Source organism: Archocentrus centrarchus, unplaced genomic scaffold (genome assembly GCF_007364275.1).
Source record: "Archocentrus centrarchus isolate MPI-CPG fArcCen1 unplaced genomic scaffold, fArcCen1 scaffold_40_ctg1, whole genome shotgun sequence".
Taxonomy (NCBI): Eukaryota; Metazoa; Chordata; class Actinopteri; order Cichliformes; family Cichlidae; genus Archocentrus; species Archocentrus centrarchus.
Genome location: NW_022060266.1, coordinates 152,588 through 296,766, shown reverse-complemented (window position 1 = coordinate 296,766; position 144,179 = coordinate 152,588). Strand labels below are relative to the sequence as shown.

Below are 144,179 nucleotides of genomic sequence, written 5' to 3'. Positions count from 1 at the left end.
TCTGTTGCCACTGCTTCAGCTTGCAGCACTGCTATTCATAGTAGAGTCGTTAACACCTCCCGCTGGCCGGCTCCCCCCGTACCTCTAACCCCCGCTGATTCTGGTGGTACGTAAACGACCATATCCGTCTCAGGCGAACGAAAATGTGCATCCCCGTATGCTGACGAAAGCTGACGTTTATTAGCGGCGCCCGCGTCAGTATACGGAGACGAATATGCCTCTTTTCGTGCAGTGCTCCCTCTTCACCACGACAGACCGGTGCAGCATCCGCATCACTGCAGAAGCAGCCACGATCCGTCTGTCGATCTCCCGCTCCCTTCTCCCATCACTCGTGAACAAGACCCCGAGATACTTGAACTCCTCCACTTGGGGCAAGAACTCGTTCCTGAGCCCGAGAGGGCACTCAACCCTTTTCCGGCTGAGGACCATGGCCTCAGAATTAGAGGTGCTGATTCTCATGCCAGCCGCTTCACACTCGGCTGCGAACCATTCCACTGCAAGCTGGAGGCCACCCCCTGATGAAGCCAACAGGACCGCATCATCTGCAAAGAGCAGAGATGAGACTCTGAGGCCACCAAGAAAGAAGCCTTCCGCCACCTGGCTACACCTAGAAATTCTGTCCATAAAAATTATGAACAGAATTGGTGACAAAGGGCAGCCCTGACGGAGTCCAACACCCACAGGAAACGAATACGACTTATTACCAGCTATACGGACCAAGCTCTCACTGCGGTTGTACAGAGATTGAATGGCCCACAACAATGGGCCAGACACCCCATACTCCCGCAGGACCTCCCAAAGGATACCCCGAGGGACACGGTCGAATACCTTCTCCAAGTCCACAAAGCACATGTAGACTGGTTGGGCAAACTCCCACGCACACTCGAATATCCTTGAGAGGATAAAGAGCTGGTCCAGCATTCTGCGACCAGGACGAAAACCGCATTGTTCCTCCTGAATCCGAGGTTCGACTAACGGATGGACCCTCCTTTCCAGCGCCCTGGCATAGACCTTTCCATCGAGGCTGAGGAGTGTGAGCCCCCGAAAGTTGGAGCACACCCTCCGGTCTCCCTTCTTAAAGATGGGGACCACCACCCCGGTCTGCCAATCCAATGGCACTGCCCCAGATCTCCACGCGATGTTGCAGAGGCGTGTCAACCAAGACAGCCCTACAACATCCAGAGCCTTCAAAAACTCAGGGCGAATCTCGTCCGCCCCAGGGGCCTTGCCACCAAGGAGTTATTTAACTACCTCAGTGACCTCGCCCCCAGTGATGTTCAAGTCATCTCCCTCGTCCCCAGACTCTACTTCCACTACAGAAGACGTGTCAGTGGGATTCAGGAGGTCCTCAAAGTATTCCTTCCACCGTCCGACTATAGCCTCAGTTGAGGTCAGCAGCACCCCACCCGCACTATAAACCGTGTGAGTGGAGCACTGCTTTCCCCTCCTGAGTCGCCTGACAGTTTGCCAGAATTGCTTCGATGCTGTCTGAAAGTCTTTTTCCATAGCCTCACCGAACTCCTCCCACACCCGAGTTTTTGCTTCAGCCACTGCCCGAGCTGCACTCCGCTTGGCCTGCCGATACCTGTCAGCTGCCTCCGGAGTCCCACAGGCTAACCAAGCTCGATAGGACTCTTTCTTCAGCTTGATGGCTCCCTTCACCTCCGGTGACCACCATCTGGTTCGGGGGGTACCACCACGACAGGGACCAACCACCTTGCAGCCACAGCTCTGAGCAGCAGCCTCCACAATGGAGGTGCGGAACATGGACCATTCGGACTCAATGTCCTCAGCCTCCCTCGGAATGTTGTCGAAGTTCTGCCAGAGGTGGGAGTTGAAGATCTCCCGGACTGGGGCTTCTGTCAGGCGTTCCCAGCGCACCCTCACAATACGTTTAGGTGCGCCAGGTCTGTCCAGCATCTTCCCCCACCCCCATCTTCCCCCCACCACCTGATCCAACTCACCACCAGGTGGTGATCAGTTTACAGCTCAGCTCCTCTCTTCACCCGAGTGTCCAGAACATACGACCGCAGATCTGATGATATGATTACAAAATTGATCATCGACCTGCAACCTTGGGTGTCCTGGTGCCATGTGCACTTATGGACATCCTTATGTTCGAACATGGTGTTCGTTATGGACAAACTGTGGTTTTCACAGAAGTCCAACAACAAAACACCATTCGGGTTCAGATCGGGCAGGCCCTTCCTCCCAATCACGCCCCTCCAGGTCTCACTGTCATTGCCCACATGAGCGTTGAAGTCTCCCAGCAAGACTATGGAGTCACCAGATGGAGCACTCTCCAGCACCCCGCCCAGCGACTCCAAAAAGGGTGGGTACTCTGAACTGTCATTCGGTGCATAAGAGCAAACAACAGTCAGGACCCGTTCCCCAGCCTAAAGGTGCAGGGAAACTACCCTCTTGTCCACCGGTGAAAAATCTGACGTACAGGCAGCAAGCCGGGGGGATACAAGAATACCCACCCCAGCTCGTCGCCTCTCACCGAGGGCAACTCCAGACTGGAACAGAGTCCAGCCCTTCTCCAGGAGACTGGTTCCACAGCCCAGGCCATGCGTTGAGGTGAGCCCAACTATATCTAGCTGGTATCTCTCAACCTCACGCACTAGCTCAGGCTCCTTCCCCACCAGAGAGGTGACATTCCATGTCCCAATAGCCAGTCTCGATAGCCGGGGATCACTCCGCCAGGGCCTCCGCCCTTGGCCACCGCCCGACACAAATTGCACCTGACCCCTGCGATGCCTCCTGCAGGTGGTGGGCCTACAGGAGGGCGGGCCCATGTAACCTCTTCGGGCTGCGCCCGGCCGAGCACCACGGGCTAATGCCCGGCCACCAGACGCTCTCCCTCTAGCTCCCTCCCCAGGCCTGGCTCCAGGGTGGGGCCCCGGTAACGCTATCCCGGGCAGGGTAAACTGTTCCCTTGCTGTTACAGTCATAGGGGTCTTCTGAACCGCTCTTTGTCTGGACCCTCACCCAGAACTAGTTTGCCATGGGAGACCCTACCAGGGGGACAAGTCCCCGGGCAACATAGCTCCTGGGATCACTGGGACACACAAACTCCTCCACCACCATAAGGTGGCGATTCACGGAGGAGCATGTGGAAAATGAAAACTTATTTATTAGTTAGTTTTGTATTAATTTTCATGTGGAAAATTAAAATGAAAAATACAAAACTAACTAATAAATCTGGCTGAATTGATGGATTATTGTAGTGGTACAAATTAGGGCTGCAGATATCGATTATTTTAGTAATCTATCGATTATTCCATCGATTAATCAGATAAGAAATCCCTTTTTCACATTACCAGTTCAGCTGCATATTTTAACTTCCGTACTGCAGTTTTTCTCTGTGTGAAACAAACAGGGTTGATGGAGCAGCTACAAAGTTTTCTTTTCCTCACTTGCTGATCAGGTGGTTGATGAAGGACCTCCAGCTGTTTCCCAGTAAAGGTTTTACAGTGGTTACAGGGGGGAAAAACACTCCTTTTGGACAGTAGAAAAACATTTACTTTTGCTCTACCTGAGCTCACGTCTCTATAACGGCTCCGCCCCTTTGCGTAGACAGACTGCAGGTAAAACAGTTGCCTGCTGTTGTTGTGTTATCAGTGTTTTTGTTGAAAAACTGGGGGCTGTGAGAGCGTAATGTTGTAATGCTTTGTATTCACAAGCATTCTCCTAAATATGTTTCTACTGCAGGTCTACCTTAGTCACTAATGAAGAAATGTAAATAACATGAGTGTTGCTGCTTGAGCCTTCAGGTTTCTGCGTGTTCGTTTATCAAACAGGAATAAGACAACACAACAGAATAAGGAGTCCAATTATTACATTTAATTAAGCCATTTCAAACAGTTTTACAGATTAATCCAGGTCAGGACTGCATCTCATCCCTGTATGGGATGGCATGAAGTTCTGACCTCTTCTAATTCAACTTACAGTTTCATATAGTCACAGCTTATCAGTCTTGGTTACATTATATACAAAACAGAATGTGGAAAACAGAGAATTTCAAGAGCTGGGTGACCTCGACGTCTCCATTTCTATCATTGTGTAGTCTCCATCAGTGTGGTTCATTGTACAGTCAGAACACAAAGTTCCTGATGACACGAAACATTATAAGCATCTGTATTTTTAATCAGTTATGTTTATCTTCCTGTCTAAGACAAATTTCTCAGGCAAATAAATGTACATTTGTTAAGCACAAACACATACCATGAACTTCAAGAAAACTCATTTCCTTCACTAACCAGGGATTAAAGTATAAAAAATATTTTGACGGGGAAGGGCTCCTTCCAGTACTGGACGAACGCTAGTGCTAATAGCGGGTCTTGCTAGCAAACTGTGGTTATAGTCATAGACATATATACGTAGACGCCGCATTGAGCGCTGACTCGTACGTCAATGTCGCCGCCATATTGGAGGAGGCAAAAGCGGCCAACATAACATGTGAGAGATGCTGCACTCTGGTGCTGTGTGGAGTTTGTCGAATCATTTTGATTGTATTTGGCCATTCTAACATTTTGACAACAAAATTATTTTTTTGTGCCCAACAGTTTCTCAGTGTATATAAGTGCATATTTGGATGTGTGAATGAATGCATTAACTTAAATAACTTTGTAGAAAGGAGCTTTATGAAGATCAGTCCATTCACCTGTATTAGTCCACAGCGCAGCTTTGCCTCCTCCAATATGGCAGACACACAGTTACGCCACATGAGCGGGCCAACTCAGTCAACGAGGTGTCTACGTATATATAGGTGTGTCCAAATTCAGGGGCCGCATCCTTCAAAGGACCCGTCCTCCATAGCCTGGGTCGTTCGCGGCCCACAAAGACCGCGAATGCCGGAAGTGAGCGGCTGTGAAATTGGACGGTCTAGCCTTCATATCAGCGTCACCTGCCCTCACCTCAGCGTAGCTCATGTCGCCTAGCAACCGTGACAGTGCGAAGCACAGCTGTGGAAAAGCAGCTGGTTAAACGTAGAACGAACTTTTGCTCCTTTTTTTGGTTTGGTTTTTGGTTTAATTTTAAATCTTTAATTCAAAATAAGCTGTTAAAACAAGCATGACACATTTCAGCATCAAGGAATACAGCTGAGCAAATGATTAATTTCCAACTATATTAAGTGAGACATTAATGTTAGAATAGAATAGAATACAACTTTATTATAATTATGCATACAACGAAATTAATCATTATACAACAAATTATATAACGACATTCCATCATAATATATAATGAAATTCCGTTCGGAATGGTAAATGGACTAGCTCTTATATAGCGCTTTTCTACTCAGAGCACTCAAAGCGCTTACACAACATGTTTACATTTACCCATGCACTCACATTCATACAAGCACTTCCATGTTTCTACTAATTAACTAACATTCATACTCCGACAGGACGGTCAGAGAGCAACTTGGAGTTAAGTATCTTGCCCAAGGATACATTGGCATGTAGCCTGGAGTAGCCAGGAATTGAACCGCTGACCTTCCGATCAGTAGGTGCCTGCTCTACCTACTGAGCCACAGCCACCCCGACTGTAATGCAGATGTTGTTTTGGAACAGGCTGCTTGTTTTTTCCAACAGCCTTCAGTCTCACTGGGGAACCCATTCAGTAAATCCAATATTCCAAATTCATTTGTTACCATCCTCACCGTGCAGAACTGAACCTTATCTCCAGATCGAACCCCTCTTGCCTGCGAGCACGTTCTCAGCTGGACTACCCGTCCGCTTTACGGCTCAGGTCCAACAGGCTTTGAGTCTGAGTTTGTACGGCTCTGCACAGCCGTTGAATAAAACTATCCAGTTATGAAGCTTAACTTTAATTTCAGCCAAACCAATTTGCTGAGGAACAAATGAAACACTGAAACAAACCAAACATCAGCCGTTAGAGATCATCTGAGTGAATTATAACTTCCACTCGGCGGTGAAAGCCAGCGGGAGTTTGAAAAGTATGTGCCGGCAGTCGGGCGTTCTCTGCGGCTAAAACGAGCCTCGATAGCCCGGTGTCAAAGGGAATCCATTGCAGTGATGGAGAACTTTTTAGAATCTGAGGTTTTTTTAAACTCCTGATCCACACTCCCGTCCAGTAGGTGGCGGTAATGCAGCCTTAAGCTGGTTTGGTCAACTGCCATTAAACCCACAAGAAGAAGACGACAACCACAGAGAACTGTAATGCTGCTGATGTGGGTAAAATGCTCCACTTACATGGAGACACCAGAGGACTGCAGAGTTTAAACGAAGCATCGAAGCAGCAAATTTGGTTTGAGAATTTTTTATAATCGAATTATTTGAGTTACTAGAGGAATCATTGCAGCCCTACTATAAATCAATATTAATGACCTGGTAACATGCCAACCTACAGACAGCCTGTTAAAATGTAACTGGGAGAAGATTTAAGGCCATTTAACTCCCTCAAACATTAAAAAAAAAAAGTATCTATTACCACAGCATCTGAAAATTAAGAAAATTATTAAATCTAACTTGGATAAGACTTTAAAAAAAGAAGAAAAAAACAACAACAATAGACCTAATAGACATAAGCACAGTTGTAGGCAGTGGTTGATTGCCCAGAGCTGCCCTGTGCTGAGGTCATCTTGGGCTGGGCTGAGAATTTCACTGGAACTCTTCATCATCACTGCAATTGCCCGGTCACTGATACCAGACTGATTTATTTTCTCTTGCTAGACTGCTGCACTGCAGTTTTATTTCACTACAATTCACAATCCACCAGGCATGGTCAGTTTCATTCACATTATCTGGCAACGGGCCTGTTCACACTTGATTTCGCGGAACTACAGAAAGCAAAATGGTGACTCACGTGAAAGCAAAGACAAAGGAGTACAGACACACATATGTATGTATATCTATGGCAGTGCTTCTCAATTATTTTCTGTTATGCCCCCCAGGAAGAAGAAAAACTTTTGCCCCCCCCCGCACTTTCTGCTGTGACTATAAATTGTAGAATTTGCCTTTTTTATTGATCTCTGTTAAATATTTTTCCATGGTGTCTCTTGGGCGGGTTTGTTCACTGTGCTTCATATCTCTTGCTTTACGCTGTGAGCAGGCAAAAAAACCCCCAAAAAACGTACACCATAGAGCTGTTACTTACTGTGCACACTCTGACAATGAGAGCGCCAAGGACTGATCTAAGAAGTGGAAAAGGGGAGCACAAATGACAATTTTAAGCTTCCTATTTAACTTACATTCCCAGGAGCTCAGTGTTACGAGCTTAGCGACTTTGTTGCCAGATTTAGCAACTTTTCAAACCACTGTAGTGACGTTTATTTATTTTAAAAGCGACAAATTTAGCAGCTTTTCTCAGTGACTTCGATGATTGAAAATCCTCTGCTGAGTTTCGTGTACACCAGGGTTATAATAGTTTTGGAATTTACATTATCATTTAGGTTTAGTTAGTTTTTACTTTTTTTCTCTAATTCAGTTAGTTTTAATTAGTTTTCAGAGTGATTTTGCTTGTTTTTATTAGTTTTTATTTTTGGTTTATTGCTTAGTTTTAGTTTAGTTTCATTAGTTTCAGTATTAGTTTTAGTTTTTCATACTTTGTCAGGTGCAAGATTGAAGATACAAGAGTAACTCTTGTGTAATAAAAACTCAACTAAAGACACCCTTTAAAGAAATATATTCAACAACCAGCTGTTCACAGACAGCAGCACAACGTGCTAAATGTGTGTAATATTAATGACACATGAACATCAACAGGGAGAAACAAAGAAAAACATGAACTCCCAAACTCAATAAATTCTACAATAAACTCCCAATAAAGTTCAGCGTCAGTGCAGCAGATTAACAACAGCTTCTGTTTTGGAGCTAGCTTGGTTAGATGCTCGATATGTGGCTGCCCTCATGTCGCATTTCTGCTTGTGTAGCTGGATTGTGTGTCTTAATTACCTTGTGATTGTATACTGGTGTTTTATATGCGGTGCCGGCTGGGACTTTTTTTTGGTCCTCGCTCTTTGCGCTCATTTTTTTGGCTGCAAACATATTTGTCCCTGTTTTTTCACTTTCTTCATTCTCTCACGTCCATCCCGACAGTTTTAGCAGCTCCCTGCAGGAATTTGCTGACATTTGTGAGTCCTTATATTGATTGTTCCTGATTGTTATTCTCTCACTGACAAAGTGGCCGAAAATGCACAAGGACGGAACAGGTTTATCACAACGTTTCAGCTGAGTGGACCCGACAAGTAGTCACATTTCTCCGGAGGTGAACGCCAGATCACGTCGGTTCAGAGCGGTTTCCGTAGCTGCCTTGTGTGCGCCTCTCAGGTGGACTTTGACGTGTTTTTTCTTCACCGAGACGTGTTCCATACATTTTTTATTATTCACAACAAGACACTCTTCTATCTGTATTATCGGACTCAAAGAAACTCCATGTGGGACTCTGCCGCTTTCTCAGCAGACCGCTGCCATTACTTTTCGGACCAGCGCAGTGAGCGCAGCACGCACGCACACAGCTGCCTGATGGCGCTCCCAGCTTAAACTCGGAGAGCGGAAAATGATCAGTCCACAAGGCTTTGAAATCAAATGACAAACAAGAAAAGGAATGGTCATTTTATCTACGATTTTAGTTAGTTTTTTAAACTCACAATACAGTTTTAGTTAGTTATCGTTTTTTCCTTTTAATTTTAGTTTTTATTTATTTAAGTTAACAATAATGTTTTTTTAATTTCAGTTTTTGTTATTTCGTTCATTTTTCGTTAACTATAATAACCCTGGTGTATACAAAACACACATCCACATCCCTTTATATGCTTCGGCATTGCCCAGACCTTGTTTCAGACAACCCAAAGGTAATTGGCATGTTAATTAGCATTAGCCCCTATGTCTGAACCAGGCTGAATTAATTTTTCTGGCTAGATCCTTGAGACCATTAATAAAATTACTCAGAGACAAAGAAAAGCCTTGATGTATATATCTATACTTGCAGCTTCCTAAATGTGAGATTCAGTATTATTCACTGCCAGTCCAGAAATCACAGCTACCTCATCAGATCCAAGTGTGACATTGGCTGACACTCTTCACAGGAGCTGGATCTCAAGATTTTTAAGTTTGATCCTTCAACCACAAGAGGATCTTTGTGTAACTGCAGATTCATTGTGATCCAATGATGGGAATGATTCCAGCCCTGCATGATCATGCTGATGTTTGGACAGAGCAGATAATGAAGTGAATGTTTTTGCACATTAGTAACAGTGAAACAGTTTCTTTGCAGTGTGGGATTGTTTATGTTGGGAGTATGAACTGAGATTCCTGAAGCTCTTGTTATATTCCTGTACAGTATATATTATTATTATTATTAGTAGTAGTAGTAGTATTGTTAATCTTGTCTTGTTGTGTTTTTAACATTTTTTCTGCTATTACACCTGAATTTCCCCTTTGCGGGACAATAAAGGCTGTTTCTTCTTCATCTTCTTCTTCACACTGGTCACAGCTGTAGTTCCCTTCAATGCGTGTACTTTCATGATGGCTACAACTACTGGAACATGAAAAGCTTTTGTCACGGTGTCTGCACTTTTATGCAGTGACTTGCATTGGTGAAGGATGCCCCACACTGGTCACAGAGGTGTTTTTTTTTAATCCTACTGTGGATGAGTTCATGTGTTTTAATGCACTTGTTGTGGGGAAGCTTCTCCCACATTCTTTGCAGTAGTTTAGTTTGTGTCCAGTGTGTCTACACTGATGTCTTTTTAGGCTTCTGTCATGAATCGGTTGAAACTCAAATGCAAATCCCAATCAAGAAGCCACAACAGTAATATCAGTGCTTCACAAACATTTATTTATCAAAGGAGCTCAGGTTTCTGATCCAAAAATACAAGTTAGTCAGCAACTAAAAGAACTGTTTGAGGACAATTTGCTACAATAATATCAAAAAATACTTTTGTAAAAAAGAAAGTTTACAGTGCATGCTGTATCCTCCCTTCTCTGTAATTGAAACGCATAAAGGATAATAACAGTTAGAAACTTCATCAAAGACTGAGCAAAGTAACAAAAATCACAGAGTTCTAATAGAGTCATTGATTAAATGTGTGGTTACAGAGCTTTAACGTGAGAGTGTTTGATACCACGATGTTTGTATATTTTGGTCTGTTTATTGTTTTCTCTCCTCTGTTTTCTGTGAAAGTCAAAAACAGGAAAAACAGAAAAAATAAAACAAGAAATAACCAAACACAACAACCAGGGCCAGGACACATGAGCTTGACAGAAGGGCAGGGAATGAATGATAAACGCACACACGGAAACACAGGGATGCAGGGAAGGACAAAGGGAAACAGGAACTCAGTACAGATAACCATTACTATAAGGCAAGGGTGGGCAGACTTTTTGGGTCTGGGGCCACATTGAGGGCTGGGCCAGCACCAGATGCATACGAGCCAAATATAAGCATGAAAAAGGCATTACAGTGTTAATACTTAGATTTAGTTTTAGTGGGAACAGTGTTGTTCCCTTTCAGTTGATACACTCGGTACAACACATATAGTATGGGATATCACGCCCTCGCGTGTCCTGCTGAAGACACCTCTATTCATGCCTCTAAGGCAAATGACCTGTGATGACATATGTGTGGCTCTGCCTGCACATATATAACACTGTCATCACAGTCATTCCTCAGTTCTTACGCTCTTCACCTCGCTAAGAACACCTCTGCCGAGGCGAGCTAGCTAGCTGCTGCTAGTTAACTCTGTTGTCTGCCAGCTCAAAGTTAGTTTAACTGTCCCTGTTGGTGTTAGCCCCACTGCTCAGTTGGTGTGTGGACTGCCTGCAGAGCGCTAATTTTGAGTCTTCTAGTGCAGCATTTTCGCTTTGCGTTTTAGCATGAATACTAAACCAAAGCGAGCAGAGCAGAAATCTTCTGTTCGCCCCTGTCCTCAGGGGTGCGGTTTCTCTCTGCGCGATGAGGACCAGCACGATGCATGCCCCGTCTGCCTGGGGATTGTCCACGCTAGGAGAGCGTTGACTGAGCCCGATGTCTGTGCACTTTGTCACTAGCTCCGGTGCTGGACTCTGGAGAGACAGGTGACGTTTGTGGAAAAAGTGCTGGGAAGGACGGCTGTCGCACGGCAAAAGCCCCTCCTCCCCAAGTCTGGGATCCCAGCCTCCTCTGGAGTATCCGACTGATGTCTCCGCATTTAGCTGGGCAGATCATATGGAGGACACTGTTGGGTTAGCCCAGTGCTTCTCAATTATTTTCTGTTACGCCCCCCCCTAGCAAGAAGAAAACTATTCGCGCCCCCCACTCCCCACTGTGACTATCCATCTCTGCATAACATTTTATCCTTATTAACATTAAAGAAAAAAAGAAAGACATATGGTCAAACTTACAAAGAATAACTTTATTAAATCGTGTTTTAAGTCTGCAACAGAAAAGATTTTAAGTGCATCATTGCCTGAAATTAAAAATAAATAAATCCTTGTTTAAACTGTAAACATGTTTGACCAACTAGACACAGCAAACACACCGGTCTTTCCTCTTCTCCAACTGTAGTGACAGTGAAGCCAAGCGCTAAATACGCTTCGTCGTATTTCCTCGTCTTAGCTTTCGGGTGACTTTCTTTTGTCTCATTATCTTTGTCTCTCTCCGCTTTTCTTTTCATCCCTGTTAAAAACTTTTTCATGTTGGGGGTTGTTATGTTGAATAACGGAGGCTACAGGCAGAACGCAGTTGGAGCTTTCTGTTGACTCAACACTGCTAACCAAGGCAAACCTGTTGTCTTGTAAGTCGTAAAATGTTGCACTGTCGCAAACGTGACAGAAGTAACAATGACAGCGCCACTGCCGCCTACTGTAGTGGATGCGCAATTACACTTTATACTAGTACGGCCCCCCAAAAAAAAGCCTGTTCCCCAGGGTCACACGCGCCCCCCCAGGTATCGCACCGCGCCCCCCAAAGGGGGCGCGCCCCACTATTTGAGAACCACTGGGTTAGCCGAAAGTGAGCCAGAACCATGCAAGAGCGCTGGCCAGCTTCAGTCTGAGCTAGTCGCTTGCCAGGATGACGAGGACCTGGTGGACATCGGCCTGGATTTGCATGGTTTGTCAGAGGATGAACAGGAGAGCCTGTCGTTGGCTCAGTGTGCCACCGCTGCTGCGCCAGCCGGTCGAGACGACATGTCTCTTTTTTCGCTATTTCACCGTGCAGCGGATAAGCTGCAGGTGGACTGGCCCTCTCCTCCTCCAACTCAGAAACCGTCATGGTTCGCGGGGTTTTTCCTCCCACCCGAGCCTACGACAGTCAGAAACTGCCTTCCCATGTTCCCAGATTTTGGCTCTGAGCTGACCGCTTCATGGAGCAAACCACTGTCTACCCGCGTCACTGTGCCCGGCTATGGACAGTATCTGGAACTTCACGGCGCAGAGGAGGCTGGCTTAGGTAACCCACCTCCGATGGAGCCATCCCTGGCGACGTATCTGGCCCTGCCCCATAACCATGGTGTGGCTGGCCCGTCAACTCTTTGGTCCAAGCACGGCAGATTTTCTGCGTCTCAGCTGGACAAGATTTATCGGGCTTAGGCAGGCACTGCCTGCGCCATGAGCTCCACTATTATGCTCCAGATGTACCAGGCGATGTGCCTGGCAGAGCTTAGCTCACTGGTTCCCCCAGACAGCCTACTGGCGCCTCTCCTCGATGAGGTCAGAGTCACCACGGACTCCCTGGGCAGAGGGATGGCTTCAACAGTAGTGGCTCAGAGGCACCTGTGGCTGACCCTCTCCGATGTCCTGGATAGGGACAGCACTATTTATCTAAACGAACCAGTGTCTGCTGCCGGATTATTTGGGCAATCACTCGAAGCTATTCAGGCTAAATTCGAGCTGAGGAAGAAGCAGACGGAAGCTCTGCGTGATATCATCCCCAGACGTGATGCGAAGCCCAAGTTGGCAGCTAACTCTTGCAGGCCCACCGTTTCTCTGCCCACCGGAAAGAGAGCAGTGCCCACAGCTTCTGTGGGGGCGCCACCAGCAAGAATACAGCCGCCGGGTCGGGTTCCACGCCAGTTGGCTTGGAGCAAAGACCCACCTTCGGGACCCAGGAAGGATTCTGTTCCCAGGAGGAAAAATCCTCAGCCCTCCTAGCTCTGGAATTGAGTGGAGAGGGGCTCCAAAGTGCACCAATGTACTGAATATACAGTGATGTGGGACAATAAAATCATAATATTTTCCCTCAGACACACAGCTACACGCTGCTCCGGGTCAGTCGGCTCTCTGATATTATCCTCTGCCTCCTCACATGTGATCCCAACTCTGCCAACAAGAGCTCAAACTGTCCCACTGACATCCTGAAATATGCGCGAAAGCATCCGTGATGCAGCTTCAGCTCCTGGATCAAACCATGAAACTCTCCCTGCTGCTGCTTTCTTATGAGTTGGATGAACCCATAAACTCTCTTTCTTCCTTCTCTTGTTTAGAAACATCAGGGCCTCATTACATCATCGCTTGATGTCGACTTCCTTTCTTTCACCGTGCGTTTTATGAGGGCGACTTATTTGCAAAAACATAGTGCGTTCGGTGTGTATATAGGTTACACGACAAGTTCACATCCGAAAGATTCGGAATTTCATGTCGTTTTTACGCAGCGCATCCGGTGTGAAATGGCCCTAAAGGCCTTAAGTGGAGCATTTTTACAGACTAAGCTAAGATGAGTGGCACTTCATAACATACACATTCCCGCTGTTCTGGGCATGTGTATGTTGTAAAATGATGTTTATTATTTGGGTATAAAGGGCCCGGTCATTTGCCCCGCCCCCGGCCCGGCTCTGATTTGTTCCGCTAGTGGATAAGGGTCTTTCCTTTTCTACAATTAAGATCTATTTAGCAGCTATATCTGCTTGTCATATCGGCTTTGATGGGGTGACACCAGGTGCACATCCTCTTGCCATGTGCTTCTTGAGGGGATTTCGCCGACAGAGACCTGTGGTTAAGTCCAGTGTCCCCTCGTGGGACTTGACTTTGGTGCTGGATGCCCTTTGTGGCCCCCCTTTTTGAACACATTGAGTCTGTAGATATGAAGGTTCTTTCATACAAGACTGTGCTTCTTCTTGCTTTGGCTTTTGCAAAGCGAGTAAGTGACCTTCATGCATTATCTGTGCATCCTTCTTGCACACAGTTCTCTTCTGATGGTCTCAAGGTCGCATTACACCCAAATCCCACATATCTACCTAAGCTTATAGCTCTATGGAATTTGAACTTCAGAGTTTTTGCCCCGCTCCTTTCACGTCTGAGAAGGAAAGGATGTTGCATTCTCTGTGTTCAGTGCATCTGCTACGGGCCTACATTGACCGCACTCGGGATGTGCGTTCATGTGACCAGTTGTTTGTCTGCTTTGCTAATCCAGCTAGAAGTCGAGCTCTGTCTAAACAGAGGCTCTCCAACTGGATTATGGAGGCCATCTCCCTGGCATCTGGCACTAAAGGTGTCGCTTTGCCTCAGGGTGTGAGGGCATATTCCACCAGGGGAATGGCAACCTCATGGGCCCTTTTTAAAGGGGTTCCTGTGAGTGATATTTGTGGTGCAGCTAACTGGTCATCACCGCACACTTTTGTTCGGTTCTATCATTTGGATGTTACAGCCCCTTCGGTGGCTCATTCTGTCCTTTCTGCTGGGTCTGCCTTGCACTAGGGTGCTGGTGATCCGACTCCAGTTCGGTGGCTGCTCTCTGGGGCATGTATATATGTCCCATACTATATGTGTTGTACCGAGTGAATCGATTGAAAGGGAACGAATAGTAATGTCTATAACTTCTGTTCCCTGAAGGAGAGGAACGAGGTACAACACTAGGATGCCCCGCCGTGCAGCCGGGCTCGGTGAAGAGCGGCTATTGAACTGAGGAATGACTGTGATGACAGTGTTATATATGTGCGGATGGAGCCACACATATGTCATCACGGGTCATTTGCCTTAGAGGCATGAATAGAGGTGTCTTCAGCAGGACACGCGAGGGCGTTGTAGCGGCCATTCGTCCACATCAAAACCCAACAAATCCAAATGGCCACTGAGGCACCTCAGAACTGGATCTTACACAGGTCAAAGAGGTCTTAAAAATAACACAATGTCCATACAGAAAAACATTTGGGTCAATTTATTCTCCATTACGCAGCAAACTTACGGACATAAGCAATTTAGTCTGCAGCCTCTCTGTCGCCTGGTAAAAAACTGTATGACCCGGTGCCTGCTGACCCCTCCCACTTGACCTACTTAAGTAAATTAAGTGTACGCCTACTTAGCCATAAACCCAAAAAGTGAACCCAAATTTAATAGAAGAAAAATAAACCATAAACTTAACCTTAGCAAAAATAAACTCAACACTTTAATCCAAAAACCAAAATAACCCACAAATAGCTCCAACAACCCCGCCCCTAATTGTGCATGTGTTACCCCACAATTACTTTTAGCATAAGCATATAGGAGCTATTTTTGTGTCCTATAGCCTATGCTACTAATCTTCACTTCTCCTCCCATTCTTCTTGGATACCTGAAACAAAACACGTTGATGAAAGAGAAAGAATGTTCCATCAGGTGATGGCCTCCAGGAGGAGACAGAGCTTGGTTACAGGCCTCTCCAACTGTAACTGAAGTTCCTTTAACAACATCCTGTCCACATGTACAGCAAGCACCGCTGCAGCGAGCTCAAGGCGTGGAATGGTGATCTGCTTCAATGGTGCAACTCAGGCCTTTCCCATCACAAATGAGACGTGCACACTGTCAGCATTTTCAAGTCTCAGGTAAGATACTGTGCTGTAGCCAACTTGGCTGGCATCTGAAAAATGATGAAGTTGTGTTTTGACAGGTGAAGAAGAAGAAGAAGAAGAAGAAGAAACAGCCTTTATTGTCCCACAGAGGGGAAATTTGGGTGTAACAGCAGCCGCAGTTATTATAAATATAAATAAAGATATAATAATTCACACTATTAAGAAAAGAATATATATAAAATCAACAAACAATATTAACCTTAATACTACTACTACTAATAATAACACTATATACAATGTACATGATGTGCCTGTGTGTTGAACCTTAACAGGCCGGACTATTTACAGTATATTATATATTATCCTACATTGTGTAGGCTATTGTGGTTTTTGTTGGGAGCAGTGATGGTTATACAGTCTTACAGCTGCTGGGAGGAAGGATCTGCGGTAACGCTCCTTTGTGCATTTAGGATGCAGCAGTCTGTCACTGAAGGAGCTCTCCAGCTCAGCAACAGCTTCCTGCATGGGATGGGAGACCTTGTCCATCAGTGATGTTATTTTGGTCAGAGTCCTTCTGTCTCCCACCACTTGCACTGAGTCGAGAGGACATCCTAGGACAGAGCTGGCTTTCCTGATGAGCTTGTCTATCCTCTTCCTCTCAGCTGTAGACAAGCTGCTGCTCCAACATACTGCTGCATAGAAGATGGCTGATGCCACCACAGAGTCATAGAAGGTCTTCAGGAGTGTCCCCTGCACTCCAAAAGACCTCAGCCTTCTCAGCAGGTAGAGTCTGCTCTGACCCTTCCTGTAGAGTGCATCAGTGTTATGAGTCCAGTCCAGTTTATTGTTTAGGTGAACACCCAGGTACTTATAAGAGTCCACTATCTCAATGTCCACTCCCTGGATGTTCACCGGTGTCCGTGTGGTGGGTCTGCGCCTGCGGAAATCCACCACCAGCTCCTTGGTTTTAGCGGCGTTGATCAGGAGGTGGTTCCGCTGGCACCAGTCCACAAAGTCCTGAGTCCACTGTCTGTACTCTGAGTCATCCTCACCTGTGATGAGGCCAACTATGGCAGAGTCGTCAGAGAACTTCTGCAGATGGCAGCGTGGGGAGTTGATGGAGAAGTCTGCAGTGTAGAGGGTGAAGAGGAACGGTGCCAGCACATTCCCTGTGGGGCCCCCGTACTGCAGACCAGCCTGTCAGAGACACAGCCCTGTGTCCTCATGTACTGTGGGCGGTCAGTGAGGTAGTCCAGTATCCACTCGGAGATGTGGTGGTCCACTCCTGACAGTTCCAGCTTGTCTCTCAGAAGTCCTGGCTGGATGGTGTTAAAATTATTGTAATTTTGTAATATTGTGCTATAGTTATAGCTCTAATATCTCTGTATATTTGCAATCTGTATACTTGTATATTGTCTTATAGTTTTTATACTTATTTGTTTTTTTCTGTAAGCACGAAGTACCGCAGCAATTTCCTAATGCTGTGAACCTGTTCACCCATATGGCAATAAAAACCTTCTGATTCTGATTCTGAAAAGCACTGGAGAAATCAAAGAACATGATCCTCACAGTGCTTCCAGGCTTCTCCAGGTGGGTCAGAGCTCGGTGCAGGAGGTAGATGATGGCGTCATCCACCCCGATGCCAGGCCGGTAGGCGAACTGCAGCGGGTCCAACGAAGACGACACCATGAGGCGTAGATGGTTGAGGACCAGCCTCTCGAGGGTCTTCATTAGATGCGATGTCAGGGCTACCGGCCTGTAGCTGCTAAGATCCTTTGGATGTTTGGTCTTTGGTACCGGTACCACACAGGAGGTCTTCCACAGTTGTGGTACTTTCCCCAGCTTCAAGCTCAGGTTGAACATGTATCCCATGATGCCACACAGCTGATCTGCGCAGCACCTCAGGAGCCTGGAGCTGATGCTGTCTGGACCAGCAGCCTTTCGCACCTTGATCTTACGTAGCTCCTTCCTCACATGATGAGTTGAGAGGGACAAGATGGAGGTGGGGGATGGGGGTTGTGAGATGGAGTCCTCAGAAGTGAAGGGGGTGGGTGATGGCTGAGAGCTGAGAGGTGTGAGGTCCCAAGAAGAAGAAAGGTTGGCAGTCATTAAAGATGGTGGGGCTGACAGCAGGGAAGACTGGGCTGGGGGAGGGGTGGGTGGCTGGTCAAACCTGTTAAAGAACTGGTTCAGGTTGTTAACCCACTCTAAGTCTCCCACAACCCTAGGGCTTGGTTTGTGGCCTGAAATTGAGTTCAAACTCCTCCAAACTCCACTGATGTTGCTCTGCTGTAGCTGGTCCTCCATCTTCATCCTGTAGATGTTTTTTCTAAAATCGGGAGGCTTGATACATCGCTCCACTTTAAATCCACTCATCTGCTGGAGTTCAATGAGCCACTCAGACCAATGCTTAGAGAAGTAAGATGGAACTGGTTCATCCCACTTCAGGTTCAGCCTACAGAGTTCCTGTAGCAATAACTTGGCTGGAATAACAAAAGGGCACAAGAAACCCAGTGGATCATAAAGGGAGCTCACCACAGATAAAATGCCTCTTCTGGTGTGTGCCCGGTCCTGCACTGATGTTCTGAAATTAAAGGTATCATCCTCAACACACCATTGCATTCCAAGAGCTCTTTCCACTGGCAGCTGATCCCTGTCCAAATCCATCTCCATCCATCCATCACTGGGAATTGATGCCAACACTTTACGACTATTAGTAACCCATTTTTGAAGATGGAAGCCACCCCTTTTGCAAAGTGAAGTCAGGTCATGTATCAGCTGTACTGCATCTTCCACTGATTCTGTAGATTTAAGACAGTCATCTACATAAAAATTACGTTTCACTATACCTATAACTTCTGCTGAATACTTCAGTGCATTGTCCTCTGCAGTTCTTTTCAGGGCGTAATTGGAGCAGCTGGGTGAAGATACGGCTCCAAACAAATGCACTCTCATCCTGTATTCTTCTGGCTCTTTGTTGACATCGCCATCAGGCCACCAGAGAAAGTGCAGGAAGTTCATATGTTTGTGAGGAACCCAGACCTGGTAGAACATGGCATGGATGTCAGCCATAATGGCAACTGGGCCTTCTCCAAACCGCAGGAGGACCCCAATGAGTGAGTTTGTAAGATCTGGACCCTGCAGAAGCAAGCTGTTTAAAGATGTTCCTTTGTAAGTACAGCCACAATCAAACACAACTCTCAGCTTTCGTTTTGTGGGGTGATGTACTCCGTGGTGGGGCATGTACCACACTTTTCCATCCTCTGGAGCCAGCTCATCCACAGGAACCCTCTCGGCATATCCTTGAACTAGCATCTCATTCAGAAAGTCAGTATATTCTCTTTTAAATGTAGCATCTCTACTAAACTTCCGCTTAAGACCCTGTAGTCGTTGCTGGGCAATACAGTAGTTATTCGGCAAAACAGGATCTTCAACTCTGAAAGGTAAGTCAATGCAATAGTGTCCATCTTTTAGCTCTGTCATATTCTTCATAATATTCATGAATTTAATGTCCTCTCTCAACATCTCCAGCTGAGTTTCTGCTGCCTTGTCATTAAAATCATGATTGTACTGCTGTATTAATATACTTTCCAAGTATTCAACAGCTATGTGGTTTGCTGTTACAACAGTTCAGCCTGTTTGGACAGAATTACCTCCAGAGTCTCCAGTGCGAAGAGGTCCGTTTATCACCCAGCCGACTCTTGTTCTCACGGCATAGGGTCCGTCACCTTGGCTATTGATCAGCTCCCATGGCTCCAGCACTTTGGGATCATCCATCCCAATGAGCAAATCCACACCTGCATCCAAGTCATGCAGTGCAACTCTGTTCAGATAGGGCCATTGAACAACATCCTCTTGCCTTGGAATGTTTCCTCTTGACACTGGCATTGTGGTTTGTGTCAGAACAGATGGCATTTCAATGAAATCATCTCTATCAAACCCCGACACTTCCAATCCAGGTATGATAGTGGTTTTAACATCTTTAATCTGCCCCATTGTCCTTAACAGAATGTTGCTTGGTTTGCCTGTTATTCCCAACCTTTTTGCCAAACTAGCAGTGCAGAATGTACCTGAACTCCCAGGGTCCAGAAAAGCGTACGTATGCACTGTCCTGTTACTCTTCTGGCTTTTCACCTTCACCGCAACAATGGAAAAGACAGCACTGTCCTCCTCACCAGCCCCTATATGGCCACATGTTTGCTGATGTTCCAGTAAAGCAGGGGTACTCACAGTTCCATTTGTCTCCTTGACGGGTGCTTCTGGTGACATACTCGGCAATCCAAACGACTCCTACAGTCTTTGCTTATGTGTCCAATCTTTAAGCAGCCAAAACAAATCCCCTTTTCCTTCAAGAAGTTTATTTTGTCCTGTCGTGTCCTTGACTGGAACTGTGTGCATTTATCCAGAGTATGGTTGGCGTGGTGGCAAAACAAACACTGAGTCTGGTTACTCTGACGAGGAGCAAAGTTTCTTCTGTTATTGTCTTTAACTCCATTCTTTATTGCAGTGACGTTGGTTGCAAAGGCACCTCCTTTTCGCCTCTGGTGTGAGTGAGTGGATGCTTGTGCTTGGCCAGATGAAGATGTAGCCTGGATGCTGCCATACAGTGGGTCTGAAACAATTTTGGCCTGTTTTTCAATAAAGTTTACCACATCAATGAACACTGCTCTGCTTCCAGTCTGGTCATGAATGTCACATGCAACATCTCTCCACTTATCCCGCAGCTTGTAAGGGAGTTTCATCACAATCGTCCTGAGGTTTGTTGGCATATCCAACTCCTTCATGTACTTGATGTGCTGCACTAGATTGGAACAACCTCGAAGGAACAAAGAAAACAACTGCAGTGCGTTTACATCCTCAGGTTTAATTGAGGGCCAGTTGCAGATTTTATCCATATAAGCAGAAGAGATTTTATGTTCGTTGCCAAAGTGTTCAGTAAGGAGTGATTTTGCTCTCTGGTATCCTTCTCCAGGGGGAAGATGCTGACAACTTCTAACCAGATCTCTAGGCTGCCCCCTTGTGTATTGTTCCAAGAAATACAAGCAGTCACTAAAGTTGTTAGTTTTATCCTCCACACAATTTTCAAAAGCTCTCAGAAAAGATTTGAACTGCAGAGGGTCACTGTCAAACACAGGAATATTCCTCATGGGCAAAGTAGATGCTGCAATCTGCTGGACTAACAAAGCAGTGATCTCATTTTGACATTGCATGATTCTCAAAGTGTCCTGAGTGGGATGGGATTGCTGTTCTACACTAGGAGCATCATGTGTCATTTGTGTTATTGTTGTCCGGTTTTGCAGAGCATCTGCAACTGGTAGCTGTATTATTTCAGGATGTTTTGGCTTGACAGTGACAGCTTGACAGTCTAGTGGAGATTTAGATTGGCTTTGAGATGTTCAAACTGGTCAGCATATGGATTTAGTCCAAATTTCTTTTGTAATTCTGCCCTTTCAACATATGAATACATGCCATCTGAAATTTTAGAGCTGCATTTGGAGCTTAGCTTCAGGACCTTAAGCTTTGCATGAATCTCCTTTAATTCAGTTTCTAAGGCCAGTTGTTCCTTTTCTTTCCTTAACTGCTCCTTTTCCAATCTTAGTTTCTCCTCTTTTGCCTCTAGAAGATGTTTACTTTTTAAGGCGGCCATGCGCTCCATTAATGCTGCCTTTTCAGCTTGTGCTTTAATTTTGGCAGAGGTGGTGGATGATGTTTTAGATATTCGAGAGCTAGATTTAGAAGGTTCTATTGAACATGCAACATTAGAAACGCTATCCTCTGGCTGGACATCATCAGAAACATTACTTTGATTTTCAACAGGAGGGTTATCATTGGACTGTTTATATGAATGTCCAGCATTAGACAACCAGCTCTTTACATCCTGAATGAAGCTTGAAATTACAGTTACCTGTTGATCAAAGTATTTAGACTGTTTTTCCACCTCTTCCTCTGGCAGATCCACTGATAAAAAGGTTTCATGTAACTCTTTAGCCTCATCCAGGCATTTTACTAGTCTATTCAATAAAGAATTCACAGCGGTAACATTGTCCGTGGATTGCATTAATTCACACAGCTGGTTCATGTACCTTTTAGCTTGCTTACACTTGCTGGCTCTTTTTTCCTGACATGATTGTATGAAAAACATTAATCCTTTAGCTGTGAAGCTGGTGCTCCGTTTAGACCTGGCTGCAGTCTGCGCGTCACTAGAAGCTTTTGATGCCGCGGCTGACATAGTACCTTTTTATCTTAATACAAACTGACTTTAGAAAGGTTCATGCAATGTCAACGAGACACATACCGTGCAGCAGGTTGCTTGTGGAGGCCCGGTGCGCGCCGATGTGCGCTAGCAGAGTCTGTAGGCCATATGGCGTCCAATAAATGCTAAATGGACTAGTTCTTATATAGCGCTTTTCTACTCAGTCAGAGCACTCAAAGCGCTTATACAACACATTTTTTACATTTACCCATGCACACCCATTCATACAAGCACTTCCATGTTAACTAAGCTAAGTGCTTTTTTTTAATTATATAACATCCACACACATTCACACTGCGACGGAACGGTCAGAGAGCAACTTGGGGTTAAGTATCTTGCCCAAGGATACATTGGCATGTAGCCTGGAGTAGCCAGGAATTGAACGCCTGACCTTCCGATCAGTAGGTGACCTGCTCTACCTACTGAGCTACAGCCACCCCAATATAGTCCAATACTATGCAAAAAAGTCCGTGCAATGAAACGTTCCTCCAGTGCTCCAATAGCATCACCGTTATACTATACGATTTCCAGGGAAGACTTTCCAGTGCAGTCGGATTGGATCCTACTGAGTGTGCTGCATACAGGCCGCAGTTCCTTCAGTCGTGGCTGCTGCTGTGCTTCCTTGCGCGTCCAAACTCACACAAAGCTGCTCCAATAAACGGTCAAGTCCACTTTCACAGTAATCCAAGAAGTATCCAGTAAAGGGAAAGGGTTTTTTACTTAATGTAGCGGCCACTGGTCCACATCAAAACCCAACAAATCCAAATGGCCACTGAGGCACCTCAGAACTGGATCCTACGCAGGTCAAAGAGGTCTTAAAAATAACACAATGTCCATACAGAAATACATTTGGGTCAGTTTATTCTCCATTATGCAGCAAACTTACAGACATAAGCAATTTAGTCTGCAGCCTCTCTGTCGCCTGGTAGAAAACCGTATGACCCGGTGCCTGCTGACCCCTCCCACTTGACCTACTTAAGTAAATTAAGTGTACGCCTACTTAGCCATAAACCCAAAAAGTGAACCCAAATTTATCAGAAGAAAAATAAACCATGAACTTAACCTTAGCAAAAATAAACTCAACACTTTAATCCAAAAAGCAAAATAACCCACAAATAGCTCCAACAGGCGTGATATCCCATACTATATGTGTTGTACCTCGTTCCTCTCCTTCAGGGAACAGAAGTTATAGATAACTATTCGTTTTTGCCAGTGCATTGAAGTCTCATGTTATTATAGTTGTAGCAATTCTCAGAATCCTTGATATCAGTCATAATTATGATCTGATTTCATTTGGGCAATTCTGTATCAATTTTAGGTGAGCCAACAGGCTGGGTGGGGCCCACGGGTCCATAGTTTGCCCACCCTGCTATAAGGTGACTTATGCAAAAACCCTGCCCCTAGAAAAAAACAAAACAAGTACAACGTCCCACATAAATAAAACAATTACAAAAAATTTACAAGAAATTAAAAAATAACAAAGAGATAAATGATGACCCCCCCCCCCCAAAAAAAAAAAAAAAATCATCCAATTAAATAAGACTTCACACATATTTAAGTACACAGATACACACATGCAGAGAGCACCACCATCCCAGCCAACCCGGATCCATGCTTGCACAGCCACTGGATATTAATATAATATCAATATAATATCTCAAAACATTCTAAAGGCTCCAGCAGGAGTTACATAAATCAAAACAAAATTTGATACTTTTTTGCAAAATAAAATTTCCTGTATATCCACAGGCTCCTGCATCGGATCATGTGACTTACAACCCTTGAAGCACAGTATCTAGTATTCTGTTATTTAAACATATGTGCTGCCATGTTGTGCCATTGTGGTTGTCTGTGCAGAAATCCTTTTATCAGTTTAATATTTGCACCACCTGCCTTCATTCACACCGGGCAGACTGAACAGAATGATGGCATTATACTATATATATATATATATATATATATATATATATATATATATATATATATATATATATATATATATATATAGTATATATAGAGTAGAGTATATAGTTACTTTCTGAGGTGTATGTGTAACTGTTGTGAATGCTTCTGAGATTCTATGGTGGAGGTTTCTCCTGGTGTCTATGGTGCAGAAGGATGGCACAGCAATACCGGACTTGCTCTTACTCAGCACTCCCTCTTTAATCTCCAGCTTGGGATCGTTTTCCTTTTGCTTTTGCTGGTACAAAAATCACAGCACACAGTCACAGACATCAGTGTGGTCATGCAACCGCAACATTCAGCTCTCCAGCTTGGGATCGTTTTCCTTTGCTTTTGCTTTCAACAAAAGACATTACAACAAACATGTAATCGTATAGTGGCATTCATTTTTCATACAGTACTTGAGAGTAAGAGCCATTATTTTCACTTCTTTAGGCTAACAATAACAAATCAACATCTTACAATTTTGCTCATATAAAACAAACAAAGCCTACCTGGTACAAAAATCACAGCACACAGTCACAGACATCAGTGTGGTCATGCAACCGCAACATTCAGCTCTGTTAACAGAAATCAGAACAATCACAGTCTTGTACTGCTATACAGCTTTAGAGCCAGGGGCAGCCTGAAAGCTGCTGACTGGCTAACTGGTATTAGCTTAGCATGCTAACAAAAATGCAGATCGTGAATAAAGTTACTATTTGTTAACCAAAACACCTGTAACTTCCAGGTTACATGTCAGCAGTGCTTACGATAGAAATACATATTAACATTTACTGCTGAGAGAATGTTTTCACTATTAAACAAACAAAAATAACTATAGCATTGCTTACACGCACCCACCTCCAGCTTGGGATCGTTTTCCTTTGCTGAGGCACGTACACTGCAGCAATGAGGAACCTTGCAGTTGCATTATTTATCCACCAGGTGGCTCCAACTATTCACATGCAATAAGTACATCAATTTTGAAGAAATTCATAATATAGGTTATTTTAACTCTGTTACATATGCAGACACATTTTTACTACCCCCCCCCCCCCAAAACCCACGCGTGCACACACACACACACACACACACACACACACACATACTTTTATTTTTTAACCTCGTTTTTCATTTGAAGCGCTTTTTATTTCAGGCTCTTATTCAAGAAAGAGGTGAATGAAAAGAAACAGTGCATCATGGCCTAGGCCTATAGCAGCATAACTAAAGGAGGGTTCAGGGTCACCTGATCCAGCCCTAACTATAAGCTTGATCATAAAGGAAAGTTTTAAGCCTAATCTTAAAAATAGAGAGGGTGTCTGTCTCCTGAATCCAAGCTGGGAGCTGGTTCCACAGAAGAGGGGCCTGAAAGCTGAAGGCTCTGCCTCCCATTCTACTCTTAAGTATAACATGTTCACTGCACACTAAACTGCAGTATTTTCATATAAGTCAGCATTCTTCAGTTTGTTTTGCAGTCCTTACCTTTAAATCTAACCTCTCTCCTTCCTCTCCTGTCTTCTTTCTCCATCTCTGAGTAAACTTCTCTCTCATTCTGGGAAACACTGCAGCTCTTCTTTTAGCTAGCACACACACTGTGTGACAAACTGCAGACAGTTTGTATGTCTGCAGTTTGTTGAGCATTTAGAAATGTTGCATTTAAAATTACCTGCAACATGTTACTCCCTTTATTTTCACTCCTCTTCTGTAGCGCTAGCTCAGATGCTGGAAGTGCCATGAGCACAACATACGGACATCTGCCCTCAGTCCAGCCCACTGTAACCCCTGATTATAGTACTATAAATTATGTGTTTTTGCCTCTTTCATCTCTTTATATGCGATAATAAAAGATTTATTTTATAATTTTTAGAAAGTGTGACTTTCTACTGCATGGCACTGAACAGGAGTGGCCCTCCAATCTCACTGTATAATCTTCTGTATAATGAGAAATAAAGGCATTCTATTCTATTCTATTCTATTCTAAACCCCAGAGATGGATATGCCAGTATGATTGTCTCTTAATGTGTTATTGAGCCTCCATTTAGGCTCAGGTCGGTTTGATGACTGGAAATCAAATCTTCCCTCAGCTGTCAACCCTGAAGAAACGAGTCTGTTTGAGAATGTAAGAAGTAGAAAGTACAGATATTTGTGTAAAAATGCAGGGAGTAAAAGTAAAAAGTTGTCAGAAAAATAAATACTCAAAGTACAGATACCTGAAAAATCTACCTAAGTACAGTAACAGAACCCTCCCAAAGGGATTAATGAAGTTTAATCTGATCTCTCTAATCTAACAAAGCACGTGTACTTAGTTACTCATCACCTCTGGTTATATGACAGTATAAATTAGGCTCTGCTGAAAATGCCCCTGATCAGCCTGTATGGGTTCCGTTTATAGCCTCAGTGTTGGGCCCTTCTGGGACTGTACAGTGTAGTCAAGCCCTTCATGTGTAGTGCCACCTTTAGTCGGTCTGTACTTGCTGTAAGTGATGAGTGTGTGTGAATGCACTCTGTTTGTTAACTTAATTTGATATTATTAGAGAATCAACCCCCCGACCCCCACAAACCCCACGCCGAGTTTAAGGAGCTCTTGAGACATTCTCACAGGAGGAGACTCCCACAGGACCGGAAGTCCTTGTGGTAGAATGCAGGTTTAAGGCACTGATGCGTTCATTGGCTTTTGCTTTTCCGACCCCTCTGTGGAGCTTCCTCAGCCGTTTCCACGTGACATGGCGTCACAAATCTGGGCGGGGCTGGAGGTCCTGCTCAGCCCTCCCTTCGCCTTCACCCACATCTGTTGAGTTTTGGTCGCAGTCACTTGCAGGTTATTTGCTCGGCCTGTGCAGCAGCAGCAGCGATCATGCTCCGCGCTGTGATTTCTCGGAGGCTCCCCGCGCTGAGTCGACTGTCGGTCTGTCACTACTCTGCAGCAGCCATCCCAGCGCCTAGCACCCAGCCCGAGGTCCACTACAACAAGGTAAGACAAGTTTGTCCCAGCGGCCGTTAATCCGCTGACGAGACTTTGGATGTTAGCCAACTGCGTAATCAACAAGTGCGCGCACAGCGTGACTGTTAAACTGCTGTACAGTGAAAGTCACCCGCTGCTGACTACAACGCTGCTGTTCCGGAATCCTTACGAGGCAGGTTTGCGCTCGGAGGTCGAGATTCCCAGTTTTGATGTAATTCCCGCTACTGTAAACAAGCTAATCAGGGCGCAAGTCTGCTGGTGGGCACACATGAAGGCAGAAAGGTGCCCGGAAAAGAGGCAGGACAGAATCCGCTGAAAGGCAATAATGTAGGAATTCATTTACAAAATGGGACACTGATATTCCTGCTTTGACTAGCTTCTGTGTTTACCTTTGTACGCCCCATATTTATAGTTTCCATATTTTTAAAAGGATTAAAAACGCCAGTTTTTAGATTTGTTCGTTGTTGTTTTATTTCTTCATCCACTGACACAAACTCAGACCTGCTCCACAATCTAAAGCACGTTTTATTATTTTTCACTGTAAAAGTTTGAGGCGGATGAGGGCAAAGTGCTGCAGGTTGTTAATCTGGCTCCTGAATAGCATTTGGATATGAGGAGTCTCCACTGCAAGCCGAGCATGAAAGAACCACACCGCCTTGTTAGCATATTGGAATGGATCATTATTAATTGATAATATTTGGTTATGGAAACTCACTGTTCGGTTAGCTGAACCTTTCTTCCTCAAATACTGTATGCAATGCTTTTTAGTAACTGAGACGTCCTTGTGTGGCATGCTGGGATTGATTTCAGGGGCAGGAGGTCGGAGAAGAGGAGGTGACACGATCAGAGAAATGAGAAACGATCAGAGATGTTAGCCCTTTAACTTTGGCCCTTATGCTTGCTCAGACACCGTCCCTGATCCAAAGGTAAAAATGGTTATTGTTTAACCAGGTTCATGTATCAGAGTGCTGCTTTTACTATTTGATTAAATGAATGATATAACCCAGCCACGGGCACGACAAGCCACGGGCACGCCAAGCCGAGGCTTCAGGAAAAGCATCTGGCATAAAGTCTTTGCCAAATCAAACCTGCAGATCGTTAAGAAGGTGACTGACACACCGGATTGGTCGGGGGTTTGGTTGGTTGAGTGTGTGTGTCTGCAGTCTGTCTGCACACACTCGAAGAGGTGGAGCCAGTACTGAGACAGGGAGCACAGGTGGAGCTGTAACCACAGCTGGAGGTCCTTCATCAACCACCTGATCAGCAACATGAAGATCAGAGAACTTTGCTCCATCCAGAAAAACTGCAGTACGGAAGTTAAAACATGCTGATGAACTGTTAATGACACAAAAGGATTTCTTATCTGATTAATTGATGGAATAATTGATAGTTGCAGCCCTAGTAAGAATATCACATACAGAGTCAGTGCTTTTCTCAGAAGTGACAGCTCCTGACTGTGGAAGCTCTTTAAAGTTCCTCCTTATCCTGCTGGAATACAAACTTTATGTTCAAAAAGATGCTGAAAAATGTCTTTGTGGACATTTTTATCCACGTGCCAAAGGACATTAGAGTCTCTGCAGAGCAATAAAGACTTCTTCTTTCTTTGAATCATTGTTTTACACTCATTCCAGGACGTTGCTCTGAATAAAAATAAATAAAATGTTTTATCACTGATGCTGTACTTGTAGTGACACGCTGTCGTGTATTTCATGTTTCAGCTGTTTATCAACAATAAGTGGCAGGATGCAGCGAGTGGGAAAACGTTTCCTACTATAAATCCAGCGACCGGCGAAGTCATCTGTCAGGTTGCAGAAGCCGATCAGGTAACGATCTGCAACGTGAAAAACACCAAGATGTCTGAAGTCAGTGCACTTCAGCCTAACCCCTAACCTACAAAGCTGTTATTGTAGCAACATTATTTGTGTGTGTGTGTGTGTGTGTGTGTGTGTGTGTGTGTGTGTGTGTGTGTATGTGTGTGTGTGTGTGCGTATTTCAGTCTGTGTAATCAGATTTGCAAATGTGTGACTAAAACTGTGTGTATTGATATTAATGGCTGAAAACGTCTCTTCAGTTGGTGTTTTTAGATGTGCCGCCATTTCTGCTGTGGCAGGTCAGCAGATGTGTGTGGAGCGTTGTGTGTCAACACAACTTGTTGGGTCAAAAAATTTGAGGGGACTAATCCTCCTTTCGGGCCGATAAGCCGTCGTCAAAGGTTTTTAGCTCCAATTAGGATCAATCACAGAAACAGCAGAATCATTTGCAGTTGTTTTATTGAACAAAGAGTTCAACAAAGCACAAAAAGATAAAGAGGAAAGAGCGACGCGCCCCCCGGGGGTTCCCGCCGTCAGCAGGTGACAGAAGCAGGCAGAAGTGAAAGCTTTATCAGTGGAGACGTGGTCTAAACACACCTCCCTCTATTATGTTATACTTACGATTATTGGCTATAACTGTATTTTATTTTAACTTTAAGCATCATCTCATTCTCAATTTTTGTCCACTTGTTTTTTAAAAACCATTTGCACACTCTGAATATGCTTATTCACACATTATTTATGATTATATAAGCTTTATTTCTCTTTATGAAATTTGATGCTAGAGTTTACATAATCTTTGGCCTTTAGCCCAGCCTATCAGGGCCTTTCCCAGCCCTCTTGGCAGCCTTCCCATCATGTGCAGGCACCTGGTGACTATCCATCATCTCTTGAACAGTTCTACTGCCCCCAGCTGCCAAAACCCCGGGGGGATGTACCCGCTGTGAAAGTTCCTTTAGTTGGGTAACATTGTGACAATACCATGGGGGGAAATGCCAACGCCCTTAATTTATGTCATGCAGTTACTCTGACTGCCCACTAGTCTGACTCTCACTCACAGCACAACCCCAGAGTAGAGCCCAGTTGAGCATAAATCATAGCACACTCATGATAGGAGCAGACATAATGCAGACATAAAATAGATCTAGAATAAATTTAAAACAATCAAACCACATTTTAAAACAAACGACAGTTCAGTCACACAGTCTAAGTCAGAAATTTCAGTACAGTCAGAATAAGTCAGACATCATAGTCGAAACAAACTGAATCAGTAATATCTTTCATAATAATTCAGTGTATACTCATTATTTAAAAAAGTCATCAAAATAATGTAAAACCCATCAAAAATAGTATAAAAAAACACATAAAATTAATATAAAAACCACGCATAAAATGTGTATAAAAACATACAAAAAATATCCCACAGGCTCAGGTTTTCTTTCTTGAGGTAAGCCTGGTGTACGGGTGGCTGTGGCTCAGGAAGTAGAGCAGGTCATCTAGTAATTGGAAGTTTGGTGGTTCGATTCCTGGGCAAGACACTGAGCGCTGAGTTGCTCCCGATGTGTTCATCTGAGTGTAAATGTGTGTGAATGTTAGATGTACAGCACTTAGGTGTAGAAAAAAAGTGTTAATATGAATGTGTGTGGGTGAATGTAAGTGTGCTGTATCAGCACTTTGAGTGCTCAAAGAGTAGAAAACTGCGATGTAAGAGCTAGTCCATTTATGTCTGTACATGTCACCACATAGTACTCAGCAGTTCAAGTGTGACACTGGATAGTTGGTTTGTGATGGTTGTGCCAATTCGAGGCAGGCTCAGATGCACAGTGGATTTACCATGTGCTTGCTGTAAGTAGCTGTTACTGGAGCTTTATAAAAACTACAGTGTTATCTGTAACTGGGAACAGCTGTGACTGCTGGTTCACCTCGCAAACATCCACTGAAGGAAACCCACAGTGTGACCTTAGTGCAGCACACTGAAGATCATCTGAGTTAGCTTCGAGCCTCCACAGCTCAAGCTTGTCAGGTAGCTGTAACACCATCAATGTTGCCTGTGTGTCCCTCCATGGATATGCCTCCCCAGACTATCACTGACCCACCACCAAACTAGTCAAACTGAATGATATTGCAGGCAGCATAACGTTCTTCACGGCTTCTCCAGACCCTTTCACGTCTGTCACATGTGCTCAGGGTGAACCTGCTGGACCTGCCAGTTCTGGAATTCTGTGGGAAATGCCAGTCGAGCTCCACGGTGCCGGGCATTGAGCACAGCGCCCACTAGAGGATGTCGGGCCCCCCTCATGAAGTCTGCTTCTGATTGTTTGGTCAGAGACATTCACACCAGTGGCTGCTGGAGGTCATTTTGTAGCTCTGCAGAGCTCATCCTGTTCCTCCTGCACAAAGGAGCAGATACCGGTCCTGATGATGGGTGAAGGACCTTCTACGGCCCTGTCCAGCTCTCTTAGACTAACTGTCTGTCTCCTGGAGTCTCCTCCATGCTCTGAGACTGTGCTGGGAGACACAGCAAACCTTCTGGCAATGGCACGTATTGATGTGCCATCCTGGAGGAGTTGGACTACCTGTGCAGCCTCTGTAGGGTCCAGGTATGACCTCATGCTACCAGCAGTGATCAAGCATAACATTATGAGAGGTGAAGTGAATAACACTATCCCTTTATCATGGCACCTGTTAGTGGGTGGGATATATTAAAAAACAAGTGAATAATTTGACCTCTATTTGATGTGTTAGAAACAGGAAAGATGGCCAAGTGTAAGGATTTGAGCAATTTTGACAAGGGACAAATTATGATGGCTAGACAACTGGCCACAACTGTAACTCTTGTGGTGTTTGGGGTATTGTACAGTTGTCAGTATCTATCAAAAGTGCTCCAAGGAAGCGGCAGGATCATGGATGGCCAAGGCACATTACACTTCACTTTAGATTTATGAAATATGAATAAGCATCTGAAATAGGTTTAACCTCTGTCAGCAGTAACAGATTAATTTATTTTCAGAAGTAAAATTATTAATAATACACCAAGATAATACTCTTGTAATTGAGTATTATCTTGGTGTATTATTAATACTCAATTAAAAGAGTCTGGCATTCAAAGTCCTACTTACTGCATATTGTTTAAGGAAGCTGTGCCCTTACATTGTTTATCATTGTTAAAGCAAAAATGTTTGCAGCAAAAATTTACTAACAGACATCTCTTAATATGGGTTTGCACATTGCTGCATGACTTCTGCTGAATTGTAGAAAAGTCACGTAAAAAAACACCCAACTGAAAAGCTGGTGACTTGTAACAGATGACTTGTCTGTGTCAAAACTTCAAGACTTTTCAGGCTTTAATATCAGTATATCCTTACAGATTTATTCATGTTTTCAAATCTGATTACACATCCATCCATCCATCCATCCATGGAGGAGTCTGCTTCTACATCAACAGTGGCTGGTGTACGGATGTGACAGTGATTGCTAAGCACTGCTCTCCCTCGCTGGAATATCATTTCATTCACTGTAAACCGTTCTACTCTCTGCGGGAGTTCGCTTCATTCGTACTGGCTGCTGTTTACATCCCGCCGGATGCGGACGTGCACGAGGCCCAGTGCGCACTCGCAGAGCAGATTCTGTGCATGGAGCGGACATACCCGGACTCTCTTATCATCGTACTTGGGGACTTTAATAAAGCCAGCCTGAGACAGGAACTTCCCAAATATAAACAATATATATCACATGTCCGACCAGAGAGGAGAAGACACTAGACCACTGCTACAGCACGATAAGCGGGGCTTATCACGCAGTGCCCCGCGCTGCACTCGGCCTCTCTGACCACGACATGATCCACCTGATCCCCGCGTACAGACAGAGGCTGAAGCTGTCAAAACCTGTGGTGAGGACAACAAAGCAGTGGACCCGTGAGGCTGTGGAGGAGCTCCGCACATGCTTTGAAACTACAGACTGGAACTCAGTAAGGACTGCCTGTGATAGTTTGGATGATTACATGTACACTGTAACCTCGTATATCCACTTCTGCGAGGATAGCATTGTGCTATCACGCACCAGGGTGAGTTATAACAGTGACAAACCCTGGTTTACTCCCAAACTGAAGCAGCTGTGGATAGAGAAGAGGGAGGCTTTTAAAAGTGGGGACAAAGACTGCTACAAAGAGGCCAAGTACAGGTTTAGCAAGGAATTGGCCACTGCTAGATCACATCACTCTGAGAATATACAGCAGCAGATCTCAGAGAACGACGCGGCCTCTGTATGGAAAAGTTTTAGGCAGATTACCAACTACAAGCCTAAAACCCCCCACTCCACAGACGACCTACAAACTGCAAATAGACTGAACGAGTTCTATTGTCGTTTTGATGGTCAGATCAGCAGCCTTCACACCTCCACCAGTCCCAGCTACAGTACAACCAGCACGAATATTCACCCCCCACCTCAGAGAAGCCCACATCATCAAGGACTTCCACCCCAGAGCCCCCATCCTCCCCTAGTCCACAATCTTTTGTATTCAGGAAGAGCAGGTGCTAAAGCAGTTCAGGAGTGTCAAAGCTCGCAAAACTAGATGGTGGATGGTGTCTCTTTTCAAGATGGCGCCGGTGAGGTCAGCAGCCGTCGTACCTGCTCCTACGCTTTGTTTGTATATATTAGGTTTAGCTCTAATTCTCGACTTTATAATTCCGCCTGCTCTGTGTTATATCACGTATGACAGACAGACTCTTTTTAATATCAGAATACAGCACTCTGGCTGTATTCTGACACCTTTTTCTCCTGACCCGGCTTGGCCCCAGGAGATACTGCGTTTCCAGTGGACCAGCTCAAACAAAGGACGGCGCGGAGCACCCAGGTCACGGACAAGGCCCCGAGGGAAAAGAGCCGGCGTAAGAGAGAGGCTGAGGCGCAGAGCGCACCAAACGCCACTGCCGAGCATCCTGTTGGCTAATGTCCAGTCACTGGATAACAAGCTGGACGAACTCAGGGCCAGGATACAGTTTCAGAGGGACATAAGGGACTGCAACATCATCTGTCTCACGGAGACATGGCTGACCCCCCTCATACCGGACCACGCCGTACAGCCGTCAGAGTTCATCGCACGGACAGAACGAGTGAGTCTGGAAAATCAAGAGGAGGAGGTGTGTGCCTAATGATTAATAACAACTGGTGTGACAGTAGGAATGTTGTCCCTCTGAAACAATCATGTTCACCTAACCTGGAGCTCCTAACCCTGAAATGCCGCCCCCACTACCTGCCCCGCGAGTTCACTTCGGTCATCTTCAGCGCCGTCTATATTCCACCTCAGGCGGACACAAACACGGCACTATCCGAGCTACATGAGGCGATTTCCACCTATCAGGCTAACCAGCGTGATGCGGCTCTCATCGTAGCCGGGGACTTTAACAGTGCAAACTTGAAAAAGCTGATACCGGAGTTGATTCAACACATCGACTGCCCCACCAGAGGAGAGAGGACCCTAGACCACTGCTACTCTCCATTCAAAGAGGGCTACAAAGCAAAGCCTCTTCCGCCTTTTGGGAAGTCTGACCACACCACTGTCCTTCTCATGCCGAAATACAAACAACGGCTCAGGCAGGAACCCCCTGCTGTGAGAGAAGTGACACGGTGGTCTGATCAAACAGAGGCCGCTCTGCAGGGTGCGTTGGATTCAACCGACTGGGACATGTTTCGCAGCAGCGCGGGCGGAGACATCGAGGAGTTTACGGAAACTGTTGTGGGATTTATTGTGAAAGTTGTTGATGACACTTCACTTAGGAGGACCATCAGGACTTTTCCCAACCAGAAGCCGTGGGTGGATAAATCTGTCCGCGACGCCCTGAGGTCCCGCACCGTTGCCTACAACTCCGGCCTCGCCTCTGGGAACATGGAGGACTACAAGGTTGCATCATACAACGTCCGCAGAGCGGTGAAAGAGGCTAAACATCGCTACGGCCGCAGACTGGAACAGCAACTACAACAGTCTGACCCCAGGGGACTGTGGCAGGGACTACGCACCATCACGGACTACAAAGCACCACACACACACCCGGTGAGTGCCCACGCTTCTCTGGCTGATGAACTCAACATCTTCTTTGCGCGCTTTGAGTCGGGAAGCCGACAGCCCGCTGCGCTCCCGGCCGGAGGGGTGTAGACACTCACTGTGACGGAGCGCGACGTGAGGAGGGCGTTTAGACGTGTAAACATTAGGAAAGCGGCTGGACCAGACGGTATTAGTGGACGTGTCCTTAAGACCTGCGCTGACCAGCTGGCACCTGTGTTTACAGTGATATTCAACCTTTCACTGAAACTGTGTGTGATTCCCACCTGCTTTAAAAAGTCCATCATAGTCCCTGTCCCAAAGAAACCACACCCCAGCAGCCCCAATGACTTCAGGCCCATAGCGCTCACCTCTGTGGTGATGAAGTGTTTTGAGAGACTCATCAAGACATTCATCACCTCCTCACTGCCCACCACCCTCGACCCACTACAGTTTGCATACCGGCCAGACAGATCCACAGATGACGCCATATCCTTCCTCCTCCACAAGACCCTTTCACACATAGACACTGGTAAGGGGAACTATGTGAGAGTGCTGTTTGTAGATTACAGCTCAGCATTCAACACCATAGTTCCCTCCAGGCTGGTCTCTAAGCTGCTGGACCTGGGCCTGGGCCCATCCCTGTGCAGGTGGGTTCACAGCTTCCTGACCAGCAGACCACAGGTGGTACGAGTGGGTCACCTCACCTCATCCTCCCTCACCCTCAACACCGGATCCCCCCAAGGCTGTGTGCTCAGCCCTCTGCTGTACTCACTGTACACCCATGACTGCGAGGCCACGTCAGAGTCCAACGTCATCATCAAGTTTGCTGACGACACTGCTGTTGTGGGACTAATCTCTCACAATGAGGAGACAGCCTACAGGAGAGAGGTCTCCCGCCTGGTGAACTGGTGCCAGGAGAACCACCTCCTGCTCAACGTCAGCAAAACGAAGGAACTGATCGTGGACTTCAGCAGGAAGCAGCAGAGGGACTACCATCCACTTGTCATCAGTGGTGCTGAGGTGGAAAGAGTGGACACTTTCAAATACCTGGGAGTGACCATCTCACAGGACCTGTCCTGGACTCATCACATAAACATCACTGTGAAGAAGGCCAGACAGCGTCTCTACCTCCTCAGGCGGCTGAGAGACTTCAAGCTCCCACTCAAGGTGCTCAGGAACTTTTACACCTGCACCATCGAGAGCATCATGCGTGGGAGCATCACCACCTGGATGGGAAACTGCACCAAGCAGGACTTCATGGCCCTAAAAAGGGTGGTTCGTTCAGCTGAACGGACCATCAGAACCACCCTCCCCAACCTGCAGGACATTTACACCAAGCAGTGCAGGCTGAGGGCCATGAAGATCCTAAAACAGCCCAGCCACCCCGGACACTCTCTCTTCTCCCTGCTCCCATCAGGCCGGCGTTACCGCTGCCTGAGGGCTAAGACTGAAAGGTTGAAGAAGAATTTTTACCCACAAGCCATCCGTCTGCTCAACTCTGAGCCCTAACTGGACCATTATTGCACAATGTAAATATTATAATTTATAAAAGTGTGTATAGTGTATAGTATATAGAGTATAGTGTATAGTGTGAATTACTTTTTTTTATTTTTATTCTTCTTATTTATATGTGTGTGTATATATGGTTGCAGGTACAAAATACATTTCACTGTGCATTGTACTGTGTATAACTGTGCATGTGACAAATAAACACTATCTTAAACTATCTTAATCTTAACCTGCCACACTGAGACACTGTGCTAACGAGCTTGCCCTACTGTTCACGGACATCTTCAACTCCTCACTGGAGGCTTGCCACATGCCTGTCTGTTTTAAAAACGCTACCATCATTCCTGTCCCCAAGAAGCCAAGGATCACAGGACATAATGACTACAGACCTGTGGCACTGACTTCTGTGGTCATGAAGTCATTTGAGGGTCTGGTTCTGTCCCACCCAAAATCCCTCACGGCTTCCCTTCTGGACCCCCTGCAGTTTTCCTACAGAGCCAACAGGTCTGTGGACGATGCCATCAACCTGGCTTTGCACTTCATTCTACAGCATCTGGACTCCCAGGAAACCTACGCCAGGATCCTGTTTGTGGACTTCAGCGCTGCCTTCAACACCATCATCCCTGATCTCCTCCAAGACAAGCTGTCCCAGATGAACGTGCCTGATCCCATCTGCAGGTGGATCATTGACTTCCTGACGAACAGGAAACCGCACGTGAGTCTGGGGAAGAATGTCTCGGACTCCCGGACCATCAGCACTGGCACTCCTCAGGGCTGTGTCCTGTCTCCTCTGCTCTTCTCCATGTACACCAACTGCTGCACCTCTGACCACCAGTCTGTCAAGCTTATTAAGTTTGCAGATTCAATTCAATTCAATTCAATTTTATTTATATAGCGCCAAATCACAACAAACTGTCGCCTCAAGGCGCTTTGTATTGTGGGTAAAGACCCTACAATAATACAGAGAAAACCCAACAGTCAAAACGACCCCCTATGAGCAGCACTTGGCGACAGTGGGAAGGAAAAACTCCCTTTTAACAGGAAGAAACCTCCAGCAGAACCAGGCTCAGGGAGGGGCAGTCATCTGCCGCGACCGGTTGGGCTGAGGGGAGAGAAAAGACATGCTGTGGAAGAGAGCCAGAGATTAATATCAATTAATGATTAAATGCAGAGTGGAGTATAAACAAAGTAAATAAGGTGAATGAGAAACAGTGCATTATGTGAACCCCCCAGCAGACTAGGCCTATAGCAGCATAACTAAGGGATGGTTCAGGGTCACCTGATCCAGCCCTAACTATAAGCTTTATCATAAAGGAAAGTTTTAAGCCTAATCTTAAAAATAGAGAGGGTGTCTGTCTCCCGAATCCAAGCTGGAAGCTGGTTCCACAGAAGAGGCGCCTGAAAGCTGAAGGCTCTGCCTCCCATTCTACTCTTAAGTATCCTAGGAACCACAAGTAAGCTAGCAGTCTGAGAGCGAAGTGCTCTGTTGGGGTGATATGGTACTATGAGGTCTTTGAGATAAGATGGTGCCTGATTATTCAAGACCTTGTATGTGAGGAGAAGAATTTTAAATTCTATTCTAGATTTAACAGGGAGCCAATGAAGAGAAGCCAATATGGGAGAAATATGCTCTCTCTTTCTAGTCCCTGTCAGTACTCTAGCTGCAGCATTTTGGATCAGCTGAAGGCTTTTCAGGAAGCTTTTAGGACAGCCTGATAATAATGAATTACAATAATCCAGCCTAGAAGTAATAAATGCATGAATGAGCTTTTCAGCATCACTCTGAGAAAGGATGTTTCTAATTTTAGAAATATTGCGCAAATGCAAAAAAGCGGTCCTACATATTTGTTTAATATGTGCATTGAAGGACATATCCTGGTCAAAAATGACTCCAAGATTTCTCACAGTGTTTCTGGAGGCCAAAGTAATACCATCCAGAGTAAGTATCTGGTTAGACACCATGTTTCTAAGATTTGTGGGGCCGAGTACAAGAATTTCAGTTTTATCTGAATTTAGAAGCAGGAAATTAGAGGTCATCCAGGCCTTAATATCTTTAAGAAATTCCTGCAGTTTAACTAATTGATGTGTGTCATCTGGCTTCATTGATAGGTAAAGCTGAGTATCATCTGCATAACAATGAAAATTGATGCAGTGCTTTCTAATAATACTGCCTAAGGGAAGCATGTATAATGTAAATGAAATTGGTCCTAGCACAGAACCCTGTGGAACTCCATAATTAACCTTAGTGTGTGAAGAAGACTCCCCATTTACATGAACAAATTGGAGTCTATGAGATAAATATGATTCAAACCACTGCAGTGCAGTACCTTTAATACCTATAGCAAGCTCTAATCTCTGTAATAAAATGTTATGGTCAACAGTATCAAAAGCTGCACTGAGGTCCAACAGGACAAGTACAGAGATGAGTCCACTGTCAGAGGCTCTAAGAAGATCATTTGTAACCTTCACTAATGCTGTTTCTGTACTGTGATGAATTCTGAAACCTGACTGAAACTCTTCAAATAAACCGTTCCTCTGCAGATGATCAGTTAGCTGTTTTACAACTACTCTTTCAAGAATCTTTGAGAGAAAAGGAAGGTTGGAGATTGGCCTATAATTAGCTAAGACAGCTGGGTCAAGTGATGGCTTTTTAAGCAGAGGTTTAATTACAGCCACCTTGAAGGTCTGTGGTACATAGCCAACTAATAAAGACTGATTGATCATTTTTAAGATTGAAGCATCAATAATTGGAAAGACTTCTTTGAACAGTCTAGTAGGAATGGGATCTAACAAACATGTTGCTGGTTTGGAGGAAGTAACTATTGAAGTTAACTCTGAAAGATCAACTGGAGCCAAAGAGTCTAAACAAATACCAGCAGTGCTGAAAGCAGCCGAACATGAAGAATAATCTTTGAGATGGTTATGAATAATTTTTTCTCTAATGTCTAAAATTTTATTTGTAAAGAAATCCATGAAGTCACTACTAGTTAACGTGAAAGGAATACTCGGCTCTACAGAGCTCTGACTCTTTGTCAGCCTGGCTACAGTGCTGAAAAGAAACCTGGGGTTGTTCTTATTTTCTTCAATTAATGATGAATAGTAAGATGTCCTAGCTTTACGGAGGGCTTTTTTATAGAGCAACAAACTCTTTTTCCAGGCTAAATGAGCATCTTCTAATTTAGTGAGACGCCATTCCCTCTCCAGCTTTCGGGTTATCTGCTTTAAGCTGTGCGTTTGTGAATTATACCACGGAGTCAGGCACTTCTGATTTGAAGCTTTCCTTTTCAGAGGAGCCACAGTATCCAAAGTTATACGCAGTGAGGATGTAAAACTATTGACGAGATAATCGACCTCACTGGGAGCAGAGTTTAGGTAGCTGCTCTGCACTGTGTTGGCACATGGCACTGAAGAGCATAACAATGAAGGAATTAGATCCTTAAACTTAGTTACAGCACTTTCAGAAAGACTTCTACTGTAATAAAACTTATTCCCCACTGCTGTGTAATCCATTAAAGTAAATGTAAATGTTACTAAGAAATGATCAGACAGGAGGGGGCTTTCAGGGAATACTGTTAAGTCTTCAGTTTCTATGCCATATGTTAGGACAAGATCCAGAGTATGATTAAAGTGGTGGGTGGGCTCCTTTACATTTTGAGAGAAGCCAATTGAATCTAACAATAGATTAAATGCAGTGTTGAGGCTGTCATTCTCAGCATCTACATGGATGTTAAAATCACCCACTATAATTATTTTATCTGAACTGAGCACTAAATCAGATAAAAAGTCTGAGAAATCAGGCAGAAACTCTGAGTAAGGACCAGGTGGACGATAGATAATAACAAATAAAACAGGTTTTTGATTTTCCCAATTAGGATGGACAAGACTAAGAGTCAGGCTTTCAAAAGAATGAAAACTTTGTCTGGGTCTTTGATTAATTAATAAGCTGGAATTGAAGATTGCAGCTAATCCTCCTCCTCGACCTGTGCTTCGAGCATTCTGACAGTTACTGTGACTCGGGGGTGTTGATTCATTTAAACTAACATATTCATCCTGCTGTAACCAGGTTTCTGTAAGGCAGCATAAATCAATACGTTGATCAATTATTAAATCATTTACTAATAGGGACTTGGAAGAGAGAGACCTAATGTTTAACAATCCACATTTAATTGTTTTATTCTTTGGTGCAGTTGATGAAGCTGTATTATTTATTGTTTTTGAATTCTTATGCTTAAATAGCTTTTTGCTGATTTTAGCTTTGGTTTTTGGTGGTCTGGGAGCAGGCACCGACTCTATGGGGATGGGGTTTTGGGGGGATGGCAGGAGGAGAGAAGCTGCAGAGAGGCGTGTAAGACTGCAACTCTGCTTCCTGGTCTCAACCCTGGGTAGTCAGTTTTTAGAAGGGTTAATAAATTTGGCCAGATTTCTAGAAATGAGAGCTGCTCCATCCAAAGTGGGATGGATGCCGTCTCTCCTAACAAGACCAGGTTTTCCCCAGAAACTTTGCCAATTATCTATGAAGCCCACGTCATTTTTTGGACACCACTCAGACAGCCAGCGATTCAAGGAGAACATGCGGCTAAACATGTCGCTCCTGGTCTGATTGGGGAGGGGCCCAGAGAAAACTACAGAGTCCGACATCGTTTTTGCAAAGTTACACACCGAGTCAATATTAATTTTAGTGACCTCCGATTGGCGTAACCGGGTGTCATTACTGCCGACGTGAATAACGATCTTACCAAATCTACGATTAGCCTTAGCCAGCAGTTTCAAATTTCCATGAATGTCGCCTGCTCTGGCCCCTGGAAGACATTTGACTATGGTCGCCGGTGTCTCTAGCTTCACGTTTCTCAAAACAGAGTCGCCAATAACCAGAGTTTGTTCCTCGGCGGGTGTGTCGCCGAGTGGAGAAAAACGGTTAGAGACGTGAACAGGTTGGTGGTGTACCCGGGGCTTCTGCTTAGGACTACGCTTCCTCCTCACCGTCACCCAGCTGGCCTGTTTTCCCTGCTGCTCGGGATCTGCTGGGGGGGAGCTAACGGCGGCTAAGCTACCATGGTCCGCACCCGCTACAGGGGCCTGGCTAGATGTAGGATTTTCCAGGGTGCGGAGCCGAGTCTCCAGTTCAGAAAGCCTGGCCTCCAGAGCTCCAGAGCAAACAGACTACATTTATTACAAGTACCGTTACTGCTAAAGGAGGCCGAGGAGTAACTAAACATGTGACACCCAGAGCAGGAAAGTGCAGGAGAGACAGGAGAAGAAGCCATGCTGGTAGTGAGTCGGCTAAGGGCTAAGTTACTAGCTGAGCTAAGCTAGCGAATTTCTAAAAACAAATAAAGTGAGTAATGTGAATACAGGTGATTCAGCAAAGAGTATGCTATTTAAAGTAGGTGAAGATTACACTAAAATATGTTATTATTCAGATAAATCGAGTTATACAGATATAACAGCTAACAGACAGCAAAACACTGTGCTCCGAAACAGGAACAGGAAGTGATACAATACCGCAGTGAGAGCCAACACCAAGTGACAGCGCCACCTCGATCAGAAACTCAGATGACACGACTCTCATTGGGCTCATCTCAGATGGCCTACAGGATGGAGGTCAAACGTCTGGTGTTCTGGTGCAGCCACAATAACCTGGTGCTGAACGCCCAGAAGACAGTAGAGATTAGGGATGGCACGATACCACTTTTTTTAGGTCCGATACCGATATTTTATATTTGGGTATCTGCCGATACCGATACAAATCTGATTTTTTTTTTTTTTTTTTTTTTTTAAACAATTGCTTTAAAAAAAAGCATTGGGTGCATTTTACATAAGTAAACAGTCAAATAAAAAAAAGAATTGTAATGTTATTATATTATACTCGTTTGCAAGAAATACATTGCACCCAAAACACAGTTCAGTTTGCCAGTACTGATTTTTTTATTTAAACATAACTTTTCACAGCATTTAGCTGGTCAACACTATTCAGACATTTATGCTGAAATTTAAAAATTTTAAGCTAAATTAAATCTAAGGATCTGAAGTAATATTCAAAATGAAATTCAAAGTGCAGCTTCATGCTAGATCTCAAAAGCTGTTAGGTTCTGAAAACAAAGTGCAATTTCAACATAAAATACTGTTCATATTCAACAAATTAAAAAAAGAAAAATCACGTTGTAGGATGGACCCTTTTATACTTGAAACTCAACAGACATCTACAGTGGAAAATTTCCACTGTAAAAACAACATAGAAATTAAAGTAGTGCAAACATGGCTTTTCGTGACTCTCAACTAGTATTAAGATGGCTGTCAGTTCAATCTTTTTCCATCACATTAAACCTGAAGTTCAACTGTGTGACATCTCTATACAAAACTTAACACTTGTATAAAAACATTTCCAGTATAAAAAATACAAAAAAACACACACACACACACACACACACACACACACACACACACTGCGAACTAAAGTTTTTGGATATAGAATCCCCCTACCGGGAGACATGGCAGTAGCTGCCCATTACTGAAAAACAGTCACTTTTGAAAACCATTTTGTAACAGTTTGTTCACTTTAACATGAGAGGCAGGTTCTTCTTTAGAAAGATCAGCATTTTGGCCTTCTCAGCTGTCAGCCTGCTTATCCTTTCATCAATAATGATGGAGGCTGTACTGAAGAGTCTCTCACTGTCCACACTTGTAGGAGGTGCACACAGAAATTTAGCTGCTGTATAAACCAGAGTGGGTAATCTAGGTTTGTTGACTTGCCAGTATAGCAGTGGATTGTCCGAGCGCTGAATAGTTGACTCGCTGAGGTAGGTTTGCACTTCAATGCGTGGACTTGTGGTGGCTAAGTCAGGAACAGGTTCTACAGTGTTCTCCTTCAGGATTTCATCAAAAATGCTTTCAAGTCTGTTGGGACTTGCAGATTCCACCCGCGGTGTCTTCTTTGCTGGTTCCAAGGCTGCTGAACATGATGGCCCCTCTGCTGGCTCTGAGGAATCTGCTGTGGTTGTCCTCAGCACCTCCTCCATCTTCCTCACCTCAACCATCAAAGAAGCTTTAGCTTGTTTTGAGGTTTCTACACTTGTGAAGTATCTGGAATTATAAAAAAAAATAGCCAAACTGTAATATTAAGTGATCAGTATCATCCTGTAGGCTTATTAAACTATGATCTAAAGTAAAACATCCTCACCATTTTCTCTCACACACACTCCTTTTCTCTCTCTCTGTCACTCACTCACTCACTCACTCACATTCTTTCATCTGATAAAACATCAGTGAAGACTCACATACCTGTCTTTATACCTTGGATCCAGCAGCGTTGCAACTGTGTATAGTGGCTCAGATTCTACATCTCTGAAGCGTCTGTTAACTGTCTCAAGAAGGGTGCTTTTTATCTTCTTTATTCCTTCGTCGGCCTCAGTTTCTTGAGAGAGAACGCGCTTGAGGACACAGACTATTGGGATGACATCAGATACAGATGATGATGAGGAGCTTACCTCCCTTGTTAACTCCTCAAAGGGAGCGAGAGCTGCCATGACCTTTTCCAGTAAACTACACTGCTGTGCAGTGAGTATGGGTGGCAGGTCATATTCTGCGGAATATGCGCACAAGACTCGTTTCTGTTCAATGAGGGTCTTGATCATATAATATGTGCTATTCCATCTTGTTCGCACATCTTGTACCAGATGCTTGGGTGGCATATTCAGCTCCATTTGAATGTCCTCCAAACGTGAATATGCTTGTGGTGAGTGCTTGAACTGCCCCACTATTTTCCTGCCAATTGCCACTGCATCACTTACACTAGGTTGTGCTAGCAGTTCTTCATTCACCACAAGCTGCAAGGTATGCGCGAAGCATCCCAAACTTGCAAGTCTGAGCCGGTCCAATGCCTTTGTTACATTGCTAGCATTGTCTCGTAAAATAACTTTGTTTTTTGGAATTTTCCATACATTAAACATTTCCTCCAAAGCTGAAGTGATGGACTCTCCCGAGTGCGAACCATGAAACTGTTTAGCCTGCAACACTGCTTTTTGTAAAGTAAAACTTGAGTCTATCCACTGTGCTGTCAGACTGAGCAATGACAATGGACACACATCTGAGCTCCAGATATCAGTTGTTAAGCTTAAACTTGGAATGCTCTGCAAGCTTTCAGAGATAAACTTGCATACTTCCTTGTACTTATCTGGGACTGCTTGCTCAGAGATGAAATGATGGTTTGGCAGCACATAGCGTGGCTCCAAATGCTCCATTAAGCGTTTAAAACCAACATTTTCCACAACAGAAAGAGGCTGGTCATCAAGCACAACAAATTCAACAATTTTCTCCGGTATCAGCTTTGCTTTGTTGCTTTCTGGAGAGAGTTTCTCGCATTCCAGCAGCGTTTGTTGACACAAAACATTTTTCTTTGTAGTATTCGAGGCCTCGATAAATTCCATGTACTCCTTTCCGTGGTGTTTCTGTAAGTGTTTTATCATGGTCGTGGTGTTAAAGTTCCCAACACTGCTACCACCTCGTGAGACACTTGCATTGCACAACTTACACTCGGCGGTCTTGCTGTTTCCTTCCTTGAGTGTGAAGTAACTCCACACCGCTGACATGCCGAAACAACTCTCACAACAGTCGCTCTATCACGTGATGCCTGCCATTCCTATGCGAAGGTGCTGCATCGGCTTACGGCATGCCGCAAATTTTATCAAACATTTTTTTAATATTTAAAGTATCGGAGTGCATTTTTTAAATTTCTTTCCGATATCCGATCCAGTAATTTTGGCCAGTATCGGACCGATACCAATACTGAATATCGGATCGGCGCATCCCTAGTAGAGATTATAGTGGACTTCAGGAAGCACACAGCCCCTCTACCCTCCATCATCCTGACTGGCACCCCGATTACCACAGTGGACTCATTTCGCTTCCTGGGAACTACCATCACCCAGGACCTCAAGTGGGAGCCCACTATCTCCTCTGTCATCAAAAAGGCCCAGCAGAGGATGTACTTCCTGCGGCAGTTGAAGAAATTCAATTTGCCAGTAAGGACCATGGTGCAGTTCTATACTGCCATCACCGAGTTCATCCTTACCTTCTCCATCACTGTGTGGTGCGCTGGAGCCACCACTAGGGACAAACAGAGACAACAGCGCGTTGTGCACTCTGCTGAGAAGGTGATTGGCTGCAACCTTCCATCTCTCCAGGACCTGTACACCTCCAGGACACTGAGGCGTGCAGGTCGGATCACAGCCGACCACTCTCACCCTGGGCACAGACTTTTTGACCCTCTCCCCTCAGGCAGGAGGCTACGGTCCATTCGGACCAGGACCTCCCGCCATAAGAACAGTTTCTTCTCCTCTGCTGTTGGACTCATGAACAATAACCCTAAGACTGTTACCACCACCCTCCACAAACGCTGATGACCCTATGTTTATGCACCTGTCTGTTTGCACTGATCACTGCACTGTCATGTACATATTACCGGACTATAGTTTACATTCTATTATCTTTACAGTTACTTTATCATGTCACTTTAGGCAATAAAACCTTCTGATTCTGATCCATCCAGGGGGCCGCAGCCTAATTAGAGAAGCCCAGACCGCCCTCTCCTCATCCAGCTCATCCAGGGGGTCACCGAGGCATTTCCAGGCCAGCCAAGAGATATAATCTCTCCAGTGTGACCTCACCGAAGAGGTGCCTAGTAGGCATACTAGTCAGATGCCTGAACCACCTCACCTGGCTCCTTTCAATGTGGAGGAGCAGCGGCTCTACTTTGAGGCCCTCCTGAATGGCTGCACTGCTCACTCTATCTCTAAGGGAGAGGTCACCCACTGTTCAGAGGAAGCTCATTTCTGTTGCTTGTATTCGTGATCTTGTTCTTTTGGTCACTACCCAAAACTCGTGACCATAGGTGAGGGTAGGGACGTAGATTGACTGATAAATCAACAGCTTCGCTTTCACGCTCAGCTCCCTCTTCACCACGACAGACCGTGCAGTGTCCGCTTCACGGCAGACACAGGCCTAATCCATCTGTTGATGTCCTGCTCCCTTCTCCCATCACTTGGGAACAAGACCCCAAGATAGTTAAACTCCTCCACTAGGGGCAGGAACTCATCCCTGAGCTGGAGTGGGCAGCCTCAGCCGGCTGAGGACCATGACCTCAGACTTAGAGGTGCTAATTCTCATGCCAGCTGCTTCACACTTGACTGTGAACTGGAGGCCACCACCTGATGAAGCCAACAGGACTGCATCATCTGCAAAGGGCAGAGATGAGATTCTGAGGCCACAAGTTTTTGCTGCAGCCACTGCCTGAGCAATGTTCCTCTTGGCCTGCTGGTACCCATCAGCTATCTCCAAACTCCCACTGGCTAACCAAGCCTGATAGAACTTCTTCAGCTTGATGGCTCCATTCACCATCAGTGACCACCATCTGGTTTGGGGATTGCCACCACGACAAGCACCAAGCATCTTCCAGCCACAGCTCTAGCTCAACAATGGAGGTGCAGAACATGGTCCATTTGGACTCAATGTCCTCAGCCTCCCTCGGAATGCTGTTGAAGTTCTGCTGGAGGTGGGAGGTGAAAATGTCGGGAACTGGGACCTCTGCCTAGTGTTCCTAGTGCACCCTCACTATATGTTTGGGTGCGCCAGGTCTGTCCAGCATCCTCCCCCACCACCTGATCCCACTCACCACCAGGTGGTGATCAGTTGACAGCTGAGCTCCTAGCTCCTAGGGTGTCCTGGTGCCGTGTGCACTTACAGACATCCGTATGTTTGAACATGGTGTTCACTATGGACAAACTTTGGTTTGCACAGAAGTCCAATAACAAAATACCATTCAGGTTCAGTTTAGGCAAGCCGTTCCTCCCAATCATGCCCCTCCAGGTCTCACTGTCATTGCTGACGTGAGCATTGAAGTCTCTGGCTGGTATCTCTCAACCTCGTGCATTAGCTCAGGCTCCTTCCCCACCAGAGGTGACATTCGGTTTCCTGATAGCCAGTCTTGTTAGACGGGGATTGGCTGCACTCTCCAGGCCTGGCTCCAGGGTGGGGCCTTGGTAACCTTAGCCTGGGCAGAGTAAACCGTTCCTTTGATGTGTTTTCCACAGGGTTCATGGGAATTACTCTTTGGTCCTGGGTTAGAGGCCAGACAATTTGCCATTGGAGACTGAAGGAATTTAAATAATAAGAGTGTGCTGCTGTTTAAGCCTTTAGGTTTCTGCGTGTTCATTTATCGACAGGAATGACACAAAACAGGAGTAAGGAGTCCAATTATTAAATTTAACAAAGCCATTTCAAACAGTTTACAGATTAGTCTGGTTCAGAATTGTTGGAGCTGCCTAATGTAGCAAATGGCCAGTTCACTTCAGAAAAACCAAAGGCCCTCTAAACCTAATACCCCCCTGAGAAGGGTACTCATTCGGTCCGCTGATCAGACAGCCCATGGACTCAACACCCTCCGACTCATTTTGCCTATATTTTTCTTTACTCTTTTAAACTCTTTTCTTCTTTTCAACTCTTTTTTTTTTCTCTTAAACTCTTTTTTTTTTCTTTCTTAAACTCTTACACCTGTGTGAAATGGCTCAAATTACACCTTCCTCTTGTCTTACCACCAGTGACCATTATAATTTGATACAGTTCAATATGCAGATATTTAGAAAAGGTCTCTGCCAACCTTTAGGTGGAGATCTCCTGGTCACTGATAGCGTCTGGAAGTCAGTACTGTCACGAGGAACCTCGAAGCGGCGATTATCGGTGGCCAAATTCACTCCTTATTCCTAAGAAACTCAAAAAACAAATAAAAACATCTGAAAATCAAAAACATTCCTGTTCGATCACGTCGGGCGTCACCAATTGAAGGAATTTAAATAATAAGAGTGTGTGCTGCTGCTGTTTAAGCCTTTAGGTTTCTGCGTGTTCGTTTGTTCGAACAGGAATGACACAAACAGGAATAAGGAGTCCAATTATTAAATTTAATAAAGCCATTTCAAACAGTTTACAGATTAATCCGGGTCAGAATTGTTGGAGCTGTCTGATGTAGTCGGTGCAGCTTCACACAAGTCTGACACCGCTCTCTATCGTAGTTCAACTTTTATACACAGAATTAGACACAGTTACACGGTTATTGAAATATGCAAGCATGTAGCAGCTTATCAGTTCCTTCTTCTGTGCCCTTCACTGTCGCTTGTTAACGGCCTCATCTGGGTCCTGTAGACACAAAACATCAGACCAAAACACACATTCTTTTCCAGTACATCATCGGCATGTGATTTTGTTGTTTCTCTGCTATGCAGCCTTAGTTCTGTCTGCTGTACAGTGTTATTTCAACACCTTCACCTTGTTGTGAAGATTATTCTGCAATATGCTGCTTGATGCTATATTTCGATTTAAATTGTTATATTTATGGTATGTCTCGTGTGCAGCTTATTTACATTCCTTACTTTAAGACCCTACCAGGGAGCAAAGCCCCAGACAACATAGCTCCTGGGATCACTCGGAGTGATGTCAAAATTCCTCCACAACTATGTGAGAGACTGATAAAGTCGTAAAGACAACTTCAAGTTACTGCTGCTAAAGGTGGTTCTATATTGACATGTACTGAGTTTTTCATTGGACTATGCAGTATTGTGAAAAACTTATTTTTACATGGCTTTGCATTTCTGTGTACATTTGATGTCATTAGCTAGAAGGCTAATATCTCCCATTCCACACTCAGTGATACAGTTTACTTGAATGAGCCCATAAGCAATTGTCCACTGAAGAAAATTTTCATACCAGAAGGAAAAAACCAAATAAAAACTTTTCTTGGAACAAAGGGCATTTGTCTTCAATTAATCTGTTTTCTAAACATTTTTTATTTTTATTGGATTGTAATGTAAATTTGTAGTTTATCGATAGCTCAATTGAAATAGGAATGGTTAATTTTACTTACTCTTTGTCACCACTTGAATGCACATTATTATATAATTTTACTTTTCTTACACAGAACCAGTATTTGATGCTCCAGAAATGTTCTTTTGAATGAGAATTCCTTTAAAACATCTACTAACCCTGCACTGTTATATTTCCAGGCAGATGTGGAGAAAGCAGTAAAAGCAGCACGTGATGCCTTCAGGTTGGGGTCACCATGGCGACGGATGGATGCCTCTCAGCGCGGCTTGTTACTCAACAGATTGGCTGATGCCATAGAGAGAGATGCTGCCTACCTTGCTGTCAGTAATTACAAAACAGCATTTTTTTTGTTGTTGTTGAAAAGTAGCCATGCCATCTTTTATAAGTCATTCAGTGTAAATGTTTGGCTTCTTTTGAACATAATTATGCCTGAGCAAACATTTAGTCCTCTTTGATACACTGCCTACAGGTACAAGTGACAATCTAACACTGAAAAAATAATTTATTCTATAAAAATATCAGTAAGTCAGGTCTTCTTCTTAGGAAAAAGTTAGTACCGCCTTGGTCTTCATTGCTTATAGATGTCTTGCACAATTGTCCACCAGTTGCTGAAATTTTTGACCATTCTATGTGGAATAATTTTCCTTTCGTCGCCTTCAGAGGACTACATTTTCTATCAGTTTGTTCTTAAAAAGGATTCTGAAGGACGGGTCTTTGATGTCATGATAACACCTTAAACTACCTAAGCATAATGATGGATTGAGGATGTAATCAAAGGTGCACTAAATGCATGTTTATTTGTATTTAAATTATGAGAAAGACTATAAAGTAAAATAATGATTAATGAAGTTTTTTTTTTTAGGCACTTTTCAAAACACTTGATGTCACTTTACACAAAAGAATTCAATCAAACAAACAAACAAAATAAACAAAAAAAAAACATCCAGTCAATAAAACATTTACAATATGTAAAGTATTTAATGCCAGTATAAAATATGCCAGTTTAAAAGGTGCGTTTTGAGATCAGTGTAGGAATAGACTGGAGAGGAAGTTATTTAGTTATTTATGCCAGGCCTGACAGGCAATAAGGAAAGGGATAGAGAAGAGGGGGGAAAAATGGGGGGGACAAAGGGGAGAAAGGTGGAAAAATACTCAGATATACATACATACATACACACATTCACATGTCTATACAAATGCATATACATATACACACATACACACAATTTGTTTAAAGATATGTTTAAAAAAAACAATGTTTCCATGGGGAACATTTACTTTTACACATGACTGTATTTTACATTTACTATGATCTGTGTACTTGTTTGATCTTTTTGTTTAGACAGAACTGCAACAATGTTTCCTACGAGGGAACAAATGACACTTCTGTTACCTACAGCACTCTGCCTCCAGTCTGTTCACATGACCCTGACTGTGCTGGTTTTTATTCCTTTATTATCAAGACATCTGAGAATGCAGTGTGCCACATGTTGCAGCAGTGTAGTTATTTTAGTGTTTTATGTACCGCTTAAGATTTCTGTGTGTGTAAAACTGTTGTTTTCCATAGGAGCTTGAGACCCTTGACAATGGAAAGCCATATGCTGTTTCCTATGCAGTGGATCTGCCCACAGTAGTGAAATGTCTCCGGTAACAAAACCACAAAATTTTATAGCATTTTAAAGCTTCACTGGCCTCTGTGAAGCAGAAAATATTCAAAATGCAACTTTGTCACAGCATTGCCTTATCGTTCCTTACTGATTCAGTCGACTGCCTCATCGTTTCTTACCTGTCATTTACTGTGTGAATCATTGTTTAGATACTATGCAGGCTGGGCTGACAAATGGGAGGGAAAGACCATCCCCATCGATGGAGATTATTTCTGCTACACCAGACATGAACCCATCGGAGTTTGTGGACAGATCATACCGGTAAGGAGAGATTGCATATTCTCTTTACGTCTTGGATGTATTTAATATACAGTGGGGAAAATAAGGATTTGATACACTAACAATTTTGCAAGTTTTCCCAGCTACAAAGAATGGAGAGGTCTGTAATTTTTATCCTAGGTACACTGCAACCCTGAGATACAGAATCTAATAAAATAATCCAGAAAATCACATTGTGATTTTTGTTTTTTTAAATAATTATTTTGCATTTTATTGCATGAAATAAGTATTTGATTACCTACAAGAATTCTGGCTCTCACAGACCTGTTAGTTATTCTTTAAGAAGCCCTCCTATTCTGCCTGTATTACCTGTATTAATTGCACCTGTTTGACACCTGTGCACACACTCAATAAAACACACTCCAACCTCTCCACCATGTGCAAGACCAAAGAGCTGTCTAAGGGCACCAGGGACAAAATTGTAGACCTTGACGAGGCTGGGATGGGCTACAGGACAATAGGCAAGCAGCTTGGTGAGAAGGCAACAACTGTTGGTGCAATTATTAGAAAATGGAAGAAACACAAGATGACTGTCCATCTTCCTCAGTCTGGGGCTCCATGGAAGATCTCGCCTCGTGATGTAAGGATGATCCTGAGAGGTCAGGAATCAGCCCAGAACTACACGGGGGACCTGCTCAATGACTTGCAGGGAGCTGGGAATTATTGAAGGGAGGATAGATGAGGTCATGTATCACCAGATTTTGGCCAACAACCTCCTTCCCTCAGTAAGAGCACTGAAGATGAGTTGTGGCTTTGTCTTCCAGCATGACAATGAGTCAAACACAGCCAGGGCAAGTAAGGAGTGGCTCCCTAAGAAGCATTTCAAAGTCCTGGAATGGCCTAGCCAGCCTCTAGCCCTGAACCCAACAGATCTTTGGCAGGAGCTGAGACTCAACGCTGCCCAGCAACAGTACGATATAGTACGATTTTATTGTTCCCACATCACTGTTTATTTAGTGTATCAGTGTGCATTTTGTGCTATAAGCTCACATGTTGCTAAATGCAGCGCTCTGATTGGTCAGATCAGTTCGTTCGCTTGCGAAAGTCAGAAAAATCAAACCGAAAAAATAAGTGCTGCAAATTCGTCCTGTGAAATGATGCAGTCGTTGTGAACTGCTACAGTAAGAACAGGCGAGTCCAAAAACTAATTTTAATGCACAAAACATTTGCACAAAATGTATGCATCCAGTGTGTAAAGGCGTTTCGCCAGGTGGGGGAATGTGTGAAGCTTGTGAGTTTACTTTTTGTAAACATATCACATGGCTGAGACAAGCATTGTGACACACTTCAAGAGTGACTCATAGACAGATGCAACGGAGAAAATCCGCCCCTTTATCAAAATAAAACGTCATTCAGACTCATAATAAATAAAACAAAAATAATGTAAGTAATTTATTTTTTCAGTGTGCCCTGGTACCAAATGACCTACGGGCTGGTACCTGGGGACCTCTGATTTGAATTACAGGAGAAATTAAAGAGCCAAATTGTATTATATCTCTGACATCAATTTGCTGGCCGGAAGCGGAGGTGGGGGGTCCATGAAGTGGCCCGTGCACCGGGAGTTTGATTTACAGTGATAGATTATTCACAGGTGGAAAACATTAAAGACGGTTGTCAGTCCTCTAAGGAGAGGTTGTGCCAGCAAATCCAACCCAAGATGAGACCCTGCAGAGCTCAGAGAAATTACGCAGCTCAGACTAACAGGCTTCTTTTCTATTCTATTCTATTCTATTCTATTCTATTCTTCTGGCATGTTACAGTTAATGACAGTATAATTAGAAAAAGAAGGAACAAGCGTGACTTGTTTGGAAGCATTCCCAGGAGAAAGCCATTACTCTCTAAAGTGAACATGGAAGCACAACTAAGGTTTGCAAAGCTGCACAAACTACAACCAAACTCCCAGCTGTCAGCACAGTGATGGAGAGCTGATGATCTGTGCTTGTTTTACAGCCACAGGGTCCGGGCACCTTGCAGTCATTTAGTCGAACACGAGCTCCTCTGTATACCAAAGTATTCTAGAGACAAAAGTGAGGCCAACAGCTGAGGCTTTGCCAGAAGCATTTCAAAATAAGAGTGGCCAAAATTCCTCCATGATGTCATACAGGAAATTATTACTTCAGGTTATTGCTGAAAAAATCTTCTTCAAGCTGCTGAATCACTGTACTTATTTGCACTGTACCTGGGTTTTCACACTTTCTGAATGACGTGTAGCAGCGTGCATTGTTTTTCATCTGAGGTTATATTTAAATAGTTTCAGGATCTGATAAGGACCAGGTCCTTTTTACCCCTCAGCCTAAAAAGGCTGATTGTTGTCACTCTGCCAGGCAGGCAGCCAACTTTCAACATTCATACAGCGATAACTCGAGAAAGATGTGACCTAAAATGTTCAAATTCATACCATTGATGCATCTACTAAAAAGTGACAGTATTCTCAGTGGTTTATATTTATTATGATTTTAGCATTTCTTTGCTTTTGAATTGATATGGTGAATAAAGTCACTGAGGCTCATATCCACCCCATTCTGATCTACAGAGACCTGTAAATATGTGTTCTAGAGGTCCCCGACCCCTGGGCTGTAGACCAGTACCGGTCTGTGGGTCATGTGGTACCGCACTGAAAGAATGTATTTCTCCACCACAACTTAAAGGCCGGTCCGTGAAAATATTGTCTGACATTAAACCGGTCGGTGCCACAAAAAAGGTTGGAGACCGCTGATCTAGAGCCTGTACTTCCAGGTAATTTGTGCCACCTAAAGATTGTAGTACTGCCAGGAGGCTGAGGGCAGCGCTGCCGGCTGATAGTAGTTTTTGAATTATATTTTCATTTTAAAATCTTATAATTGAAAGAAGGTGTGCTTTTTTTTAATGTTTGTAACATATAATTTTAACAGGTTAATTGTCAGACTGTTAGACTGGGACTGAAAATCACAAAGTAGATATCCAGCATTAGTGGACACTTGAACACAGATGGAAGAAAAGATGAAAATGCTGTCTAAGAAATTTGAAACCAGTGCATGTGGGAAACCCTCCAATTATGAGGCAAACACAGGTGTGTGTACTGGTGCTGAGTATTTGTACTGTTCACATAGGCCAACAAAGGAAGCACAATGGTAGACTCAGTAATTAATGTGTCCTTTTCTCCTGCAGTGGAACTTCCCTCTGTTGATGCAGGCTTGGAAACTTGGCCCCGCCCTTGCAACTGGGAACACTGTGGTGATGAAAGTTGCAGAGCAGACGCCGCTCACTGCTCTGTATGTAGCCAGCCTGATCAAAGAGGTAAAGCTCATTCATGCCCTCAGTAACTAGGGTCATTATTAGGGTCATTATGGCAGGCTTTCTTTGTTATGCACTTTCTTTGTTATGCACTTACATGATAAGTTACACAAACAAATAAAATCTAAAATGTAATACAGACACAATTGTTTTAATACAATCAAAAGAGGTCTTCAGATCAGTCCCTAAATTTTGTGCTCCTTAACCGAGTCGAGGGAAGCCATCAGACCTCCCTCTCTCCAGCCACCTCCTCCTGCTCTTCACTAGGCATTCCCAATCCAGCCATGAGATACTTTTTCATAGCACTTTGTTTTTTGCCTTCTTGAATTTTTTATTAATTTTCTTCAATATTTGAAAACTACAAAACACAGTTTTTAAACGATGATTTCATTTATTAAGGGAAAAACGGTATCCAGACTGATTTGGCCCTATGTGAAAAATTATTTGGCCCCCAAACCCAATAACTGGTTGTCAGTGTCTTGGCATCAGGAATTGCAATCAAGAAAAAAGGAAGGTTTTAAGCCTTTGTTGTGTTCCCAGGTGGGTTTTCCTGAAGGTGTTGTGAATATCCTGGCTGGAATGGGACCAACAGCTGGTGCTGCAATTGCAAGGCACATGGATGTTGACAAGGTGGCTTTTACTGGATCCACAGAGGTATGGCAAATTTTTTTGTTTTGTTTTGTTTTTACCAGTAGTTGTTGGTGGGACAGTAATGCGCTTTGTGTATACTAAAACTAATAACTAATTATTGGCTAAAGGCTAAAAAGAAGTCACAGAATTCAGACTCTGGCCTGCTGTAGAGCTACCAGTCAAAAAGATTTGATAGAGGCCATCAAGCTCTGCATGTGACTGAAGCCAAATACAACGTAGAGCAGTAAAAGACCATGACCCAACATGAATACTGTGTGTGTGTGTGTGTGTGTGTGTGTGTGTGTGTGTGTGTGTGTGTGTGTGTGTGTGTGTGTGTTTCTTTTTGTTTACAGCTAAGGAAGCACAAGTAGAACAGGAAGGCTAAAGTTATGCAATTATAGGTAATTGATGTAAATATCTGCATCCTTTTGCTCCACTCCACTGTGGAAGAGAGACAGAGATTAATAATAATTGATGATTAAATGCAGGGTGGAGTATAAACAGAGTAAAAAGAGGTGAAGAAACAGTGCATCATGGGAACACCCCAGCAGCCTAGGCCTATTGCAAATAATTAAAGTATCTGGTTAGACACCATGTCTCTAAGATTTGTGGGGCCGAGAACAAGAATTTCAGTTTGATCTGAATTTAGAAGCAGGAAATTAGAGGTCATCCAGGCCTTAATGTCTTTAAGACATTCCTGCAGTTTAATTAATTGATGTGTGTCATCTGGCTTCATTGATAGGTAAAGCTGAGTATCATCTGCATAACAATGAAAATTGATGCAATGCTTTCTAATAATACTGCCTAAGGGAAGCATGTACTGTATAATGTAAATAGAATTGGTGTATAATGTAAATAAAATTGGTCCTAGCACAGAACCCTGTGGAACTCCATAATTAACCTTAGTGTGTGAAGAAGACTCCCCATTTACATGAACAAATTGGAGTCTATGAGATAAATACGATTCAAACCACTGCAGTGCAGTACCTTTAATACCTATAGTATGCTCTAATCTCTGTAATAAAATGTTATGGTCAACAGTATCAAAAGCTGCACTGAGGTCCAACAGGACAAGAACAGAGATGAGTCCACTGTCAGAGGCTGTAAGAAGATCATTTGTAACCTTCACTAATGCTGTTTCTGTACTGTGATGAATTCTGAAACCTGACTGAAACTCTTCAAATAAACCGTTCCTCTGCAGATGATCAGTTAGCTGTTTTACAACTACTCTTTCAAGAGTCTTTGAGAGAAAAGGAAGGTTGGAGATTGGCCTATAATTAGCTAAGACAGCTGGGTCAGTGATGGCTTTTTAAGTAATTATTGTTACCTTTTTTTCTAGGGTAAATGAACATCTTCCTAATTAGAGATGCCATTACATCTCCAGCTTACCAGGTTATCTGGTTTTAGCTGCATATTTGAGTTATACCAGGGAGTCAGGCACTTTGGATTTGAGGCTTTCTTTTTTCAAAAAGCCACAGTATCCAGAGTTGTACGCAGTAAAACTGCTGACGAGATAATCTACCTTTCTGGGAGCAGAGTTTAAGTAGCTGCTCTGCATTCTGTTGGCACATGGCATTGAAGAGGATAATAGTGGAGGAATTATATCTTTGAACTTAGTTATAGCACTTCCAGAAATATATCTACTGTAATGACATTTATTCCCACTGCTGTATAATCCATTATTATAAATTTAAACATTATTAAGAAATGATCAGCTAAAAGACCATTTTCAGGGAATGTTTGCTTTGAGAGTTTTGATGGAAAAGAATAGAGAAGGAATAAGGGGTTGCACTGTGTCTTTGTGGATCTAGAGAAAGCAAATGATAGGGTGCCAAAAGAGGAACTATGGTACTGCATTCCGAAGCCAGAGGTGGCAGAGAAGCATGTGAGGGTAGTGCAGGACATGTAGGAAGATGGTGAGGTGTGCAGTAGGAGTGACAGATGGATTCAAGGTAGGGATGAGAGTACATCAGGAATCCCTTCTTGTTTGCAGTGGTGGTGGTCAGGCTGACAGATGGGGTCAGCAGGAGGCTCTGTGGACTGTGATGTTTGCAGACAACATTGTGATCTGTAGCGAGAGCAGGAAGTAGGTGGGCGAGAGTCTGGAGAGGTGGAGGTATGCTCTGAATAAAAGGAAGAAGCAAGACAGAATCCACGTGCGTGAATAAGAGGAGGAAAGGTGAACATGCACGGAGCAGAGGCTGTGAAGGTAGATGAGTTCAAATACCTGGTAGGACTGGGTGATATATCAAGTTTTTATGAAATATCAATATATTTTCATACGCAATATAAGATTTTTATCAATATAGTCAATGTCGGGTTACAATCATACTTCTAGATCCAGCAGTTCACCTTTCTCTTCTCCCAGTGTGTCTCAGCACAGCTTCATGCTGCCCCGCCTCTCTCCTTCACCGCTTCACCCGTACATCACGCAGGAAGTGACAGCATGGCAGTAACTTAGCAAATTTGTCACTAGAATTAGCGGCTTTTCAGACCCCCACGGTGACTTTTTTTTTTTCCCAAAAAGCAACTAGCAACAAATTTAGTGACTTTTTCCAGTGACATCGGTGACTTTTGGAAACCTGAAATCGTCCGCTGTCACTGTGTTTTGTGTACATACAGCCTTCATGCTACATCTGTTTGTACGCTTTGGTATTGCCCGGACCCCCAAGAGTCCCTGGCTGCAGAAAAAAAAGGCCGCTGTTGGTTTGTACCGTAAGTCACATGACCTTAATAGTGGAAGTGGGTCTTTTTCGTTTGTTTGTCTACGTATCCGCCGGCTGCAGATACATATACAAATACATTGAGTGGGTGGGCCCGTTGCTGTGATACGTCTATGGATTTACTGAGCTGGTTAGAACCTGCTGACTGAAGGATGGAGTTTTGTTCATTTAGTCTGTTTACATGTTGTGTTATTCACACAGAGTACTGGATGTACTGGAGTACACACAGGAGGAAGTACTTTAGTGAAGTCTGCTTCACTGCAGACTGACTTTGTAAAGAATCAGTCAGCCTTTTGCTATTTTTGCTCTGTATCTGTTCTGTTTACATTTTAATAGCACAGCTGTGAGTCTGCAGTTATGGAGAAAAAAAGCATTAATTTATTTGGGGAGCATTATTATTTAAATATGCCAGTGGTTTATTTTTGAGCAATTTCTCATGTTCATCTACAGCTGAATGTTAATAAAAGTGTCTGTGTGACATTTGGGACATTAGCTTTGACTCAGAGGTGCCTTTTTGTTTATACCTTTGGGGAGAAAAAATATCGAGATATATATTGTATATCGCCATTCAGCTAAAAAATATAGAGATATCATTTTTGGTCCAGATCATCCAGCCCTACTATCTGGGGTCAACCATCCAAAGCAACAGAGTGGTGAAGAAGAGCAGGGTGGAGTGGGTGGAGATGAGTGTCAGGGGTGATGTCTGACAGAAGGAGAGCAGCAAGACTGAAAGGGAATGTTTACAAGATGGTGAGACCTGCTGGTTTGGAGAGGGTGGCACTGACAAAAAGACAGGAGGTGGAGCAGAAGATGTTAAGGTTTTCAGTGAGAGGGACCACACACACACACACACACACACACACACCTACCTATGAAATCATGCAAGCATAAAAAGGCACCTAACTTGGGGGATGAACCAGTGTTGTGTCTACATGTAACGGACAACGTAGCAGGGAACCAATTTTAAATTGTCTGCTCTCTAAAACACATCATTTGTTCTCATTTCTTTAGTTGAATCTGATAAATGCCAAAGATAAGATAGTGGAGGACAAAATAACAAATAGAAGGTCTAAAAACTATCTACAGAAAGATGAGCAGAATCTGAAAGTCACGTCCTTCAGAAACAGGTAAACGTCCAGCAAAGACCTGACACACTAAGTCTCCTCAGAGATGGTTCCCAGTGGATGTGCAGCTGTCAGGAAGCCGTTCTGAAGGAAGGGAAACGGGGAGGAAAGGCTGAGGCATGAATCACATTACACAAGAACTGGACTGATCATCAGCAGGTCTGACGGAGGGATGAATCCACATCTAAAGTTTTGGGTTCAAATGGTCGTCAGTGTGAACGAGGAGATAAAGAGAGGTGAGGCTCCATCATGGTTTGGAGATCTTCTTACAATGGATGAAATCACGAACTCAGAGAAGTACATGATAAATGGACTGGTTCATATATAGTGCTTTTCTGCACTGCATAAGCACTCAATACAACATCTCTCATTCATACGAGTACTTTCTATCTATCTATGAACGTATCCAGAACAACTCAGGGTTCAGGATTTTGTCCAAGCCAGTCAGGGTTTGAACAACGAACCTTATAATTAGTAGATGAAGTGCTCCATCTCCTGAGCTGCGGCCACCCTGAGAGTACTATCACATTCTGATCTACCATACAATCTGGACAGCATCTCGTAACGGCTTATTTTTGCAGCATGACAATGATCCCAGACACTCTGCCAATGCAGTGAAAGCACACTTGGAAAGAAACACAATGACAGTCATGGATCGGCCTCCACAGAACTCAGCTTTCCTGCAGCAGTGTGGGATCATCCTGACAGGGAACGGAACCAAAGGCAGAAACATCCAAAGAAGAGCTTTGAGTGTCCTTCAGGAAGCCTGGAGAACCGTTCCTGCAGACTGCTGAGGAAGCTGCTCAGAGGCTTCAGGCTGTGCTGAAGAATGAAGGAGGTCACACCAAATACTGACTTTAAAGCTTGTTAGTTTTTGCCTCATGTACTGCATTTTCATTTATGTTTGCATGTTTCAATAAATCTCTGCACCAATTTCCCATTTTGCTAGCAAAATATGAAGAACGTGGGCAGGCTCAAGACTTTTGGCATACAGTGACTTTTGCAGAATCATCATAAACATACACGCTGCTCGTCTTTTGCTCTTTTATAAATGCTGATAGCTTCCTGCAGCTTACTGCACTCTTTCTGGACGTCTTCTGCTGTCTCCACTCCTTCCAGGCTGAAGAATTCTAAATATTTTTACTTCAGAATATTTACATTCACTGACAGTGTTTACATTTCTCAGACTCATTCTTTAGTAAAAGTGGGAATGCCACACTATCAAAACACACCACTAAGCATAAACTGTGAACTCCTGTTAAACTGTACATAAAGCATCAAAACTAAAAGTAATGTGCAGAAAAATGTTCCTCAGCATGTTGTATAGATCAGTATGACTGCTGCAGATCTCCAGTAATGCATCATAGTTAATAAAATCAGCTCATAGTGGCTGTCCTGTGAGGACCACATGTCTCTAAATTAACAGCTGTTAATGAGCTCAGAAACACAGAACTACATCTCGATCTTTAAAAAAGTAAATGAAAATATATCAACAAAAATGTGTATTAAAAGGTCTGAGCACTGTGATACTAATATTTACAGGGGAGATGAAAAATCTTAACAAAAATTGAAGGTGGTGTTTTAGCAAATGAGCTGTTTAAACTCCAGCCAGTGATTTCACATCCATGCTAATGTGATGGTGCTGGTCACCCTGCACCTGTTCAGCTTACCTGCTTTATTCAGCTGAGTGCGGCAGGAGCGGACGTCTCCTGTTCATCATCAAGGCTTTCTTTGCTGATGTGATTAAAATGTTTTTGTCCTGCACTCTAACACTTCTACAGTGTGCATGTTGGCCCAGGTAATCAGGAAGAGAAAGATATCTGTTAAGATGATAAATCTCAGAAGCTTGTTTACTTGATAATATCTCCACACAGCGTGCAGATCATAACTGATCTCAGAGCAGTGAAGGCAGAGTGGTTTATCCACATTGCGCGTGCACAAACCAGAAAAAGCTGATGCTCTCAGCTTCCCCATCTCCCACACACACAGGCCTGCATCCATTCTGTACTGTGGAAAACTCTTCTGTTAGATTCATACATCCGGCTAAAGCGACGGGAACAGATGGTGTGTTTCTGTGCCAGGCTGCTAGTAACAAAGTGCTTAAGGATACAGTTTAAAATGCATTGTTGTTAAGTGGGGGTGTGGCTCAGGAGGTAGAGTAGGTGTTGTGGAAATTTTAGTACACTGAATAAAGACTCTACTGCCAGAGCTGTCTGTAGAAAATGTATCCTTGCAAGAAGGAATTTGGTCAATTCAGAGCACGCAGCGACGCAGTGAGGAATTCAGAGACACAGTCCGCACTTATACAACATCTTAGAGCATCACATTACGTTGTTCAGCCCCTTCTAGTCATCCCATACAGGTCACATACAGTTCAGAGAGATGTATGGAGGAGTTTGGACAAACAGGTCTCACTGGCGTTGGGGACGGAGGTACCAGGACAGAAACCAGGACTCCCTCTGTTAGGGAGGTCCTGCATACCTGCATCTCCACTACGTGCAGGGTCAAGAGGTCAAACATATAAAGCATGAGAAAGAAAAAACTGAACCCTTAGACATAACAAAATCCTCCTCAAAACCAGGTCATCTACTAATCGGAAGGTTGGTGGTTCGATTCCTGGCTGCTCCAGTCTTTGTGCCATAGTATCCTTGGGCAATATATTGAACCCCGGTTTGTTGTCTGCTGCAACTGTCAGAGTGTGAATGTTGGATAGAAAAAAGTGCTGGTGTGAATGTGTTGTATGAAGTGCTTTGAGTACTCAGCTGGAGTAGTAAAGTCCATCTACCATGTATGCGCTGGTTTATTTATCCTTTGAGCTTCAGGTCTTTTATCCTTGAATGATTCATAGTTCAGTGTTTTTCTTCAAGACCACTTCAGGGTCATTTACAATTATCAACATTTTCCAAAGTCTACAAAGAGTACTCTTTTTCATTGGAGCAATTTATCATCTGAACAGCCGGCCCTGTGTCAAAAATGTTTCCAGTATTTGCCAAAAAGTTATTGCTGTATTTATATTGTTATAAATGACTTGTTGACCTATAATCTGTCAAGCATATCTCAAACATCAGCTCTTATGAATGAAATCAACTCATTTTGACTCATAAAGAACATTTGTGTCACGTTAGAAGCTGCAATCACTTCTTGGCAAAGTGACTTTCATGTATTCTTTATTAATGAGGGTAAAAATTATCACTAACATTAAAAATGTCTTTTTTTTTCCCCGAGAGGTCTGCCCAGAGGGCTGCAGAAATTGTAAGAAATATAACATTACAGTCCTATAAAGAGCAGCCAAAAAGTACTGGATTGATTAGATACAATAATGCAGAATCATAAATATATTTGAAAAACAAGTCATTTCTTCATTTTATATAGAAGCCCTTCATAAATCCTGTGTACCACAATCTATTTACCGACATAAGCAAAGATGATATATTAAAAAAAAAAAAAAAATCGGAAATCACCTTTTGGCTGTCGCCGTGTTTTGTGTATATGCAGCGCTTGTACTGCGGTCCTTTGAAAGCTATGGCATCGCCCGGATCTCGCTACGGCACTGAGGGGGACCAACCAACCAACCCCCCCCCCCTCCCGATCTTGAATCCTCCTTTAGTGACTCCTAGTGATTTCTGAGACAGCCGACGGCCGCCCGTCACCAGATTACACACAAATATACGGGCCAGCATAGAATTAATGTACATACCATGCTTCTTGTTGAATTTATCTCCAGTGGCTTTGGCTGCTTTCCACACCTGCTGTGCTGCACTCACAGCTTGTTCCTGTCTAATATTGTCAGTAGAGTCACTTTGTGGATTGATGATGGCCTATTTTAGAGAATTCAATGAGGCCTTTGAACTGATACCAGACAGGAGGCCATAACGCTGCAGACCACACAGTAGTGCAGTGGTGTACGAGTGAACGCCTCGGGCATTGGCAGTCTGGCGGCAGCGCTCAAATTACAGAGTTCTGAACATTGTCCAACTATCTGAAAAATGTACGTTGGGTGTTAACCCCCTCCCCCCAGTGTACGATTTGTACCCTTTGGAAAATGCTGATAATTGTGAACGATCCCTTAAAAAAAATTACCAGTTAATTACTAGTTCAAGAATTCAAGAAGAATTCAGGAAGAATTTATTGTCGTTATACGTCAAGAGATACAATGAAATTACTTTCCAGAACACCCATCCAAGAAGTACAACCAACAAAACAAACATGGAAGAATGGAAGACAGGTGTCTGAGGTCATGCAGCCTTTATACAGCGCTACCTTTAAGAAAAGAAAAAAAAAACACAACAGGGTAGTTAGGTTCAAAAAAATTCACCATGGTATGGTGCTTATATGTGAGCACCGTACCAGGGTCAAAAAAAAAACAAAAAACACTTCAGCTAAGCATATCGCACATTTAAAGCCAGGATAGCAATATTAGGGTAGGAAGGGGGGGACGGGGTGCCAACGGAGACGAGAGGGTCAGGGCGTCATGGAGCCAGCTGGGATGGGGGGGGCGTTTGGTGCTCATTGACCCGGAGAGATATGATTACCAGCCTCAAGGCTGGCTAGGCAGCTGAATTCTTGATAATGCAGATGTTGTTTTGGAGCAGGCTGCTTGTTATTTTTTCAGCAGCCTTCAGTTTCACTGGGGAACCCATTCAGTAAAATCCAATGGTCCAAATTGTAATTACTGTCTTCTTCACTATGCAGAACCGAACTTTATCTCCAGATCTAATTCCTTTCACCTGCGAGCACGTTCACAGCTGGACTACACATCCAGCTTGTGTCTCAGGTCCAACAGGCTCTGAGTCTGAGTCTGAACAGCTCTGCATAGCCCATCCATCTGGTTCTGCTGACTCGGCAGACGCCGAACTGCTGCCCAGATTTTCTTAATTTCCCGGCAAATCAGGTATCCTCCAAGCCCAAACAGAAAAGGTCCCGTTACCAAGTAGCCGAATATGTAGACGTCTTCCACATCCTCGACCCACAGAGCTGAGAGACACAGAGGTCTCCACATGCCCCATGAATCCAGGACGTGTCTGTTCCACTAGGACAGGGGTCGGCAACCTGTAATCCGGAAAGAGCCATTTGAACCCGGTTTCCACGGAAAACAAAACAGTGAGAGCCGCAAATACTAGCGGAAGCCGGTAGCGGCTACGCTACCGCGAGTGACGCATATATTGAGAAACTAAAATAAATAAATAAAATTATTTTATTTTAATATTTCAAGATCACAATAATGTTCCAATTTAAAACTACAATAAAAACCAAACTGACAAAAATAAAATGCACTTCAACTGGATACTTATAATTTACTTCCACGAGCCGCACAGAGCCGCAGTTTAAGCCGGGATGAGCCGCATGTTGCCGACCCCTGCTCTAGGACATGTGGGCTCCCCTTTCCCCGATCTCATAGTGGAGAAAATACAATCCATGGTGTTTAGGGCCCAGTTTGCCAGATCCATGTTGTTTCTTATTTGATCGATGTGTAAGAGAGGCGCTTTTTCAGCAAGCAGGGTAGAAGAGAAGATGCGACCGTCTCCATTGAGAGCAGGAAGAAGAAAAAGAAAGAACTAGTCTGCCTCTGGCAGCAAAATATAAAGAAATAAGGGTGGCTCAAGACATTTTCACAGTAGTGCAAGTATTATATTGTGTTTTATTTCATTTGGCTCTTCCACATAAGCCCATTGTATGTCAGGGTCTCTCTCTCTCTTTTTTTTTTTTTTTTTTTAAATTAAGTAATTTCTGTTTTTATGTATTTTATTGTGTCTGGAATCATTTCAGAGGAGCCTTATTTTTCACTCCAAATGCCTTGTGACTTGTAATGCCTTAGCTGATAAGTAGTAGTTCTTCTTGTCTTATAGTTTTTATACTTATTTGTTTTTTTTTCTGTAAGCACGAAGTACCGCAGCAATTTCCTAATGCTGTGAACCTGTTCACCCATATGGCAATAAAAACCTTCTGATTCTGATTCTGATTCTGATTCATCAATAAAATAGCTGAATTGACCGTATCACCGACTCTGCCTTCTTTGTTTGTCCATCAGGTGGGTCATCTAATCCAACAGGCTTCAGGGAGCAGCAACCTGAAGAAAGTCACCTTGGAGCTGGGAGGGAAGAGCCCTAATATCATCCTGTCTGATGCTAACAGTATGTATTGTGTTACTCTGAAAACGACGTACACTCAGGTGTTTTTGCTGATAAACTGGACACACATGCACAGAGTTTGCACGGTGCTTTGCCCACTTTCAATTCAATTTTATTTATATAACATCAAATCACTCAAACAGAAGTCCATTTGCAGCTGACGCGGAGAAAGCTCCGGCAAACACACAGGTGGAACTGACAGAACTGTAACTGCACACTGAGGGCGAAGCCTGACTCTGTGGGGCCCCTACAGTTCACCCAGTTCATCCCTGACATGAGGCCCAACTCCGCCTACACGCTGCCCGAATGCTCTGCATGTTTGGTAGCACATACCAGGGCTGGGTGATATGGACCAAAAATAATATCTCAATTTTTTTTTTCCAAAGGTATAAACAAAAAGGCCCTTCTGAGTCAAAGCTACATGTCCCAGATGCACACAGACACTTTTATTAACATTCAGCTGTAGATGTACATGAGAAATTGCTCAAAAATAAACCACTGGCATATTTAAATAATAATGCTCCTCAAATAAATTGTTTTTTTCCTCCATAACTAAAGACTCACAGCTGTGCTATTAAAATATAAACAGAAAAGATTCAGAGCAAAAACAGTAAAAGGCTGACTGATTCTTTATAAAGTCAGTCTGCACTGAAGTAGACTTCACCAAAGTACTTCCTCCTGTGTGTACTCCTGTATATCCTGTATATTCTTCAGTTCTCACCATTTGGTTGAGAACTGAAGAAGCCTTTCGGATGAGAGGTGAAACGTCTTCAAGAAACAAAAAGAAGTCCAGTCGCCTTTTTCAAGCTCCAGAGACTCCTGTATATCCAGTACTGTGACAGACTGACTGAATAAAACTCTATCCTTCAGTCAGCAGGTTCTAACCAGCTCAGTAAATCCACAGACATATGTGCTGACATATCACAGCGACGGGCCCACCCGCTCAATGCAGCATCTACGTGTCCTCATCACGAACACACGAAAAAGACCCACTTCCTGCTATTAAGGTCACGTGACTTACGGTACAAACCAACTTCTGCTATGGAGCTGTGGTATGGCAGGGCCCTCTTGCCTGCAACCAGGGACTCTTGGCTGTCCGGGCGATGCCAAAGCGTATGAACGGCTGCAGTACGAAGGCTGTATGTACACACAGATATTGTCTCATCTTATATCGCATATGAAAATATATCGATATTTCTTAAAAATACAATATATCGCCCAGTCCTAGCACATAACTGTGTGCACAACTTTTCTCTGTGATGATGATGAACAAAATCACGCAAAGAAGGCTTCTCGCTGACACACAGCACCACGTCATCCTGAGAGCTTCCACCGCTCAGAGCCCCAAACATCGATGAATTAATGCCCCACAGAAAAGCACCAACAGAGAAGCTAAACAGCTTTTTATTTCTGGACTTTTTGCTAATATCACATCACAGTTTTTAATCTGAAGAATTTGCGCCTTAGACTGTTTAAGTTTGGCCTGTTCTGTGACTGAGTTTCACACCCCTGCTGTGTCAGCTTTTAGGGCCAAATCCAAACTTCATGGTACCGTCAAAACTTTTATCCCCGACTGAGAAAAGAGTGCTCTGTTGGAGTGATGTGAAGTCTTGATCATTGATCATTAAAGGATTTGGATGTGAGGATTTCAAATTCTATTGCGTATTTTAAAGGGAGTCAATGATGATCGGATAATCATGGAGAATTATGAACCCTGTTTCTGCTCCCTGATAGTGCTCATGTTGGATCAACTGAAGGCTTTTGAAGGAGCTTTAAACAGCCTGATAACGAGGATTTATAGTTTGGAAGAGTTTTTTCAGCAGCACTCTGAGACAGGATGTTTCTAATTTGATTAATATTGCATAGAGGACAGAAAGCAGTTAAAATACATTCCCTGGTCAAAAATGACTCCAAGATTCCTCACAATAGTATTGGAGGCCAGTTGTGTTCCAAGGAGAAAATTACAAGTTGTTCAGGCCTGCTTTTACTTATGTAGCTGTATATATTGTATGTCTGTAAATAACCAAGGTTATTAAGAACAAAGCAAACAGAAAACAATATTTGATCTCAGTCAGTAGCAGCTGCACCTCTGCCACTGTGTGCTGGCAGGCTGGCAACCATGGAGGATTATTATCCTAATGTAGGGATGTTTTTTGTTTCTTTTTTCCAGACCGTATGATGTTTAATTCTGGAATTTGCTTTTATGGAATTAGATCTGTGTGTCCTTTAAAATAAAAGAATGAAGCCAAAAGGTGTGAAGATGATCAGGGAACTTCATTCTGATGCAGAAGAGGTTTTCTTCTTTTTCCTGAAGGACACATTTGTGCCGAATGGTTTGCAAAGAACAGCATTGCTGACTGTGTTTGGCTGTCAAACTGCCACAGGCTTTTTTTCAGGTTATATTTGGACTACCTAACATCTAATCGCCTTCTGCTGCTTTGTGCTTTTTATGTCCACCAATGGACAGAGAGTTGTCCAAGAGTGTTAGTGTTCATATTTTAACATTGTTTGCTGTGAACATTAACTTTTTATGTTCCTTCCTGTTTCAGTGGAAGATGCTGTGGAGCAGTCCCATTTCGCTCTATTTTTCAACCAAGGCCAGTGTTGCTGTGCTGGCTCTCGAACTTACGTCCAGGCTGACATTTATGATGAGTTTGTGGAGCGTAGTGTTGAGCGAGCTAAGAAACGAGTGGTGGGAGACCCTTTCAACTTTAAGACTGAGCAGGGACCTCAGGTAATACATACATGCGCTGTTGCTCTCAGTAAGTTATTTTCAATCAGCACCTGGACTCCTGCAGAGCCGAGTACTTTGCACCTTCACTTACAACTGATGACATCCTGTCTGTGATAACGAACTTTCCAGATAGATCAGGAGCAGTTCAGCAAGATTCTGGGCTACATCAGCAGTGGGAAGAGAGAAGGAGCCAAGCTGATGTGTGGAGGAGGAGTGGCTGCAGACAAAGGATATTTCATCCAGCCTACAGTGTTTGGAGACGTCCAGGACAACATGACCATTGCCAGGGAGGAGGTAGGATAGTGTGGATAATTTATTATTCAGCAGTTCAAACAAATGGAGAGCAATACACATTTTTTATATGGTATTTATTTCCTTTTTTGCTGAATGCATTTTCAGTACCTAAAGTGTTGCTGATTGAAGCTGATGCTGGTGTAAATGGAATAAAAATCATTTTAAAGGAACAAAAAAATTTCGTGCTGTGACCGTCCAGAATTTAAATGCTTCAAATGTTCAGTTGCTATTCTGTACATTTAATTGTGGTAATAAATTCCTTTTTTCATTGTACTCTAACTCTTAATGCAAATTTAATATGTTTGTTAAATATAAAATCTCTTATTTACAAAGTATACAGCTCTTTTGCTGTCACTTGCATTGAGTTGTGGTCAGATCCATCCTTGAGATCAGTACAGGTCAGAGTTAGTCATCCTGTGGCAAATTGATTGGACATTCTTTAGAAAGACACAAGTAAAGGGACTTCCATGGTACATATTAAATATAGTAGCTGCTGTAGAGTAGTCGAGGGGCACACAACTATATGACCATAAGGGGACAAAAGTCAGGTGTGATTTTTATGGACAGAGTTATGGAACTTTCTCTTTAGGCCATCAGGACCCAGAATTGCCACTTCACCCTTAGTCTGCCAAATCAAAATGTTTCTGGTTATAGATCAGGACAGCTAATCCATATTAAAAGCTTGGAGTGTTCCAGTAGCACTGCAGCCTTTGCTGTTTGTAAAATGGGAGAAGGTGGAACCCACTGTCCAGTTTGAAACACAGCATTCAGTTGACCAAGGAAGAACTCTTTTGGCAGAACTCCAAACATTTTCCCTGCAAGCACCGGCCACAAACAAACAGTTTCCTCAAGCTGCTTTATATTGTAAGTTGTTATTATTCTGTTAATTAGATTGACTGACTTCCTGTTAAGTGGACGCTGGTGCATCTTGCTGCCGCTGCTTACCGGTGTAAACTTTTTGGTGTTTTGAAGTTTTTTGGGGTTTTTTTTTTTGGACGATGGTTTGCGTTTTCTGGCCAAATGAACTTCTGTACCCATCATTCCAGTTATCATCTCGCTGTGTCTCTGCTCAGTCGGGCTAGCATTGGCTTGGCCACCAGAGACTAACCTGTTCCTTGACCTCACCTACCGCATAATGTGGGCCAGCCCGATCTGCATCTGGTCTGCCCTTGCCTGGACTCTTATCATTCAACCACTGTCAAAGTCTCCTTCAGTATACGGCTGCTGAGCTGGCACCTGTACGAATCACCGCCGGCGACGCTGCGTCTCCACCCAGAGATCGGAATTTCCAGCTCGACACGTCAAAATCCATACACTCCATCTGGTCCACCACTCGTCGACCTCGCAGGAATGTCCCCCGGTCTGCTGATCTCCACCTTAGCCAGCCCTTCGGTCTGCTTAACATCCGTTCACTCTCAAACAAAGGACATCTCACCCAGGATCTCCTCACTGACTGTAAGTTTGATTTTCTCTGTTTGACTGAAACCTGACAACAACCCATGGGCTTTTCTCAACTTAACGACTCCGCCCCTCCTGGCTTTGTTTATATCTGTCAACCCCATGGCTCAGGTTGCGGAGGTGGTCTTGCGATAATTCATTACGAGAGGTGGAAAGTCCTCCTTGTGTCCGTACCCCCCGTCAGCTCGTTCGAGTGTAGTGCCTGTAAACTGTCTGGACCCACTCCCACCATCACTGCCACAGTTTACTGCCCCCCAAAGTCACACAGTGACTTCCTGGATGATTTTGCTGCTCTCCTCTCTCGTCTGTCGGCTCTCTCACCAAATGGAATATTGCTAGGGGACTTCAATATTCACATTGACATTATTAATCTTCTTCTTTTATCAGTTCACCAATTTCCCTCCTCACACCGAAGGACACACTCTGGACCTAATTTGTTGCTCTGGCCTCACCCCTACCAGCTGGTCTGCTGACGAACTTCCTTTTACAGATCATCTCTTGCTCTCATTCAGTGTTTCACTCCATCTCTCCCTGACTAAAGCACCATGGCCCATCTTTGACACCATCTCCCACAACATCCTCCTGAATCGATTGTCTTTTATTGGCATCACCCACACCCCTCTTGACTGGTTTTGTTCTTATCTCATAGGCCGCACTCAGTTCATCCAGCTTAAGTCTTTCTCCTTCTCCTCGCATACCACCTCCATCCTTGTTCATAGTCTCGTTACCTCCCGTACTGACTTGTAATTCCCTTTTAATTGGCCTCCCTCACAAATCCCTCCAGAGGCTTTAAATAGTTCAAAACCAGCCACTCGCATTATCACCAGAACCCCCTCATTTCACCACGTCACCCCAGTCCTACAGCAGCTCCACTGGCTTCTAGTTAAGTTTAGAATTCAGTTCAAAATCCTCCTGTTCACATTTAAGGCCATCCACAACCTCGCCCCCTCCTTATCTAGTCGATCTTCACACCACCTCCTCCAACTCAATGTGATTGGGGTGATGTGAGTGTATGTAGTGGGAAGAATGTGTAAAATGGATTAGTTCTTATATAGCGCTTTTCTACTCAATCAGAGCACTCAAAGCGCTTATGTGTATGGCTGTGTTAAAGCTACAGTGCTATTAAAATTGGAGGGACAGATGTAACATGAGCACTGAGTAAGAGCACCCATCCACACCACCCCTCCCAATGCCCTCAATGTCTAAGATGTAAATAAAATTGAGGAGCAGGCAGCAGTGAACAGATAAGTGGGGCCTTTTAACAGGAAGAAACCTCCAGCAGAACCAGGCTCAGGGAGGGGCAGTCATCTGCTGAGAGGGGAGAGACAGAGATTAATAATAACTAATGATTAAATACAGAGTGGGGTGTAAACAGAGTAAAAGAGGTGAATGAAAAGAAACACTCAGTGCATCATGGGAGTCCCCCCAGCAGCCTATTGCAGCATAACTAAGGGATGGTTCAGGGACACCTGATCCAGCCCTAGAAGCAAATATGGGAGAAATCTGCTCTCTTTCTAGTCCTTGTTAGTACTGTAGCTTCAACTGAAGGCTTTTCGGGGAGCTTTTAGGACAGCCTGATAGAAATGCAGGGTCTTAGCCAGTGGTTGATCGCTCAGCGCTGCGCCTTCTGAGGTGCCGCAGATTGCTGAGGCTGAGAATTTCAGTTAGCTACCAGAGCAGATCGCTAGGGTAACAGCTGGCGCTGCGGCCTCTAGCATTAGCAAGTGGGTGTTCAGTACATTCGGTCAGTACCAAGAGGGGAGCCCCCCATCCCGAGTCGTACGTTCTGTACTGAAAGCCCCCTGGGAGAGGGATTCCAAATTGCCCTTAGATGTTTATACAAGATGAATAAACTCCTGTATGAATGCATAAATTTGCCTTGTAATGTAAACGTGCCTTCAGTGGTGAGTAAGACCAGAAAAGCTTTATATGAATGCCCATCCATTTCCATGTAAAATTGGTCCAAATATGGAAGAATTTTTCAGCCAGTTGGAAATACAGCCAGAAGTTTTGGCTGTGGCACAAAGTTTGTTTTGGCAGTGACACGTCTACATTTATATTTATTTGTAAATACAATGGTTTGAAATGTTTGAAATCCTTATGATTGTTCTTCACTATAAAATAGATAAATGAGGAAAAAAACCTAAACAAAAACTAAAGCAGCGGAGTTTATGAAAAATAAACTTTGTGTCACTGCCAAAGCTTTTGGCCACAACTGTACAGATAACAGACACAGATTTGTCTAAGCTGTTTCCTCACACTAAAGCCTTGTTGGTTGGTCTAGTCTCTGAACGTACAACCCAAACTGATGCTGGATACGTTTCTGGTGCCTGAGTCTCTTGTAAATTGATGAGAAATCTTGCTCTGTTAAGTTGACGTGCAGGTTCATATACAAGTTTAAAGTGAGGGCTATGAGAGAGCTGCAGTTTACTGGTTTAACATGCATCACCACATATCAGACGTTTTGGGCCATTGTGGGTTGTTGATGTTGATTTTTGTCTGTTATTTTAAATAGAGGTCATTCTGAATGACGTTTATTTTTTGGTTTCTTTTCTGTTGTGTATTGTCTTGCAGATTTTTGGTCCAGTGATGCAGATTTTGAAGTTTAAAACCCTTGAGGAGGTAGTGACAAGAGCCAACGATACAAAATATGGTCTTGCAGCTGCAGTGTTTACTAAAGACATCGATAAGGCCAACTACGTGTCTAGTGGACTTCGTGCTGGTACAGTCTGGTAAGAGAGATATTGATAAAAATATTAATGTGGTAACATTTCACTTAGGGAGCGCACAAATGTGTTTGAGTGTCTGCACTGAGAGCCCGTCACAATACAATGGATGGACTTGAGACTCCTCTGTCTTGAAAGGCACGTTGGGATGGTAGTCAGAAGAAGGACAGCTGAGCTCACAAAGCAACACATCAGCCAGTTCTCCACTCTGCTTCCTGGTCTCACCTCTGGCATACGTCATGTTTTGGATAGTTTTACTACATTTGGGTGTATTTCTAGAAATGAGTAGTCTATCATTCAAAGAGGGATGGATACTGACTCTCCTATAATAAGACCAGGTTTTTCCAGAATGCTTTCCAATTTCTATGTAGCCCCACATCATTTTCTGGACACTTAGACATCAAGCTGTTGAAGGACAGCATGCTGGTATACATGTCATCACTGGTAGGATTTACACTGAGTATGTCCCCAGTATGTTGCTGTGCTTCATTTATTCATTCAGGTTAATGTTAAAGTCGTTGTGTTTCTTGTGTTCTTTTGCAGGATTAATTGTTATGATGTGTTTGGGGCTCAGGCACCATTTGGAGGCTACAAGGCTTCAGGTATAGGCAGAGAGCTGGGGCAGTACGGTCTGGACAACTACACTGAAGTTAAAACGGTAATTACAAAATATCCAATCACAGGTATGCTTGATGCTTATCAGATGCACCTTAAGGACTCTGAACAAGTAGCTCCTTGTTGGTATGCAAAACTAAAGCACTTGCTGAGATATAGAATCTTCAAGGTGGCAATCATGAGCAAGGTTATCATTAGTTTTTGCCATTATTCTGAGCACTTAGAGCTTGATTCAGGAGAGTGAGTGTCTGACTGACAGGATATGTGCTTTTATTTCATTTCTCTTATAAGAGGAAAGGCTTGTCCTTGGATTAACGATATCATCAGGAAACTCATAAAATCATAAAAGTGTGTGTGTGTGAGTGTGTGTGTGTTTGGGGGGGGGGGGGGCAGGTAGCAGGTAACCTACTAATCGGAAGGTTGTTGGTTCGATCCCTGATTGTTCCAGTTTCCACACCAAAGTATCCTTGGGCAAGATACTGAACCCCAAGTTGCTCTCCAGTGCAACCGTCAGAGTATGAATGTATGTGAATGTTAGATAGAAAGCACAAGAAGTTGTATGAATGTTATTTACCATACCGGGTCGGACATTGCCTGGGTTAACAAGGTCTGCATCAGGTGTTGAGGAACCAGGGCATACTGACGATAAGTGGGCTACTGGAACTGGGAGGACACAACGTGAGTGGACATGAGATGAAAATTGGGATCTGTTGGAATGCTACTACACGTGTAATCCCAGTGAAAGGGGTTACATGAAGAGTGTGTGGGACATATGGATCCTTCCACTCCCAACATCCCAGACTGACATCGAAACAACGTGTAGCTCAGTGTTTGAACATCCAAAAGAGGCAACTGCTATCACAGCTAGAGATCGACGAAGTACAACACAAATACTATGGGAAGGGGAAGCCTAGACAACAGGTCAGGGGGAGATTTCATCATCCCCACACTCCGATATCGGGTACCAAGCCCCAATAATAACTGGTGTGTTAACTATCAGAGCAGCTGACCTGAAAAATTAGATCATAGCTAAGTTGGAATCCTGAACACCTCAAAGCTGACTACCAAGACTACGTGTGGTACCCTCTGAAAGTGGGGCATTGTGCCACACATTATGAAAGATGCTCATTGTTCTACAATTCATGACACACATCAAAACAACACAATACAAACAACCATCCATTTTCTTCCACTTATCCGGGCTCACACAGCTGCAGCCTGAGCAGTGAAACCCAGACCTCCCTCTCTCCCAGCCTCTGGGTCTGTTTAAAGATACAACATAACCTACGTAATTGGCTGATGTTGTTGCCGGCATTTATGGTTGTGCAGGTGCGTTGCATGTGTTAATTACCTTTTGGTCGTGTCCCAGTGTTTTACATGCTGTGCTGGCCAACAGAAAATAAAATGCTGGGAATTTTTTCCCTCCTGTGTTTTACCCTCTATGCTCCTGCTCTCGGGTTACATTGTAAAGCTTCAAAAATAACTAACACTATTAGACCTAATAAAAATAGCAGGCCAAGATTAACAGAGTTATGTCATTTTTCTATAACGATGTCAGGGCTGCAGCTCAATCTGGTGGCAGATGGCTGCATAATATTCAGGACATTATTTACCAGCATTGGGCAGTCTTAATTAGGCTAACCGGCTAGCATGTCTGGTACCAACTAGTGACAATAGCAAAAATTAGTCAACTAGTCACACACATCCCTAAATTCAACCATTACAGAAACCAATGAGTTGATATGTACCATGGCAACAGTGATCCTTGACATGCTTGGCTGAAAGATGAACAGTCATAAGGAGCAGTACCCTCCATGGAAAAGACACCTGTAGACTAAGATCAAGGCAGCACAGAAGGAGGTTAGTCAGCTATCAGAGGTGCAGAAAGGTGTGATGAAGAAAGGGGTGCCTAAGAAGTACAACAAGCTGCCCATACCTGAGGCCTTAGAAACTGCCAAGCAACGATTCACAGCTTTCACTACCGGCTTGAAGAGGTATACCAGAGACAAAGAAGCCAGGAGAATGAACCAGATGTTCTCCACTGAACCATCCAAGGTGCACTCTCAGGCCCTTTTTCCATTGACGGGTGCCGATGCCAGTGTTTCATCAGTTTTCCATCGTGAACGCACTCGGTGCTCGGCCGAAAAACAGGTTCAGCTCCAGCACCACAAGCTAGCTGGTCTGGAACCAAGAACGCATGACACAAGCAGTAGAAGGGCATGACTCTGCCGTCTCAACATCAAGTTTTCTACCATATTACATGTGTATTACAGGAGAAAAGCGAAGCGATTTTCACGGCTGTGAATTAGGTTGGGCTCTAAGGCTGAACTTGCGGCTTTGTGTCAGTTCATATCACAGATAAAAGGACACAAAGTACGTACTTGTCGTCTTGCTCTAATCGCTGTCTGTGTTTCCCTCTGTGCTGCACACAGATGCTGCAGTAGTTTGGTTTGGACCGTAAAACGTATTTGCAGCACAAGAAAGGGCACCTCGGTAGTGTTGTAGTCAAGACCACCTAACCCGAGACTGAGACAAGACCAAGACTTTTAGGGTCCAAGACCAGTCGAGACCAAGACCGAGGGAGGGCGAGACCGAGACAAGACCAAGACCAGTGCCTGATGCTACATGACCCAGTAAAATGTGAAACATGATCAAAATCACTTCTCAAATTGATCTGAAAGATCCACATTCCCATAAAATCATCCTGATATTAAACACTCACAGCTCAAATAAATATAACCAATGTAAAACAATTATTCACAGTTCATCACAATAGTCTTAACTTTTCTCCACCTTCCACAAACAGTGCATAAAGTTGTGTTGTTTTTAAACCAACAATCTTTGTAAAAATGGGAGCTTTTTCAAAACCACATAGCTAAATGTGTAAAACTGAAAAAATGGCAAACACTCATCGACAGTAAGAACTAAAGCCTTTAATCTTATACAGATTAAAGCTGCAGGATGTAACTTTTATAAAAAATCTGGTTTTTACATATTTGTTAAAACTGTCACCATGTCACGACAGTATGAAACCGATAATCTGTGAAAAAAATGGAGCTCCTCCACCTCCTCCCTGAAAAGCTCCCAGTCAAAAACAACCAATCAGAGCCAGGAGGAGGGTCTTAGCACTGTCAATCACTCCTCTTGTATGTTGCTCAATGTAGTGGTATGCAATACTTCTAGATTTGGTATCGATCCTATGTAAAGTAAACACAGGGCCATTATCACCGATACTGATACCAATACTTTTTAATAATTATAAAGAATTTCCATGAAGTTTAATTGGTTTGAGATTTTTTTCCTTTGGATCATTAATTAGTTAAAACCCGGGATAGAATTGGGCAAAGTTTATATGTAAGTAGAAAATACTTTATCAAAATAAAAGTTATTATTCTGAAACAATAGAACATTAACAAAACAATTTTCCCCATACATTGATGTCTGGAATTTTTTTTTCATAAATGAAGTGTACAAAATCATCACTCAAGAACAAATGCAAACTTTTTTTCCAGGTAGATCATTCAGAAAGTATTATAAAAAATTTTTATAAAAAATGTCCCTTCATTCACAAATTTTCTACAAATTTAAATTTAAATTTGATTTAAATGTTTCATAGCAAAATCCTTTTTTTTTTCCCCAAAAAAACATGTTATGCGTCACATGCCAGTATAAGAAAACACTGTGGGGAGGGGAGGAGCAAAGTGTGCCTGCTCTGTGCTGTGACAGGAGCGACACTTAGACAGTCAGCTCGCATCATTGATGAAACCGCAGCACTGCATACAGGAGAGAAACTGAAGCCAAAGTATCGATCTCATCACACTGATATTGATCAATACCAATACCAACGTTGGCATCCATATTATCGATATTAGGATCGATCTGCCCACCACTAGCTCAATGTACTAATGGCGGAGAAACAACTTACTTACTTTTCTGCCGTTACCACGGCCATGGTAACTTCAGGGTTCTAGCAAGAAATATTTCTCACCCCAGCGTTAACGCTAATGCTAATTAGTAAGCTAGTGCTAACAGCTAAATGCTGCTCCCACTTGTTAATTGAGTGATGGGGCCTAAGATGTAACTGGAAAGCAGTAATCAGTTTTTTTGGATATGTAGTTATATTTCTTGAGGTGTCAGGTTAGGTTCAGAGAGGATTTTCAGTTATGCACAAAGGATCAATGCAGAACTCTAAATCAGGCCTTATTAGATCGATAGAATGATAATTTTTGCATATAATCCAGAAAAGTTACATTTATATGTCAAGCATTTAATGGTAAATGGACTAGCTCTTATATAGCGCTTTTCTACTCAGTCAGAGCACTCAAAGCGCTATTACAACATGTTTACATTCACCCATGCACTCCCATTCATACAAGCACTTCCATGTTTGCTTTTTAATTAACTATCATTCACACACATTCATACTCCGACGGGACGGTCGGAGAGCAACTTGGGGTTAAGTATCTTGCCCAAGGATACATTGGCATGTAGCCTGGAGTAGCCAGGAATCGAACCGCTGACCTTCTGATCAGTAGGTGACCTGCTCTACCTACTGAGCTACAGCCACCCCAATAATGTGTCCCAGAGTGCCGTTTCCTTCCACTGTGTTTGCAGAAATCACATAAAAAACATACACAACAAAAACATAATCCAGATTCCTCAGCTGCTAAAAGCATTTCCTACATTTGAATATCAGCCACCATGTTGTGAGCATAAACTATCACGTTTTTAATGCAACAACAGGAAGTGACATCATCTTGCTGGGAACTGTAGTTATTTTATTCTTGAAGGCCTCTCATAGCTCTACTGGTGCTGAAAACTAATGTTTGACTATGGCTTTCTGAATACAAGTAGGGCTGCAACTATCAATTATTTTAGTAATCAAGTATTCAATTGATTACTCCGTCAATTAATCAAGTAATTGGATAAGAAATAAATTTTCATTTTAACAATTCATCAGCATATTTTAACTTCCATACTGCAGATGTTTCTCTGTGTGAAACAAACAGGGTGGATGGAGCAGCTACAAAGTTCTCTGTGCTTCATGTTGCTGATCAGGTGGTTGATAAAAACATTTTGACGGTACACTGTGGTTATAGGTCTGTTCTGGTGGCTACAGCTGACATAAAGAAAAAGTAACAGCTGACATCCTCTGCACAAAACGCGCGCACATTCAAACACGCGCACTCACAGCACAGAGAAGTGGGGGCATGGAAAAACATCTCAGCGATCCACTCGTGTTAAAGGGTCGTTTTTGTTTTGTTTGTTTTTTCCAAATGACGGAAATCTGTGACAGCGATGGAGAACTAATGTGGAGGAAATGCTCCGCTTACACAGAGACACCTGAGCTGCAGAGTTGAAATGAAACATCAAAGCAACAAATTTGTGTCAAGGATTTTTAATAATCAAATTGCGTTATTCCAAGAATTGTTGCAGCCCTAAAACTTGCATTAAATTTTTAGTTTGTGTATCAAATACATGAAGGTTGGTATTTACCTTTCATGTTGGGATTTTTTTGTTGAATCAGAAGCCTGAAATTTTCCTTTGATCTTCATTTTCCCTCTTACTTCTCTTCGTGTTCATGCCGGTTGTTATTTCGATTTATGCAGCACACGCGTGACCATAGTGAGACCAAACGTGCACATTGTGAATGAAACTGTCTGTGCTCTGTGGTAGATTGCAAACTGCGGTGAAATGATACAGGCGTAAGCAGCGATAATAGCAGCGACCTAGCTGGGGCGGAGTCTGCGAGGTGCGCTCCTTTGAGAGGCAGAGGAGCGCAATCTTTGTTGGATTTGAAGCAGTACGTTTTGCATTCAATAAAAGCAAAGATGTTAAAAAAATAAATTGGACAGTATTCTGGCAATTTAGTGATATTTCCAGAGCTGTGGTCTTGACTGGTCTTGAAATAAAATCCCGAGTCCGCAATGTCCGAGTCCATGACAAGACCGAGACCATCAAAAAGCGGTCTCGAGACCAAGACCGATCTCGAGTACTACAACACTACACCTCGGTAGTGGAAATGTAGTATCAGTGGGAGGGGCACAATATGAGAACAGCACCCCCACCGGTCCCAGCTGCTGGCCCATAACCTGCCTCAGTACAGCAAACTCCTGTCAGGCATCATAGCAGCTAAGATGAGCAGGCATGTGGCTCAATACATGAGCGAGGCCCAGAAAGGAATTGGCAGAGTTGCTAGAGAGGCAAAACACCAGCTACTGATAGACAGAGCAGTCCCTCGAGACTGTAAGACCAATTCAGTACAATTTTATTTATATAGACCCAAATCAGAACAGTCACCTCAAGGCACTTTAGATTATAAGGTAAAAAACCTGCAATAATTACAGAGAAAACCCAACAGTCAAAACGACCCCCTATGAGCACTTGGTGACAGTGGGAAGAAAAACTCCCTTTAACAGGAAGAAACCTCCAGCAGAACCAGGCTCAGGGAGGGGGGTCAAAATACACTGTGGAAGAGAGCCAGAGATTAATAATAACTAATGATTAAATACAGAGTGGAGTATAAACAGAGTGAAAAGAAACACTCAGTGCATCATGGAACCCCCCAGCAGCCTAGGCCTATAGCAGCATAACTAAGAGAGGGTTCAGGGTCACCCGATCCAGCCCTAACTATAAGCTTGATCATAAAGGAAAGTTTTAAGCCTAATCTTAAAAATAGAGAGGGTGTCTGTCTCCTGAATCCAAGCTGGGAGCTGGTTCCACAGAAGAGGGGCCTGAAAGCTGAAGGCTCTGCCTCCCATTCTACTCTTAAGTATCCTAGGAACCACAAATAAGCCAGCAGTGTGAAAGTGGAGTGCTCTATCAGGGCTTTCAAACTGTTTTGGAGTAAGCAGGGGGGCATGCCAAAGTAGCAGGCGCCTTATGACCGAGACCTTTGCTGTCCTCCATGGGCGTCTTTTCCCCATCTGTTTTGCTTTTAAGAGTACTATCCCCTAAATTTTACTACTTTTTTAAAGACTTTCATTCAGTGCTCCCATAAATATATCAAAGTTACTATAAATGAACAACTTCTACTATGAAAGGAAGAAATGCCACGGCCGATGTGTTCACAAACCATTACTTATATGCAATGCATCTCAACACTGTTATGGTTTAATTTTAAACAGAGGTGGCAAAAGTACTGACATTCTGTACTTCAGTAGAAGTACTTGTGTGAAAAAAAATCAAAGTACTGTTTCAACTAGGGATGGCACGATACCACTTTTTTATGTCCGATACCGATATTTTACATGTGGATATCGGCCGATACCGATATAAATCCAATATTTAAAATTGATCCAGGCATTTAAAAACATTAAAAAAAAAGAGAGAGAAGTCAACAGTCTCTCACACAACAAAATCAAAGTCTTTTAGTTGTCCCACATACAAGACTAAGGACCAGGGCGGGCAGAGCTTTTTAGGCTTTTTTCATATTAACAGTTCATCTGTATATTTTAACTTCCGTACTGCAGTTTTTCCCTGTGTGAAACAAACAGGGTGGATGGAGCAGCTACAAAGTTCTCTTTTCTTCACTTACTGATCAGGTGGTTGATGAAGGATCTCCAGCTGTTTCCCAGTAAAGGTTTAATGGAGGTTACAGGGACGAAACGGCTTCTTTTGGACACTAGAAAAACATTTCCTTCTGCTCCATCTGAGTGCGCCGGCTCTGCCTCTTTCCGCTTGTGCAGACAGACTGCACGTAAATCAGCTGACTGCTGCTGTTGCGTCATCAGTGTTCACGTGAAAAACTAGGGGCTGCGTGAGCGCAATCTTGTAGTGCTTTATATTTGCAAGCATTCTCCTAAATATGTTTCTACTGCAGGTCTATATTTAGTCACAAATCAGGGATTAAAGTATCAAAAATATTTTGACGGGGAAAGGGTTCTTCCTGTACCGGACGGTCACTAGTGCTAATAGCTGCGCTCGCTAGCAGTATGTCCGGGAGCTGAAGTAGAGAAAAAAATAACAGCTGATTTTCAGCACAGCGAGCACAACACACAAACAAGGCAGAGAGCGGTGGAGGCGGAACAACATGTCAGCGATGATCGCTCAGTGTCCAAGGGAATCCGTCGCAGCAACGGAGGATCTGAGGGGGTTGTTTTCTAACTCCTGATCCCCCACTCCATTCCAGTAGGTGGCGGTAATGCAGCTCTAAGCTGGTTTGGTCAACCGCAAACCCACAAGAAGAAGACGACTGAGCCCTGTAATGCAGCTAATGTGAGCGAAACATTATTTAATGTATCGGATTACATTTTTTTATTTCTTTCCGATATCCAATCCAGTAATTTAGGCCAGTATCGGACCGATACCGATACTGAATGTCGGATCGGAGCATCCCTAGTTTCAACATCTTTACTTAAGTAAAAGTAAAAAAGTTCAGGCTCTGAAATGTACAGGGGTTGGACAATGAAACTGAAACACCTGGTTTTAGATCACAATACTTTATTAGTATGGTGTAGGGCCTCCTTTTGCGGCCAATACAGCGTCAATTCGTCTTAGGAATGACATATACAAGTCCTGCACAGTGGTCAGAGGGATTTTAAGCCATTCTTCTTGCAGGATAGTGGCCAGGTCACGACGTGATGCTGGTGGAGGAAAACGTTTCCTGACTCGCTCCTCCAAAACACCCCAAAGTGGCTCAATAATATTTAGATCTGGTGACTGTGCAGGCCATGGGAGATGTTCAACTTCACTTTCACGTTCATCAAACCAATCTTTCACCAGTCTTGCTGTGTGTATTGGTGCACTGTCATCCTGATACACGTCACCACCTTCAGGATACAATGTTTGAACCATTGGATACACATGGTCCTCCAGAATGGTTCGGTAGCCCTTGGCAGTGACGCGCCCATCTAGCACAAGTATTGGGTCAAGGGAATGCCATGATATGGCAGCCCAAACCATCACTGATCCACCCCCATGCTTCACTCTGGGCATGCAACAGTCTGGGTGTTACGCTTCTTTGGGGCTTCTCCACACCGTAACTCTCCCGGATGTGGGGAAAACAGTAAAGGTGGACTCATCAGAGAACAATACATGTTTCACATTGTCCACAGCCCAAGATTTGCGCTCCTTGCACCATTGAACCCGACGTTTGGCATTGGCACGAGTAACCAAAGGTTTGGCTGTAGCAGCCCGGCCGTGTATATTGATCCTGTGGAGCTCCCGACGGACAGTTTTGGTGGAAACAGGAGAGTTGAAGCGCACATTTAATCCTGCCGTGATTTCGGCAGCCGTGGTTTTATGTTTTTTGGATACAATCCGGGTTAGCACCCGAACATCCCTTTCAGACAGCTTCCTCTTGCGTCCACAGTTAATCCTGTTGGATGTGGTTCGTCCTTCTTGGTGGTATGCTGACATTACCCTGGATACCGTGGCACTTGATACATCACAAAGATTTGCTGTCTTGGTCACAGATGCGCCAGCAAGACGTGCACCAACAATTTGTCCTCTTTTGAACTCTGGTATGTCACCCATAATGTTGTGTGCATTGCAATATTTTGAGCAAAACTGTGCTCTTACCCTGCTAATTGAACCTTCACACTCTGCTCTTACTGGTGCAATGTGCAATTAATGAAGGTTGGCCACCAGGCTGGTCCAATTTAGCCATGAAACCTCCCACACTAAAATGACAGGTGTTTCAGTTTCATTGTCCAACCCCTGGACTCAAAGTAAGAAAGTAAAAGTAGTTCTTTGGATGACGTTTCTACCTGCTATTTTTGTGTAAAGCTTACTGAACCTCATTATATATTATTGTAATAATATAAAATATTACATGAGAATAGAAACGTTATTCTAATCTAAATTTTAATCCTAATGAATGCTCTCAGCTTGAATCTGTTATGCAGGACACAAACTGTTAAAGGGAATTTAAACACAGCTCTGTTCTCTGTGTCCTCCATAGTAGAGGGTGACTGTGCCTCCACCTAAACACCAACATGAGGATACTCAGGGGTTACAGTGGGATTCAGAAGGTGGAGGAACCCTAAGATCAGCTGTAGTGTCTCTGCATGGGGAGAAGAACCACAACTTTCTATTGTGAGCTGCAGTAAATGATGTTGGTGTGCAGGCTGTGATCAGCTGACCTGCTGCTGCTGCTCTGAGGTTTACTGCTCTGTGTGGATGAAGTGAACTCACAAAGATGTAACCCAGTATTTCACAGCTCTCTGAGCTGATCTCCATCCCCTACACTGACAGCATACAGGCTGTAGAAATGTTGGATTCAGTGAATGAATCTCAGCATCAGCAGCTTTGATTCAAACTCATCTCTGCTGCACTGATGTAACCTGTAACTGTGACCATCAACACAGCCTCTGTGCACCAACACAGAGCTTTACTGTAAATACAGTACAACAAGCTGACCTGTTTATTACGCACTGAACTGCAGTATTTTCATATAATCTTTGAATAACACAAAGTCAGCATACTTCAGTTTATTTTGCAGTCCTTACCTTTAAATCTAACCTCCCTTCTTCCTCTCCTGTCCTCTTTCTCCATCTGTGAGTGAACTTCTCTCTCTTTGCTCTCCCTGAAATACAGCAGCTCTTCTTTTAGCTAGCAGACACACTGTGTGACAAACTGCACACACTTTGTGTGTTTGCTGATATTTGTTGAGCATTTAGAAATGCTGCAATTATCTGCCACACGTTACTCCCTTCATGCTCGCTCCTCTTCAGTAGTGCTAGCTAAGCTGTTTATGTCCCGCGAGCACAACTTACGGACTCGGTCCGGCCTGCTGTAACCCCTGATTATAGCGCTATAAATGAGACATGAATTATATGTGTTTGCGTATTTAATCCCTTTGTACCTGATAAGCCCAGTGATGGAGGATATGCCAGTACGATTGTCTCTTATATGTTATTATTCCTCCATTTAGGCTCAGATTGTTTGATGTTTGATGGAAATGCAAACTTTTCTCAGACGTTAAACCTAAACTAACGAGTCTGTTTTGAAAATGTAAGAAGTAGAAAGTACAGATAATTGTGTAAAAATGTAGGGAGTAAAAGTATAAAGTAGTCAGAAAAATAAATGCTCAAGTAAAGTACAGATACCTGAAAAATGTACAGTAACGAAGTATTTGTACTTCGTTACTTCCCACCTCTGATTTTAAATAATTTTGAAAGTTAATCTTCAAAAGTAATGCTAATGCATATTTTATCGTCAAACTTGCCCCTGAATGAACAGCATGGTTGGCTCTGAAATTCATCATCAAATCATGCAGACGATCGCATTCCATGAGGCCGGTGACCTTTCTGTCATTTCTGTCATACATTGTTCATGTATATCTAGATTACTTACTTTCAACCTCGGACGTGGGCTTGAACCATTTCTTAAGCCCAGTCATCTGGTCCCCATGCCTGGCGGCCACTTGTGACGGCTGCTGTTTTCTCTTATTTCTCTTACATGCTGAGAACCCATGATGGCAGCAGACAATATGAATAGTCACATGGCAGTCGTGAACCAATCAAATTGCTCAGATTGAAAGAATGTAAATATTGCCACATGGCACTGGAAATGGAGACGACGGACAGTGCAAAAATTTTTTTTTAGGAAAATTAAAAAGTAGACGGCGCAGAGTGGTGGAGTAGGCGGAAAATGTGCCTGCCGCCGGCTTAATTTGAAAGCCCTGTCTATTGGGGTGACATGGTACTATAAGGTCTTTGAGATAAGATGGGGCCTGATTATTCAAGACCTTGTATGTGAGGAGAAGGATTTTAAATTCTATTCTAGATTTAACAGGATTTACCAAGGAGATGCCCTGTCCCCACTGCTGTTCTGCATAGGCCTGAGTCCCCTCAGCCAGATCATCATCAAGACTGGCTACGGATACTGACTATGGAATGGAGCAAGCATCAGCCACCTCCTGTACATGGATGACATCAAGCTGTATGCTAAGACTGTGAACGAGATATCAATTTATTGATCCACACCACCAGGATCTACAGCAATGATATCGGCATGTCATTCGGACTGGAGAAGTGTAGTCGGATGGTAACAAAAAGAGGAAAAGTAGTCAGAACTGAGGGGATTACACTACCAGAAGGCAACATTGCAGACATTGAAGACAGCTACAAGTACCATGGAATCCCACAGGAAAATGGGAACCATGAAGAGGCTGCTAGGAAAGCTGCAACCTCCAAGTATTTCCAGAGAGTAAGGCAAGTCCTGAAGATTCAGCTGAATGAGAACAAGATCCAGGCTATCAACACCTATGCCCTGCCAGTTGTCAGATACCCTGCTGGGATAATAAGCTGGCCAAAGGAGGAAATAGAAGCCACTGATGTTACGACAAGAAAGCTCCTTACCGTGCATGGAGGGTTTCAGCCCAAATCCAGCACCCTGAGACTGTACTCTAAGTAGAAAGAAGGAGGCCGAGGACTAGTGAGTGTCAGAACCACTGTCCTAGATGAAACAAGAAAGATCCATGAATACATCAGGAAGATGGCCACAAAGGATCATGTGCTTAGTGAGTACCTCAGGCAGCAGAAACCTGAGAAAGAAGAGGACAAAGAACAGGAACCATCATGGAAGGACAGGCCTCTGCATGGCATGTACCACCAGCAGATAGAAGAAGTGGCTGACATAGAGAAATCCTACCAATGGCTGGACAAAGCACAGAGGCACTAATCATGGCAGCACAAGAGCAAGCTCTGAGCACAAGATCAATATTGGCTGGGGTCTACCACACCAGGTGCAGGGTGTGCAGAGATGCCCCTGCGACAATCCAGCACATAACAGCAGGGTGCAAGATGCTAGAAGGCAGGGCATACATGGAACGCCATAACCAAGTGGCCAATATAGTATACACAATATTTTTAATAAATAAGATCAGATAGGGAATATTGGCATTTCTTAGTTTGTTTGTAGGGTGCAAACAATTCAGATACAAAAATGGTGATTTGTGTGTGAAACATTTGTATGCATAGATTTGTATATAGATTTGTGTATGAACTGTTTGTGAATGAGGCCCAATGATCTGCTGCTTCGGTGTGTCAGATACAGTCACTGTGTATTTGAAAGCTTTAGATTCATTGGAAACAATGTGACATCGAGATTTGTTTAAATAATTTCCTTTGTGTATTTCCATTCTTTCAGGTGACCATCAAAGTACCCCAGAAAAATTCTTAGACGTGTGCAGTGAGTCCTGCTGTCGACCGCAAAGATGCCGAGGACGCGTTAGACTGAAAAACTGCTGCATTGAGCTGTTCTGAGTAATTCTTCTGCTTTTTGCTTCACAAGCAGTACAAACCTGTTTAAAGCCAGCTGGAGTCTGCTCTGTGGACCCTGTTTGCAGTGAAAGTCTACCTACTTAAATCATGTTGATTAAACGCAAAGTGAATGAAATTGCCAAACTCTCAATGGATTGTTTACAATATTCAATCAATTTTTCATACACTAGAATTTCATCATATCGTTTGCTTATATAACTGCAAGTATGACCATAGAGTAAAGTCCGTGGACGTTTTTACCCTAAGTTTTCAGAATAAATTCATTTGCGGCACTCTGCGTTCTGTCATTTTAATCCTCACTATGTTTATGTTAATATGTACTCATTACATGTTTGGGTTGAGAATGCAAAGTTAGCATGATGTAAGGCGCTACAATAAACACATTAAAGAATTATCCTTTAGCATTACTGTGCTTATTATTATTATAAAGTTGTATCCTAAACCAGGGCTCATCAACTACATCTGTCCAAGGGCCCCAATTTTTCTCAGCACACAGTGTGAGGCCCAGATGCTCTCATAAAGTAAAATAAAATTATTATTTTATCCTAAGTAATATATTATTATTTGATATATCAATTTTCCTTTCAAATTTATACTATTTTTAATGCTGTGATGTCCAAGTCTTGCAGTTACATGTTCTTCTCTGTTATGTTGATGGTTATGGAGACACCGTGGTAAACAATAAAACGTTACAGGAGAGCAGCGAGTTTGTCTCTGCACGATCTACTTTTCAGAAGCATTTTTAATGAATATAGAAACATGAAGAGTTCAGATGCAAAACCCTCTAAATCTGCCTGGCCACTTTTACAAGAGCTTTTTTTAAAATCTGGATTTTAGGGTACATTTTAGTCATTTCACCACCAACGGTGAGGTGCCTTTCTTCAAAGATGTAACTACAGTACTTTACCTACTTTTTAATAAATAGCATTTTGTTTTTAGGCAAAACCAGAAGATCTTCAGTGTGAACGAAGGCAAAAGGTCCAAATATCCGACTCTGATAAAAAGATTTTGACAGATTCACACAGTAAAGCCGCAATGGCACAAAATGGCAGCACATTTATTTTAACAATAACAGAATAGTAGATAGGCGGAGGGATGGATGTATACGGGGGGGCCGTGACTGCATTAAGGTACACACCGAGCCACCTATCTGTCTGTTCCCCCCCGAGCAGACTGGGTGAGAGACCCTCACAGCAAAGGAGCCCTGTGCAGTCCGGGGAGTACGCTCGGCAGCCAGTAACGATCCTTCAGGATCACCGACAGAAATCTCGTTACAACTTTAACTTCCTTTATTTAGACAAGTTTGATCAACGAACATTTTTTCTACACAAAACAAGGTTAGACTCACCTTCAGCTGTGTTTACAATCTGACCACCAACAAAAGTCAACTGCTCAGTGCAGCGCAGTCACATGGTCCGATCTTGCATCCTGATTGGGTATAGGGACATGGAAGCTTTTGCAGGCAATGCAAAATGGCGTTCTGAGGCTTTTGATAATTCACGCTAGTCAGAGATGGGTATTTAATGGGCTATCATGTGACATGATTGAATGGCATATAGTACCTGTGGCAGTACTATTCGGGGGCCTGATGGAAAACTGGTGGGCTGGATGTGGCCCGCGGGCCGCCAGTTGACTGTCATAAATATTAGGTAATTAAATGTACTGCATGAAAGAAATTTCTGAAGTTCTAAGAACTACAAGAATGTGACTGGAGTGTTTCACTATAACAGGGAATGCTTTAAAATGTCAAGTTTCATGCCTTTTCCCAGCTGCTTTTCACCTCATATCAGAAACTGCTGAACCAATCCTCCCACAACTGACTGAGGACAATCTACAGACTGCTGATCCTTTGGTGTGAATTACTCTCAGTTTGATTTTAGGCAGGCAGATCAGTTTTTAATCAAAATAAGTTGTTTATGCATATTTTCAATAACCCATGAATGCGTTGAGATATCAGTCTTAAAGTTGGGCTGTTCCTGTGGCTACCAAAATGTACTACACCTGTAGGAGGTGCCACAAATGCACAAGTCTCAAAATTGGCAAGCATTGATCTGTATGGAAGTCGAGCACTGACAGAATCATAACCTAACATTTGGTATAGTGGGCATAACTGTCCCTTTTTGTATATTTCCAAATGAAAGAGAAAACAAAACTGCAAACATGTACAGAGCTGACAGTGTTCAAACACCTTTAATCTTCTTGGACCCAGTCATTGCCATTTATGGCTGTATTTACTGGTTTTATGCTTTAACACATTATACTAAAAATGTCACAAACGAGCAGAGGTGGCAAAAGTACTGACATTCTGTACTTAAGTAGAAGTACAAGTACTTGTGTTTAAAACTACTTTGGTAAAAGTCGAAGTACTGGTTCAACTTCTTTACTTAAGTAAAAAGTACAGGCTCTGAAATGTACTCAAAGTAAGAAAGTAAAAGTAGCTCTTTGGAGGACGTTTCTACCTGCTATTTTTGTGTAAAGCTAACTGAACCTCATTATATATTATTGTAATAATATAAAATAATATTACATGAGAATACAAATGTTATTCCAATCTAAATTTTAATTCTAACGAATGCTCTCAGCTTGAATCTGTTATGCAGGACACAAACTGTTAAAGGGAATTTAAACACAGCTCTATTCTCTGTGTCCTCCATAGCAGAGGGTGACTGTGCCTCCACCTAAACACCAACATGAGGATACTCAGGGGTTACAGTGGGATTCAGAAGGTGGAGGAACCCTAAGATCAGCTGTAGTGTCTCTGCATGGGGAGAAGAACCACAACTTTCTATTGTAGCTGCAGTAAATGATGTTGGTGTGCAGGCTGTGATCAGCTGACCTGCTGCTGCTGCTCTGAGGTTTACTGCTCTGTGTGGATGAAGTGAACTCACAAAGATGTAACCCAGTATTTCACAGCTCTCTGAGCTGATCTCCATCCCCTACACTGACAGCATACAGGCTGTAGAAATGTTGGATTCAGTGAATGAATCTCAGCATCAGCAGCTTTGATTCAAACTTATCTCTGCTGCACTGATGTAACCTGTAACTCTGACCATCAACACAGCCTCTGTGCACCAACACAGAGCTTTACTGTAAATACAGTACAACAAGCTGACCTGTTTATTACACACTAAACTGCAGTATTTTCATACAATTTTTGCAATATGGGAACCCCCCAGCAGCCTAGGCCTGTAGCAGCAAAACCACGGGAGGGTTCAGGTGAAGGAAAGCTGGATGCCTCTGCCTCCCATTCTACTCTTAATTATCCTAGTGTTGGGTTTTAATTTTTACTCAATGAATAAAATAACAAACAGTTAAAAGTAAACTGCAGGAAATTAATTAATAAGTAGTGGCTGAAGCAAATAATAGATAAATAAATACATTAGATAAAGAGCAGACAAATAGTGGTACTTCTTGTACTCGGCCCCACAAATCTTAGAAACATGGTGTCAAACCAGAGACATACTCTGGATGGCATTACTTTGGCCTCCAGTAACACTGTGAGAAATCTTGGAGTCATTTTTGACCAGGATATGTCCTTCAATGCGCATATTAAACTAATATAGGACCGCTTTTTTGCATTCACGCAATATTTCTAAAATTAGAAACAACTGTGATTTAATTCATGCATTTATTACTTCTAGGCTGGACTATTGTGACTGGTGTTTGCAGAGAAGATGCAAAACAACAACCACTATTTTGGGTTGACTATGGAAATTATAATCACATCTGAAATGACTTTATGGTATGCTCCTGATACCAACTGGGTAAAAGATTATTAGCGTGACATTATGGTATGCTGTTAATGACAGCTTGGAGCCTCCAAGTTGTCACTGACCCCCATGGCATTCTAACTGCCAGAATCCTTGAAGCACAGCCGGAGGGGGAGTGGCAATAATCTTTCACTCTAGCTCAACAGCCAATCAAAGTTATAGTTGAGTCATCATTTATGAGAAAGCCTTACTCTTACTTACCCTTACTCTTGCACAAACTAGCTGAGGGGAAAAAAGAACTAAAAAGTTTGGTTTTTATTGTCTCCTTCACTCACAGAATATGCAGTTTGTTGCCAGTCTCTTTGTCCAGTCATTGATTGGAGTAGGATTTCATCAATTGAGGCTGAGCTCGGCAGCATCATTGTTCAGTTCAGCTGTCCTTTTTGAGGGCCAGGCCCTGACAACTGAATCCTTTGTTGTCTTTGTTAACACTGTTACCACCATGCTGACATGCTCGACTGCTGTTCCTGGTGAACTTGAACTTTTTATCTCGGTTAGAGATGTGTATCCACCTGTAATGCTGCAATTAGAAGACTTTTGAGTGCGTCTGCTTTCAGAGCACACGGAGGAGGGCTTGAAGAGAAGAGGTCAGAGCAGGTCTCACCTCTGAGAGTATAACAGTGTACTTACCACCACCAAAGGTGACTTTGAGCAAGGACAATGGGCAGTTGAAATGTTGCTGAACCTGTAGTGGGTGAATCCAGTGTCCGTTTACTCATGGGAGTGTTGGGTTTTTATTTTTTTACTCTATGAACAAAATGACAATTATTAAGCATAAACCGCAGGAAATTAATTAATTAGTAGTGACTGAAGCAAATAATAGACAATGAAATAAATTAATTAGATTGACAGCAGACAGATAGTGGACCAGTGGACGCCAGGGTGACTTCACGGCTTTTGGGAAACATGTTTATCTTGTTTATGGCCTTCCCAGTCTCTGGGAAAAATATGTTTATCTTGTCCTTCAGGGTTTTGCCACAATATGAACAAAGTATAGCAGCGCGTACAGAGTGAGTAAATGTGACCATGTCCCATTACTAAGCTGGATAAAACTGTCTTGTAATGATTTGGGAAACGTCAGGTATGTGCTTCTTTTACAGAGCTTTTATCGCTGATGGAAGAAATCTGAGCCATGAGAACCAGCCACTGGCAGGACCAATGATGAAGGCGAAACTGCAGCTCACCGTATCCGTTTTGCTTGGAGATAGTGGCAGGATAATGTGTTGTGTTTAGATTAGAATCTTTGCTCTTCGTGGGAGGGGGTCACAGCCAGCTGCTGGGATGGCCTGTGATTTCCCGAACCAAGACTGCCCGTGTACATTTTAATTTTGAACTAAAGTGATTTAAGTGTCTTCCTTCACAAATAAAAAAAGCAGGACACAACAGGCATGTGACTGTCAACTTAGAGTAAAGGCTCATTTTATAGTACACAAATGAATTAATCTGTGGCCTTCCTCAAGGTTGCTACTGAAGGAAATTAGTTTTTATGAAGTTCATGGTATATTACCAAATGTACACTTATTTCCCTGAGAAATTTGTCTCACACAGAAAGATAAACATAACTGATTAAAAATACAGAAGCTTATAATGTTTCGTGTCATCATGAACTTTGTGTTCAATGAACCACACTGATGGAGACTACACAATCATAGAAATGGAGACTTCGAGGTCACCCTGTTGTTGAAATTCTCTGTTTTTCACATTTTATTTTGTATAATGATGTAACCAAGATAGATAAGCTGATGAAACTGTAAGCTGAAAAAGAATGTGTCAGTACTTCATGTCATATCCAGTAACACACTGGGAATGGCGTGCAGTTCTGAACCAGATTAATCTGTTTGAAATGGCTTTATTAAATTTAATAATTGGACTCCTTATTCCGTTGTTTGTGTCATTCCTGTTCGATAAACAAACACGCAGAAACCTAAAGGCTTAAGCAGCACACACTCTTTATTTAAATTTTAATTTAAATTTAAATTTATTTATTTAAATTAACTTTTTTGCATTTGCACAATATTTCTAAAATTAGAAACATCCTTTCTCACAGTGATGCTGAAAAGCTCATTCATGCATTTATTACTTCTAGGCTGGACTATTGTAATTCATTATTATCAGGCTGTCCTAAAAGCTCCCTGAAAAGCCTTCAGCTGATCCAAAATGCTGCAGCTAGAGTACTGACAGGGACTAGAAAGAGAGAGCAGATTTCTCCCATATTGGCTTCTCTTCATTGGCTCCCTGTTAAATCTAGAATAGAATTTAAAATCCTTCTCTTCACCTACAAGGTCTTGAATAATCAGGCACCATCTTATCTCAAAGACCTCATAGTACCATATCACCCCAACAGAGCACTTCTCTCTCAGCCTGCTGGCTTACTTGTGGTTCCTAGGATACTTAAGAGTAGAATGGGAGGCAGAGCCTTCAGCTTTCAGGCCCCTCTTCTGTGGAACCAGCTCCCAGCTTGGATTCAGGAGACAGACACCCTCTCTATTTTTAAGATTAGGCTTAAAACTTTCCTTTATGATCAAGCTTATAGTTAGGGCTGGATCAGGTGACCCTGAACCCTCCCTTAGTTATGCTGCTATAGGCCTAGGCTGCTGGGGGGTTCACATAATGCACTGTTTCTCATTCACCTTATTTACTTTGTTTATACTCCACTCTGCATTTAATCATTAATTGTTATTAATCTCTGGCTCTATCCCCACACAGCAAATGACCCCCCCTCCCTGAGCCTGGTTCTGCTGGAGGTTTCTTCCTGTTAAAGGGAGTTTTTCCTTCCCACTGTCACCAAGTGCTGCTCATAGGGGGTCGTTTTGACTGTTGGGTTTTCTCTGTATTATTGTAGGATCTTTACCCACAATACAAAGTGCCTTGAGGCGACTGTTTGTTGTGATTTGGCGCTATATAAATAAAGTTGAATTGAATTTAATTTAATTCAGCCAACTGACAACAGTCAGAACCAAATAGCTTCCCCAAGTGCTGGAGTTCAAGTATCTTGGGGGGTCTTGTGCACAACTATCATGGGAGTGGAGCTGGGCATTGACCAACAAACTTGTATGGCATCTGCAGTGTTACAGACACTGCAATGTGTGAAGGGAGAGCTGAATGTGAAAGTGAAGTTGTTGATCTATGTTCCTGCCCATATGTATGGTCACGAGCTGTGGGTAGTGACTGAGAGAATGAGATCATGGATGCATGCAGCACAAATGAGCTTTCTCCAAAGGGTGTCTGGGCTCAACCTTGATGATAATGTGAGGAGTCATAGTCACCCTTTGTGCTCTTTGTTAGCAACTGTTAGTGCTCAGTGCTGACTAGCTCAACTGTTGTTCCTGGTTTCTGATGTTAGCTGCTGTTGCTAAGTTGAACCTTTTAACTTTGCTAATGTTTGGCTTCCAGCTAATCAGAACTCTTCAGCAGGCTGTTTGAATGCAGCAGTTAGAAGACATTTGAGTGTGTCTGCTTTCAGAGCACATGGAGGAGGGCTTGAAGAGAAGAGGTCAGAGCAGGCCTCACCTTCTGAGAGTATAACAGTGTACGTATCACCTCTGTCATGGTGACTTTGGGAAGAGCACGAAAACAATGGGCAGCTGAAGTTTTGCTGTGGCAGCTGGTGAATCCAGTGTCAGCTTACATATGCAGGGTGTGACTGTCACCTGAGAGTAAAGGCTCATTTTCCACAAATGAATTCATTTGTAGCCTTCCTCGTGGTTCCTACACTCTTCAGTACTGTAGCCAACTGACAAGAGTAAGAGTTGAATTGCTTCCTCAAGTGCAGGAGTTCAAGTATCTCAGGGTCTTGTGAACAAGTGTGGCAAGAGTGGATCAGGAGATTGGCAGATGGCACCTGTACCGGGCTGCTGAGTGAGTGTGGGAAGGGAAAAATAACTAAAGGTAGTTGGGGTGTATGAAGACTAGAATGATGGAGGAGGCAGCAGAGGGCTGTGAACTAAACCTGTTGTAGAAACTGTTCAGATAATTTGCCCCCCCACACTGCCCACTGGTTTTCTGTCTGTCAGTTTAAATCAAGTTTTTTTCCCATTCCTCTTCGTATATTGCTTGTGGTGTTCTGCTCTACTACTGCTCTACTACTTTCACCCCTGGATAGGAGGTCCTGAGGACAACCACTGGAACTAGATTTTTGGCCCCCAGAGCCAGCAGCTACCAGTTAGCTCAATCCCTGACACCCCAGCCAACCCCCGCCCCGGGCCAGGTGCAGGAAACAGGGGTGAAAAAAGACCTTCCTGCTCCCCTCCCCATTCATCTGGAAGGTGAAATGTTGGGTGTATGTGTCATACTACATGAGTTTGCTAAGTGTAAAAATGTTTGTATGAAAACTAGAGTGCTATTAAAATTGAGGGGACAGATGCAAGATGAGCACCCGACTGATGATCAGCAGTGCTCATCCACACCTGTTTAAATGTGATCCAGTATTTCTTACATTGTTAAATAGTGGAGGAATGTGTGTGTGTGTGTGTGTGTGTGTGTGTGTGTGTGTGTGTGTGTGTGTGTGTGTGTGTGTGTGTGTGTGTGTGTGTGTGTGTGTGTGTGTGTGTGTGTGTGTGCTGCAAAAACAAACCAAGAGTTCCTCAAGAAAAGAAATGGGATATTCTTCAATAGCCAAGTCAAGCTGTGGTTAAGTGTAGGTTTAGGCTAAGTGGTAGAGTTAAGTTACTGTCAGTGTGATGTCCTCTGAAGTAATGGAAACATAACTGTGTGCACGCTTTTGTGCGTGACGTCGGATCCCGAGCTGTTCATCTGCTGGGAGGTTCGGAGTACAGATGAGGAGAAGCTGCTGGAGCTCCTGGGATTAAACACCTTGGATCCCGAGTAACCGCTCCCTGCTGTGATACCAGCTGTGGGATTTTATCACTTTGAAGGCTTTGGGACTAAAATAGAAGTAAATAATTAAATGTATAACTTAAAGAGCCACAGTTTGTTTTAACCCTGAACATTCATTCTGTCAATAATCAGAAATATGAAGGTACTTTCTACAGTAATACTTCACAGACATGGAAAGTTTCTCCTGTAGGCCAGTTAAAAAAACACAGAGGAGAACCAGGATCAATCAGTAGCATGTCTTAAGTAAACAATATGCTCATTTCAATCATGTTTATACCCTCACCCCCCGGCTGCTGTGCTGAGCTTGGTGTGTGACTTTGTCATGACAAGGTAATATATTATCAGCTCAGTTTTTATTTTGAAGACACACACTATTCAAATCTGAGAAAAAAATACAGTAATAAAATTGGAGCTATAAAAATACATTTCCATTTGTTCTCTGCTGTAAAGTGGAGACATCTGAGACGTACACAAAGTTCCTGCATATTCAGATGTCTCAACATTGGACAAGTTAAAGCAGGTAAAGGGATTCAGCTGTCATCAAAGCACAGCGAGCAAACACTCCCTCCTATCATCACTGTGAGGATCATGTAATGAGTCCTTCTCTCAGGAATGGTTGGGGCCTCTTGGTGATTTCCTGCATGGAAGACTTAAATTTGCAAAGGAGACGTACAGTGGTGTGCATAAGTTTGGGCACTCTTGTGGTTTTATTGATTTGAATACCTTTAGCACTAATTATTGGAACACAAAATTTGTTTTGTAAGCTCATTGACCCTTGACCTACATACACAGGTGAATCCAATCATGAGAAAGGGTTAAGGTGGCCAATTGCAAGTGTTTCTCCTCTTTGCATCTTCTCTGATGAGTGGCAACATGGGAGCCTCAAAACAACTATCAGATGAGCTGAAAACAAAGATTGTTCAACATCATGAACAATCATGATCATCAGAGATTTCAGCTGTCAGTTTCCACTGTGAGGAACATAGTGAGGAACTGGAAGAGCACAGGCACAGTTCTAGTTAATGCCCGAAAAAGTGGCAGGCCAAGAAAACTCTCAGATAGGCAGAGGTGAAGGATGGTGAGAACAGTCATAGTCAACCCACAGAGCAGCTCCAAAGACCTACAACATCATCTTGCAGCAGATGGTGTCACTGTGCATCGTTCAACTATTCAGCGCACTTTGCACAAGGAGAGGCTGTATGGGAGAGTAATGCAGAAGAAGCCTTTTCTGCACACACGCCACAAAGAGTCTCTGAGGTCTGCGAAAGCACATTTGGACAAGCCAGCTTCATTTTGGAATAAGGTGCTGTGGACTGATGAAACTAAAACTGAGTTATTTGGACATAACAAGGGGTGGTATGCATGGTGGAAAAAGAACACAGCACTCCAAGACAAACACTTGGTACCCACAGTAACATTTGGTGGTGGTCCCATCATGCTGTGGGGCTGTGTGGCCAGTGCAGGTACTGGGAATCTTGTTAAAGTTGAGGGTCGCATGGATTCCAGTGAATATCAGCAGATTCTTGAGAACAATGTTCAAGAATCAGTAACAAAGTTGAAGTTGTGCCGGGGCTGGATACTTCAACAAGACAAGGACTCTAAACACTGCTCAGCATCTACTAAGTCATTCATGCAGAGGAACAAGTACAACATTCTGGAACGGCCATCTCAGTCCCAAATGGTAAATGGTAAATGGACTAGCTCTTATATAGCGCTTTTCTACTCAGTATGAGCACTCAAAGCGCTATTAGTCCCAGACCTGAATATTATTGAAAATCTGTGGTGTGATTTAAATCGGGTTGTCCAAGCTCAGAAACCATCAAACCTGACTGAACTGGAGATGTTTCGGAAAGAAGAATGGTCCAAAATACCTTCAACCAGAATCCAGACTCTCACTGGAAGCTACAGGAAGAGTTTAGAGGCTGTTATTTCTGCACAAGGAGGATCTACTAAATATTGATGTCATTTTTCTGTTGGGGGGCCCAAACTTATGCACCTGCCTGATTTGTTTAAATAATTATTGCACACTTTCTGTAAATCCTATAAACTTCATTTCACTTCTCAAATATCACTGTGTTCATCTGCTATAGGATAGATTTAACTGAAATTACTGATCTGAATAACCAATAATTTATAAAGGAAAATCATGAAAATTATCAGGGGTGATCCAATTTTCTCATACCACTGTGTGAGAAACTGTTAACCTGCTGAGACGTTTCTGTCTCATCATGCTGTCTGTTTGCAGAGGCAGGAATTCAGACAGTGTGTTATTGCTGTCACCGCTCTCACAATCTTGAAGATTCAGGAGCGACACATTTAGCAAATCACTAGAAATAGTGGCTCATATTAATCATAAGTTTCAGCTTTGAAACTATGTGCCACCTTTTTCAATAATATCTTCCTTCAGGTCACCTTGAATCGGTCAAGTCACAGCCATGTTCACCCATTCCCGGCATCATGGAGCTGCTACATGAACTTTGAACCTCAAATCATTCCAGACTGAACTGTTTCAGATCTTAAATGGGGGTGTCTAAATGCTGACCATATTGGTCAGTCAAACCTTTTTACTTTTCTGGTTTTTGAAAGTGTAAAAATGGAAATAAATTGATCTTGTTTGAAATAATTTGGCTCATATTGTACTTGCTTAGCTATCCAAAGCAGAATAAAATAAGTGTGACAGAGGAATATAGAATAGAGATTCTTACTGCTGCTGCTGAGTTACCTGAAAATCTGGAAAATCTGCCAAGTCATGGTGAAGTCATGAGCTGAAACTAAGGATGAAACTGACACTCCCACTTTAATCTGTGGTGGCGCTCCACCCCTCCACCAGTAACACAGCAGCATTGTGTTGCTCACAGTCCGTGTGTGGCACACACTGCAATAATGAGTCGCCTGGAAAGTGATGGTTTCTTTGCAGCGGACCTTGTTGTGCTGCTGCTGGTGTGTACGGGTCCACTGGTCCGGGGCTTCCCCTCGGGTCTGGTTACGGACAGCTGTGGAGACATGCGACCCCGTCACTCTGGGGCTACCCCACAGACAGCACCGTCACCCTTCACTGTCACCACAGGCCAAAGGAGCTACAGCCTGGGAGAGGATGTCAAAGGTGAGGCTTGACCTGGAATGCTGTTCCAGTTACGGAGATGTGCAGATTCATGTGCTGTCAGTGATGCTACCACTCCTTCTGGTAATATCTGGTCTTTAGAAATGCATTTCTTTATTTGTTGTGATGACATTTTCTTTATTGCAAAGTTTATTTGTAAGAGATAAAAATGCGGCCAGTTCTGCTCTGAGTGAGTGCAGGAGCAGCTGAGTGCACACAGGCTGAAGAGAAAGGCTCAGCATCCTCACATCAGAGAGGGAAGCGCGAGACCGGCAACGACAACATCCGAGCAGCGCGGTCACAGCGTGGGAATGTCACGAGTTAAACTAGTTAATCTAAAGCTGGATAGTGAAGCTTTGATACAGTACACTAATTATAAAGCACCAGGAGACAAGTATCCCTGAAAGGAATGCTCTCTCCTAAAGTCTGTCCCCAAAACAGGGAAAACAGTTCCTGCTTTCATTCTTGTGGAATATTTTCACGGACAGTTTGGGATGTAATTGGTTTGCTTTGAATACAGTAAAGCTTAAAAATACAAATCGAATAAACCAGATAATTGGGACATTGTTAAGATAACTGTGGGAAATTTACAGTGTTGCAAAGAGTAAAGGGACAGCCTCTGCTCAGTAAAGAAAACAGGATCATGTAAATGATTTTTACCATAATGTATTTCTTCAGTTTGTTACCTGATCAGCACCAAACCACCACTTACATTCCTCCAGCACCTAATACATAAATTCACATCAGTAGGATTTTCATGGATGGAAACACTGAGCTACATTTTTGGTTTTCCATGATTCCCAGTTGAGCTGCTGGGCCCGGCCTCCACGCCGTTCACTGGTTTCCTTTTAGAGGCTAGAGAGGTGGGAAGCCAGACTCCTGTGGGTTCCTTTGCCATACCAGCAGGGGGTGCTCAAATCCTCACCTGCAGCCAAAACCCTGTGAGTTTCCCCTCTTATTCCAGAGCTGAATGTGAGCAGCACGCACACCACAGCAAGCAGTGTAATATATTTGCAGTCTCACGCACTACGGTGATGCTTTCACATGTTTGCTTGATGGTCTTTGTTCCACTGTAATTAATGAAGTGTAGAAAACAGACATTCTCAGCTGATCCTCTCATTAAAGTGATGCACAGTAGAGAGAATAAGAGCTTTGATAACAGAAACATGCTGTTGACACTCTGGAGGACACGATCATGTATGATACACCTTAACTCTGTTAGTTTGATGCCAAAAGCGTCATTCAGAAGTGGCGCTTTGAGTGAGTCTAGAGTTCTCCATTTCTTCTGTTAGAAAAAAATGGTTTTCCCACTTATTACGACTAAATATGGAATTCTGTCTCTACTGCCACCCATCATTGTGTGAATATGTTCTATAACTCAGGTAAAATGGATAGAAACCTTTGGTGCTTCACTAATATAAAATGCCCAAAATGCAGTACCTACACTACATACACTGTCTTTGTGTGGCAATGAGCACACAGTTCAGGCACAATACTGAGACTGTAACATGTCAAAATAAGAGGATATACAGTATAGTCATAATCTGTGTGTGTGCGTGTGTGTGTGCGTGTGTGTGTGTACACGTGTGTGCGTGTGTGTGTGTCCAGAACTCAGCTGTTTCCCACTCATCAGGTTTTACAAGCAGCTACATTCAGGTGACGTGGAGATCAGAACCATCGAGAGACATGAAATCTATTCAGTTCCGGTAAAGTCTATTAATTCTATTCTGCTGCCTTGCTCAAGAGTAATCAAAGTAATTTTCATAACCCTCAATGTTCATACCTTGTTGTCCCTGCAGTGCATCCTTTGTGCAGAATTTCAGGACATTTTGGGTTGATGTGATGAGCCCCGTCCTGACCTTCAGTAATGACAGTGCTGTTGGACCTGCAGGTGCCCTCAGTGCATCCAGGTCCACTGGTACACCAACACACAACACTGCCAATGGCAACATACAGCCTGCACGAGTTGCTGTAAGTAACCGTGTGCGTTTCAAACACAGTATGAAATTAGGTACCAAACTACAAACCCAGCAGTTATTCTGGCTGACTCATCAGCCACATAGGCTGATTTGAAAGTGTCCATTGGCTCTGAGGCTGATGGCAGGCGACCGTCACCTCATCCTATCCCAGGGGAGACTGTGGCTCAGGGGTGAGGTGTTTACCAACCAGAAGGCTGCTGGTTCACTCCCTGCCTTCTCCTGTATGATACTGACACTGGACCCGATGCATCTGTGTTACTGTGTGAATGTAAGAGCAGGTGTTTCAGTGTAGAAAGAAGTGCTCGTATGAATGTGTGTGACTTAGTGTTGTAGTACTCGAGATCGGTCTTGGTCTCGAGACCGGTCTCGAGACCGCTTTTTGATGGTCTCGGTCTTGTCATGGACTCGACCGCATTTGGTCTCGGTCTTGTCATGGACTCGACCGCATTTGGTCTCGGTCTTGTCATGGACTCGGACCTTGCGGACTCGGGATTTTATTTCAAGACCAGTCAAGACCACAGCTGTGGAAATATCACTAAATTGCCAGAATACTGTCCAATTTATTTGTTAACATCTTTGCTTTTATTGGATGCAAAACGTACTGATTCAAATCCAACAAAGATTGCGCTCCTCTGCCTCTCAAAGGAGCGCACCTCACAGACTCTGCCCCAGCTAGGTCGCTGCTATTATCACTGCTTACGCCTGTATCATTTCACCGCAGTTTGCAATCTACCACAGAGCACGGACAGTTTCATTCACAGTGTGTACGTTTGATCTCACTATGGTCACGCGTGTGCTGCATAAATCGAAATAACAACCGGCATGAACACAAGGAGAAGTAAGAGGGAAAATGAAGATCAAAGGAAAATTTCAGGCTTCCGATTCAACAAAAAAATCCCAACATGAAAGGTAAATACCAACCTTCATGTATTTTGATACACAAACTGAAAATTTAATGCAAGTTTTAGGGCTGCAACAATTCTTGGAATAACGCAATTCGATTATTAAAAATCCTCGACACAAATTTGTTGCTTTGATGTTTGGTTTCAGCTCTGCAGCTCAGGTGTCTCTGTGTAAGCGGAGCATTTCCAAAAAAACAAAAACGACCCTTTAACACGAGTGGATCGCTGAGATGTTTTTCACGCCCCCACTTCTCTGTGCTGTGAGTGCGCATGTTTGAATGTGCGCGCATGTTGTGCAGAGGATGTCAGCTGTTATTTTTTTCTTTACGTCAGCTGTAGCCACCAGAACAGACCTATAACCACAGTGTACTGGGGAAAGGGGGGCTGCCATTAGCACTAGCAATCGTTCGGTGCCCCTCCACCACCATCAGTACAGAGGGGCTCCTTCAAAATGTTTTTATCAACCACCTGATCAGCAACATGAAGAACAGAGAACTTTGTAGCTGCTCCATCCACCCTGTTTGTTTCACACAGAGAAACATCTGCAGTACGGAAGTTAAAATATGCTGATGAATTGTTAAAATGAAAAATTATTTCTTATCCAATTACTTGATTAACTGACGGAGTAATCAATTGAATACTTGATTACTAAAATAATTGATAGTTGCAGCCCTACTTGTATTCAGAAAGCCATAGTCAAACATTAGTTTTCAGCACCAGTAGAGCTGTGAGAGGCCTTCAAGAATAAAATACTACAGTTCCCAGCAAGATGATGTCACTTCCTATTGTTGCATTAAAAACGTGATAGTTTATGCTCACAACATGGTGGCTGATATTCAAATGTAGGAAATGCTATTAGCAGCCGAGGAATCTGGATTATGTTTTTGTTGTGTATTTTTTTATGTGATTTCTGCAAACACAGTGGAAGGAAACGGCACTCTGGGACACATTAAATGCTTAATATATAAATGTAACTTTTCTGGATTATATGCAAAAATGATCATTCTATCAATCTAATAAGGCCTGATTTAGAGTTCTACATTGATCCTTTGTGCATAACTGAAAATCCTCTCTGAAGCAAACCTGACATGCACCTCGAGAAATGTAACTACACGTCCAAAAAAACTGATTACTGCTTTCTGGTTATGTCTTAGGCCCCATCACTCAATTAACAAGTGGGAGCGGCATTTAGTGGTTAGTATTAGCTTACTAATTAGCATTAGCATTAGTGCTGGGGTGAGGAATATTTCTTGCTAGAACCCTGAAGTTACCATGGCCACCACCAATGGTAACAGCAGAGAAGTAAGTAAGTTGTTTCTCCGCCATTAATACATTGAGCTAGTGGTGGGCAGATTGATCCTGATATCGATAATATGGATGCCAACGTTGGTATTGGTATTGATCAATATCAGTGTGATGAGATCGATACTTTGGCTTCAGTTTCTCTCCTGTATGCAGTGCTGCGGTTTCATCAAAGATGCGAGCTGACTGTCTAAGTGTCGCTCCTGTCACAGCACAGAGCACTTTGCTCCTCCCCTCCCCACAGTGTTTTGTTATACTGTCATGTGATGCATAACATATTTTATTTGGGAAAAAAAAGGATTTTGCTATGAAACATTTAAATCAAATTTAAATTTGTAGAAAATTAGTGAATGAAGGAACATTTTTTATTAAATTTATGAAATTTATGAAAAAAAAATCCAGACATCAATGTATGGGGAAAATTGTTTTGTTAATGTTCTATTGTTTCAGAATAATAACTTTTATTTTGATAAAGTATTTTCTACTTACATATAAACTTTGCCCAATTCTATTCTGGGTTTTAACTAATTAATGATCCAAAGGAAAAAAATCTCAAACCAGTTAAACTTCATGGAAATTCTTCATAATTATTAAAAAGTATTGGTATCAGTATTGGTGATAATGGCCCTGTGTTTACTTGGCATAGGATCGATACCAAATCTTGAAGTGTCGCACACAACTACATTGAGCAGCATACACCAGGAGTGATTGACAGTGCTAAGACCCTCCTCCTGGCTCTGACTGGTTGTTTTTGACTGGGAGCGGTTCAGGGAGGAGGTGAAGGAGCTCCATTTTTTTCGCAGATTATCGGTCTCATACTGTCTGACATGGTGACAGCTTTAACAAATATGTAAAAACCAGATTTTTTATAAAAGTTACATCCTGCAGCTTTAATCTGTATAAGATTAAAGGCTTTAGTTCTTACTGTTGATGAGTGTTTGCCATTTTTTCAGTTTTACACATTTAGCTATGTGGTTTTGAAAAAGCTCCCATTTTTACAAAGGTTGTTGGTTTAAAAACAACACAACTTTATGCATATTTTATGAAAGGCAGAGAAAAGTTAAGACTATTGTGATGAACTATGAATAATTGTTTTACATTCTGTGATAAATGATGGAAGTCACCCAGGAGTATTAAATAAACATGGTTATATTTATTTGAGCTGTGAGTTTTTAATATCAGGGTAATTTTATGGGAATGCGGATCTTTCAGATCAATTTGAGAAGTGATTTTGATCATGTTTCACATTTTATTGTGTCATATAGCATCAGGCACTGGTCTTGGTCTTGTCTCGGTCTCGCCCCCCCTCGGTCTTGGTCTCGACTGGTCTCGGACCCTAAAAGTCTTGGTCTTGTCTCGGTCTCGGGTTAGGTGGTCTTGACTACAACACTAAGTGTGACTGGCTGAATGAGGCTTTTTAGTGAAATGCAGTATCAGTCCAGATACATTAATCCTGCTGACGTATCCAGTATGCTGCTGCCTGTTCAGCACTGACACATGAAATGGAAAGCTATCCACAAACTGGCCAGACGGATCAATATAGTGATTAGCAAAATTGCTGTTTTATTCATTTATTCTTTCTTCAGGCAGAAAACATTTACAGTAGTTCATGTCTAAATCTGTGTAAGCTGGTCCTCCACAGTCCGTCTACTTTTTCATTTTATACTCCAAATCCATACAGTATAAAAGCAATTATATTTGTTTTTCCCTTTGAAATCAACACATAAATTCACAAACAGGAAACAAACATCATCAAGGAAACTCGGAGCGTGTTTGACGCTTGTCAGTTTCCGTGTTCAGAGCTGTTAGGAGGTCAGAACCACATCCTGAAGCAGACACAGAGAGAAGGGGTTACAGCGGTCCCTGCGGTTATTACACGCTGCTGTGGGAGAAAGAAGGTTCTCCCTGAGGAGCGTCAGGAGAATTTGCACAGAAAAACAGAGCAGACTCTCTGCAGGTGGAGCTGTCAAAACACTGCTCCATCCAGCAGTAACTTCACACCAATTGATGGGAAAGTTTCTCTGAGGCCACATAAAAAAACGTATTTCCAGCTTCAGAAAAACAAAAAGACGACCGTTTTTCTGTTTCCTGTTCTTTACAAATTTATGTTTTTATGAATGGGTGTGTGTGTGTGTGTGTGTGTGTGTGGGGGGGGGGGGGGGGGGTAATTTGGTTTGCATTATATGGATTTGGAATAATGAGAATGAGAGTAAAACAACATCAGAACCGGTCAGTGGTCACATTAGAACCACATATTAGAACCACACACTAGTGTTTCTCACATGCATTTCTCACATGATGTTTGTTCTGTTAACTGTAATTTCCCCACTGTGGGACTAATAAAGGTATTCATTCATTCATTCACTCATTCATTCATGCCGTTTGGTCTTGCACTTTTCTCTCATGAGAATTCCCAGCTGATTCCCAGAAAATTCACAGGCTGATGTCAGGGCCAGCGTGGCGGTCACTTGTTAGCGCTGCCCGTGACCCGAGGCCTCTGTGGATGTTGTGCCGTCAGATCAGTTTGTGACTGTAAACAGGCCATGGGGTGGAAGTGAGAGCTGGGCTCCTGCCCTCCCATGATCCTCCATCCATCCATCCATCCATTTTCTTCCGCTTATCCGGGGCCGGGTCGCGGGGGCAGAAGCCTAAGCAGAGAAGCCCAGGCTTCCCTCTCCCCAGCCACCTCCTCCAGCTCATCCGGAGGGACCCCAAGGCGTTCCCAGGCCAGCCGAGATACATAATCTCTCCAGCGTGTCCTGGGTCTACCACGGAGCCTCTTCCCGGTGGGACATGCCCGGAACACCTCACCCAGGAGGCGGCCAGGAGGCATCCTAATCAGATGCCCGAGCCACCTCAACTGGCTCCTTTCGATGTGGAGGAGCAGCGGCTCTACTCTGAGCCCCTCCCGGATGGCCGCACTCCTCACCTTATCTCTAAGGGAGAGGCCAGCCACCCTTCAGAGGAAACTCATTTCTGCCGCTTGTATTCGCGATCTTATTCTTTCGGTCACTACCCAAAGCTCGTGACCATAGGTGAGGGTAGGAACGTAGATCGACCGGTAAATCGAGAGCTTCGCTTTTACGCTAAGCTCCCTCTTCACCACGACGGACCGGTGCAGCGTCCGCATCACTGCAGAAGCAGCCCCGATCCGCCTGTCGATCTCCCGTTCCCTTCTCCCATCACTCGTGAACAAGACCCCGAGATACTTAAACTCCTCCACTTGAGGCAAGAACTCGTTCCTGAGCCGGAGATGGCACTCCACCCTTTTCCGGCTGAGGACCATGGCCTCAGACTTAGAGGTGCTGATTCTCATGCCAGCCGCTTCACACTCGGCTGCGAACCCTTCCACTGCGAGCTGGAGGCCCCCCCCTGATGAAGCCAACAGAACCGCATCATCTGCAAAAAGCAGAGATGAGACTCTGAGGCCACCAAGGAAGAAGCCTTCCGCCACCTGGCTACGCCTAGAAATTCTGTCCATAAAAATTATGAACAGAATCGGTGACAAAGGGCAGCCCTGACGGAGTCCAACACCCACAGGAAACAAATCCGACTTATTACCGGCTATACGCTCCCATGATCCTGAACCGGATAAACGTTGAATGGATGTACTTGTGTACTCACACCGTGTGTCTCCGTGTAGCTTGTTAGCAGAGTTGCATAACAGTAATGTTAGTAATATACTGAGATTGTGTAATGAGCTTTGTCTTAATGGAAATACAGAGAAATGGGAAAACAAGATGATTTACAGTATATTCAAGCACAACATGTTGATGCTACAGTTTCTGTGTGTGTGTGTGTGTGTGTGTGTGTGTGTGTGTGTGTGTGTGTGTGTGTGTGTGTGTGTGTGTGTGTGTGTCCAGAGGTCAGCTAGAGCTGGATCAGCTGGATCCATCTCTAGTGCTGACTGTGGAGTCACCAAGGTGTGCTTCAGTCAGCCTCCACGCTGTGACCCTGCCGTCGATGCTAACTGTTACTTCATGTCAGCCATGATGTTACCCGGTGGTGCTGCTGTCCACTATGAGATGTCTGGTCCTGTTGAAGGATACGTCGCTTTTGGATTCTCTGATGATCAGAACATGGTAAAGACAAAATTCTGTTGAATGTTTTTAGCAGTCACAACAGTGAAGCTCTTGATGCACGTGTACAAACAGCACCTACAAGCTTTGTGAGCAAGGCAAACTCATCCACAACAAACCACAGAATATTTTCTGAGAACTTCAGCGGTTCCAGAATGGGAACCATAATTATAATTCGCTGCTTTAAAACTGAAAAAAATTAGAACCGGTTCATTTCTTTGTAAGTGAGCAAACTTACAAATTCAGAAGGGGCTCAAATAATTATTTATTAGTATGCACAGGTCCCATTGAGTATATATTCTATATATTTTCACCTTGCAAAGGAAAATGGCAGAGATGTTAGATTTTAGTAAGTCACTACTTTGGTTCTGGCCACATTTTACAAGAGACATAAAAGCTATTTATATCACAGTCAATCAATTTTTTGTGACTAAATAGCTTCTCTAACAGAACCAACTTCAGACAAGAATATCATGTTTTGGCTTGAATTAATATCTAATTAATAGCTTATATTAATATTAATGTCAGATTTGAATGCCGTGGCACATACTGAACACAGCAATGCTCTCCAGCTGATGAAGTGAAACTGGTTCTCTGTTTTCAAGAGCCCAGAATATGATTTTTAGAGAACATCTAGTTGTGTTGTTGTTGTTGTTCAAAACTGCCCTTTGTTTAATATCAGCAAGTTTAGCTTTTTTTTGCCTGGTAACTGATGGTTAAAAATATTTTAAAAATATTAAAAGATTCATTCTTATGTTTGTCTTTTCTCAGGGAAATGATGATATTTATATTTGTGGCACAGAGAGTAACGGAGCAGTCAGAGTGCAGCACGCGTTTTCATCAGGACGAAGCGCTCCACAAATCCTCACTGCGGTACTGAAGCCACAATGTTTCTGTTTAATGACAAATCTGAAGTGCTGTTGCTGCTCCTGTGAAACGTGAACTGCTCGTGTATTTCTTGTTTTTTCAAGTTTATCATATGAATTATGTCTGAGATTTTTGTGTGTGTGTATCCAACAGGCGAACGTTTATAATATTACTACATCAAATCAGAACAGTGTCATCAGCTGCTCCTTCACTTCCACAAACACAATTTCTACTCAAAGGACTTCTGGTTTCAACCAAACCTACTACCTGTTGTTTGCCCACGGATCCAGCCGCAATGGTAACTGGATGCACCTGATGGTTTGTTCCTTTATAGAAAGGACACTTTCAAACGATACTTGGGGAGGAAAGAAGCTTTAGTTTGAGAAGCATTGAAAGCTAACTAGTCAAGATTTATGTGCAGGTGACTGGTGAACACTGCCACACATAAACCATCCCCACAGCTGTAGCCTGACTAGCTTGTAGTTCCTCATAAGGTAAAAATGGCTTTGGCTTCAAAGCCTTAGGCTGCATATGTGGTAAGGGAAGCCTGGTAGGATGGGTTCTGTTGTGAACAAAGGGAGAAGGGATGGACATATAAATACCTACTAGAAAAGGAGTGTCCAATTTCAGGCTGCATGCTGTGAAGGTGCCAGCACTCTCTAAATTTAGGAGCTAATTTAAACATGAACAAATTTAAGCACTTTGCTCTGAACAAATAGCTGATTAACACAATTTCACTGCAGTAAATATTACTTACTTGGAACATTTATGCAGAGTCAGACTGTGCTTCCTTTTCCAGCAGTGTCAGAATTTGTGTCCCTCCCAGTTTATGAAAAAGAAACTCATTCTTTTACCAAAAAATGACATCATGAGGAATCCTAAGCCTGTACCTAAATGGTAAATTATAGACTCAGACTTCCATTCCTTTCATACGTTGGCCGTGTAATATAAATGATTCCAGCTGTGGATTTGAGTTTCTCATCTTGGCTGACAGATCAGGTGGTTCTTGGTCTCCATTCTTTCTTCCGTTTTTCCGGCTGTGTTTCTCTTTTTCACATTACCATCAGTGTCAGATCATCAACATGTTCATGTTAGTGAGTAATGAAGCCATTTTTAATTTCTCCCACCAGGACAGGGGTGGGGGTACCTCTGTGAGCACACATGAGCTAAAACAGCCTCACATGTGGGAACGTGGTCACAGCTTATTCTGTAACAATTAAAAGGGTTACATAGTGTGTGAAATGTTCACCTGTGTGGCTTATACATACATACACACACATGCCTACACATACACATATTCATATATGGACATACATGTGTATAAGCTTTGAAATAAATATCTTTCCTACAGGACAAATCCAATTCCATTCGGGGACCTTCGTCAGCACTGACAAGATCGACATTTCTCACCCTGCAGTCATTGGGAAAAATGCATTTCCTCCAATCATAAAAGCTCACGGTAAGATCCTGCACAGAGAGATGTGTGCGTCCGTGTTATTTTAATTCAAAATGATGTTGACAAAGCCCTTTATTACTGACTTTGGCCAGTTTGTTGACAGCTGTGTTAAAAGATGGATAGTCTGGATCCCCAGAGGATAGATGGGGTGGCTGTAGCTCAGTAGGTAGAGCAGGTCACCTACTGATCGGAAGGTCAGTGGTTCGATTCCTGGCTACTCCGGGCTGCATGCCAATGTATCCTTGGGCAAGATACTTAACCCCAAGTTGCTCTCCGACCGTCCCGTCGGAGTATGAATGTGTATGAATGTTAGCTAATTAAAAAGCACTTAGCTTAGTAAACATGGAAGTGCTTGTATGAATGGGAGTGCATGGGTGAATGTAAAACGTGTTGTATAAGCGCTTTGAGTGCTCTGACTGAGTAGAAAAAGCGCTATATAAGAACTAGTCCATTTACCATTTACCATAGATGCTACTGGAGACACGGGGACATTTCCAAGACATTTAATTGACACTATTTGATCTATAATATTTTGTAGACTTACAGTTCTTTAAATTGAACTGTATCTGTTGCATTTCACAGAGACAAGTGACTAAAAAATGATGGACTGGCTTGGACACATTAGATTAGTGATCTCTTTAGGGATGATTTCAGGAGACTCTCCAGGATTCAGTACAGTTCTCTGCAACACAATCTACAAATGTTTAAGAACAGTTTTATACAATTGGAAGCTATAAAAAGGTTTCTATGCTCGAGTCCTCCTAATGGCCTACCTCTAAGAATGACACTGCACACAGGTGCTTCACTACTTTGGTCCAAGGTTGCTGCTCGGCTGCCAGTTACTCTTGTTCTCTTTCAAACAGGGATTTGACTCACGCTGTCAAATGCTTCCAACTACTTATAGTCAGTTGACAAATACACAGACAATGAGCTGAAGAAACCAAAACAAGGTTAGAGAATTCCAACATTAAACTGTGTTTCAGGATCCCTGATGCTGATAGCCTGGATGACCACAGGCTCGCTGGGAATGATGGTAGCCCGATATCTGAAAAAAATGGCCAAGGGAGAGAAACTGTGCAACAAAGATGTCTGGTTTGTGGTGAGACATGACCATGTACTACTATGTATTTTCCACATAAAACCAACGCTTATGAAAAAAGCACATTCCAGATGCAAGCACACAATAAGAAAATATTAAGTCTCATATCTCAGATATGTTAGATTTGTAAGACAGCTTGGTCCAATCGTAATCTGATCTGGGAACAGCTGATTCTGTATATGTTTGGCTGGCTCAGTGTGACGTTGTGTTCTTTGTGTTTCTCCAGGTCCACGTTGGAGCAATGATTGTGACGGTCGTGGCCACGAGCATTGCTTTCATCCTCGTTTTCTCGTATGCTCAGGACTGGGCTGGGGTTAGTCCACAGGCTCTGCTAGAGCCACAATTATCACAGTTCTTATTTTTCATTACAGGTCAGCAATAATCAAATGGCATAACTGGGTTTACCTGTGGCTGTTATGAGGTACACTCCAAACGTAATGTCTGTGATTTTTGACTAAAAGCATGTTTGTCCTACGGGAGCCATATAACAGTGCTGGGATTATGCGCATGAATCAGGAAGGGTAAGAACACAGAACTCAGTTGACTGGAGTCTGTAATCATCCTTACACTGCACACTATAACCACAAAGGTTTTTAAACTCGGGGCGCCTGGGTGGCTTAGTGGTGAAGCCGGCGACCACATACATATGCCGCGTTGCGGTGCGGGGCGGCGTGGGTTTGCGTCCCGGCCTGTTGCCAATTTGCCTGCGTGTCTTCCCTTGTATCTTTCCCCCATTTCCTGTCTCTCTCCACTGCTAACAAAAGCTGCTGTGGCCAAAAATGCAAAAAAACTCAAACAAATTCCTCAAGACGTGACCAGATTTTTAATAGATTTCAATGCAGACGAACTCCCAACTCTGTACACAGTTACTGTCCTGTAATGTTGCTGCATATTTCATAAAAAATAAATGCCAAGCCTCTAAATACTCAGTCTTATCAATTTTGAGTGTAAAAGTGCTCTTTATCATCTCAAACTGTTATAACCGTAATTATTCACTGGGTACTGTACTGTAATTCTAATACTGCCATTTTAAAACTGTATTTACAGGAACATACAAGGAAAACAAAAAAATACTTCCAAATATTTGTTTAATAACAAGAATCAAAGTGTTTCAGACTGCACAGTGTTACTTCTTCTGGTTCTACTGTAAGATCACAGATAAACACTCTGCACATGATGTGTTATTATTATGGCCTCACCCCCAACACGGTCAACAATAAAGTTAGCTTAAAAGTACAGGCTCAAAGTCAGGATGTGATAGAAAGTCATAATAAACAATTTACAGGTGTTGCTCTAACATACAAATCATAACCATAAGCACATTACAGTACTGTAAAAATACAGTACTGTGCAAATATAGTACTCTGCAAATTCAGTACTGTAACGTGGGTGTATTTTGCCCATAATTTTCTCTAAAACTGCTCAGTGACATGTACGTCACCAGAGGTACAGTGGAGGTGAGCCTGAGGAGGACTCAGGTTAAAGAGTATTCCTGTAAATACAGTTTTAAAATGGCAGGATTAGAGTTACAGTACAGTACTCACTGAATAATTTATAACAGTTTGAGAATCAAAGTTGATAAGACTGAGTATTTAGAGGCTTGGAGGCTTATTTAGGAAATATGCAGCAACATTACCGGACAGTAACTGTGTACAGAGTTGGGAGTTAATCATCATGTAAATCTATTAAAAATCTGGTCGCCTCTTCAGGAATTTGATTGAATTTAAAAACTTTTTTATTATAGTGTGCAATGTAAGCATGATCATGTATCATAATTTGCAATAAAGAAAAACCTCTACTGGACCGAGTGTGTTTCTAGGTCGTGCAGCACCCATACCGTATTACAGGGGTATTCAACTCCAGGCCTCGAGGGCCGGTGTCCTGCACCTTTTAGTGTCCCTGATCCAACACACCTGAATCAAATGGCTGAATTACCTCCTCAGTATGCAGTCAAGTTCTCCAGAGTCCTGCTAATGACTTCTATATTTGACTCAGGTGTGTTGAAGCAGAGACACATCTAAAACCTGCAGGACACCGGCCCTCGAGGCCTGGAGTTGAAGACCCCTGCTGTATTATGTAGAATAAAAGTGTAACATAAATCTGTGTGCGGCTGGCTTGATGTGACTTCGAGAATGAGGGCTCACTTGACTGCTGTCTCTTTCCCCTCTCCTCCTCTGTGGTCTGCGTGGACCTGGGAGGCCACCGCTGATGACGCTGGCTGGGAGAAAATCCGTGGCCGGATTTTCTCTCAGCCAGCGTCATTGGTGGCAGAAACTGTGAAACATCCCTTTGTGATGGATCAAGGATCCGATAACAGCGTCTGGCAATCATAGGCTAAGATAACTAATACATCACTGATACATCAGCAATACATCAGTGATCCCCGAATAGTTGGAGCACACCCTGCGGACTTCCTTCTTAAAGATAGGGACCACCACCCCAGTCTGCCAATCCAGAGGCACCACCCCAGATCTCTGTGCGATGTTGCAGAGGAGTGTCAACCAAGACAGCACTACAACATCCAGAGCCTTCAGGAACTCAGGGTGAATCTCGTCCACCCCAGGGGCCCTGCCACCAAGGAGCTGTTTAACTGCCTCAGCAACCTCAGTGACAGGAAAGTCACCCCCCCCCCCCCCCCCCCCCCCCTCGTCCCCAGACTCTGCTTCCAGTACAAAAGGTCTGTCAGTGGGATTAATGAGGTCCTTGAAGTATTCCTTCCACTGCCTGGCTATAGCTTCAGCAGCACCCCACCCGCACTATTCTATTCTATTCAATTCAATTCAATTCAATTTTTATTTATATAGCACCTCACCTCAAGGTGCTTTATATTGTAGGGTAATGACCCTAAAATAATTATAATAATTACTATAGACCATGTGAGTAGAGCACCGCTTTCCTCTCCTGAGACTCCTGACAATTTACGATAAAAAACAAAAATTGCCAGAAGTCCTTTACTGTGGCCTCACTGAACTCCTCCTACACCCGAGTTTTTGCTTCAGCCACCACCCCCAGCCACGTTCCCCTTGGCCTGTCGGTACCTGTCAGCTGCCTCCGGAGTCCCACAGGTTAATGAAGCCCAATAGGACTCCTTCAGCTTGATGGCTCCCTTCACCTCCGGTTTCCACAATCTCATTCAGGGATTACCACCACAACAGGCACCAATCACCTTGCAGCCACAGCTCTGAGCAGCAGCCTCAACAATGGAGGTGTGGAACATGGTCCATTCAGACTCAGTGTCCTCAGCCTCCCTCGGAATGCTGTTCTGCTGGAGGTGGGAGTTGAACATCTCATGGACTGGGGCCTCTGCCAGGCATTCCCACCACACCCTCACGACACATTTAGGTGTGCCAGATCTGTCCAGCATCCTCCCCCACCACCTAAACCAACTCACCACCAGGTGGTGATCAGTTGACAGCTCAGTTCTACTCTCTTCACCTGAGTGTCCAAAACATACGGCTGCAGATCTGATTATACGATTACAAAATTGATTATCAACCTGCAGCTTAGGGTGTCCTGGCGCTACGTGTACTTATGGACATCCTTATGTTCGAACATGGTGTTTGTTATGGACAAACTGTGGTTTGCACATAAGTCCAATTAACAGAACGTCATTTGGGTTCAGATCAGGAAGACCGTTCCTCCCAATCATGGCCCTCCAGGTCTCACTGTCATTGTCCACGTGAGCGTTGAAGTCTCCCAGTGAGACTATGGAGTCACTCCACAAAGGGTGGGTACTCTGAACTGTCATTTGGTGCATAAGAGCAAAAAACAGTCAGGATCCATTCCCCAGCCCTCAGGCGCAGGGAAGCAACTGTCTTGTCTACTGGTGAAAACTTCTACATACAGGCAGCAAGCTGAGGGGATACAAGAACACACACCCCAGCTCTCCGCCTCTTACCAAGGGCAACTCTAGACTGGAACAGAGTCCAGCCCCTCTCCAGGAGACTGGTTCCAGAGCTGTTCTCTCTCAACCTCACGCACTAGCGCAGACTCCACCTCCACAGAGGTGACATTCAATGTCCCAGTAGCCTGCCTTGTGTGTTTTGTATTTAGTTTTATTCCCAGTATTGTGTCTCATCTTCATTTCTGTGTCAGTACTCCATCATTTCCTGTTTACTTTGTCAGTCCTTGTCTCTGTGTTTAGTTTGACTTCCTGGTCTCAACTGTTATGATTTCCTGCAGCTGTGCTCCCCACCTTGTTGTTCTCTGTGCATATATGGTCTGTGTCTGGTCTTGGTTCTTTGTTGTGTTGTCGTCAGTGTTTACCACGTTGTGTGTCTCTCTGCACCCGAGCAGCTCCAGTATAACTGTGTTTATTGTTTCTTGTCACTTCCCAAATAAACCACTTCAGTTGTGCTCTGCGAGTCTGCGTTCTGGGGTCGGCTCCGGCCTGCTACACAGTTAGCCATGACAGAACCAGGCTCAGGGAAGGACTGTCATCTGCAGCTTCTGGCTGTGGGCTAAAAAAGAGGACATAGTGACACCAACAGGACAAAACACAAACTATGAAGTAGACAAAAGTTAATGATGTACAATAGTGGCTTATAAGTGCACTGAGTGCCTGGATGTCTACTAACTGCAGCTTATTGGACTATTTTTGTTGTAGCCTCTCCCAGAGGCACTGATGTCCTGGAACCTGCACTGGTATTACTTTGGTATGAAAGAGGCATAGAATAACTTTAGCTATTGTCTTTTCATTCTGCTGTTATTTGTGGACGCTTTACCTTTGCTCAGGTAGTAGAGCGAGCCATCTACCAATCAGAAGGTCGTGGGTCAATCCCCAGCTCCTTCAGTCTACAAGTAAATGGTAAATGGACTAGTTCTTATATAGCGCTTTTCTACTCAGTCAGAGCACTCAAAGCGCTTATACAACCTGTTTGCATTCACCCATGCACTCCCATTCATACAAGCACTTCCATTTTTACAAAGCTAAGTGCTTTTAATTAACTAACATTCACACACATTCATACTCCGACAGAACGGTCAGAGAGCAACTTGGGGTTAAGTATCTTGCCCAAGGATACATTGGCATGTAACCTAGAGTAGCCAGGATTCGAACCGCTGACCTTCCGATCAGTAGGTGACCTGCTCTACCTACTGAGCTACAGCCACCTTGGGCAGTATACTGAGCCCTTAGGCGTAGATATGAATGTGTGTGTGAGACTGGGTGGCTGACACATGCAGTAGGAAGTGCTTTGAAAGGTGCTGTATGAGTACTGATCCATTTATCACTGGAAGGTGTTTGCAGCTCATTGGAGGGTACTATCAATATTATTTCATGTGTAGCATTTTAGACTGACATGCAGTTTGTCGCTTTGTTTTTTATTTCATTCAAAAATATACTTATCACTGAAAACTCACATGCAACAAGAGAGAATTATTTAGGTTGCAGTAATTTGAGCTATAACTGGCATGGAGAACTTCTAAGCATTTTTATACAACACAAACCAAAGGCAGAGACAACACAATGGAGGATATTGTTAAGTGACCCTGATTAATATTAATGCTAATTATTAAAACTACCCAAACAACTTTTTCTGTGGCTTGTAGCCAAATGATGCAGCTCTTTTAAAAAAAAGTGTTTCTTGAATTTTTTATTTCTCTCTGTAGTTACACCTTCAAACAGCTGTCAGACTGATATTTATAATGTGTTTGGGCTCCAGGGGGCACATCCAGTGTTGGGCTGCCTGGTTATGATCCTCTCATTGATCCAGCCTATAGGGGCTATGCTGCGCTGTGGACCACAACATCACCTGTATGTACCCATCTGTGTGTTTGGAGTTTACTATTGCAGGCTGAGAGACATGTCAGAGTACTCTGTTTGGGCTATTAGCTTAAACATGTTAAATATTAGCCGTCAGTCTGTTTCTTTCTTTGGTTCAATTATTCAACAATTTTTGAATACACCATCAACAACAGGGATGGGGCAGCACCTGCTTAATGACTAAATGCACTGCTAACTCTGCAAAGTATCAGTTATCAATGTCATTGAGCACTCCGAGAGTTACTGACAGGAACCAGAAAGAGGAGCATATTTCTTCTCTTCATTGGCTCCTTGTTAAATTCACAATTGGACTGGATATAAAATTCTTCTCCTCACATAGAAAATCTTGAATAATCAGGCCCTGCCATATGTTCATTTCTTAAAGACCTGATATTGCCTCGTTATCGTAGCAGATCACTTTGCTCTCAGGTACTTTGTTTAGGCCAGTATTGCAGCATGAAAGCTAGTTATTACCTACTGTTCAACAAATGACCTGCTCTGTTTGTTTTTTTTCTTCCAAGGCCTTCAGCAGCTGATGATTTCATATTGATTCTTTTTCTTTGATAGGAGGTATCTGTTCAACTGGTCACATTTTTTAAATGCAGTGGTAATAAAAGCTATAGCTGGTAAGATTTGTTTTACTTGATGCTGTTTGGCACTTGTTCAGAAACCCTAACATAACAGCAGACACACACTGACCCCTGCTGCCAGTGTTGAAATGCCCATTTGTGTGTGTCACACAGTGGCAGCCATATTTACAGGCCTGGACTTGATTGACAGCACTAATGCATGGCTGATGAAAGTGATGGGTGGCTTCCTTGGCTGGGAAGCTCTGTTTTACATCATGTTGGAGGTCCATGACTGGAAAATTAAGCATACAGGTAAACTTTTCTTTTTCCTCATTTTAGTGATTGAAGAAATCAATCATAGCTACTTAAAGCACTTCTAGAGGTTAACTGATAAATAACATGGTGAACTAAAAAGGTCTTCTTGGGATAATACACAAAAAGGTGACAAATGAGATTAACATTGTTATGGTCCCTAACTTAATTGCTCAGAAAGAACCCCATATATAAATGCCACAAACAGCTGTCACTCAACAAGCTATTAATAATGAAATCATGGTTACTCAGAGGTGGGAGCCCCGGCTAAAACAAACATAACAGGAAGGAGACTGTGAACCAACCACACAGTGGGCTGTTGGATTCAGGCTTCTCCCCTAAACGAATTCATTAACTAAATGAATGAAAACTGAAAACAGTCATTACTCCCTCTCAGACTGAACACAGCAAACAGAGCTTTATGAGTAACAGATAGGAGATGTGATGGAGATCTGCTGGGAGGAGTAGGGAAGTGACAGGATGCCAGCTGCAGAACCCCCAGGCTCCGCCTTCTCTGGGTTTATATTGTGTTGCAGTTCATCAGCAACCAATCAGCACTGGTGACACACCAGAGAAGAACAGGTTAATGAGGATGACAGTAAAACAATAAGATAAAACCTGGACCAACACCCTGAGGTAACAGCATCTAAAAGCTTTGACTTCTACAGTGAAGGAATCCAGTGGCTATTTTGAGGCTGTTCTGGCAGCATTATGTTCTTTTTCCTTGTCATCTGCCTGTATATTTATTTTAGGTGATACCCATTATTCAGAGGTACAACTGGGTCCATAAGTCTGAGGCCCCTACTGAAGATCTTGAGTTTCATTTTTTTATAGTGGTAGATGACAGCAACAGTTATCTCAGTGCACGTTATTCTGTAAGATAAAGACCATGTGTTACTAGAAAGAAAACCCCAAGTGATCCATAAATTGTCTTGTACATTTGGATGCATGCTTAGAAAACTATGGGTTGTAGGTAAGAATGGCCCATTCATTATACTTACAGAAACTGGTTAACATATGATTATCCTGGCTCAGTAAATGTGAAATGAGTGCATAAAACAGATTATATTAAAGTACAGTTAGGTCTCCAATCTGTTGAATATGTTTTTGAAGTTTGGACTCTACACCACCACAGCGGGTTTTAAATCAAGCATTCAAGCTGTGATTGAAGTGCAGACTTTCAGGTTTCACTTCAGGGGTTTTACTACAATGTAACTGTTTAGGAATTACAGTCATTTTTCTACATAACTGAGATGGCTGTGGCTTAGGAAGTAGCACATTCATCTACTAATCGGAAGGTTGGTGGTTCGATCTCTGGCTGCTCTAGCCTGCATGCCAAAGTATCCTTGGGCAAGATACTGAACCCCAAGTTGCTCCCGATGTGCTCACAAGAGTGTGAATGTCAGGTCGAAAGCACTTAAATGCAAAAGAAATGTGCTTGTATAAATGTGTGTGAATGAAGATGTATTGTATAAAGTGCTCTGAGTACTCATGTAGTGTAGAAAAGCACTATATAAGAGCCAGTCCATTTGCATAGTATCCAATATTCAGGCTCAAAGTAACATAAATTTAAATGTAAGGAGTGTTTTTAATATTTGGATGAAAATCATTTGTAGTCAATCACTGGCTGAAGTCTAGAACCCGTGGACATGTTTCCTCCCTTGAGAAGTTCTCCAGTTACCTTCAACTGCTGCTTGTTTGTGGGTCTTCCTGCTTTCAGTTTTGTATGTCATAACTGAAAAACTGACCTAGACCCAATTATCTGTCTACACTGGGAAGAAACATCTGATCAGTTTTGCAATATTTATCTGAATTTGAGTGGAGAGCACAGCCCTGCACACTTAAGATTAGGAGAAGGGGAAAAGATCTGTGTATTGTGATATTTTGCATGGTGATACGGTATCTATACAGAGACACCAAATATCTATATTTTATTAAATTGATTAAGCTAATGGCTCAGTCAATAAGACAGCAACCTCCTTACATCTAAAAAAATTTGGTGGTTGCCCAGTGATTGTACTGAATTTATATTGAATTTGAGCACTCAAAGCACTTTACAAAATTTCCCCATACACATTCACGCCCTTCTACAAGTTAACATTCACACAGATTCACACTCCCACATTTGCACCAGAAAGAACTGCTCACAGCAGTTTTGCCCTTTGGGGCACCTATATGGGTTTTCTATGGGCCATCCCACTACAGTTTGCCCACAGTAAATTGCCATGTGCCCTGAGGGGTAAAACTACTGCGAGGCCTGCAAGGGCTAACCCACAGTGGGGCCAGTGAGGGTTTTCTGTGGGCCAGCCCACTATGGGTTGACTTGGTTAGATGCTGTGAAGTTGTTTTTCTTAACCATGGAAATGCTGTCATCATGTACTTTCCTTATTTTCTGTGGTCTTTCAGGCATTTCATGAAAAAAGGGGACAGGCCTCACTTGCCAGTCAAGTGCAGGACAAAAAAAAAAGACAATGTATAAAAATGGTTGTAATTCCTAAATAGTTAATGTAAATTTTTGTAAAAGCCTTTGAATTAAAGCCAAAAACATTTTGTTTCCATATTGTTTGTTTCAAAATGGTTTAAGTGGTATTTAAATGAATAAAAACAAATTGAAATTACATGAAAGCTTAAAACTAATATAACTTTATAATATAACTATAATTATGAATCAAATAATTCAAACTAAAATTGAAACTGAAGTAAATGTGTGGGGTAAGGTCAGTGGCCTTGAAACATGTTCTTTGGATGGTTGGTCGTGCCAGTTTTTGATCGTTCTCTCCGCTCTGGGTTTTAGAGAGTACTCCTGCACAGCTGGAATCAGCATTGGTAAGTTGAAAGAAATATAAAAGCAAATAATCATCAATCATTGTGAGGATTTTAATGTAATTTATATTGCTTTGTCAGGTAAAAGGTGATGGTCTGCTGATCGCTCTGTTCTTTCTGGGAAACTTCTGCTTTTTGGTGGCACTTTTGGTTGGAATTGGGATGTCATAAGAGCAGGAAAAGAATGGTGTGAAGCATTTACCTGATGGGAGACTGCAGTGGGACTACTGACCCACTGATGCAGCAGCCGCCAGATCCTGGAAAGTTTTTCTCCTTCTTCATTTTTTGCCGGATGCTTTGGTTTGATTGGTTCTTTTGCTTTTGGTTTCACAAGTGAATATAAGATTAGTTAAGTAGAATGGATATCACCATTTAACCAAACCTCATTAAAATTGATTGTCCATTATATAGAGTAATAATGTCATTTAATTAGTTCTTGATATTGTGGTATCCTAGCTTCTGTTAGTGTTGAGTTGTATTTTATATTTGATTGCTTGTGTTTTAGCTAACTCATGCCATCTCATATTCTCTCCCATGTTGTTGAGTTTGTCTCAGTTCTCTTTCCCTGTTATGTTGCTTCCTGTTTTATGTTGACAGTCTCTTGTGCTTTGCATTTAGTTTTACTTCCTCTGTTATTGTCCTTGATTAGTCTAAGATGTGCCCTAATACTCTTGTGTTTCCAGTCTCCCTGATTAGCTCCTGTATGGATATATCGCCTTAGTTTGCCTGTGTCGGTGTGTGGGTTTCCCTGCCTCATGTATTTGCTTTGTTTGGGGAAATTAGATTACTAACTAATTAAAGGTCAGGTTTTAATTTTACCTCAAGCCTTGTACTGTACATTAAGCATTAAAAAAATAGATTCATATTCTAATGTTCTGAACTGCCCTCACTGTGACGAATCATTACATTGTTGCAATATGATACTATATTCATTGGGGAAAAAAGGACATCGTAAGTTGTGAATTACACAACTAAATTAAATATAAGCTCAGAGCCTGGAAATGTTTACTGTAGCTCAACTATGAAAGGTGGAGGAGAGCACTCAATCTGTCAGCCTAAGGTGAGAAACTCAGCTCTGATTCTCCACCATTCACAGGATAGTGCCAAGAATTTAAACTGCAAGTGATGATATTGAACAATAAATATATTTTTAATAAAAATTATGAGGAAACCTGGCATTAGTTTAAATTAAAAATTACTATGACTTTCACGGATCCTGCTTCCTTGCTCTGTCTGGTACTCTGACCTTCCCACTAACCAATCCTTGTGTTGTAGAGGCGGACCTTCTCCTCCTCAGCTGCCTGCACTGCATGAAAAGTGGGTTTTTCGACAGTTTCTTGTATGTAATATTGACGCGCGCCTTGAGTTTTAGGGCTCTCAGCAGGAGGCTTTGGTCAGAACAGTAAACTGTAGGGAAACTGCCGTGGACTCTCTGTGTCAGTGCTCCCTCAGCTCCCCCCTCTCCTCAGGTCTAGGGCAGACTTTCATATGTAAAGGAGGTTTCTGTGAGTCATACAAATGCAAATCAACTACTCACCAGGGGTCACCAGTACTCACCAGTGGTCTACCCCTCCCAAGTTGTAACCAACATATTTTTATTTCTAAAGCGAAACATTCAAACAAGACTAATCTCACAAGAAATCATTCTAAATTATAAATTTGAATTATCTAGTTGGAAATATATTTTTGGAAGTTTTCAGCTTTCGTCCTTTTTCCAATAAGGCTGTGAGCTTCTGTCTGTGAGCTTCTGTCTGTGAGCTTCTGTCTGTGAGCCTTTGTCATGGAGTTTTTTGTGAACCCTGAACTTTAGTGACTGAGGGAGATAAACAAAGGCTATATCTTGATTTTGGTGACACTACAAGCATTATTTTCATTGAAAAGCAAACTCAGTTTTCAGTCTAATTCACTGTAACTAAAAGTCTGTCACACCATCATCCTCTCCTGTGCAGTGGCTTCCCAGCTAGCATTGAACATTCAGACAACATCCCATGAATGCTGCCATAAACGTTCAGTGAATGTTCACATGCATTAATGACATTAAAGACTACCAAGGCAGATGGAATATGAAAATGTATAAACTTTTATTTTGCTATACATGGATGTACATAAGAGATATCAGCAAAACCTTCATGAGAAAAATGTAAATGTAAAAGGTAAATAAAAAAAAAAATAAGGAAAATTTTCTCAACCTTCTCAGTTGTCCTGCTTAAACAGACAGTGGATGTGTGTCTTCCAGCTCATAGGGGGTCATTTTGACTGTTGTGTTTTCTCTGTATTATTGTAGGGTCTTTACCCACAATACAAAGCGCCTTGAGGCGACTGTTTGTTGTGATTTGGCGCTATATAAATAAAATTGAATTCACTTCAAAAAATTCTTCTCCTCACATACAAGGTCTTGAATAATCAGGCACCATCTTATCTCAAAGACCTCATAGTACCATATCACCCCAACAGAGCACTTCTCTCTCAGACTGCTGGCTTACTTGTGGTTCCTAGGATACTTAAGAGTAGAATGGGAGGCAGAGCCTTCAGCTTTCAGGCCCCTCTTCTGTGGAACCAGCTTCCAGCTTGGATTCGGGAGACAGACACCCTCTCTATTTTTAAGATTAGGCTTAAAACTTTCCTTTATGATCAAGCTTATAGTTAGGGCTGGATCAGGTGACCCTGAACCATCCCTTAGTTATGCTGCTATAGGCCTAGTCTGCTGGGGGGTTCACATAATGCACTGTTTCTCATTCACCTTATTTACTTTGTTTATACTCCACTCTGCATTTAATCATTAATTGATATTAATCTCTGGCTCTCTTCCACAGCATGTCTTTCTCTCCCCTCAGCCCAACCGGTCACGGCAGATGACCCCCCCTCCCTGAGCCTGGTTCTGCTGGAGGTTTCTTCCTGTTAAAAGGGAGTTTTTCCTTTCCACTGTCGCCAAGTGCTGCTCATAGGGGGTCGTTTTGACTGTTGGGTTTTTTCTGTATTATTGTAGGGTCTTTACCCACAATACAAAGCGCCTTGAGGCGACAGTTTGTTGTGATTTGGCGCTATATAAATAAAATTGAATTGAATTGAAATGAAATGAATTGAATTCAGTGTGGCAGTTTCCTCGCCTGTGATTGGACAATACAGATCATGTGCGCGATCACGCTGAAGGTCTGTAGGCCCAAAGGAAATCAGTGCGGTCGTTCTCTTCCGTTCAAACTGAATGGCGTTCTTTGTCTACGCTGCTTTCCTGGTACGACAATGGAGGTCGTCTATATTTCAACACCCCAGAAGCTCCCGGTGAAAGCGGGCCTCTCTACTGGCCAGCTTCAACCAGCCCCGCTGCAGACGAGAAGACGCTGCTGGCTGCAATGAGTGGGTTATCGACTCAGTTACTCAAGTTTCTACTAGCAACTGAAAGACAAGATGCCGTCTATTGTGTAGAGACTCGATGCTCTGGACTCTAACAAAGCCTCACCTACAGAAGGACTCGAGGAAAAGACGGCAGCACAATCCGAAAACCGCGGTAAGACTTGGTCGTTTCTAAAACAAAAATACTAAGAGTGGAGGAATGGTCACAGTAAGCTGACAGATGTATTGTGATTTGGTTTCTTATTTTTATTTCATCTTATAGGAAGCAGTTCCTGCACAACTCTGAATCCAATAAAAGCCGGTATGATCCTCTGCAGAGGTAAGAATCAGAAACAAAGCAGCAGTATTCAATGTGTGGAGGAGAGAAGAACTTAAAATGTTTTTACTCTTATTTATTTTCACGTTTTTTTCCACAGACTGGTGTTGTCTATTGGTGTTGTTTGTTTGTGTGTGTGTTTTTTTGCCTGAATATTGTTTATGTATACACTGTGTTTACACTGTGTTTATTTACAATGTACAAAAATGTTTTCCAGCTTCTTGAAAAACCTGCAGACGGTTCGCCGAACTTCCGCTACAGTCAGCCTCACGGTCTGGAAAAGGCGGCAGCCATTAAAAATCCCGCCCGGTGTCGTGCAAGAAGGAAGCCGGTAAGACGTATTGGATTGTTTTGTTGGTCTGCTGTATTTGTGTAGTTAGCTTGTAAATGCAGTTTTATTTTTGGAAAATATTACTTATTGTTTTTTTAACTTTATATAAAATCTGGCTTCTTTTGAACAACCCAAAATGTATATAAAAAGCAGTGGCGGCCGTGCATTTCACACCTAGGCCTTCAGTAGTGATCCGCCTGAATCACTCCACCCTCAATAACTATTTTATGGCAATAAAAACATCTTTTTATGCGGAAATGCAGTAGAAAGAGCTGTTGCATCACAGATTGAGAGCTCATGTAGCCAGAATAAAAGCATTTACCGAAGAAACAAACCCAAGGTGCACAAGTCTCCTGTTACTGCCGCTACAGCTGCAACACATATAAAAATGCATTGATAACAACCTCATAAAATTATTATTAAGAGAGAAACATTTTAGTCATCGTGACCCCGAAATGAAAGTTCCTGCCCCCCCACCAAAAAAAAAAGACAATCTAACAGTCTCTTTAAGATTTCCCTATTTTTCTTCACCTTTACGTTGTGGAGCTCCGCTTCCCTGCGCACTTGCTCGCTCAGCTGATCCGCTCTGGTGTCCCCGAATGTTTTGCTTGTAAGTGTCTGGCAGTGCTTTGGTGTCTCGTTGCTGCCTCGGTTAGGCAAGTCAAATTTACAGGTAGGAATGCGGAGGCGGTAGTCACGCGAGACTTTGTGAATCTCGGCAGAATCGTCAATGGCGGCGTGATTCCATTTGCAAACATTTGAGTGATTAGCTTTTTTTCCGCCAATTTATAAAGTAGACAGGCTTAAAACTAACAAATCTAGATAGTTTTTTCAGCCTAACTTAAATTCTTTGCAGCAATCTGGAGGACTGTGAAGAGGACCTGGACAGTCTGTTGCGTTACATCGACGGGTGTTTTGAGCGAGTCGTTATGGGGAAACCCGACAAGACGTCGACTCCCTCCACCAGCAAGGGAACTCCGTCCACGAAATGAAGCCGCCCCGAAGATTCCCTAGAGGCGGTATCGCCACCCACCACTAATATTATGGGCATTCTGGAGTCCATTGACAACAAGCTGTCAAGCTTTGACGCCCGCTTGGCCCTGGTTGAAATCCTCCACAAGGAGTTTCAGGCCCTGCGGGAGTCAGTCGAGTTCAGCCAGCATCACGTGGAAACACTGGCTGCTGAAAACGCTGTCCTCAGATAGTCGGTGAATTCCCTCACCGAGGAAACGACCCGGCTCTCAGCTGAAAATAAGAAAATTAAAGAATCTATTATCGAGCCTCGTGCCCGCAGCATGAGAGAAAATCTTGTGTTTTCAGGTATCCCGGAGAAGGCAGAGGAGGACCCGGAGGCTACAGTGAAGGAGTTTATCCAAACTCACCTGAAGCTCCCAGATGACACCGTGAAGACCATCGCCTTCCATAGAGTCCATCGCCTGGGAGGAAAGCGACCCGGAGCACGCAGACCCAGACCGATCGTGGCCAAATTCGAACACTTTAAACAAAAAGAGCTGGTGAAGAGCCGCGGCTGGGAGCTGAGAGGGACGGACTTCAGCGTCAACGACCACTTTCCGAAGGAGATCCTGGAGCGACGCAGGGTCCTGTTCCCCATCCGGAAGAAGCTCATGCAGGGAGGCTCCCGGGCTGTCATCGCCGTGGACAAACTGTATGTAAACGGACAGCTTTACCGCGACAAAAGCACCACGCCATGGCTCTACTGATCGTTCAGGTGATCTGTGTCCATATTATCGCTCTTTTCTGAGTTTTTTTTGTTTTTAGGGTTTTTCTACTTTCTCTGCAGTTTTCTAAATGTATATTCAACTGTCTAAATAGTTCCAATAATGCCGATTAATGAGCATAGTGCCGTGATCATTTGTTTGTTTTGTTTAAAGGCTGTTTCTTCTTCTTCTCCTCCTCTTTTTTCCTCCTCTTCTTATTTCAGTCTTGTCGCTCAGGTCACTTTTTTCACGTCTTTTTTATTTCTGCAATCAGCAGTATGTTTACGTCACTTTCAATGCTACAATTTACTACACTAACATACAGCGTAGACGCACACACACCAACATACAGCGCACACACACGCCAACATACAGAGCATACGCACACATACACACACACACACACCCACCAACATACAGCGCATATACACACACATCTTTAGTGAGCACACAACAGCCCATTAGTTAGGTTAAACATGAGCACACTCAGATTTGTCTCATGGAATGTACACGGAGCTGGTTCGAGGGAAAAAAGACTAAAAATTTTTAATCAGTTAAAAGACTTAAAAGCAGATTTTACAGGAGACACATGTGTCCAAAACATCTGTGCACACTCTCTCCTCTCCACAGTTCCCTCACACTTACTCAGCCTGCTATAACACCAAACAAAGAGGTGTAGCTATACTGATTAACAGGAAGATAAATTTTAACATTAGCAACACTACAATAGACCCTGAAGGTAGATTTATAATACTTAATTTATCTATTCAGAATACAGATTTATGTATTGCTAGCATATATGGACCAAATGTTGATGACCCCTCCTTCTTTCATACTTTCTTCACCTCACTATCTGATCACTCTGACACTACACTAGTAATAGGAGGAGACTTCAACCTGGTACTTAATGCAGATATTGACAGGCTCAGTACAGCAGTGAATCAGAGGAACTGGCAGTCTGCAGACATAATATCTTACTGCTCGCATATGAAAAATAAAGAAAAAACACTTGTGTTAGAATTAGAACAGAAAATTAAATCTTTAGAAACTGCCTATGCTGCTTCACCACAAGAACATATAATTAACAACCTGAGGAAACTGAAACTGGAGTTAAATGAAATAACTGATAAAAGGACACAATTTATGTTGCAGAGGCTGCGTTTGGAAAACTTCGAGCATGGAAACAAATCTGGAAAATTCCTGGCCAACCAATTAAAACTAAATAAAGAAAAAACAGCTATTTATTCTATTAAAGATTCAACTGGTAACATTACTCATGACCCACAACAAATAAATAACTCTTTTAAAGACTTTTATGAAGCTTTATACTCACCACAGATTAACCCATCTGATACTGAAATGGAAGAATTTCTTAACAATATAATTCTACCAAAACTAGATGACGATCAAGCTGCAGCTCTGGATTTACCTCTTTCATTATCTGAACTTAGTGAAGCAGTACAGCATCTCCCAAATAATAAAGCCCCAGGCCCAGATGGTTTTCCAGCCGAGTTTTATAAAGAATTTTGGTCAGAGCTAGCTCCCATTTTTTTCAGAATGGTAACTCAGATTGAGAGTGATCACATCTTATCTCCAACCCTAAACTCTGCTAACATTAGCCTGCTTCTTAAACCAGGCAAAGACCCCACACTCCCATCCAGCTACAGGCCAATCTCTCTCATTAATGTAGATCTTAAAATAATTTGCAAAGCCCTTGCCAAAAGATTAGAAAGTATTACTCCATTTATTGTACATCCAGATCAAACAGGTTTTATCAAGGGTCGGCACTCAGCCAATAATACACGTCGACTGATAAATATAATAGACTATTGTTCTATTAACAAATTAGAGATGACAGTCGTGTCTTTAGATGCAGAAAAGGCATTTGATCGGGTAAATTGGAAATTCTTACTAGCAGTTCTACAAAAAGTTGGATTCGGTTCATCCTTTATAAACTGGATCAGAACACTACACAGCTCCCCAAATGCACGTGTTAGGACAAATGATCTCATTTCCCAAAGCTTCAGTCTGCAGAGGGGCACTAGGCAGGGCTGCCCACTCTCTCCCTCTCTTTTTATAATTTTCATTGAGCCACTAGCAGCAGCAATCCGTCAAAATGCAAATATTAAAGGGATTCAAACTGAAAATATGAACCATAAAATTAGCCTTTATGCTGATGATGTATTACTTTTCCTTGGGAATTCACAAGCTTCTCTCTTGAAGACTATCACACTGATAGATAAGTTCTCATCTATATCCGATTACTCTATCAATTGGAGTAAATCAACAGTTTTGCCTCTGAATTGTAATTTCCATAGAACCCATAGGGCCCCACTAAAGCCAGGAAATATTAGATATTTAGGCATAAATTTTTCCGCCAGGCTCTCAGACTTGGTAAGATTAAATCATATCCCCTTATTAAAAACAATAGAGGATGATCTCACACGTTGGAATAGTTTACCTATATCACTCATGGGGAGAGTTGCTGCCATTAAAATGATGGTCTTACCAAAAATTAATTATCTATTTTCACTGATCCCTAATAAACCTTCTATTCCTTGGTTCAAGTCACTAGATTCAAACATCTCAAAATTTTTATGGAAAAACAAACCATCAAGAATAAGCTTAAAAACTTTACAAAAGCCAAAACAAAGTGGAGGTCTGGAATTACCAAACTTTTATTACTATTTCTTAAGCAATAGGTTGCAGTATATTTCAAAGTGGATCAAATCCAATTCATTAGACAACCCATGGCTGGATCTAGAACAGGAGTTTTGTGGAAAAATAAAAATCTCGAATCTACCTTTCATTAGCCCTAGTATTAAACATCATAACTGCTATAAAAGCCTTAGTATAAATACTTCTCTGACAGCTTGGTGGGAATTTTTGAAAATAACTAAATCTTCACTTATCCCCTGTAAGCTAACACCGATTTGGAACAATCCAGATATTTGTCAGAAAAAGAAAATGCTGAATTTTCCGTTATGGCGTGATAAGAGTGTAAATACTTTAGAACATATTATCCAAGATGGAAACCTTATTACATTCCAAGAACTTATGTCAAAATATAGAATTGGCAACGGTAGATTTCTGGAATATCAACAACTTAAGTCCATTTTACAGGGAAGATTTAACCTTAATCAGTTGAATCTAGAAATACCTACATGGGTAACAGAATTTCTTAACCTCTATACCCCAAAATTGTTGTCAAAATTATATAAATTATTACTAAAAACTTCAGTTTGCCTCCCAATTGCAAAATGGGAGCGTGATCTTTCTGTTAACCTAGATCAAAATTTATGGACAGAAATATGTTTAAATATCTTCAAAATGACTAAAAGACCCCAAGTACAACTTTTACAATATAAAATTCTCCATAGAACACACTATACTGGACAAAGGATGTTCCAAATGGGCCTTACACATTCAAACATATGCACCCACTGTACAAGCAATTCAGAGGAGAATTATCTACATGCTCTGTGGTCTTGTGTACCTGTTCAGAGATTTTGGCAGAGGATATGTAAAGACCTATCCACATGGTTTAGCTGTCGCGTCCCAACTTCCCCCAGACTATGCATCTTAGGTGACATCAGTGAATTAGTGATGGAGTCAAATATGTCACACATAGTTCTCACCGCCTTGTGCATCGCTAAGAAAACTATCCTTATGAATTGGAAGTCAAAAAATAAACTATGTATTACTCAGTACAGAAATTTATTAATAGATTATGTTAGTTTAGAGAGAATGTCTGCTTCATCTAAAGATCAATTGGAGGAATTTGACTCTCTTTGGTTCCCACTGATCAGCTCCATTACTTAGTGGGGGTGGTTGGCTGTTGGTTCTGCCCCTGAGGTGCTTTGTAGGCGGTCGGGTGGGAGCTCTGGGGGCCTGTGTAGCTGGTAGCCTCCTGAGACTGGAGTCCTGGGGCGACCTTCTGGTGATGTCTGTGTGCCTGTTCTAGTTGATGGTGGTGGGGGCTTGGATGGTGCTGCCTTGCGGTCCTGGGGTGTGGTCCGGGGTGTTTGGGGTGATGGGTGCCGGCCCCCGGTCGGTTGGCTGGTCTTCCCTGGGTGGCTCGGGGGCTGGGCCCTGGGGCCCCGGACCTGGGGCCGTGCCGGCTCCTGGTGGGTCCCCCCTGGCGCTGGGGGGTCTCTGCTGTCCCGGGCGCGCCACCGGGTGGGGTGGGTTGACCTGACCTGCGTTGGGACGTCTGGTCTGCGCTTTTGGGGCCCTGGGGTGCCTGCGCTGCCGGGGGGTGGGGTGGGGGGTGGGGACGGCGGTGGGGTGGTTGGTGGGGACGGGGGCACCGTATTTCCAACTCAGGCCAGCATGTCCTGTCGCTTGTTTGTGTCTATTGTTGAGTGAATGGGCGTCTAGTGAGAGTGGGCTACCCTCTATGATGGGGGCGGTGGCACCAGTCTCAGGTGCTGCAGTGCTCTGGGATGCTGTCACCACGGCCCCGGGCTCACCCCTCCCTGCCCTGTGCTGGGGTGTGGGAGGTCGGGGTGCCTATTGAGCCAGTGGACTGCTGGCTCTCTTCTTCCAGGTTGGGTGGGGTTTTTTTTTTTTTTCTTCCACCTTCCTGGTCTTACCCCCCCCCCCACCCCCACCCCCACCCCCACCCCACACACACACACACACACACACGTAGGGTTTAGGGTTGAGAGGCTGCGTGCAGAGTCACACGGCCACTTGCATCTCCTTTTTAATTGCACTATAGACATTATAATTCACAACACATGCACACATACTACACGATACATATAGGACCTTTGGGGCAGGCATGTTACACAGAGGTTGATGAGGGGCGGCCGCTGAGGTGGCCCCATTCAGATCCTCATTTCTGTCTGTCCCCAAATTTTATTTGCATTTTAGACATGGAGGGTTTTTGGGGGGGCAGTGTGGGCGAGCACTGACGTCCAGCAGTTGGTGCTTGTGGCACAACTGCCCCCTCAATTTTAACTGCACCCTATACACCTCATTCATTCACAACATAAACACATACACCTTGGGTGCCGGGGGCCCTGGGGCCCTGCTGCCGGCCGTGCAGGGGGCTGGCCGCTGGGGGGGGGCTGGCTTCTCGTTGCCTCGGATGCTCTGGTGCCCTTGCTCCTTGGCTGCTGGGACTCCATCTGAGACCTCCGTCCTCTGTCTGCTGGGAGGGGTGTACGGTTGTCTTTGGAATGAGTGGCCGCGGGTCTTCGTAGGTCTTGATGGGCTGCTGGTGGCCTGGGCTTCCTGGGATTCTCTTTGCCTGCCTCTAGGTTCTGATGGGCGGGGCTGCGGCTTTCTGCCTTCATTGGTAAGTACATTTCATGACACAAACACATACACCCACATAATAACACAAAATGGTTGGTTTGTATAACTATTCTTCTTTTATTTTTATTTATTTATTTATTTTTTTTTCCCCACACAATCTTTAATTTTGCAGATATTGTCAATATCTTAAGTTTATCAAGTGGCTAACTATTTGGTTTACTTACTTGCACTCTTTCCTGTTTCTTTTTTCTATTTTCTCTCCTTTTCTTTCCCTTTCTTCTTCTTCCTCTTTCCCTTTCTCTTTTCTTTCTTTTCTCTTTTCTATTTCTTAAGCCTGTCATTTCTGGCACAATTTGATAAATAGCATGTTAAAAATAATTCAAATAAAATAAAGGGTTACACAGTAACAAGAGGAGCCTATAGAGAACCTATAGAGCTCATCTTGAAATAGCAAATATGTTTGGCACAACAATGCATTCAGATCACAGTTCTGTTTGCAAGATCTGCCAGACATGACAGGCAAAAAAAAATATTTACAAACCCAGTGTGGCTCCAAACACCATGTCGATCAGTGGCAAACAACAAGCACTCCCAGCAATACAATTTGCAGTGTTCCTCGGGGCCTGTGAGCCAGTGGTACCGCTCGTAATTAGTGGACTGAAAGTGGTGGACACATCCTTTTCCCGGTTGTGACAGGCTTGCTAGCTTCGGAGTTGCCCGACCTTTCTTAATGATGTCCAGCTTTTCTTGAAAAGTCCGTCTTGAAAATGGCTTTGACAATAAATCTGCAACCAAATCCATTTCTTCTCCTCCTTCAGCCATTGTGGGTTGACAAAACAGCTATAAAATCAACACAACCATATTTTTGCTTGTGCAGCTCGCTACAGATGCAGTTTGCTAGCTCTGGCTAGTACACTGACTATCCAATCAAAGTGTATGAATATACTGCCGTTACCGTACGCCTCCTAGAGGGCCTCGGTGTTGCCAACTCATAATCTGATTGGTTGATCAAACTGTTTGATCGACACTTATTTTTGTGCTACGGGGCCCGCAGAACTGATTGTGAAGGCCTCCAGGCAGATTTCTTTGACCCTGGCAACAAATGATGGCTGAAATGTGATTGGTTAAATGCTTTAATATGAAAATACACGTCTGGAAACAGCGCGACCACAGGAAAAGCTGTGAAAGGAACCGTACAAACCATTTGGAATAATTTAACAAGTATTGATGGACAAGATATAATTAACAACAGTCTGTGATTCAGATATTTTTTTAGGCCAGCAGAGAAGGCCTTGCAGGCCCTGACGGCCCACCACTGCACTGCATCACCTTTTTAATAAAAAGGTGATGCAGTGCAGGTGAAAATAATTAACATTGAATGTTTATAGTTTCAGCAGCTGACCTAAAGATAAAAAGTGTATAATCATTTTAAAGGTGCCTCAAGGGTTAATGACCAAAATCACTGAAGTACTTTTATCAGTGTTACATTTTTTCAAAGTACTTGTTCATTTGTCTTTTATTCACAGGATGCAGGAGTTGGTACTTTGTCACATAACCATTGTTTTTGATGACAAAGATGGGCTGATTAATTTTTTTTTTTTTTTGCATTCAGGGTCTTATCTGCTATGTGTGCATTCAAAGTCAAGAGACTCAAACTTTAAGTGTAGTTTCCTGATTTTTCACAATATTTCATATAGTTTCATAATGACTTAATGTGTGCTCTGTGTCAACAGCTGCTGGAGGCGAGGGCGAGTGTCCTGGCAGTGAAGGAGGTTGCCGTCTGGGACGGTGTCACCACTGACCTCATGTTGGATGAGGAGGATGGCGTCTCAGAGGGCGTGTCGGGCTGGATTAAGACCCCCAAGCTTCCCCAGCCAGGAGCTCAGTGACCTCTGAGCCAAACTGCAAGACAGACTAGAAGCTCACCCTAAATACAACGCCGTGCACCATAAGTGTTTGTATGCTGGACCATGCTCTGAGAGAAAGCCACCACCACATGGCCCAGAAGTAGCAAAGCATTATATGTCATAATGTTTTTGTTTTCTTTATATATATAGATTATATGATGTGTGTGTGTGTGTATGTGCATATTGCTTTATAAATAAAACAAAAAAAAAAAATTCAAACTTGTGCCTCACAATTTGTTTCTCTTAACTGAATTCCTTTTAGTTGAGGTTATTAGCATGGCATGAATATGACATAACATACAAGGTATATCACAGAAATAATAATTTAAAATAATTTTTATTACTGGGTTATTATTTATTAGGGAGGGGCTTACCCAGGCCTGTCTTTATAAAGGCCAATGGGGGGACAGATCTACCAACCAATCACATGTGAATACTGAATTGTGATGTCATTTTTATCATCCAATGACTGAGAAGCCACATGGGTCTCTTGCCGCTGCTTCGGCTTGAGGCGCTGCTATTCATATGTAAAGTGGAGTCGTTAACACCTTGCGCCTGCCGGCTCCCCCCGTACCTTTACCCCCCGCTGATTCTAGTGGTACGTAAACGACCATATCCGTCTCAGGCGAACGAATATGCGCTGCCCCGTATGCTGACGAAAGCTGACGATAACTAGGTGCGCCCGCGTCAGTATACGGGGACAGATATGCCTCTTTTCGTGCAGTGCTGTGACCCCGACTGGTTCCGCAGCTGCTGGCAATTTGATTGTCACCCAGCCTATTTAAGGGGAGGAGGTCCTACACTCGACAGTGGATTGTTGTTTACCCCCAGTCAGTGAGAAGCAGGTCGTTGTAAGTGAATTGCTCCCAGCAAGAACGTAAACTCATCCTTTGCCGCCTTATCTCTCTAGAGGCTGGGACACCAGAATACAAGGTACAGCACAGTGGAGTGTGGGTCAAGGATCAACTCGTGTGAGGCATTAAATTGACGCAAAAATCTTCATAAATGGTTGTCATTTAGTGTAGAATTTCTTTCTAATTTCCACTTTTCGTATATCTACTTTTCTCCACTTTTAAAAAAAGACATGACCTCATTATTCCACTTTGTGCTAGACAGTGCTGCAGGTGATTTCTAGTTACAAAGGAGGTGGCGATTACAGAAGTAAAAGCTATTACTTCCACCTCTCTTGAACAGTATCGAATATATTCTTCCGGAAGACCAAAAATACCAGTTTGAGCTGAGGTGTCAATGGTTCTTGAGAGTACAACAGACATGGTGTGAAAGTAAATCTGTCAGGGCTGAACAGGAAGGGAACATATGAGTAAGATTGCAGGACGAGCTTCCACATCGGCCACAAACAGCTACCATAAATTAGTGACCTTTTAAAAAGTTTGCAGATGAACAATCTGATCCTGAACACTACTAAGACAAAGGAGATGGTAGTCGACTTTAAGAGGACAACAAATGTCATTCAACCTCTGCTCATTGAGGGGGATGAAGTGGAGCTGGTCTCAGATTTTAAGTTCCTGGGAGTGCACCTGGAGGATGACCTCACCTGGAGTATCAACACGACCAGCACTGTCAAAATGGCCCAACAGAGACATTTCCTTAAGTTTCTCAGGAGGAACCACCTGACCCAAAATCTCCTGGTGCCTTCAACCGTTGCTCTGTAGAGAGCATCCTGACCTACTGTCTGTGCGTGTGGTTCAGCAGGAAAAGGAAAAGATTCCAGTGAGTCATCAACACAGCTCAACAGATCACAGGCTGTCCTCTGCCCTCCCTTCAGGAATTGTTCGCTGCCAGAAGAGGGCACAGAACATCCTCCAGGACCCCTCGCACCCTGGACATTCCCTGTTTCAGTTGCTGCCATCAGGCAGACACTTCAGGACAATGAAGGCCAGAACAAACAGACTGAGAAACAGCTTTTATGCCAGGGCTATCACTAAACTGAACTCTGTGCTGTCCAGTGGAAAGTGATGTAGGGTGGTAGTGCTGCGTGCGGGTGTGTGTGTCTGTCTTTTCTTGTCTAATTTAAATTTTATTATTATATATTATGTATTCTGTTTTCATTTTTATGTTTTTAATTATTTTACCACTATACTTTATTATTTATAGTTTCTTGAGGCACCAGGGAGGTCTGCACTTTTAAAGTGTACAATGACAACGATTCTATTCTATTCTTTTCAGCATCGACTGATATTACAACTTCAGGTGCAGCTGTTGTTTCTTTCGAGTAAATAACATTTAACAAGGTGCAAACATTGTAATAAAGATGGCGCCCTTTTATGAAGCCAGTCTGTTCCTTAGAAATAATTGTAGGGAGGGCTTGATCAAGTCAGTGAGCCAAGGCCTTAGCAAGAATCTTTGTGTCTATGTTCATTAAAGAGATCGGTCTGTAGAAGGAACGGAGATCGGGATCCTTACCCTCTTTAAGAAAATACTGATAGAGGCTTGTCTAAGCGAGGGGAGGAGTGAACCAAGTGAAAGAGGCTCAACATAAATAGAATGAAGTAATGGAATATGTTTGGCTGGAATGCTTTAAAAAATTCAACTGGGAACCCGTCAGGTCCTGGAGCTTTGTTATTTTGCATATCCACCAGTTCTAAGTCAGAGGAGAGTTTCTGAACATTTGACAACCTCAGTTTTGTCTCGTGTTGAATATGAAATTATCTGACCCTATAGATATGCTTTCAAAGAATCCTATAATAACGCCCTAGAGATTGGTTCAGAATCCGTGTCATTAAAGGTAATAAAATCCTCTACTGAGTCTGTAATAAATTTGAGGAATTTACCATCCGATAGAAGTGAAGTATTAAATCGCCAGTAAAAGGGATAGCAAGATCTGGGTGAAATTTGAACATCAAGGGAGACAGGAGCATGATCTGAAATATAATTGGATGATGTGAAACATTTGACACTTTCAGAATGAGTTTGGCATCTATGAAGAAATAATCTATGCAAGAAAAAGTCTGGAGCACATGGGAGTGAAAAGTATACTGCCTACTGCTTGGATTATGAAATCTCTAGGGGCCAACATAACAATTGTCTAACATGAAACTATGTAAGGTTTTACCCATTGATGATTGGGTTGAGGCAGGTTTAGAGCAGTCTAATTGAGGATCAATGACACACAGTTCACATCCCCTCCAAAAATCAAAACACAAAGATGGTAGACTTCCGAACAACTCATTCATAAAACACGGATTATCAAAATTTGGTGCATATACATTAACTAGTAGGATGGGGATGTGGAATAAAGTACCTGCAACTATCAGATTTCTGCCATGTTTATCAGAGATAGTTCTGATCAGTGTGAGTGGTAAGGATTTACTGATTAAGATGGCACCCCCTCTAGCCTTTGAGTTAAAACTAAAGTGGAGTACCTCAGCAACCCAGGGACACTTCAGCCTAAACTGGTCCTTGTTTCTCATATGGGTCTCCTGGAAGAAAATAATGTCAGGTTTCAAATGCTTTAAATGGGAGAACACCCTACACCGCTTGACAGCACCCCTAAACCTCGAATATTCCAGCTAATAAAGCTTACATTTGAACTGTTTGCATTAGCCATGTAAACTGTGGGTTAACCCTGAGGAAACATCCAGATTCTGCCCCCACATTCCAGGAACCAAAAAACCCCCCCAATATCAAGCACACCCCCCCCCCCCCCCCCCCCCCCCCCCAAAAAAAAAAAAAAAAAAAAAGAACCTACCACTATCCCATCTCCAAGTGATGGGACACCAGTGCAAACTCCAAATGGAGTCATAAAACTAGAAACTAAACTCAAGGCTTTGGACCAAACAGTTATCCTCACTTTGTCATTTGGAGCGCCTGCAAACGTATGTGTGTGTATGTATGTGTGTGTGTGTGCGTATGTTTATAATACCTTGTAGGGACAATTTTCCTGACATATACTACGTTGTGGGGACCAATTATAATTGACCAATTATATATATATATATATATATATATATATATATATATATATATATATATATATATATATATCTTATGTCCTCCTCCGTGAATCGCCACCTTATCGTGGTGGAGGGGTTTGTGTGTCCCAGTGATCCCAGGAGCTATGTTGTCTGGGGGCTTGTCCCCCTGGCAGGGTCTCCCATGGCAAACTGGTCCTGGGTGAGGGTCCAGACAAAGAGCGGTTCAGAAGACCCTTATGAGGGAAAAAACAAGGGAACAGTTTACCCTGCCCGGGATAGGGTTACCGGGGCCCCACCCTGGAGCCAGGCCTGGGGAGGGAGCTCTAGGGAGAGCGTCTGGTGGCCAGGCATTAGCCCGTGGTGCTTGGCCGGGCGCAGCCCGAAGAGGTTACATGGGCCCGCCCTCCTGCAGGCCCACCACCCGCAGGAGGTGTCGTAGGGGTCGGGTGCAATGTGTGTCGGGCGGTGGCCGAGGGCGGAGGCCCTGGCGGACCGATCCCCGGCTATCGAAACTGGCTGTTGGGACATGGAATGTCACCTCTCTGGTGGGGAAGGAGCCTGAGCTAGTGCGTGAGGTTGAGAGATACCAGCTAGACATAGTTGGGCTCACCTCAGCGCATGGCCTGGGCTCTGGAACCAGTCTCCTGGAGAAGGGCTGGACTCTGTTCCAGTCTGGAGTTGCCCTCGGTGAGAGGCGGCGAGCTGGGGTGGGTATTCTTGTATCCCCCCGGCTTGCTGCCTGTACGTCGGAGTTTTCACCGGTGGACGAGAGGGTAGTTTCCCTGCGCCTTCGGGCTGGGGAACGGGTCCTGACTGTTGTTTGCGCTTATGCGCCGAATGACAGTTCAGGGTACCCACCCTTTTTGGAGTTGCTGGGTGGGGTGCTGGAGAGTGCTCCATCTGGTGACTCCATAGTCTTGCTGGGAGACTTCAACGCTCACGTGGGCAATGACAGTGAGACCTGGAGGGGCGTGATTGGGAGGAACGGCCTGCCCGATCTGAACCCGAATGGTGTTTTGTTATTGGACTTCTGTGCAAACCACAGTTTGTCCATAACAAACACCGTGTTCGAACACAAGGATGTCCATAAGTGCACATGGCACCAGGACACCCTAGGTCGCAGGTCGATGATCGATTTTGTAATCGTATCATCAGATCTGCGGCCATATGTTCTGGACACTCGGGTGAAGAGAGGAGCTGAGCTGTCAACTGATCACCACCTGGTGGTGAGTTGGATCAGGTGGCGGGGGAAGATGCTGGACAGACCTGGCACACCTAAACGTATTGTGAGGGTGCGCTGGGAACGCCTGGCAGAAGCCCCAGTCCGGGAGATCTTCAACTCCCACCTCCGGCAGAACTTCGACAGCATTCCGAGGGAGGCTGAGGACATTGAGTCCGAATGGTCCATGTTCCGCACCTCCATTGTTGAGGCGGCTGCTCAGAGCTGTGGCTGCAAGGTGGTTGGTGCCTGTCGTGGTGGTAACCCCCGAACCAGATGGTGGTCACCGGAGGTGAAGGGAGCCATCAAGCTGAAGAAAGAGTCCTATCGGGCTTGGTTAGCCTGTGGGACTCCGGAGGCAGCTGACAGGTATCGACAGGCCAAGCGGAACGCAGCTCGGGTAGTGGCCAAAGCAAAAACTCGGGTGTGGGAGGAGTTCGGTGAGGCTATGGAAAAAGACTTTCGGACGGCATCGAAGCGATTCTGGCAAACCGTCAGGCGACTCAGGAGGGGAAAGCAGTGCTTCACTCACACTGTTTATAGTGCGGGGGGGGTGCTGCTGACTTCAACTGAGGCTATAGTCGGACGGTGGAAGGAATACTTCGAGGACCTTCTGAATCCCACTGACACGCCTTCTGTAGTGGAAGCAGAGTCTGGGGATGAGGGGGATGACTTGACCATCACTGGGGGTGAGGTCACTGAGGTAGTTAAACAACTCCTTGGTGGCAGAGCCCCTGGGGTGGACGAGATTCGCCCTGAGTTCCTGAAGGCTCTGGATGTTGTAGGGCTGTCTTGGTTGACACGCCTCTGCAACATCGCGTGGAGATCTGGGGCAGTGCCATTGGATTGGCAGACCGGGGTGGTGGTCCCCATCTTTAAGAAGGGAGACCGGAGGGTGTGCTCCAACTTTCGGGGGATCACACTCCTCAGCCTCCCCGGTAAGGTCTATGCCAGGGTGCTGGAAAGGAGGGTGCGTCCGTTAGTCGAACCTCGGATTCAGGAGGAACAATGCGGTTTTCGTCCTGGTCGTAGAACGCTGGACCAGCTCTTTATCCTCTCAAGGATATTCGAGTGTGCGTGGGAGTTTGCCCAACCAGTCTACATGTGCTTTGTGGACTTGGAGAAGGCATTCGACCGTGTTCCTCGGGGTGTTCTTTGGGAGGTTCTGCGGGAGTATGGGGTGTCTGGCCCATTGTTGCGGGCCATTCAGTCCTTGTACAACCACAGTGAGAGCTTGGTCCGTATAGCCGGTAATAAGTCGGATTTGTTTCCTGTGGGTGTTGGACTCCGTCAGGGCTGCCCTTTGTCACCGATTCTGTTCATAATTTTTATGGACAGAATTTCTAGGCGTAGCCAGGTGGCGGAAGGCTTCTTCCTTGGTGGCCTCAGAGTCACATCTCTGCTTTTTGCAGATGATGCGGTTCTGTTGGCTTCATCACGGGGGGGCCTCCAGCTCGCAGTGGAACGGTTCGCAGCCGAGTGTGAAGCGGCTGGCATGAGAATCAGCACCTCTAAGTCTGAGGCCATGGTCCTCAGCCGGAAAAGGGTGGAGTGCCATCTCCGGCTCAGGAACGAGTTCTTGCCTCAAGTGGAGGAGTTTAAGTATCTCGGGGTCTTGTTCACGAGTGATGGGAGAAGGGAACGGGAGATCGACAGGCGGATCGGGGCTGCTTCTGCAGTGATGCGGACGCTGCACCGGTCCGTCGTGGTGAAGAGGGAGCTTAGCGTAAAAGCGAGGCTCTCGATTTACCGGTCGATCTACGTTCCTACCCTCACCTATGGTCACGAGCTTTGGGTAGTGACCGAAAGAATAAGATCGCGAATACAAGCGGCAGAAATGAGTTTCCGTCGAAGGGTGGCTGGCCTCTCCCTTAGAGATAAGGTGAGGAGTGCGGCCATCCGGGAGGGGCTCGGAGTAGAGCCGCTGCTCCTCCACATCGAAAGGAGCCAGTTGAGGTGGCTCGGGCATCTGATTAGGATGCCTCCTGGCCGCCTCCTGGGTGAGGTGTTCCGGGCATGTCCCACCGGGAGGAGGCCCCGTGGTAGACCCAGGACACGCTGGAGAGATTATGTATCTCGGCTGGCCTGGGAACGCCTTGGGGTCCCTCCGGATGGGCTGGAGGAGGTGGCTGGGGAGAGGGAAGCTTGGGCTTCTCTGCTTAGGCTTCTGCCCCCGCGACCCGGCCCCGGATAAGCGGAAGAAAATGGATGGATGGATGGATGGATATATCTTATGTGTAGATAAGAACAGGACAGGTATATTACATCAGATATTACACAAATCGAACCAGCTGGAGATCTTTTGTGAATGCAAACATCATGTCCGCTTGCTAAAACATTATGAGCCTAGTTCCACTTGCATTGAGTTCAACCTCACACATAAGCATTACTGAAATAATAATCAGACCTATATTGAAAGTCAGTCTGGATGTGCTGATTTAAAGGGTAACATAACAACAGCTGCACCTACACTCAAGTCTGAAACTTAACTTTAAGATGGTGAAGCAGCATCATCAGGTGATGTAAATTCTCCAGCAACACCCCCTGTAGTGATCTGGAGGCGAGCTGGATGAAGCAACCCAAAACTTATGTCCAGAATCTCTCTGAGCTGGTGTCTGATATCATTAAAGGCTGCACAGGTTTTTGCCATCTGAGCTGTGAGATCAGGGAAGATAGAAATTCTGGAAACTCCCACCTTAATCTGCTGCTAGACTCTGGCATGTTGTAGGATGTCGTCACAGTCCGCATAATTATGTAAACAAGCTATTATAGGACGGGGCTGTTCGCCGGGCTTTGGTTTGGGCTGTAGAGATCGTGTGCCCGGTCCACAACTGGTTCCTCCTCCAAGCCGACGGTGTCTTTAAGCAGGGTGGAAATCATGGACGAGCTAACTGTGGCATGCTCCTCCGGTAGTCCTATTATTCTGACATTATTATACCGAGATCTTGCCTCCAAATCCTCACATTTACTCTCAAGGGCGAGAACTTGGGCCGAAAGTTTATCCAACTTGCTCTTGAGTGAAACCACATCATCAGTGTGTAACGCCCATTAGTTGCACTAATAAGGAAAACCTCCGGATTTTTCCTGTTCTGAAGTGTTTAGGGAAAACCCCCATGCAATTCTTATTTCTGCCAGCAGGGTGCGCACACACCCCTCACCTATGCTGACAGCGACGTTGTGTTCTTCCATTTTTTTTTCTTTTCTGCTTTTTCTTTTTTTTTCTGGTAATTAGGCTGATCAGAGCACACACGGCGGAGAGGAAGGGTGTCGTTCGCTCTACTGCCTGTTAAGTTCAGGATAAACAGTGGAACTTTGAATATTGTTTCGAGTGTTTGAAGATTTTCATTTTGAGAGTGAGCCGCTTTGACGGACATCGCCTCGTCAGATCGGTATATTGTCAAGTGGAAAAGCTCCGGTGAGTGAGTTTCTTTTAGCGTAGGCTAATATGCTAGTCGCCGCCATTTTGACAATATTGTTACTTATTCTTTGGCACATACGAAAGAAATATTTATATTCAAAAGGGTTCTGTGATGGAAAAAGAAAAAACAAAACCAATCGGAGCCAGATTTATTGTATTATGTTCAGTGGTGGTTCAATTTTTGTTCTGTTTGTTCTGATTTTCTTGTGCAAGTTTAGCTATTGCTGTGTCCTTGGCTACACACGCAGTGTGTGTAGTTTCAGTTAATTATATGAGGTAAACTCAAATGATGCATAATGTGGACTTGATGTGGTTATCTTATCACACTATGTGCACTATGTGATGAATAAGATGACACAAATCCGTACACATTGTGGTGCATTGGCTGTAAAAATAACTTTTAATGTGCAGCTACACTGACGTTGAATAACTCATGTTCATCAATTTACGAATGGAGAAAACATACTGTACAGTTTATGATTGACAGATTTAAGAATATAGATAGGAAAAAAAGGAATATATTGGTTTTCTTTTAAGAAGGGATGTATCAATTACTGATTTATGCAGGTTGGTTTTTTCCCACCCCCCCATTTTGGGTGGATTCTGAAGATGGCGAGCCAGAGGGAGAATCGGCGAGTGGAGAGGCGGGACGCGGGGTTGCACGCATGGAGGGTGTGACGCCAGCGGCCTGTTGCGGTGTTCATCCGAGGAAAGGGGACGCTCATCGCAATATTACAGATAAGACAAAACCTAAGGAAACCAAAAGGAAATCAAACTACCCGGGTAGAGAGACCTGTGAACATTTTACACAGAGAGACCTCTGGAAACTTTACTTAGACAGAGACATTCGACATTGACCTGACTTTTGACTATTTGTTTTATTTATTTCTTTTTTTTGGGGGGGCCCAGTTTCTTTTCAAGAAGTTACTGATTGATATTATTTTTTTTTCAGTGAGAAATTCAGTCGTTACTGAAGCCTTGTTCTTTTCCAGCTTGTTACAGTGTTAATACATTTTTTCTCCTATGTGTTACCTTTTCCAAATCTCTGTCCACGTTCATTTGTCCTCCCTGAGAGAACCTACTTTTTCTGATCTGGTCCAAGTTGAGAGAAGCACTCTGTCATCCCTGTCTTATAAGGGTTAAAGGTGGAAGTGTTACAAGTGCATGAGGACAGTGGGCCCTCCATATCTTTCACTGACACCTTTAGCGCATCCACCGCCGATCTGATAGCCGCAATGTTGGCATTTAGCTCGATTTTCACACTGTGCAGCTGAGTCTTCATCTGGGTCAGATTGTTTGCCGTTACCATCTCCAATTCATTCTTCAAAATGCCTACAATCTCTTCAGTGAGCAGTTCAGTCAGGAGTTCCTGCTAGGAGGTCTCACTCCATTAGTCACAAAACCAGAAGTCCAGAATTTCACACTTTTTGACCTGATCGACTGCATTATATAAATGAAGCAGGTGAGACAGATGGTTGGTATCAATATTAATGTTCTGCTAATATATGAAAAACAACTTTAGGACTTTAAGGAAAACACTGAAACTTATAGATGGACACATATTTGATCTCCAAGCAACAAAACCTGATGTGTAAGTCCTAAAAACATTGTGTATATGATGGAGATGTTGTTGGAGGCCTTTCCAGGTGATGTTCTCCTGACTGTGATCCAGAATGAAGCCTGAAAAGCTGAAGCCAGTGTCAGACAGAGACTCTGCAGAGACTGTGTAGAAGGACAGAGCAGCAGCAGAGCATCCAGATCCACTGATGATCCTCTGGCAGATCCACAGGGACACACAGGGATGATGGTGGACTCTACATTGTGTCTGACAGTGGAGCTGTTCTCAGAGCAGTTCACTCTGCAGCACTGACAGTCATCTGCACTTCTTCTCATTCCTCTGTCAGTCACTGCTGGATGAAGCTCTCCTTTCCACTCCACCTCCAAGTAACATGGCCCAGTCAGAGCATCTCTACACACAAGCTGCTGCTGCTTCAACCTCTCTGGATCATCAGGACACAGCTCCTCCTCTCTCAGCACACACACCGTCCTGTTTACCATGGGCTCCACCACCTGCAGAGAGAAGAAGAAAGGGCAGAGGAGATACTTACTTTATGATACTTTATTGATCCCACAATGGGGAGATTACAGTCAACAGAACACCCATCCACTGTGGGGCTGACTCAAACTCCCTACTCAGCTAACAGTTCTGATAAGATGTAGAGCTCATCAGCGGCTAGGTCAGGGAGATCAGTCCAACACAGGTCAGAAGAAGACAGGACGGGGGGGGGGGGGGGGGGGGGGGGGTAGAGCATCTGTTTACAAACATCCCAGAGACAATTTGATAAGCAGCAGTCCAAGAACGTCAGGGAGCCAAATTCCTGATTCTACGACTTGTTTTGGTACAGACTGTACTGATTAATTTGTTGACAGCCTTCAGTCTTACTGGCACCTCTCTGTGGCAAGAAAATCCAATTCATCTGAATCTTCTTGTTTCGTTCCTTCGCCGTGGAGAAACTGATACACACGTCTCCAAGATCTTACCCCTCCAAATCAGCTCCAGATATACAGAGTCTGAATTTGTGTCACGGCCAGCGATGTGATGGGCAGGGATGGACCCAAATGCAGGACTCCAGAAACTGACTTAACTAAAAAGGTGTTTATTTGAAGAGATGAGAAACAAAACACAAAATCCTTCTGGGGTGAGACGAGGGGCAGAACATAAGGAAGACAGTAACACACTGGCACAGCAACATCAACAACGCGACAAAGAACAAATGGAAACTGAGGGCTTAAATACACAATGGGTAATCAGAGTAAGAGGAAACAGCAGGGCACAGCAGGTGAGGCAAATGAAACTAATAACACAGGGGAAGCAAAACTAAACACAAAGCACAGGGAAAACCAGACTGTCAAAATAAAACAGGAAGTGACTAACCAAGGTACATGGGGACAACATGGGGAACTGGCACACAGACTGAGGACAGAGACGCAAACCTTAGATACAGGGGAAGACAGGGACAAAGGGAACAAGACTCAAAACATACTGGGGAGACAAACTCAGGAAATATGAAACTAAACACAAAATGCTGGGCAAACGGCCCAGGACATGACAATTTGAGTCTGTATCCTTCCTGCATTCCCGTCATAAGCAACCTTACCAAGGCCAGACAGCTGCCTAGACTTCCTTAATTGCAACGACAAGCCAGGTATCTCCAGGTCCAATTCGGAGAAATCCCAGTGTCAATAAGCCAAATGTGTGTGTCCTCCATTGACAATACGGCCAGGCACGTCATCTTCCACACCACACAGGAATCCATAACGTAGCCAGCTGGAATGTCAATTAATAAAAGGGAATAGGGTTTTCCTTCCCCCAATCTCCTCATGGTGAAAATTTGATCAAAACAATGGCATTGAAAGACCAGCTGACCAGATCCATAATAATAAATTCCAGTTCAAAAGTTGTGTGAAGAGAGGCTCTAAAGCAGCAAAGCAGGTAAGAAGGAAGGGCTGGGAAATGAGTGTTTCCAGAGACTCTTCATCAGCTGTCAGTCAGTGATGCAGCACATCCAGTATAAAGAGCAGCAGGGACTTCAATCCTGGGACTGTACTAGTGCTCATTGTTGTTTCACTGTGGATTTGGATTGAAGTTCATCCAAATGTTTTTCCCTCCTAGTTTTAGTTTGAAGTCTCATGAACTCTAATAACCTTGGTCTGTCCACTCTGAGCTCTTTAGGAACCCCAACAACAACCCCAACAATTCAAAGGAGATGTTTCAGTCCCTCGTGTAATGGTTCCAGCTGTTAACTGGAGGAACTCCATCCAAACATCTGCTCTCACAAAGTTCTTCATCACCTACAGACTGTTTTCTTCACTCCTTTAAACT

The 144,179-nt window shown here is 43.5% G+C and overlaps 2 protein-coding genes across 2 annotated transcripts; both read left to right on the top strand.

The window, feature by feature from the left end:
• The first annotated feature begins 26,662 nt into the window (after positions 1 to 26,662).
• Positions 26,663 to 86,374, top strand: LOC115776877 (aldehyde dehydrogenase, mitochondrial-like). The gene is made up of 13 exons (XM_030724666.1): positions 26,663 to 26,880; positions 28,590 to 28,694; positions 49,278 to 49,418; positions 50,666 to 50,745; positions 50,915 to 51,026; positions 54,192 to 54,320; positions 54,858 to 54,971; positions 64,823 to 64,925; positions 67,472 to 67,656; positions 67,786 to 67,950; positions 71,983 to 72,140; positions 72,678 to 72,792; positions 85,845 to 86,374. The coding sequence occupies exons 1-13, from the start codon at positions 26,764 to 26,766 to the stop codon at positions 85,875 to 85,877; spliced, it is 1,557 nt and encodes a 518-aa protein (XP_030580526.1). The 5' UTR covers positions 26,663 to 26,763; the 3' UTR covers positions 85,878 to 86,374.
• An 11,081-nt stretch (positions 86,375 to 97,455) lies between these two features.
• Positions 97,456 to 120,219, top strand: LOC115776901 (putative ferric-chelate reductase 1). Its single transcript, XM_030724711.1, has 15 exons — positions 97,456 to 97,687; positions 98,489 to 98,625; positions 99,293 to 99,390; positions 99,484 to 99,655; positions 105,731 to 105,949; positions 106,718 to 106,819; positions 106,967 to 107,111; positions 108,165 to 108,272; positions 109,253 to 109,368; positions 109,595 to 109,681; positions 115,032 to 115,123; positions 115,700 to 115,758; positions 115,876 to 116,013; positions 118,808 to 118,839; positions 118,918 to 120,219. Exons 1-15 carry the CDS (start codon positions 97,468 to 97,470, stop codon positions 119,005 to 119,007), a joined length of 1,815 nt encoding a protein of 604 aa, XP_030580571.1. The 5' UTR covers positions 97,456 to 97,467; the 3' UTR covers positions 119,008 to 120,219.
• Positions 120,220 to 144,179: the final 23,960 nt, after the last annotated feature.

Coding starts and splice junctions, on each gene's coding strand:
- LOC115776877 (XM_030724666.1), top strand. CDS start 26,764: ATGCTCCGCGCTGTGATTTCTCGGAGGCTCCCCGCGCTGAGTCGACTG. Junction 26,881..28,589: donor CCGAGGTCCACTACAACAAG/GTAAGACAAGTT, acceptor TTCATGTTTCAG/CTGTTTATCAACAATAAGTG. Junction 50,746..50,914: donor ACAGTAGTGAAATGTCTCCG/GTAACAAAACCA, acceptor ATCATTGTTTAG/ATACTATGCAGGCTGGGCTG.
- LOC115776901 (XM_030724711.1), top strand. CDS start 97,468: ATGAGTCGCCTGGAAAGTGATGGTTTCTTTGCAGCGGACCTTGTTGTG. Junction 106,820..106,966: donor CTCCACAAATCCTCACTGCG/GTACTGAAGCCA, acceptor TGTATCCAACAG/GCGAACGTTTATAATATTAC. Junction 109,369..109,594: donor ACAAAGATGTCTGGTTTGTG/GTGAGACATGAC, acceptor GTGTTTCTCCAG/GTCCACGTTGGAGCAATGAT.